The 133,960-nt window shown below is 58.8% G+C and overlaps 8 protein-coding genes, 1 long non-coding RNA gene and 1 pseudogene across 11 annotated transcripts; 3 read left to right on the forward strand and 7 right to left on the reverse strand.

Moving 5' to 3' along the window:
* Positions 1-4,749: 4,749 nt before the first annotated feature.
* Positions 4,750-12,930, reverse strand: CCDC51 (coiled-coil domain containing 51; the record flags this gene model as incomplete). The annotated part of the gene is made up of 4 exons (XM_054594602.1): positions 4,750-5,679; positions 6,227-6,391; positions 7,286-7,602; positions 12,867-12,930. Coding segments are annotated over 4 exons (1,275 nt in total), but the record flags the coding sequence as incomplete, so codon positions are not given.
* On the reverse strand, positions 11,614-11,731 carry LOC129087822 (uncharacterized; annotated as a pseudogene).
* Positions 12,931-13,021: 91 nt separating the features above from the next.
* On the forward strand, positions 13,022-15,152 carry LOC129087723 (uncharacterized). The gene is made up of 4 exons (XR_008530923.1): positions 13,022-13,116; positions 13,206-13,261; positions 13,347-13,430; positions 15,101-15,152. It is a non-coding gene; the product is annotated as an uncharacterized LOC129087723 (long non-coding RNA).
* Positions 15,153-18,025: 2,873 nt separating this feature from the next.
* Positions 18,026-32,526, forward strand: ATRIP (ATR interacting protein). The gene is made up of 13 exons (XM_054594794.1): positions 18,026-18,334; positions 20,370-20,500; positions 21,155-21,325; positions 23,108-23,226; positions 25,328-25,485; positions 26,739-26,834; positions 27,181-27,307; positions 27,484-28,122; positions 30,738-30,874; positions 30,991-31,082; positions 31,467-31,547; positions 31,748-32,000; positions 32,371-32,526. The coding sequence occupies exons 1-13, from the start codon at positions 18,088-18,090 to the stop codon at positions 32,436-32,438; spliced, it is 2,319 nt and encodes a 772-aa protein (XP_054450769.1). The 5' UTR covers positions 18,026-18,087; the 3' UTR covers positions 32,439-32,526.
* Positions 32,527-33,085: 559 nt separating this feature from the next.
* On the forward strand, positions 33,086-34,483 carry TREX1 (three prime repair exonuclease 1). 2 transcript variants are annotated; one of them, XM_054594489.1, is made up of 2 exons: positions 33,086-33,202; positions 33,493-34,483. In XM_054594489.1, the coding sequence occupies exon 2, from the start codon at positions 33,514-33,516 to the stop codon at positions 34,456-34,458; it is 945 nt and encodes a 314-aa protein (XP_054450464.1). In that variant the 5' UTR covers positions 33,086-33,202; positions 33,493-33,513; the 3' UTR covers positions 34,459-34,483. The 2 variants fall into 2 exon arrangements, with proteins under 2 accessions (XP_054450464.1, XP_054450463.1); XM_054594488.1 differs by lacking the exon at positions 33,086-33,202 and adding an exon at positions 33,362-33,412.
* Positions 34,484-34,773: 290 nt separating this feature from the next.
* SHISA5 (shisa family member 5) lies at positions 34,774-47,189 on the reverse strand. The gene is made up of 6 exons (XM_054594792.1): positions 47,065-47,189; positions 44,600-44,747; positions 41,173-41,262; positions 36,319-36,440; positions 35,960-36,172; positions 34,774-35,872 (listed from the first exon to the last, which is right to left on the reverse strand). The coding sequence occupies exons 1-6, from the start codon at positions 47,147-47,149 to the stop codon at positions 35,793-35,795; spliced, it is 738 nt and encodes a 245-aa protein (XP_054450767.1). The 5' UTR covers positions 47,150-47,189; the 3' UTR covers positions 34,774-35,792.
* A 10,042-nt stretch (positions 47,190-57,231) lies between these two features.
* PFKFB4 (6-phosphofructo-2-kinase/fructose-2,6-biphosphatase 4) lies at positions 57,232-83,625 on the reverse strand. 2 transcript variants are annotated; one of them, XM_054594514.1, is made up of 14 exons: positions 83,582-83,625; positions 77,361-77,477; positions 77,107-77,203; positions 74,063-74,129; positions 71,577-71,651; positions 71,164-71,220; positions 70,344-70,465; positions 67,698-67,905; positions 67,035-67,181; positions 62,767-62,871; positions 61,323-61,452; positions 61,156-61,218; positions 60,315-60,379; positions 57,232-59,247 (listed from the first exon to the last, which is right to left on the reverse strand). In XM_054594514.1, the coding sequence occupies exons 2-14, from the start codon at positions 77,470-77,472 to the stop codon at positions 59,188-59,190; spliced, it is 1,308 nt and encodes a 435-aa protein (XP_054450489.1). In that variant the 5' UTR covers positions 77,473-77,477; positions 83,582-83,625; the 3' UTR covers positions 57,232-59,187. The 2 variants fall into 2 exon arrangements, with proteins under 2 accessions (XP_054450489.1, XP_054450488.1); XM_054594513.1 differs by lacking the exon at positions 83,582-83,625 and adding an exon at positions 83,064-83,199.
* A 4,647-nt stretch (positions 83,626-88,272) lies between these two features.
* UCN2 (urocortin 2) lies at positions 88,273-88,587 on the reverse strand. Its single transcript, XM_054594626.1, has one exon. The coding sequence runs from the start codon at positions 88,585-88,587 to the stop codon at positions 88,273-88,275; it is 315 nt and encodes a 104-aa protein (XP_054450601.1).
* Positions 88,588-89,334: 747 nt separating this feature from the next.
* Positions 89,335-119,833, reverse strand: COL7A1 (collagen type VII alpha 1 chain). Its single transcript, XM_054594603.1, has 119 exons — positions 119,749-119,833; positions 119,036-119,216; positions 118,216-118,375; positions 118,037-118,130; positions 117,792-117,953; positions 117,423-117,586; positions 117,216-117,345; positions 116,998-117,114; positions 116,754-116,900; positions 116,548-116,664; positions 116,324-116,473; positions 116,114-116,242; positions 115,500-115,643; positions 115,287-115,412; positions 115,041-115,184; positions 114,389-114,508; positions 114,090-114,233; positions 113,612-113,737; positions 113,371-113,517; positions 112,992-113,114; positions 112,471-112,632; positions 112,087-112,221; positions 111,858-112,004; positions 111,640-111,776; positions 111,249-111,375; positions 111,019-111,165; positions 110,761-110,933; positions 110,616-110,651; positions 110,506-110,532; positions 110,379-110,423; positions 110,243-110,305; positions 109,737-109,808; positions 109,606-109,641; positions 109,435-109,470; positions 109,209-109,280; positions 109,025-109,102; positions 108,762-108,788; positions 108,630-108,683; positions 108,450-108,512; positions 108,301-108,360; positions 108,150-108,185; positions 107,909-107,953; positions 107,788-107,823; positions 107,385-107,429; positions 107,266-107,301; positions 107,103-107,135; positions 106,862-106,894; positions 106,646-106,699; positions 106,510-106,569; positions 106,378-106,413; positions 106,199-106,279; positions 106,063-106,098; positions 105,846-105,890; positions 105,523-105,594; positions 105,234-105,278; positions 105,002-105,028; positions 104,757-104,786; positions 104,548-104,628; positions 104,438-104,473; positions 104,328-104,363; positions 104,173-104,253; positions 103,882-103,917; positions 103,470-103,532; positions 103,339-103,383; positions 102,316-102,351; positions 102,207-102,242; positions 101,967-102,062; positions 101,813-101,848; positions 101,691-101,726; positions 101,536-101,583; positions 101,164-101,199; positions 100,919-101,041; positions 100,636-100,836; positions 100,506-100,541; positions 100,383-100,427; positions 100,130-100,198; positions 100,010-100,054; positions 99,834-99,896; positions 99,655-99,699; positions 99,293-99,328; positions 99,141-99,176; positions 98,965-99,009; positions 98,728-98,760; positions 98,588-98,650; positions 98,461-98,496; positions 98,301-98,381; positions 97,984-98,052; positions 97,844-97,879; positions 97,727-97,768; positions 97,577-97,621; positions 97,444-97,488; positions 96,794-96,829; positions 96,652-96,711; positions 96,419-96,526; positions 96,176-96,247; positions 95,982-96,017; positions 95,710-95,769; positions 95,544-95,588; positions 95,286-95,321; positions 95,145-95,180; positions 95,008-95,064; positions 94,789-94,860; positions 94,211-94,282; positions 93,959-93,994; positions 93,630-93,710; positions 93,330-93,383; positions 93,204-93,257; positions 93,068-93,130; positions 92,563-92,625; positions 92,344-92,460; positions 92,090-92,167; positions 91,940-91,993; positions 91,728-91,776; positions 91,125-91,157; positions 90,893-90,979; positions 90,630-90,719; positions 90,299-90,496; positions 90,007-90,064; positions 89,335-89,443 (listed from the first exon to the last, which is right to left on the reverse strand). Exons 1-119 carry the CDS (start codon positions 119,831-119,833, stop codon positions 89,335-89,337), a joined length of 8,967 nt encoding a protein of 2,988 aa, XP_054450578.1.
* A 3,722-nt stretch (positions 119,834-123,555) lies between these two features.
* LOC129087602 (cytochrome b-c1 complex subunit 1, mitochondrial) lies at positions 123,556-131,875 on the reverse strand. Its single transcript, XM_054594534.1, has 13 exons — positions 131,768-131,875; positions 131,374-131,514; positions 129,505-129,591; positions 128,605-128,734; positions 128,265-128,463; positions 127,618-127,697; positions 125,709-125,824; positions 125,329-125,472; positions 125,036-125,196; positions 124,848-124,933; positions 124,460-124,548; positions 124,163-124,238; positions 123,556-123,744 (listed from the first exon to the last, which is right to left on the reverse strand). Exons 1-13 carry the CDS (start codon positions 131,834-131,836, stop codon positions 123,680-123,682), a joined length of 1,443 nt encoding a protein of 480 aa, XP_054450509.1. The 5' UTR covers positions 131,837-131,875; the 3' UTR covers positions 123,556-123,679.
* Positions 131,876-133,960: the final 2,085 nt, after the last annotated feature.

The raw sequence follows: 133,960 nt of genomic DNA on the forward strand, positions 1-133,960 counted from the left end.
TGAAGGCAGGGGCGTGGCTTTTGATTCAGAGGCCCCAGCAACGGAGACAGAGCAGGTTAACACAAAGCAGATGCTCCTTGTAAGAGCCCCTCTTTCATAGCCAAGGACACCCAGCCAGCAGACAAGATCGGGGCTCTCTGAGCTACTTGGCCTCTCAAAGCACAGGGTGTAAGCACCACTTTTATTAATGAGCAGGCCAGAGCCGACCAAAAAGGAGGGTTTGGAGCCAGGCCTCACATCCCTGACTTGCACAGCCAGGATCTCCTGCCCACCCCACAGATCCGAGGCCCGCGCCAGGCTCACAGCCAAAGCCTCACTCTGCCTGTGCCCAGGCCTGTCCTGAAGTCTTTTCCGGCCCACATTTCTCTGGACCTCTGAGGCAGGGCCCAAGATGCCTGATTTCTGCCTGCGAAGAAGATACCTCCTGGGCCCTTCTGGGATGTTCTTGCCAACCAAAGGGGCTCACAAATGCTGCCATTCCACATCCGAAGAAGGGTCGCACCCAGCCCTAATTTTGCGACTCCTGGAAATTACTGGAAAACTGGGCTTTCCTTTTCCCCATTCTGCTGCTCGCGGGGCCGGCCGAGAAGAGTTATTCATTGACAGAGTGGAGTGCACACCCCTCGCCCTGTTGTCTGTGCGTTGACGTGCGGTGGGCGGATACACCATTTATTCACAGGGTCCCGCGAGGACTCAAGAACAGTCTGTGGCCCGGGAAGGGGTCCCCCCGCAGGCGATGCGTGCAGGAGGTTCACTGCCCACACTTGTCGGCTGCACCGAGCGCAGCCTAAAGAACTGTTACTGCGCACGGGAAAGCCTCGACCTCCCCATCGGCTCCTCCCCGGCCCTCCGCCCTCCTCTCCCGGCCGCCGCACGGACCCTACCAGTGGTCTTGGGAGGGCGGGGAAGGGGCCGGCCGGTTCCGGCTGAGGCGGCGGTGGCGGCGAGGAGGGGGCGCGGAGGAGCAGCTCCACCTCCTCTGTCTCCCAATCGCGTTACAGGCGCAGCCGCCAGAGTTTCCATTTACGCGGAGAAGTGTGATCCCAACTCTCAGGACCGAAGCCGCCCACCACTCACGGGGCTGCCCCTGTCCTGCGGGATCCAGGCCTGAGGCCCTTCCCCCGGGGGGCGCGCCGCGGCGCCGGGTCCCCACCACCCCGGCCCCCGGCCCCGCACTCACCACCCGGCCGGGCCCGCGGGACGAGCGCGCCGAGGCGGACGCCGGCCTCTCCGGGCTCGGGATCTGCGCGCGGCGACCTCGCTGCCCGCCTTCGCCCCCCGGAGGTGGGTCTGGCGGAGCCGCAGCTGTTACCCGGAGACCGAAGGGCGGAAAACTGCGCCCGCTGCCCGCCCCTCCCGCCGCGGCGCTGCCACCGCCGGGAACAAAGAAGACAAAGCCCGTCGGCCGGGCCGGCTCTGCTCCTTCCCCCGCGCCCGCCGGGCCGCCCTCCCCCCGCCCGCCGCCCAGGCCAGGCCGGAAGCCGCCGGCAGAGCCGCGCGCGCGCCCCGAGCTGCCTGGGACCCCCCGCGGGCTCCGCACTTGCCGAGGGCGAGGGACTCGACCCGTCCCTTGTGGGGAGGGGCAGGCTGCGCCCCGGAGGTAGCCAAGGCAACGCGGATCCCAGCGGGGTGGGAGACGAAGTGGAGCTCCGCTTGCAGGCCGCCCCACCCCGCCCCGCCCCGCCCCGCCCCCGTCGGGCCTCACCTGCGCGCCGCGAAGAACCGGAATTGGGAGCCCTCCCGCGATGGAGGCGCGGGGGGCGCGCTACGCACCCCTAGGTGGCTGCTACCTTGAGCGTCCAGGCCTCTTACTGCCCGCCGGCGTCGGGTGGGACCCGCGCCCCCTACCTGCTCCGCCAGTTCGTTAGCCACCACCTCCTCCGCCCCGCAAAGTCCCGAGCTTCCTCTTTTCCCTTCACGTACCTGGCTCCCTTGGTCGGCCTCCTCCAACTTTGTTTACCTGCGTTCCTAGGCGTCTAGTTTCTCCTACCGCGCCCGGTCCTGCCCATCATCCTCACTCCCAGAACTCCCAAACAGGCAACCCCTCCTTCCGGCCCCCACCTCCGGCTGTGCGGGAAGAGCGCAGGCATTGGGGCTGGAGCTGGGGCTGGGTTTGCGCCATCACTAAGCCAAGTAACCTGACCCCCGCCACCCCCAACCATACATGACCCGCCTATTTGCTCACCAAGTGGAGGTGATACCACACCTAGCCCCACTGTTGAAGGAGGACGCAGTCGGCTGCAAAAGTACACGAGCAAGGGCACATTTCCGTCCTTTTTTTCCAGGCTTGTACCTGGACCCACCCCCACGCTGAGAAGCCCTGGGCAAGTTTAAACTCCCTCACTAGCAAATACCTGGGCCATCCAAGGAGGAACTGCTGGGCAGAAGGGTTCTCTCCAGAGGCCCATTTGTGCCCCCTGCTGGGCCCTTCTCACCCTGGTCTGCCTATCGCAAACTCCAGCTGGGATACGGGCCCATCCTAGTACCTATTATCACTTCTCGAGGATTTTGGCTCAAGGCCATTAGGATGGCCTAGCAGGCAAAATTTGTCACACATGCTCACTACCCTGGAAGCCCCCAGAGCCTCTGCGAGCTGGGGGGAGCCTCAACCAGAAGGTTCAGGTCATCCACGCTGGCTACTACCCAAATCACTACCACCACTGGCACCCTCTTCCCACCTGCCACCCCCCAGCCCCTCATTAAGAGTCTGCCTTCAGCCCTGGCTGGTGTGGCTCAGTTGGATGAGCTTAGTCCTGCAAATCAAAAGGTCGTAGGTTCAATTCCCGGTCAGAGCACATGCCTGGGTTGTGTGCCTGCTCCCCTGCCAGGGCATGTGCAAGAGGCAATGGATCAATGCTTCTCTCTCACATAGCTGTTTCTCTCTTTCTCCCTTCCCCTCTCTCTAGAGTCAATAAAAGAAACAAAAAAAAATGTTTTTAAGAGTCTGACTTTACTCTCATCTACCCAACTCTGCCTTCTAAATTCTCCCTTCCCAAGGCCTCAGGTCACTACCGTTCCTCTGCCTCTCTCCAGCCCTGATCTGGACCAGCATGGCACCCTCTGCCCAGTCCCCTCGTCCCTGGCCTCCGACGTCGGAGGCCCCAGGCGCCTGCCAATCTGCCGCCCCAGCTCCTCCACCTGATTGTCTCACCTTGTGCTCCACTCCCCCACAGCCATCACCACCTCCACCAGGTCAACCTGTCCTAAGTCCCTCTCCTATCATGGCTTTCCCGCCCATGCAGCTTGTGGGGAGGGGCGATCCTTCCAGGTGCCTGCAATCCTCTCCTCCCTAAGCCTGTCACTAAGTGCACACCCCGAGGGGAAGGTGGGACTTCTAAACCCCACAATAGCCCCCATCTGTACACAGACATGGCACCTCCTACCCCATGAGTGTGAACGTCCCAAGTGCAGAGGCCATGTCATCCCGCGCCATCCTGGGGAATCACTGTGAAGAAAACATTGCCAGCGATGAAGTGACCAAATGGCCAAGGGGCCAGGTGCTCAGAGGCTCAAAGCCCCCATGGGGCCACATGGGCCATGCTCACTCCTCAGGCCTGAGCACAGGCTTCAAGAAGGGAGGGCACTTTATGGGAAACACTTCTGGCTCCACGGGCCTCTGCTTAGCAAGCCCACAGAGAGCCCCTCCCCGCAGACCCCGGGCACCCCCTCAGGGCGCTCGGAGCTTCCCCAGGCCCGGAAAGTCCTCCAGAACTCTGTCGGGAGCATAGGGTGCCTCCCCACTGCCCTTGTTTACTCAAGGACACTGTACAAGGCCACCATGGCCATTTAGTCCAGGGAGTCAAAGGTTGCCCTTCTCCCCTGAAAAGGAACAGGTCAGAGGGCTCCAGGGAAGTCCGCCTCCACGCCTCCCACTGCACCTCCCACCTCAGGGAAGCCCATCCCCATTGCTGTCTCTGCTCACACCGCGGGCAGGCTGAACTCTGTCCATGCCGGTGGAGGCCATCCCTGGGCTTATGCTGGAGGACACCCAGCCCTAGTAGCACACCAGGACCGCCCAAAGCGCTCTGCACCAGCGACCCAGATTGGCCACCAATCCCTGTAATTATGTCCCCAACAACATTTATCAACGCTTCCCCCAACCCTCCTTCCCTGCTCTCCTCTGATTATCCCTCCTGCATTAGAACCGGGAGGTGCTCCCCACTGTGGCAGAGAAAGTGATCCAGAGAGGGACAGTCATCATGGTCACCAACGGGTGGGCAGCAGGCTAGGTTCCACTCACGAGAATGCACAGGCCCCCTGATACACGAGGGCTGAGGCAATGGAAGGCAGGCCAGGAAACCCAAAATGAAAATCCAGACCTCGCCCTGGCTGGTGTGGCTCAGTGGACTGAGTGCCGACCTGTGAACCAAGGGGTCGCCCGTTCGATTCCCAGTCAGGGCACAGGCCTGGGTTGCAGGCCAGGTTCCCAGGGTGGGGCGCGAGAGGCAGCCACACATGGATGTTTCTCTTCCTCTCTCCCTCCCTTCCCCCCTCTCTAAAAATAAACACATGAAATCTTAAAAAAAAAAAAAAAAAAAGGAAAAGAAAAGAAAATTCAGGCCTTGAGGTATCCAAAACAGTCCTGAACCAAGGACAAGACCAAGAGGAGATAAGAGAGGAACTAAAGGGGGTGATTAATGTAATTCCAGATCAAACCCTTGAGTCTTCAAATCGCAATTTTCAACAGATAAAACTCAGTCCAATATAAATTACTTTAAATAACACAAACTCAAAGACATTTTAATTGGACATTAGCACAAAGTTTTCATAATTAATATAAATGAGCATCGCCTAAAAAGCAAAGTGTGCCTGCTGGTGAGCCACACAGACCGAACCCAGGCTCAGGCTGAGGTCGCGTGCGTCTCCATAGGCTCACTTCAGTGCTGGGATTCTCTACTAAATCCACACCCATACCCACCCCGTCAGACCCTCCAGACTCGAGTCCAGGGGCTAGCTGGCCCTGAAGAGCACGTAGAGCATAGGCATTGAGACCATGATTGTCACACAGGTGACCAGCGTACTGTAGATGGTGTTCCTGTTGACCTGGGCTTCTAGCCTCTGCTCCATGTCCGCCAGTGCCAAGATCATGTTCCCCTGCTCCAGCGAGGAGCTAGGCAGAGCCCTGTCTGCAGCCTTTGCAAGAGGAACCACCCCAGCCGTTTGGCTGAAAGTCTTTTCCAGACCATGAAGCTGTTCTCGTAAATCCTCTAGGCAGGAACGGACCTGCCTGGAATGGCTGAGCTGCTCTTTCAGGGCAGCGGAGAGAACATCTGCATCTCTGCCTCGGGTGGGGGCAGTGCCTGCCTGGGACCCAGAGCTCTGCCCTGGCCCAGCTTGTACCAGGCTCCTCAGGTCCGCCATGAGGTCGTGGAGGTCCCTCTGCTGGAGGGAGTAGCTGGATGCCTGTTCTCGAATGGCCTCCTGCAGGCTCACGGGCCCCTTCTGCGCCTCCAGGAGTAAGACCTTCAGCTCCTGCAGCCGCACACGATTCACGTAGGTGGAGCCAGCCACACCAATCAGGGCCCCCAGGACCGAGCCGATGAGGGACCAGTTTTTGGTCCTCTCCGCCCGAGCGCGCTCCTTCTCGTGACTTTCCCGCACAGCCGCAGAGAAGAGGGAGAACTGTTCTCGCTCAGAGTCTTCGGCGCGCACATAGGCCGCGCGTAGCCTCTTCTCCTCCTGCAGAAACACAGCCGCATTATCCGGTGGCCACGTGGCCGGGCAGCTACAGCTGCTGGCGGATGCCCCACACCCCTGAGGCTCAGCCTTATGTCTGGCACTGAAGACATGCCAGTGAATGAGGGCAGCCTCGGCCTGGTTGTGTGGGGGGTGCAAAGGAATGGGGCGGCTGACATGGCTGCACTGTCCTCCTAGCCAAGCAGCCGTGGCTTTCACCAGACTTGTACCGATGTCTACAGAATGTGTCTATCGGAAGGCAAGTGTCTGGCACTTTCTGGGCTAGCCCCCTCCCTGGTGCTCCCTCCTTAGCAATTTGGGGCCGGGTTACACGGCCCTGCTCTGGTGACCCCCAGACTCCAGGAGGAGGTGGGCAGAGGGGCTCAGGAAGCCTGGGGCCCAGTCCCTCCAAAGGAGCTTCCAGCGGACCTCCTTACCAGGCCTCTGACCACCAGACCAGCTCCCGCCTCACCCCTCTGTGACCTGCCAGGTGACCTGCCAGGCCGGGGCCCTGTGCAGGTGAGGACGTGCCACCTCCCGAGGTGCCTACCTGCAGCATCCTGTGCTCCAGAGTGGCCAGTTCCAGGTACTGGTTATCCTCTCTGGAGGTGCGGTCCAAGCGGTCCCTCACCTCCTTCAGCTTGGCCTGCTGCACTTCCAAGTCCTCCTGAGCCTCGCGGACAAGCCCGCGGGCCACCATGAACACCTTCTCTGCCTGCGGAGAGAACAGCGGAAGCCTCCTGTCCCTTCTCTCCACACCCCCGCAGGGCCAGCTCTGTTCCCAGCGAGACTGGCTGAGAAGAGGGAAGTGGGGGGTCGGTGCAAAGGGTGGCAAGGCTGTTCCTCAGAAACATAATCCTGGCTCACCCAGTCACCCTCCAAAGGCAGCTCTGGGCTGAATCACCGTCCGAATCACCGGATTTATCCAGTCAAGTGGAAATAACATGCCCTTGAGAAACTTGAAAACAGCTAAGAATGCACCAACCCAGCCAACTCAGGTCTGATACAAACCACAGAAAGAAACCTATGTTCTTAAGATGTTTTGTGTGTCACCTTATTTACATTTCACAACAGGACCATTGTCATGGCCTCCACTGGACCCACGCAGAAACCCCAGCTCAGCCAAGGCTGCGACCTCCGAGCCTCCCGCGGCAGCCCAGCTTGTCCCGCCTCTCCAGGCTGGTCTGCACCGAGGCAGGCGCGGGGACGCAGACGGCAGAATGCGTGTCCGCTGCCACAGGGGACGTCTCCCACGCCCTCCGTCTTCACAGGGGATGTTTTCATTCCACGCAGGGCTTCAAGAACACGGCAGCCCAGGAACCCTCCAAGCGACTCTCACCGCTAACCCCACATGGCCAGTGAAGGAAGAGCGTGCTGGCCTAACAGAGCGGGTGCTGATGACCAGGGACACCTCGACACACAGCGACCTGTTTTCGGGGTGGGTGGGTGGGGGCACAGTCACAGCGCGATCTTCACCCCTGGAGGATTGAACCCAGGCTGCCATGTGCAAGACAGTCAGATCCCTCCACTCGCAGTATGTGTTCGAGAACAGGCAAACCTGGGTGTGGCTGATGGCTTTCTGGCAGGGGCCCCCGGGCCCCCGACTCACCTCGGTTACCTTTCCCTGGGCCTCGCGAACCTCGCTGAGTCCTACAAACTCTTCATATCTGTCCCACCACGTCTTGGCTGTGGCGAAAGCTCGCTGTCGAAGGCTGCGTCCCAGGGTTCTTCCCAGGGCTGAGAGGCGCTGGTACAGCCCGACGGCCCCCTCCTCAGGTCTCTTCTCTCTGGGCTGGCTCGCGCCTGGGCTGCACAGGGTCCTAGTCATCAAGTCCCCTCCAAGGAGGCCTCTCCTCACCAGTATGGGGGGCACACCCACGATGCAGTGCATGGCCGACAGGGGGCAGCACCGTGTCATTGAGAGATCTGTGGGGGACACCAGACAGCTGAGCTCACAGCTGAGAAAGGCGGGGCCTCAGTCAGGCTGCAAGGCCTAGAGGCAGCCCCAAACTGACCGGCTTCCCCTGAACGGCCCATGGCCAGTGCTGCGCTGCTGGGCCTCGAGGCCGCGGCAGCCAGGCTTCTCCCTGCCCCGTGGTGTGCCCGGGGAGTGGGACCCAACGGGGAGGAGTGCACGTTTAGGAAACCAGGCCTCCCGCCTCTGTCCACAGTGCCACACAAACCAGCCCGCCCACCGCACCCGCATCCCCAGGTCCCGCTGTGACTCAGATAAGAGTTCTGGGGCCCAGGCTCCTGATGTCATCAAAGCAAATCCTCAAAGCTGTGTTGTGTCCACAAAGCCCCACAAATTCCCTAGGAAACCGTGAAATAGAGAAGATTTCAGGGACAGATCGTGGTAAGAGACCATCAAAACCAGTTTCCCAGAAACCCTGGAAGTGCCCCAGCACCGGGGAGGCAGGCTGCGACTTTTGTTTGAGGACTCAGGCCACCTGTGTCCCAAGCAGAAAAGCCCCTCCTCGGCGCTCCTCTGAGAAGACTATTGCAGAGGAAACGGGGATCCTTCAGGGACGACGGCCCTCCTCCCGGCCTCCACGCCCACACTCGCCCACACTCGCCAGGGCCAGGTTACGAAGTCCCGGGCTCACGCTGCTTCCCTTTCCACAAGCTCCTCCTCCTCGCCAACCTTACTCACCACTCACCAGGTGAGGCTTCTTTAACCTCTCCCTTTTCAACCTCACTTAGATGTTCAGGGCCCAACAACGCCTACCTCTCCACTCGAATGAACAGCTCAGGGAGTCTCCCACTTCCCAGTGAGGCCCCACCAGGCCCCAGAGCAGCTGTGACTCTGAGGACCAGGAGGAGAGGGCCACCGAACGCCCCCCCCCGCCCTCCCCCCCTCACCACCATGCTCCCAGGCAAACCTGGGCCAGCAGCACCCTCCCCTGGACAAACTACCTCCACAAGTCCCCTGGCTGTCACAGTGACACCTGGTGGCCAAACAAGCAGGCCAGAGCGAGAACAGCAGAGGAAGCTGGCGACAGGAAGACAAACTGGAGGTGACATGGAACAGAGATGGGCCAGAGCAACCCCATGCCGTGCTTGGAGAAGCTCCGGCTCTGTCGACAACTAAATTGGGTAGGGACATTCCTCCTGGACAAAGTGGACCGGAGCCGAGGGCCACAGAGGGGGGCATCCCCGTACCAGTGGCTCCAAGCTGGTGCTGCCCCTGAACCCGAGTCCCAGTCAGAAGGCCCAGGGGAGCACACGTCAGCCACGCCCCGGTGGTCGGGCAGGCCACCTCGATGCCAGTGCCCACTGCGCACACGCCGTGAGCCTACAACAATCTCGCAGGCACACCCCTCATCAGAGAGGAGCGCGCAGCCTGGCGGCCCCGCCAACACAGCACCCGCTCTCCTCCTCCCAGGCAACACTCAGCGGACGGCACCCACCTTGGCTCTCACTACTTTCTTGTCAACCCTCCTTTTTTTAAATGTGCTGATTTTTTTTTTTTTTTTGAGAAAGAGAAATATCAATTTGTTGTTCCACTATTTATTGGTTATAGTTGCATGTGCCCTGACTGGGGATCGAACCCGCAAGCTCAGCATATCAGGATGACACTCCCACTAACTGAGCTACCTGGTCAGGGCCCCCTTCTCTCTTCATCCCATTCCACCAAGCTGTTCTCCTGAAGGCCCTGCAAATGTCCACCTGGCAAGATCCAGCAGGAGCTTCTCAGATTTCTCCACTATCTCCACAGCTTTCAACACCCTCTCTTTTTGAAATCACTCCCCCCTCTTGGCTTCCCCTGACCTTCTTAGCTTCCTTTCCTCTACCAGCCGCCCAGTCTTGGACCCCAGGAAGGACACCCAACCCTGGCAGAGAGGGCAGCTCCAGCCCGCTTCGAAGTCCCGGCTCCCCCCGCCCCTGCCCCCGGCCCCCACAGCTGTTCTTCACGTGGCCACCAGAGGGCTGTTAGTCCTAAGGCAGACCACAAGCCTGGGTTTCCACCTCACCTGGCGTTAACTCGGGTCCTACCGCTGGCTCGTCCTCTCCCTCCTCTCCCTCGTCTCCATTCCTGCGCTCCCCTCCAGCCGCCCTCCCACGCTCAGTGCGACCCTGCCTGTGCCCTGCCATTCCTGAGCCGCTCTTCCCCCGAGTCCAGTCGGCTCACCCTCACTGCTATGTCCTTGCTCCAATACCACCTCTTGACAAGGCCTTCCTTGACCACCCCCTCCTCGGCCCCCTTACCTCCTTCATTTTTCTCCATCAGACACACGTTGCTTTCTTCAGGGGTTACCAGCCCCTCCCTAGGACATAAGCTTGGTGATGGCAAGGACTGCGCATCATACATGCCAAGGACCCCCAGACTGTCCCTCCACTTCAGTCCCTCCTCTCAGCCTCCCACCTTCCTGCCCCTGCCTGTCTCTCAGCTTCTCCCCACTGAGATGCCCCACAAGCCCCCCAAGAAAGGGAAGACGTTCCTGGCAGAAGAACTGGGAAAGTGCTGGAGGCTTCTCAAACCTGAGAGGCAGCCGGGGCAGCTGGAAAGAAGCAGAGGAGGGAGGAGCAGACGGAGGAGAGGCTGGACGGACGGACGGGGCCAAACTAAGCAGGGCCCTGAGGCCCGGCTGCAGGTCTTGCACCTCCAAATCCACTCTCCCGTCCATCCAGGCGCCTGTCTCCACCAAATGCCCGTTCCTCGGCCTCCATCACCTGCACCTCATCCTCTCTTGTAGCTCATGGCCGGCTCCCTTTTTCATCAAGGAAATATTTAAAAATTGGAAGAGAACTTCCCACCACACCTCCCCACCTGCCAGTGTCTGTCGCACTGCCACCTTCTCTCTTGTTCACCAAGAGCCCATGCTCCAGGGAGGACCAAGCTGGGTCCCAGGTCCCATGTCCTCTCCCCTCCTCAGACACTGCTCAGTAATTAATCTGATACCCCCTCCCTCTAGCAACCACCCTATTTCTCTGCTCCTCTTTACAGCCGAACTCCCTGTCAGGTGGTCTCTACTCACTGTCCCCAGTTTCTCTTCTCCCATTCTCTCTTAAACTCTCTCATCTGGCCCTCACTGCCACCATGCCACTGGAACTGCTCTGGGCCAGGTCATCTCCACTGTGAAATCCAATGGTCAGTTCTCCGTTCTCATCACTTGCAGCCTGTGCCTCATGACGGTTCCCTTCTCCTTGGAAGGCCTTCAGCTCTTGGCTTCCAGTCCCCACGCGGCTCCCTAACCTTTGCACAGAGTGCCCCAGGGCTCGGTCCTCAGGCTCCTCCCGTCCGTAGTCCCAAGGCTTTAAAAACCACCTACAAGTCCAGGCCAGGTGGCTCATTTGGTGGGAGTGTCATCCTGTGCACCAAAGTTGTGGGTCCAATTCCCAGTCAGGGCACATACCTAGGTTGTAGGTTCTATCCCCAGGTGGGACATATATGGGAGGCAAGTGATTGATGTTTCTCTCTTGCAACAATGTTTCTCTCGCATCAATGTTTCTCTCTCCCTCTCTCCCTTCCTCTTTCTCTAAAATCAATAAACATACTCTTGAATGAGGATTTTTAAATTAATTAATTATTTACATATTTAAAAAAACCATCTGTGAAAATATTCTAAAATTGATTGTATCCATGGTTGCACAACACTGCAAAATACTAAAACCACTGCATTGGACACATTAAATAGGCGAGTTATGTGGCATGTAAATTGTATCTCAATAAAGCTGTTACTTAAAAATAGAAACCAATTATACTGACCTATCCATCTCAGATGTCTCCTCTGAACTCCAGGTTGATTTACAGAATTGCCCAATCCACATCTCTACTTGGAAGGCTAATGGGGACCTTGTCTCCCCTTCCTAAACCCGCCATTCCCACAGCCTTCTCCATCTTGGTTACAAAAACCCCAAGACCAATTCAGGCCAAAAATCTTTCATCCTCCCTGACTCTGCTTTCTCTCCCACCTCACATCCAACCCATTAGCTAACACCACTTCCTTTGTATTTCAAGCAATTAGCAATATCTGCAATTTGGAATTGCAATTAGCAATAATTGTGCCTTGGATAAACCTCATTGGCTACAATACTGCCACTGTGCAAAACTATCACTTCCTTTCTAAATCCAGAATCCCTCTTCCTCTTGCCCCTGCCACTGCTGCCACCTAGTCCCAGGGACCAACCTCCTTCGCCTGGGTTATCCTGGGAGCCTCCCGACAGGTCTCCCTGCTTCTGTTCTGGCCCCTACAGTCTACGGTCAACAGAGCAGTGGTCCGTTCAAATCTTGCATTGGTTCCGCACTTCTCTCCAGGTACAAAGCAAATCCTTTCCACGGCATCCACCTCCTGGCTCTCACTCTTCTCTGACCTCACCTCCCACTTGCCTCTCCTCACTCTGCTCCCATCACAAGGACTGTCTCTCCCTCCACGTCCAGCGTTACTGAGATATAACTGACATACACCATTGTACAGGTTTAAGGTGTACGATGTGATGATTTGATGTTTGCCACAATAAGGTGAGCTAACACATCCTGCACCTCACATAAAAACCGTGCATGGAGTTCTTGACAAAGCTGGAACACCCTGGGCTATCCCCGCCGAACCTTCACACCAGCTTTCACTATCTGTGCCACTCGCTCCTTCTTCCTTTTTAAGTCCTGCTCAAATATCATTGCCGCCCACCCCAACATTCCTCACCCACTTTCTCTGCTTTATATTCTCCATGCACATATCACATGACCTACGCTATGTATTTCACTTATTTACTTGTCTTATAGTCTGTCTCACCCACCAGGATGTTAACTCTGCCAGGGTAGGCACTGTTTTGTTCACTGCTGTATCCACAGTGCCTAGAATACTGTCCGCATATATAACATACTCAGCAAAAAATGTATTGGATGAATAAATAGAATTTGCAAAAAGTTCGCAACCTGGACTATATTATAAAACCCAATATCCTTTGGGTGGCCTCTGGGACCACCCTAAGCTCTAGGATCAGGTGATCTAAACCCCACTTCTGCCACCTCCCTCGCACCTTCCCCCAACCACACTGTGTCTTCCTAGACTCCAGGAATCTTACAGGCCTTTGCACTTGCCCTTCCCTCTGCCGTCAGTGCTTTCCTCCCACGAACAGTCCACACCTGGCGCCTCCGGGTAACACCCCTCCCGGCCTCCGGACCTCCCCAGCAAGAGGACAGGACCACCCCACCCTACCCCACCCTACCCCATCCCCTTCCCCCGTACCTGGCCCGCCTACCGGCCGTGCTGCACCCACAACCGAGCACCCGCCACTCAGTAGATGTCTGAGCCTTTAGAGCCCGCCTTTCGAGCCCGCCTCCGGAAGGCCGCTTCCGGCAGTGGGAGGGCAACTTCCTGACTAGGAGCCAATCAGCGGGCCCTCACCGAGGTATAAGCGCAGGGGTGGGACCAGGAACTTAGCTTCCGGTGGCAGGGTCTGGGGAAGGGGCGGCAGGCGCCATGTCCGGCCGCGAAGGTGAGTGTGCGGGATTCGGGGTGCATAGCAGAGCGGAGTGGGAGGGGACCCGGCGGGGACCGGGATGAGCGTGCTCGTGTCTCCCACAGGTGGCAAGAAGAAGCCCCTGAAGCAGCCCAAGAAGCAGGCCAAGGAGATGGACGAGGTGAGGGCTGCGCGGAGGCTTGGGCGGGCGCGGAGGGGCTGGGAAAGCCGCCTGCAGTGACCCCGCTCTCCCTCTCCCTAGGAAGACAAGGCATTCAAGCAGAAGCAAAAAGAGGAGCAGAAGAAACTTGAGGAGCTGAAAGCGAAGGCCGCGGGGAAGGGCCCCTTGGGTAAGTGAGGGCCAGGTGGAGCCCAAGCCCAGCAAATGTTCTGAGCCATCAGCCCGGACGCGGGCCGAGAAGGTCCGTTTCCTGCCTCATTGGCGAGTGACGAAGTCTCGGTTCTTCTGTCCGCTGCGGCGGGCGGTCCTAGCCCGGGTTGAATTCGCCGGAGCACGAAGGGGTGGGAGCCGGACTACGTCTGGAAACGAAGCCTCCTGCCTCCCAGGCAGTCTGGGCTTCCTATCCTCAGAGAAGCGGCAGAACTGGGAACACAGATTTCTTATCTCTTAGACGCCCCTCATACCGTGGGACTTACAGATAACCCTCTAGTTTCTTGCCCCATGGTCCTATTTCACCGCTTCGTCACTTCCTACTCATATTGTTAACGCCAGTAAATACTTTTGCATCCTATCTTTTTACTTCTGGATGCGCTTATATTTAAATAAAATAGGCTGCTTGGCGTGCTGTTGCTTCAAAACCTCTTTTAAACCTAATCTCTTACCATTCTGCCTCTTCCTTTGTGTAAGAGGAATTCATATCAAGGGTTTTCAAGCCCAACAGCCCGAATATTTTCTGTACTGCTTAAATGCTGTTTCCCTTAGTCAAATTAGCGATTATTTCCACAGTGGTCTGTGCCCTGTTGGGTCACTGTGAGCCACACTGGGGGCAGTAGAGGCTGGGATACTGGGAGTGTCATCTACAGCTTCCCAAGACCTCTTCCCCCCGTGGCTTTGATTCATTATTGTTCATCCACACAGCACTGAGATTCTAGCTGTTGAGATTCCTTTTTTAGCGATGTGATGAGATAGCTTAAGCTTTCCCTTCATTTATGATTGTATATAGAGAAAAGGTATATAGTGAACTCCTATGCTGTTTATTTCTATTGAACACCATTTGGTCTTTCAATGTTTATTTTGTCACAGTAGGATCTTCATTCCTATATTAGGTATACTTAGTTCTCCAACTATGTCTTAAGTTACTTACTGTGTGCCAAATATATAGTTATTTGTAAACTGGGTAAAACAAAGGTGTGGAGTAAACCAGACCCGAGGAACACTGTGGAAGGTAGTGTGGTGTGATGCGTCAGTTAATATGGATTTGGAAGTCAGACTACCTGGGTTGGAACCCTGGCGTCATCACATTCCAGTTTATAACTTTGAACACCACCCAACACAGAGACTTTGCTCTGTAAAATGGGTTGGTAGTGGGTGAGGATTAAATGAGTCAATCTGTGAAGTCCACAACAGTGTAGTTCCAGACTAGCGCATGGCCATTACTTGTGGCCCCGCCCCATCCTCATTCTGCTTTCACTCAGAATAGATAATACTGGTAAAGCCCTATATGTGCTTGTGTCAAAAAGAATGCCCAGTATGACAGCTGAGCCTTGCTAGGGCCCATATAAGGCCTCTGGGGCTTTTACCATAAGAAACACATTTTTCACCCTGGCTCAGTGGATTGAGTGTCGTCAGCCTGTGAACCAAAGGGTCTCTGGTTCAGTTCCCAGTGAGGACACATGCCTGGGTTGCCCAGTAGCGGGTGCTGGAGAGGCAACCAGACATTGATGTTTTCTCCCTCTTTCTCCCTCCTTTCCCCTCCCTCTGAAAACAAAATCTTTAAAAAAAAAAAGAAGAAGAAGAAGAAAAGTATTTTTCCCTGAGACTTCTTTTTCCCTTTTGCAGCCACAGGTGGAATTAAGAAATCTGGAAAAAAGTGAGCTGTCCTTATGCCTGGGGCAATGGTGATCCTTCATTCCATTCCTGTGTTAACATCTGGATTCCCTGTCGTAACATCTCTTGCCACCTATAGCTAGAATGAAGTGTTGTCTTGGAGCCTATTGTACATTTAAGAATAAACTTTTGTAAAAAATAATAGTCATGCAGTGGCTCATCTCTTTAGTTCTCACTGCCATTTCAATCTTAGCTGTGAGGTCAGAGTAAACCCAGCCCAGAATCCTGTCAAAGTGTGTCCTTCAGTCTTTGTTCGATCAAGAATTCTGTACCACCTGGAATTAAACCAATTCGTTTGAAATGGCTGTCATTTTTCTGTGGTTGTATATCTAATAAAATACATCACATGAGGTTAGCAGAAAAATTTGTACTTTCGAAAGAAAAAGCCATCTTTTTGTTACGACATCCATGTTGCCATTTGTTTTAATGGGGTTGTTCATCTCTGTGTAAGAAGTTGCCATATGCAGACCAGGCTTGCATCTGCAAACAGAGGAACACTTCCTGTTGTCAAGAAACTTCTCCATGGAGGGAGGGTGCAGGACAGATACACATGGTGTGCATCATGAAGGGAAGTAAACCAGGGAAAGGAGATTCTTGAAGGCCTAAGAACCAAGCTTACTCCCACGTCCCCAGGTCTGCGTTTCCACTAGAGCTTCAGAAAGGTCCTTCCTACATTCTTGTCTTATATCCACATACAACCCATCAGGAAAATTAAATCTGGCCCCTTCACACTCCTTCCAATAACCCACTCCACCCCACCCCTAAAATCCCTCACCCGGATTATTGCAGTCACATCCAAATTTGCCTTTCTGTCCCTACCCTTGCTTCCCTACAGTCTAGTCTTCACTCAGGACCCAGAGTGATCTTGCTAAACTGTAAAACTGCTTTGTCTCTCCTTGGCTCAGAATTCTTCAGAGGCTGCTTATAACAAAAGCCAGAGTCCCTACAATGGCTGGCGAGGCCTTAAGGGACCTAGACACCACTCCCTGCCCTTCGATAGCTACTATGCATCACCCTAATCCATTTCGATCCTCAACGGCCTATACTCCAAACAAGCTTCTCCTGCCTCACCATGTTGTCACCAAGTCTTTATGTCTGTCACTCTTCTGGATACTGGAGACTAGAGAACTCAACATCATAGTAGAGAGCTGTACCCTGACCATGCCACAAAGGGACAGTCCCAATGTCTCTTACCCTGTGTCATTATTTTTTCCTGACTTTATCACCATTAACTCTAGGAGGAATAAATTCCTGGAGGACAGAGGCCATCCATACCATATTCTAAATGCATAGGTACTGAAACAATTCAGAGGCACAAGTCTTTGGATTTCCCCTCCACAACCCTTGATACAACTATGGGAATAAAGCTAATAATGCTAAGTTCTCTCTGAGACTGTCCTCAGGTTTCTACAACTGGTCAGATTTTGCTGAGTCAAAACTGGAAAATATTTTGATGGATTGAAGCCTGTTTTATGATTAATGTGCTTAACAGTCACAGAAAAAATAGTCTGCTTTGGTCCTCTTTTGGAAAGTTGCACAGCCAGCAGGCACCTTCTTTGGACCTGAGCATTCCCTGCCGGGCCTTGCCAGCTGGCACCCAGCCCTGGGCTATCGAACAACACCTCCGAGAGCCAGTGCCAGCACACCACCCCCGAGAGAGGGACCTATTCCTCCTGGCAAATCAAGTACAATCCCGTCTTTATAGGACCAGAGACCTGCAGCAATTACGACTTCAGCATTGGACATTTGTGCACCTATCTGACGGAAACGACCAATTACCTCAAAGAAGTAAACTCAGGTATTCAAGACTCTCTAGGCCCTTACAACCATCTCCCTTTCAATTACTGCTTTCACAGACATTCACAGGACATTCACAGGCTAAGTCTGGCACTATGCATGCAAAGATGAAAAAGTATTATTCCAACACCCTGTTCTAACTGTCCTGCACAGGGTTGCTGCCCAATAAAATCCTGTCCAGCCCGGCTTGACTCTGCTCCTCCTTGAAATTCTACCTTCTTTCTGTAATAGAGAACAGATAACCCGGCACCTGTGTGGCCCCCATTTTGGTGGTGTAGTCTAGTCTATGTATGCCAGTCTTGTGCGCCAGTCTCCTTGCCCACTCGACCTGAAGGACAGCCCTGGTGCCACTTCCAAGGGGCCTTCCTTGACCTTCTGAGCCTCGTTCATTTCTGTAAGACTAGCATTTGGGACAAAACTACTCAAGCGCTCCCAGGGAAGTGAATGAATGATGTTAACTGCCTGAACAGTCAGCTCCCGCCCCCCTCCAACACACGCACCACCTTTTCAGGATCACCTCTTCTTAGACTTTCTTCCCCAGACCTACCTCAAATGTACACATTCAAAACATTTACTGTTCTCAAACATGTTCGCTCACAAGAGTTCTATTAATACTCCCCGTCCAACCCCACTCTCCCAGACTCCTCCCCAAGAGAACCTCTGCGTCTGAGAGGTGAGTCCAGGTGGGTCCGGAGGGAGGACAGCGGGGTGGCAGAGACCAAACCCCTGAATGCTGGCTGCCTCTATTCACAAGCGCAAGAATTAATGTCACAGCGAACGCCTCCAGCGCGACTCTGTACCCTACGCGAAGCCACCCGCGCGGTGGCGCGTGTGAGCCCAGGGCCCACACTCCGGTCGCTCAGGTCGCACGGCAGAGTCCCGGTCACCAAGCCACCGAGCCGCAGCCGGAAGTTCTGGGAGGAGCGAGACTCGGAGGGCAGGAACTCAGCGGAGTCCTGCAAGGCGCATAGATGTGTGTCATTTCTCCGCGCCCGCAGGCTGGCAGCTGATTGGCCCGTGGGCTCGGGGGCGTGGCCCTAGTGGCTAAGGCGGTCGCCGGCGCGCGGGCGGTTGGTCCAGCGTTCAGGTCTCGCGGCGACTGGATCCGGTCCTGTGCTTTCGGAGCCTGGCGGGCGGCGGGCATGGCTGGAACCCCTGCACCGGGCAGCAGGAGGCGGAGTGGGCCCCTGGCGCCTAGTTTTGGCCCGCCGCCCATCACCCGGCAGCCTCCCAACAAGCGGGCCCGGGGCTTCCCCGTGGCCGCAGCTCCGGACCCCGAAGACCCGTTCGGCCCTCATGAGGATTTCACCGCGGACGACCTGGAGGAGCTCGACATCTTGGCGTCACAGGCCATGAGCCAATGCCCGTCCGCGGATCGGGACGTGTCCGGTGAGTGCTCCTAGGGATCTTTTACCCGAGGGTGATGCAGACCTCGCCAGACACCCCTGATGGCTGTGGCTGCGGAACCCATGGCGACCGCTGCTCTTGGTGTCTTGCACACACACTGCGCCTTCACTTTTTTAAAATATAGGAACAGCTTGACTTAGCAGCGGTTGTGTCCCAAAAGGCCCTTTGATTTTGGGGAGAAATGGATCAGGAATGTCAAATATTATACTTTAGTTTCTGAACTTAGGGCCACTAGGTTCTTAGTTCTAACAGATCCTTGGAACACGATTCCCATCACCATCCGAACCATCACTATCTACGCACGGGGACCCGTTCTTGTAACAGGTTTGGGAGGCTTTCAATTTGATGAAGACCACTGCCCGCCTTGAGCATTAGCGGGACCTGCCAGAGGCAGGAGATAAGAGTCTTACTCTTTTTTACAACCAATAAATTGTACTAGGTGCCCAAACATTAGGAACCGCAGCAGACTTAGCAATGAGCAAAAGACAAAAACCCCTTCCTTTATGCACTTACGTTCTAGCTGGGGAATGAGTGAAACCGAGCGGCTCCCAGACAGAGAAAGGTTTTGAGGGCACCTTGCGTCTCTACTTAGATCTCACAGGCCTCTTCAGTTCTGCAGTCACTTCGCAGAAACCCAGTCATCCCCCAGCATCTTCAGCACGGTGCCCAGAAAAGCAGACATTCAGAAAACACTGGTTGATCACCACACGTTCTGCACAACAGTGACTAGCACACTGTCTGTCAGGTGGCACAAGGCCATGGCTCCCTTTCCTTGACCATACATCTACTACCTTTCCAAATCCCATAATTTTACCTTCTTAATCTGTCTCTGGAAATCTATCCTCTCTGCATCATCTCTACCATTTCCCTGAGCTAAGTTACCATTGCCCCTCCCCTAGACAGTAGTCCACTAAACTGTCTTCCCACTTCCGGTTTTGACTCCCTACAAGTCAGACCTCACACCACAGCCAGAGTGATGTTTTCAAAACTCATACTGATACAGGTGAACACCCTTACTGAAATCCCTTTAATGGCTTCCCACTGATCAAAGTCCTGAATGTGGCCTGACAGGCCCAGCGTGATCTGTCCCTGTCCCTCATCCGCTCAGGGTGTTAGCCACACGGACCTTGCTTTATTCCTTGAATTCTCCCTGCTTCTTTACAATACGGAAACTTGGCACATTGCTGTTTCTTGTACATTGAGTGTTTTTTCCATCCGTTCCCCATCCCAACTCATCTGGTTAATTCCTGCTTGTTCTTCATCTCTTAGCTCAGCCATCACTTCCTTAGGGAAGCCTTTCAGTCATTCAGCTGGATTAAATCCCCCTATTATGGGCTTTCCTATGTTTGTTCTCTGCAGCTCTTCTCACAGTTGCAATTTTACATTTACACATGTGATTTTTTTTAAAAGTTTGTATTTATTTTTAGAGAGAGGGGAAGGGAGGGAGAAAGAGAGGGAGAGAAATATGCGAGAGATACATTGATTGGTTGCTTCTCACATGCTCCCAACTGGGGACCTGGCTCACAACCCAGGCATGTGCCCTGACTCGGAATTGAACCAGCGACCTTTTGATTTCCAAGCCAGTATTCAGTTCACTGAGCCACACCAGCTAAGGCATACGTGTAATTATTTTTTAATGTCCTATAATCTCCACAAGGGTAAGGACAATCCATGTTGCTCACCACTATACCTTTAGAGACTAAATCGTGTGTGGCATATTGTAGGTGCTCAGTAAATATTGTTGAGTAATAGATCACTGAGCACTGACCAGTGATATCTTCACAGTGCCTTTATCTGAGACTTAAAATTGGGTGGGTGATGGGGGAGAGGATGGCAGGACCTATTATTTTGTAAGGATCATTTGTGAGTTTGAATCATATTCCTAGGTTGGGGAATACCTATATTGCTTACTAGGTCTTTCTCTAAATTGCTTTCAAGAGTGATTCTTTTCAGCATTGTCTGGCAAAAGTGAGAAAATGTTGGGTCCTGAAAAGTATGTGGGAACTGTTTTTTACAGGTGTTCAGAATGTCCCCAGGTTAGATGGAATGCCCAAAAATCCTGCAGGGAAAAACAGAGAAAGTGTTCCAGTTAAAGATAATTTTGAATTAGAGTTACTTCAGGCCCAGTACAAAGAACTTAAAGAAAAGGTAAGTGACTTAACTTGTGGTTTTTACAGCTAATGCATGCATTGTACAATAAAATAAATGAAAGTTTTAATAAACAAGAGTCCAGAAGTCACCCCATGAATGGGAGAAGGCTGGGAATTGAAAGCCAGAAAACTGAGGTGGAAAGAAACTGAATCCTGAGATTCCTAACAGACCAGTCAAGAAAGGAAACACTGTACGCCAGATCCAGAAAGAGATACAAGCTTCTTGTTTTAGCACAGAGATAAATTTATAACATGTGTCACATAAGCAATCATAGTCAACAACCCCATAATGGTTGGTATTTTCATTAGGAACTTTGCAAAAAAGCAGACATCCTTTGTATGACCAACCTGGAATATAATGTGGAAAACCAGGAATATAATGTGGAATTTCAGTTCTGTGAAGTGTGTGACCCAGATTGTTTAAGACTTACTAAAGCCTCCAGAATCTGCATGTGTGAGTGACAAGTGTGTCTTTATGCTGTCTTGCTGAGTATGAGCTTTGACACTTGGTTGGTATGGGTATTTTGAGCACTCATTGGTCTGTAGCATACTTGTTACATGGGTTTCTCCATTTTCTCAGCTACATGTTGAAATAAGTACATATATAATTTTCCCTTACAAGCTTTTCACAAAATTGATTTGGGATTTACAGATGAAGGCAATGGAAGAAGAAGTCCTCATTAAAAATGGAGAAATTAAAATTTTGCGGGACTCGCTGCATCAAACAGAATCCATTTTAGAGGAACAGAGAAGATCACATTATTTTCTCGAACAAGAGAAAGCTCAAGCGCTCAGTGAGAAAGAAAAGGAATTCTCCAAAAAGGTGGGCAGGAGCATTGGTTTTAGTCATTATGGATATCAGCTTTGCCTGCTCACTGAATTCCTTTAGAAACAATGACCAAAGTTGCCTGTAAATCTTCAAGGAAGATTTCGGCAGTTCTTTCTGTTAAATACTTTCTGCTTCCGTGACCTTTTCTTTATATCTTTTTCTTCAGGCTCTGAACGTGGTTTGGAAAAGGACTCAGATGAAACTGCTTTGCTGTGGTAGTTGATCTTGGCAGGAATAAATCACTAGCTTAGACGTTTCAGAAAACTTTCAGGTTTCAGTTGGGCTCTTTTGGCAGATCAGAAACTCCTCTGATCTAGTTTATGCCAAAGGGGAAGGTCTTGGCCTCCATAACTGAGTCTGGGGAAGACCAGTGTGCTGGGGCCTCGAATGATTCAGCTTTGCCAGGACTCGTCTCTCTTCTCTGTGCTAGAGACAAGCTCTACCCCTGTGCGAGAGGATGTGTTCTCTGGAAGCTCCCACACTCCTATTTCTATAATTTTTATTTTTATTTATTTTCAGAGAGAGGGGAAGGGAGGGAGGGAAACATCGATGTGTGAGAGAAACATCAATCAGTTGCCTCTCACATGCCCCCAACTGGGGACCTGGCACATAACCCAGGCATGTGCCCTGACAGGGAATCAAACCTGCGATCTTTTGGTTCGCAGGCCGGAGCTCAGTCCACTGAGCCGCACCAGCCAGGGCTCCCGTGCTCCTATTTCATAGCTCCAGGGCGGACTGAAGACTTGGGCTCCCATCTCAAGTTTTAAAATTCTGGGGAAGTTTTAAAATGTAAACTCGGCCTAACCTGACTCAGGTGCCTGTCCCTGAACCAGTCAGTATCGCCAGGTAGTCAGAGGTGGGGAAATGCCTGTTTCTCAGGGAAGGGAGATGCTGTTCTGGGAGGAAAAGAAGTAGGGTCCAGTGGACACCGCCACTCCCTTCAGCACTTCCCGAGTCCTTAGTCTCAAGGCCGTGGGGACTTATTCTGCCATCACTTCACTCGGCAAACTTAGCAGACGTTAAAGAAGCACTGCCTGTGCCCAACGGCGACTGCAGTGGTGGTCTTTCCAGATACACGACGAAGGGCAAGGGATTTGCAGTCAGACAACTGGAGTCTGATCAGGGCCAGGCTGCATCACATGCAGGCAGGGACCTCCCAGGGGTGACTTAAGCTCTGTGGCTCATATCCCTTATCCCAGGAAAGAAGCAGGAGGGTTGCTGTGACACTGAACAGGTCTGCACTTACTGTGCGGAGCGTGCTCGGGGAGTGACGGCAGCCGCGTTGGCTGTGGGCCCTGGGGGCCGGAGCAGCAGGTCCCCGTGCGCAGCACGGGGCTCCGGGAAGACGCTGCCGCGCGCCCTGCCCCGACTTTCAGGAAGACCTGGAATTGTGCGCCAGTGCGCTCACCATGGGTTCGGCGTGCTGGTGTGAGACGGGGCGCCCGGTCGGGCTCTGTGCTGGGCACTTGACGTTGACCATTTAATCCCCCAGCCGTGAAAACAGGCATTTCTGTCCCAGATCAGCTCACATTCAGAGGGGCTGAGTAAGCAGCGTTTTAAACCTTACAAACTACCTCACAATAGCTCAGGTCAAAACCTCTTTCTAGAATAACATACTGTCTTTCAGAAAGAAGGCTCAAGCTTGACCCTTTGGGACATTTATGTCACAGCAGACTTTCATTCTCATTCCTCATTGGTTGTTTTTCTTTCGCTTGAGATTTCGAAGTCCAGAGACAGTTTTATATGTACGATAAAGTATGTCGCTTTGCCTTCCAGCTCCAGTCATTGCAGTCTGAACTCCAGTTTAAAGATGCGGAGATGAACGAGCTAAGGACGAAGCTTCAAAGCAGTGAACGGGCAAACAAACTGGCCACTCCCCCCGTTTCCCACAGCAGGTAACGATGGTGCTGGAGGGAGAGCTCAGCTTTGCGTTGTTCAGTAAAAAGCCCGAAGAACACGAAGGCTAGTCCTGAAGGGGCCCGCGGCAGAGCTATGCAGGCCTGGGGCTATCTCTGAAGGCCTCATGCAGGGCAGGATGGAGCTCGAGTGGTCTGGGGCATCGCATCGCAGCCTGAAAGCCAGATGCTCCAGATGTGCTTCCTCTGTGGAGAGCTTTGTAAACACAGCTGCTTGGGCTAGAAAAGGCTAGAAAGATTCCTCCAAACCTTTGGGGTGCACCAGTCTTCATTTTTATGTAATTTGTTTTATTTAAAGATTTTATTTCTTTGTTTTTAGAGAGAGGGGAAAGGAGGGAGAAAGAGATGGAGAGAAACATCACTGTGAAAGAAAGACATTAATCAGTTGCCTGACTTCTTTTTTTCACAGTTATTTTATTTGTTTGTTTATTATAGAGAGGGGAAGGGAGAGGAAAAAAAGAGGGAAAGATCAGTGTGTTGTTGCTCTCGAGCGCCCCCTACTGGATACCTGGCCTGCAACCCAGGCATGTGCCCTGACCAGGAATTGAACTGGTAACCTTTTGGTTCACAGGCTGGCACTCAGTCCACCGAGCCACACCAGCCAAGGCTATAATTTGTTTTAAATAACTGATTTTGCCCCAAGCATATTTCAGCCTTAACTACTTGGAATATTTTTTCTTGTTTGCTGCCCTGGGATCTTTGTCCAGCAGCCCCTGCTTTTGCTGCAGATGTGATGAACTTGTTCATGGTCTGTGTCCTGTGCCCTGCCTGCCAGAAAAGTCTGACACGGTGTCAATATCAGCCTTGAAATTTGAATAGTGTGGGTCAGGGTGTCTTTTTCCGGCACTGGGCACTCTGCTGCCTTTGCTCCTAGTGGGCAAGGTGTGAAATTGAACTCTCCCTTGTGCCGTCCAGGTACGACAGAGGGAGACCTTCCTTACCCCTTCACACAGAAGGGACTCGGCGTTGTCTGCTCTGACCAGAGGGTTCAGACTGCTTCCCTATCATAAACCCCATGGCGCTAAGGAGCTGGCTCAATTCTCAAGCTGCAAGACACAGCACACCTTTTAATTGACGCTCTTTCTGCTGAAAATCTTGTACTTCGTTCTCTATTTAAAAAGAGGTCATTCCATGTTGAAAACATGTTTTGGTAGAATTAGAAATAGTAATGGAATTATGGTCAATAGTTTTGAGTGATTAGAAGAATATGGAAATAAGTGAAAGGTTTTTTTCAACACTAAAGGTCAAAATGCTTTGAATTGCTTTTCTGCTTTGCATTTTTATTACTGCATTGCTAAGGATTATTACATTTTTTTAATTTATTGAGGTAATCTTGATTAATAATATTATGTAAATTTTAGGTGTACAACTATGACATCTGTGTACCCCGTTGTGTGCTCACCACCCAAAGTCAAGTCCCCTTTTGTCACCATACACTTGACCCCCTTTACCCTCCTCTGTCTTTCCCCCACCCTTTCTATCTGGAAACCACCTTACAGTTGTCTCTCTCTGAGTTTGTTTTTTGTTGTTCATTTGTTGCTTTTTCTTTTATATCCCGCATTTGAGTGGAGTCGTATGGCTCTCGTCCTTTTTCATCTGACTTCTTTCACGTAGCATAATACTCCCAAGAGCCATCCATGTTGTCGTAAATGGAATATTCCATCGTTTTTTATGAAAATGCCTTGACTTTTACATTGCTGTCCTGACAAAGAATGATGAATGTATAGCAAATAAAACCTTTGGTCAAGCTCTGGTTGGTGTGGCTCAGTGGATTGAGCGCCGGCCTGCAAACCAAAGGGCTGCAGGTTCAATTCCCAGTCAGGGCACATGCCTGGGGTGCAGGCCAGGTCCCCAGTTGTGGGCACACAAGAGGCAACCACACGTTGATGTTTCTGTCCCTCTCTTTTCCCCTCCCTTCCCCTCTTTCTAAAAATAAATAAATAATCTTTAAAAAATAATAACCTTTGGTCAAATCACCTAGGTATGAAAAGTTTAAAGCTTGTTAGAAGTTTTATAACCAGATATTTTAAGTGGTGTTAGCAGAACCATTACTTTGCTTTCATGGTTAACTTTTTTCCAGTCCTAGGAAAAGCCCTTCTGTGGTTCTAAAGCAAGAAGCATGTTCTCCACAATTTGGAAAACCATCTTTCCCTACAAAGGAGTCTTTTAATGCTAACATGTCCCTTCCCCACCCCTGCCAGCCAGAGCCGGGATACAAGCCGCTGGCGGGCAGAGAAGGTAAGCCAGTCTATCCGTCACCTATTGCTGCGCAACAGATCACCCAGGCCTGTGGCTCAAGACAACCACGAGCATTTCCTTCTTCCTCGTTTCTGTCGGCCAGCACTCCTGACAGGGCACAGTGGGAACGGCTTGCCCCCGCAGGGGCGGGAACCCCGGAAGGCCCCTCTGGGGCTGGAGTACCTGTTTCAAGGTGGCTCACTCACATGGCTGGCAACAGAATTCCTCTCCACACTCTGGCCCCTCCACAGGGCTCCTGGGCTCCTCTCCTAAGCTGGTCACGGGCTTGCACTAGAGCCAGCAAACCCAGAGAGAGCCAGGGGGCAGCTACCCTATTTATGGCCTAGCCTCAGAAGTCACATAGCGTCACTTCTGCCCCGTTCTGTTTGTTAGAAGAGAGTCCCTGAGTCTGGGCCACATTCAAGGGGAAGGAAACTTGGCTGCGCCTTTCAAAGGGAAGTATGTCAAAGCATTTGCAGGCGTATTTGAACGCCTCCCAGCCAGTGTCCGTTGACATGCTGAGAACACAGCCAGTAGCAGAGACGTGTTCCTTCATAGCCCAGCCTTGAGTTTGCACAGCCCAGGCCAGACGGGGGAGTGCTGCTGCTTTCTAGAGCTGGACATGCCCGCACCAGCGGGTTCTCTCTCAGAGACTGTGCTGCACCAGCTGGTCTTATCACTCAGATGCACTGCCCCTCCCCTGCCACCCTCAGCCCTGTCATCTCACTAGCCATCAGGCCACCTCCGAGACCCATAGCCACTCATGTTTTTGGAGCCTCGCAACTGCAGGAGCCACAGAGGGTAGTTGTGATTAGGCCATGGAGCCCACCAGCCTGGCCATGAGGCCCGCTCAGCTACTTACTGGCTTGTGTGATTAGGCAAGTCCCTTAACCTCGTGCCTTAGTTGTCCTATAGGTAAAACCGGGCTAATGACAACACCCTGTAGGGTTGCAGTGAGAACGCGTGAGCTAACTTGTGAAGCTCTTAGAACTGTGTTGGGAACAGCAGCAGCACCATATAAATGCTAGTGGCTCCTGCTTTCATGCTAATGACTCACTCTGAAGTGGAGCAAACAGTTTTTCCTTTCCTTGTGCAAGTTTCTGTGTAACCTGAGGAAGGCAAAAGACACAAAGATTCTTGCGTTGCTTTGGCCAGAAGTAGAAGAATGTCTTCTATACACATTACACTTAAGAGTTTCTGATATGTCTGTGCTTTTGTGCTCACGTTTTGATTCACGTTTTATCCGGTTTCAGAAAACAAGACCCACAGTCTGGGAGGTAACCCCATAAAGCAAGAAGGGTCCCCAGAATGCCTCGTCGACAGCCTGACGCAGACGTCAAACGCTCGAGGTACCGGAGCCCCTGCTCCTGCAGGAAGCCTGCGCAGCTCCCACTGTCCTTTGCAGCGCTGCCAGTGTCCTCTGCCAGTGCCCGGGGAGTGTCCATGGCTCTGGGGCCACAACCCCGGGCAGCCCTTTGAGAGGGTCTGGGGAAGCCGTAGTCGTGACTTAAACACAAGACTATGAAATGGAAGGGGCCAAGAGCCAGGACATCCCAGAGCCCTCAGCACCCACAGGTGTCCCAGTGGGGTAGTGGCTTAGAGGCCAGTCGGCATCCAAGGACTCCTCACTTTTTCATTCTGAGGCTGTGGACAGCCCTCCCATGTCAGCACCTAGAGTCACCTTGTTCTTTGCAGGTTCCATTTTGATAAACCTTCTCCTGAAGCAGCCTTTGAACCCAGGATCACCCCTTGGGCTGTGTCACCTCCTGAGCAGTTCTGAGCCGCCTACCGTCCCCCTGTCGCAGCCGCTGGGGTTTGGCAGGTAAGCATCAGACTCCAAAAAGCTTGTTTAGGAAGCAGTTTTCAGGAAGCAAGCCTCTTCCTGGGACCTGGCCCGCCTGGGAGGGAAACGGGGGGGGCGTGGCAGGCAGGCCGTCGGGGGCCCTTTGCCTCATCTCCACCTCACGCTTGTGGGTTTTCTTTTGTGTTTGTTGCTAGTGCCTTGACTGGGATTTCAAGCCTCAGGCCCACAGCTCCCCGCGATGGGTCGTTTCCCCTCTCGGCCCTTAGAGAAGCGCAGAGCCTGGCGCTCACTGGCCTGACCATGATTGCCAGGGACGAAGGCTCGTGTGACAGCGACCCCGCCGAGGGGGACAGCAGGGCCTTCCCGCTCGGCCAGTTTCCCGGGGCCGTGCACCTGCTGCCGCTGGTGCAGTTCTTCATCGGCTGCCACTGCCAGGCGCTGCAGGAGCTGTCAGTCGCCAAGAGGAGCGGACCCCCTGGGGACTCGCCGGCACAGTCCTGCGTGGGCTCCAGGGGAGAGGCCAGCGCCGAGGACTCGCTCTGCCACCTGGGGGACTTCTGTGTGGCCGCCCTGAGCGTCCTCCAGCACCTGGTGTGCCACAGCAGCGCCGTCAGCCACCTGTTACTGTCGGGAGCGGGGCCCCCTCCTGCCGCCAGCGGTGGGGCCTCAGCCCCAGGAGCGCCTGCCGACGACCATCCGCTGATGAAGATGCTCCTTCGCCTGTTAACTTTGTCTTCCGCAGCACCAGGTCACCTTCAAGCCAGTGTCCTCAGCCAGTGCCTTAAGGTTTTGGTGAAATCCGCTGAAAACTCTCCCATTGACTTCTTGCCCAGGTATAATGCAGCAAGGGAGTCGCAATCAATGCACTCAGCGTGGGCCGCTCGGCGGGCGCAGTCACGGTCCTTGTGGGTCCTATCTGACCCCTGAGGTTTATCCTGGGCCCTCGACTTTGCTCATATCTTGACGTACCTACACTGCTCCGTTCTAAGCCTTGGTTTGGGTCCCAAGGCTTTGTTCAGGGAGTTCTGAAGTGATGGGAAGTGGGGCCAGGTATTGAGAGAACAGAAGGAGTGGTTTATTGGCCTTCATTCGGCCTCTGTACAGCAGGTAAGCAAAAGGCACACGTGATAAAACAGCTGTTAACTGCTATGGCAGAGTGTCCTGCTCCCAGGACAGACAGGCTGAACCAAGAGGCCTTTGAGCCTGGGACATGGATCAGGTGAAGACCACGTATCACAACCCCACTTAAACTTGGTGGGGTTCCCTAAGGAAGCAGAGGGGTGGGGAGGGTCTGCAGGCCCCAAGCTGACCCCGCTGGGAATCTGCACATCGTCATTGTGCGCATCTCTGGCATGAGCCACAGATTAGTTGCTCTTAGGGTTTGTTGGAAGTGACAGTATAGTTCACCTGGCTCATGAACACTGTTCTCAATTCCTAACTTGGGGTCCCAGAGTCTCAGGGTGAAGGGCCTGCAGACACCATCCAGCCCATCTCCTCACCCAGGGGCCCTGCCCTCCCTCTGTCCCCGCCCCCCCCCCGCCCCCACAACACCCGCCCCGCTCCACCGGGAGGCCAGTTCCGAAGGTGGAATGGCTCTACTGGCTGTGTCTGTCTTTTTCTCTCTTAGCTCAGGTGCCTGTTTATAAAAACATTCTGGGTCTTGGTTTCCATCGGAATGTTTTCTGGCTGGTCTGGTCCATCCTACGGGTGGCGCCCCAAGCAGGAGCCAGTTCTGCAGGGCAGCATGGGCCACTCGGCAGGCGCAGAACCACTGCCAGGGGGCCTGGACGGGGCCCAGCTCAGCGGCTGGTTGCTTGTTTCGTGTTTGTTAAGGAACACCAGGAACCACATTTTTACCATTTCTCTTGGTAGATACACCGTCATTCCTTTCCTGCTCACCTTTTCCATAGGACATCAAAAAGCCATTTCATGGGCTCTTGCCACGGGCCAGACAGATGCCTTCTGCTCATTTGTTCATGTGACACCCTCAGAGCCATCCTCACACACAGCCCGGCTCACGGGGCACCCCGTATTTGCTGGGCAACCAAACCCTCCTGGAGGCAGAGGGCCTGTCTAAAGTCCCCAAGTGAGCGTGCTGAGTGCGGGTCAGAGCAGCGTCCTGAACCGTTACTCTTTTTTTTTTTTTTTTTTTAAGATTTTATTTATTTTTAGAGATGGAAGGAGGGAGGGAGAGAAACATCAGTATAGGGGAGAGACATTGATCAGTTGCCTCTTGCATGCCCCCAGTTGGGGACCTGGCCCATCACCCAAGCACGTGCCCTGACTGGGAATTGAACTGGCGACCTTTTGGTTCTTAGGCTGGCACTCAATCCACTGACCACATCAGCCAGGGCGTGCCGATGCTCTTGAGCACCCTGACACCACCTCCCACTCAGCGTTTCTCGTCTGTCTTCCTTCATGCTGGCAAGCCGAACCCCACCGCTGCACAGCTTCCACTCAACCTTGGCCCAACAGCTAGAGGCGGGTACCACCAAGACCCTGAAGCAATCTGCGGTGCTGACCAGCCGCGGCCTCACTAAGGGCCCCACACCCCCCCCCAGGCTTGAGAGTCAACTGACCCATGTTTCTTTCTCACATTAATGTTTCTCCCTTCCTTTCTCTAAAGGCAGTGAGCATGTCCTTGGGTGAGAATTTAAAAAAAAAAAATTTGGAAACTGCTGTATTGCACATAAAGACGGGTTTCCGTGCAGTTTCAGGACCTCAGTGGACTAGTTAGGGCTGCTTCAAACAGCCAGGCTAAATCTCAGTTCCCCCCAAGTGAGTTTGCCCCAGACGGTGAGGCCTTGCTTCCTGGCACAGCCCGGAGAGTGCTCCACATCCGATGCCACACGCCAAGACACCGCAGCTGCTTGCAGGGGACACATGTGGGATGGCCTCCCCACCCACAGGGCTGTAGAGGTTGGGCAAACGGCAGTACTTATCTTGGGACTTGGTTCCTTGGTGACAGCGGTCCCTCTGGCCTGACACCTGGGGGAGAGAGGGTCCAGACAAGTGGAGAAAACAGTCTCCCTGGCTTAGTGGGTGGTCTCATGTGACCAACCGTAGCCCAGTCCGCACCTGTCACTTCTGGAGCCTGGCCAGTTCTTCGGTGGTGGGCAGAGGACATTTCCCTCCCCTGGCCTGCCTCCCTGTGTGGGAGCAGAGGCAGGAAAGAGCCCAGGAGCAGGGCGGAGGCCAGGCACCCCAGGTCCACAGTAGCAGCCGCCATTTACTATGTGGCGCTGTGCCAGGCAAGGGCCTGTCACCTCTAAGCCACAGCAGGCCAGCCGGGAAGGGCAGGGCCCACTCGTTCTTGTAGAAGTGGGTGGTGTTCGGCTGGCATTCGAACCCAGGTCGGCCTGCATGTCCTATTCCTCTAGTGAAACAGGAGCGTAAACTGCGGAGCTGGCGTGGGAGGGTTACGTCCCTCTGGGCCCCTGTGTTTCAGGTTCCAGTGTGTGTTCCTCGTGCTGCCGCAGTGCCTCAGCCCAGAGACGCCGCTACCCAGCGTGCTGCTCGCTGTCGAGCTCCTGGCCCTCCTGGTGGACCACGAGGAGCTTGTGCCTCAGCTCTGCTCCCGCTCCGGTACGGCCAGGCCTGGGGGTTGTCGGGGCTGCTTGCGCAGGGACAGGTCAGGGGCCTCCCAAGGGCTTCTTCAGGGGGCACCGGGCCCTGCCTGAGAGGTGGGGTGCTCTTTCCAGAGGGGTGCCTGCTCCTGCTGCTGTACATGTATATCGCCTCAAGGCCTGACAGAGTGGCCTCGGACAGACAGTGGCTCCAACTGGAACAGGAGGTACGGACGCCAGAGCCCCTCTGGGCTCCTCGCCACCATTTTTCCTCCTCCCTCTGGACAGAGGGAGCTTTAGTTTTGGCAGCAAGCGTTTAGCCACTAACAGGCGACCTCACTGGGGGACTCCACACTACACAGATAGAATAAGGTGGACTCCAGGGTGTCCTGGGGGCTGGCAGAGCTGCCAGACCACTGAACTGACCTTGGCCGTGGGGCCTAGTGGCACGGGGCTTGCTGGTGACATGGGGGAGTTTGGTCTGCAAAGGCCTGGCACCGCCACCTCTTGAACCCCATCCCTGCAGACAAGCAGCTGGGGATCTTGTAGGAGCCAGAGAAGGGCCTCGCTCTGTTCAGGTCTTGCTCTGGAAGCTTCTGCTCTTGTTCTAGGCCGTGTGGCTCCTGGCTAAGCTTGGTGTACAGAGCCCCTCGTCCCCAGTTACTGGCTCCAACTGCCAGTGCAACGTGGAGGTGAGTGCCCGGGGCAGGCGGGGGTGGCAGCATGGCAGGCCTGTCGGTGAGCGAGGCAGCCCCGCGCAAGGACCCCATGCTGCTTCCAGCCCTAGTGCCACCCTCAGCCCTCCTCACTGGGGGTGGCTAGGAAGGGGCTGCCCCGCCGAGCAAGTTAGGGTACAGGAACCATGGGAGCTGACCGCCCTCTGCACCCCCAGGTGGTCAGGGTGCTCACTGTGATGCTGCACAGGCAGTGGCTGACGGTGCGGAGGGCGGGGCGGGCCTCCTGGACCGAGCAGCAGAAGCGGACGGTGCGCTGCCTGAGGGACGCGGTGCTGCTGTTGCATGGCCTGTCCCAGAAGGACAAGCTCTTCACGGTGCACTGCGTGGAGGTCCTGCATCAGTATGACCAGGTGATGCCAGGGGTCAGCACGCTGATTCGAGGGCTTCCTGATGTGACGGACTGTGAAGGTGAGCTGGCCAGAGGCGCCTGCCCTGCCCCCGCCCCTGCCCACCTGCGGGGCTCTCCCTGAAGTTCAAGGACAAGGCAGACTTCCTGGGCCGGCACTGGGCTCCTTATCTTCCTGCGCCTGTTCTCTAAGCATGCCTGCTGCCTTTTGCTCCTGTATGTTGGGTTGGCCTGGCAGAGCCACTATTTTTCCAGAAACATCCCTGTCTGAATTGCCTTTGTATCACTTTGCTTGCAGTAACTGAGGGAGCAAGGCCTGGGCGTGGAAGGGACTGGTTAGTTCCTGCAGGTGTAGGGGGAGGGGCGGTCGGACTCCCCCCGCAGTCCCCAGCACTTCGGGCCTTCACCACCAATTCCTCTGTCCTGGCGCAGAGGCGGCCCTGGATGACCTCTGTGCTGCGGAGACCGAGGCAGATGACCCCGAGATGGACTGCAGCTGAGGTCTGAGCATCGAGCCACATGGTGGCAGCAGCACCTCTGCTTTCGCCTTAGGGACCGATTAAAAGCTGTGACCAGCTGTTTGAGAACACGCCAGCCTTGTGTTGCCTGAGTCTGATCTGTGTCGGCTGAGTGGAGTGGGAGGGATGAAACCGGAGCGTGACCGGGGGGAGGCTGGGATCCTTCCCGTTTCTGGCTGGAGCCATGACCAGTCCCCATGGTAACGAGTCTGCCTGGAGGAAGGAGCCCTGCCCTGCCTGTGGAATTGTCCTGAGTCATCGCTTTGGGCCGAGGCCATGGGAAGAAACCATTGTATGGCGAGAAAGGAAGCGGCCCTCAGCCCAGGCCTAAACCAGGGAGCCGTCAGAAAGCAGGGCTGAGGGGTCTGTGGCGGAACGGCCGTGGCAGGGGCTCCCGGCAAGCTCGAGCGCAGCAGCCGGCCTTCCCTGTCGGCCGGGCACCCCTGCGCTCACCTCCCTGCCGGCTCTCACTGGTGTGAGGGCCCTGGAGCATTGTGCCAGCCAGCAGGCCACAGCTACGGATCTCTGAGGCCTGTGGGGGAGTCACGGGGTGCAGTGGGGCGGTATTTGGGGAGGGCTGAGTGTTGGCAAGAGAGGGACCCGGCAGGCTGACTGAGCAGGGCGGGCCCAGCTCTCACCAGCTTGGTAGGCGGGCTCAGGCTAAGTTTCACTTCCCACCTCTGGGGCCAGCAGCAAGATCCAGCTGGTGTGCCCGGCCCAAGTCATTGCTGCCTGCCTGCTACTTGGTAAGTGAGGACCCCCAAGGGGCTGGGCATGGTTGGGGGGGCCAAGGGTTCTGCCTACCAACCCCAGACTAAGTGGTCACTAGAGGAAGAGAACCTCCCGCAGACCATGTGCTGATACAATTAAGGAAGCCACACCCTCTCTGGCTTCCTGCCCTGAAAATGGGTGCTGAAGATCACCAACAGTGCCTTCCTGTGCTGGGAGGGCCTGAGGTGAGCTCAGCCCACCTCCCTGCCCCCGCCTTAGGTCTTGTCCAGGGCACTCACCTGCTCCCTCCTGGGCTCCTCCCCAGGCTCGGTGGCAGGTACCCACCATGTGCTCGCAGGCCCTGCTCCCAGGGCCCGTGCAGACCCTCATCTTCCTGGACCTGGAGGCCACCGGACTGCCCTTCTCCCAGCCCAAGATCACGGAGCTGTGCCTGCTGGCCGTCCACAGGTGTGCCCTGGAGAGCCCTCCGGCCCCTCGGGGGCCTGCCTCCATGGCGCCCCCACCGCCCCGCGTGGTGGACAAGCTGTCCCTGTGTGTGGCCCCGGGAAAGGCCTGTAGCCCCGCAGCCAGCGAGATCACTGGCCTGAGCACAGTGGCGCTGGCAGCGCACGGGCGTCAGCGTTTCGACACCAACCTGGTCGACCTGCTCCTGGCCTTCCTGCGGCGCCAGCCACAGCCCTGGTGCCTGGTGGCGCACAACGGCGACCGCTACGACTTCCCCCTGCTGCAGGCGGAGTTGGCTTTGCTGGGCCTGGCCAGCGCTCTGGACGGTGCCTTCTGTGTGGACAGCATCGCTGCCCTGAAGGCCCTGGAGCAGGCCTGCGGCCCCCCCCAGCAAGGCCCGTGGAAGAGCTACAGCCTGGGCAGCATCTACACGCGCCTGTACGGGCAGGCCCCGCCGGACTCGCACACGGCCGAGGGGGACGTCCTGGCGCTGCTCAGCGTCTGCCAGTGGAGGCCGAGGGCCCTGCTGCAGTGGGTGGACGCTCACGCCAGGCCCTTCGGCACCATCAAGCCAATGTACGGGGTCACAGCCTCTACCGGAACCAACTCAGGGTCATCGGCTGCCACAACCACTGCACTCCTGGCCAGAGCCACGCACACCAGTCCCCACCTTGGGGGCAGCAGGAGGCCCAAGGCGCCTACTCCAGTGAAGGACCCCGAACCCTCACCCGCGGAGGGACTACTGGCGCCACTGGGCCTGCTGGCCTTGGTGACGGTGGCGGTGGCTACGCTGTATGGGTTGTTCCTGGCCGCACCTGGGCAGTAGGCCGAGACGAGAAGCCTAATAAAGACACCCTGGCACTGAGCACTCCCTCAACTGCACCTTCCTCAGCAGCCTTAGAGCCTCCTGCACCTCTGCCCACGCTCAGGCACCAGGGCGGGGCGGGCGGGGCGGTGCCCAGGGCAGCAGTCTTCGTCCCTCGCCCTCCCAAGCAGGATGATCTGGCCAGGACGATCAGCCGTCCGGGCCCCAGGCTCGTAGGGAAGCCAGGGAAACCCGAGTTGGGTGGGAGTGGTGTCAGTCTACTGCCCGGTGCCCACAGCCAGGCGTCTGAAGAAAGGGACGCGGTTCCAAAAGTCTGCATTTATTGTAAACAGAGGCACAGACCCCGGACTCAGAAACACACGAACAGGCACAAAGCTGAGACAGAGCTGGTGAGACAGCAACAGTGGGGGGCGGGGGGTCCGAGGTATTCACATCCGGGCCACCAGCTGCAGGGGCCCCTTCCACCTTGGGTCCAGGTGCCCGACTGGCCTAGGTGTCCCCACTGCAAGGACAAAATGGGCCGGGGGTACAGGAGCTGGCTGTGCTGAGGCTGGTGTGAGGGGAGCAGGGACCACCAGGGTCAGATGGTCCCTGTCCTCTGGGGGCCGATTTCCCTCCAGGATCCAGGGGCTTCAGCCTCACAGCAACTACCACATACATTTTAAAACAGAAAACAAGCAAAATGTTTGGCTAGAAATAAAACAAACACTGCAGGGAGGACACCTGAGTGCGCAGGTGGACAGAGACTGCCCTGCCCGCAGGGGTAGAGGGCCGGGCCCCTGGCTACGGCCCTCCAGGTGGCCCCAGGGAGGCTGCAGAAGAGTCCCCGGGCGTTTTGCTATCACAAGGCTGCGCACTTCCCACGCGGCGTGACACAGGCTTGGGGATCAAAACCCAGCTCGGCCAGGTCCCGGCGTCGCCCACTCCCCGGCATCCCAGCTCCGGGTCTTCGAAGGGACGCACACCCTGGGGACGGGGCCGAGCCGTTCTGTTGAAGCCAGAGCACGTGTACATCTCGCTGCCAAAAAGCTGTGCCACCCCAGTGTGATGAGCCCCCCCACACCGATCCCCCTGGGTGGTCTGGCCATGAACTCCCACCCCATTCTTGGAATTTTGTTTGAAATTTCAAGGAAGCAAAACTTGAAGTGAGGAAGAGAACGAAGTATGGTCCCAGCAACTCTGGCAAGGATTGCCCCCACCTGTCAGCATCCCAGTCACGACACACACACATCCTGCACGGGGAGAAAAGGGCCGTGCCTGCCTAGCCATTCACACACAGACACACACAGACACACATGACGTGTCAAGTGGCAACTGGAGATGCAGGGGCGCGCTCAGTAGGCAGCCTTAGGGGGGTCCACGTAAGCCGGGTTGTAAGGAGGCTGGCTGGCAGGATAGGGTGTGGCCGCACCTCCTGCAAACAGAGAAGACAGTGGGTGGCTGTGGGCACCATGGAGCTGCGGGGTCAGGGCGGCTCAGGGTGGTTGGCTGCGGTACTCACCGGACAATGTCTCGTGGTAGGTAGGTGGGCCCATGGGCTGGGCTGCTGGGTAGGGCGGTGGGTACTGTGCCGGGTACGGTGCTGCTGCCACCCCTGGCTGGGGGGGGATGGGGTGGTAGCCCTGGTACGACGGCGCCGGGTAGGCAGGCGGCACACTTGGAGGCTGAGGGTAGGGGGTGTGCACCACGGTGGTGGACGTGGTAGTCACAACCGCTGCAAACAGAACCCCAGTCAGGACCCTCAGGCTTGCCACCCACTCCCCTGCCCCCCCGCCCGCCTCCAGCTTAGCCACATCGGGGCCCTGAGTAGCTCCCTGGCCACGCCGGCCTCTGCACGGCGGGTGGGGTGGGCGTGCTTACGGCGAGGGCGAGGTTGGCAACACATCTTGTACAAACAGCAGCAGGAGCAGGTGAAGCAGGCAATGATGGTGACGATGATGAGCACAAAGATGGTCACGCCGACGGCAACAGTGGCCTCGAACCTGCCGCAGAGCCCGCTGTTACCTCACCTCACCTCAGCCAGGGCCGGCAGTCCACAGCCCAGCCACCGCCGGGGGCAGCCCCCTTGTAGGAGGGCGCTCCGGGCAGCACAGAGAAACTCCGGGGCATGCGGCCGGGGCCTGTTCCAGCCTGAGGTTCCTCGTGGGTCACGTGGGCTTGGGAATCTATGATGCACCCCACCTAGGGTCCGTCGCCCCTGCCCCACCTTCGCAAGCACAGGAGGGAGATCTTCCATGCCTCCCCACCATCCGTGACCAACTGATGAGCAAATAAACGGTCGTCGAGCACATGCCACAAGCCAGGCACTGTGGATTAAGCCAAAAACTCGGTGATGGGCGAGAGAGACCATGGCCTCTGGGAGCCCACCGAGCCCTGGAGGTGGCAGGTGTTGGAGGTAATGACTCAGGAAGCGCAGGGAACGAAGCCGAGGAGACGGTCCAGGAGAGCAGAGGCCAGGTGTCCAGCACGGTGAGGGGAGGGAGGCAGTGCACCGGCCTCGGCACTGGCCAGCTCCCCATACGGGGCAGGGCTGTCCCCGGTGTGACCGGAGCCTGCTGGGCACCTCGCTGTGCCAGGGTTCACCTGCACCCTGGGCTCCACAGGTGGGAAAACTAAGAGCCGGTCGGATGCTCTGGAGGGGACTGGAGGCGGTCCCTTCTGGGACTGGAGGCCTGCCTGACCCAGCCCTGCAGCCAGTGTCACGGCAGTGGGGAGCCTGCTCTTGGAGAAAGCGGGCCCTGAACCAGAAGTTCCCCAACACTGACTTTTCAGGGAAGATGAGCCCCCTCTATCCTCCTATTCCCAGAGGTCAAACTTTATTCTGGTAACAGGCAAATGCCTGCTAATGGCACCAAGCACAGCAAAACCCGGGAGGAGCCCATGGGCAGTAGGGCATCTGCCTCCCCTGAAGCCCAGTGGGGCGCGGGGGGGGCACACACACTTTGGGCCCCCACCCTGCCCCGGTGGAGGGGCTTCCATAGCCCAGACAGGCTGCACCTCCGTTGGGCCCTGCAGTACAGCCTAGGAACAGACACAGGACAGACCCTTCACACTGCAGACCCGAAAATACCCCAACGCATTGCAGGACAGGATGTCAGAGTCCTGCCCAGCAGAGGAGCCCACACCTGCCCCGCCCTCGGCCACAAGCTCCTCCCAGGCCTTCTGCGGACCCAGCCAGGGAAAGGGGAAACACACATTCACAACCACAAGTGACCAGTGACCAGTGACCAGTGCGGGCAGAGCCATCACCTTCAGTCTCTCCCCCAGTCTCTGTCTCTCTCACACACAGCACAGTATGGCGCCCAAGCTCACCCCATGTTAGCCTCCACCTTCACTCAGGGTCCTCCTGTCCCAGGCAGCCCTCTTTCCATCACGGGCCACTCAGTTTCAATTTCCTCCCCTCTCGGAGAAAAGGAAAGCACGTCTCCTCGGCCCTCCCCTGCCCTGACGTCAGTGGCAGGAAGGACAGACACAGGATCCTCTTAAAGACGCCGCACAGGTGCAAACGGGATCCGAAGAGACGACAATGGGTGGGGCTTGGCTTAAGGCAAAGATAAGCCTTTCACTGAAGAGGCCCTGCGCCCGGGGGCGGGGCTCCCCAGCACAGCGCGGCCAGTTGGGAATTTGGGGTCAGATTGCCCTGTGAGGTTGCTGTCTGCAGAGCCGCGGTTTTCCATCACGGATTTTGGATACAGCCGTAACTCTGGTACACCTCTTACACCAGACAGACTGAGAGCTCAAAAGACCCAAACCTAACACAGACACATCTCAACTGTGGGCGACTGCCGACTCTCTGGGTTTCCTGGGCTCCATGGGATGCCAGGATCAAAGGGTGAAACGGCCCCAAAGGGAAGCAAGAATCACCTAGATTTTATAGCCAGGAGGGTGGGAAAGGTGAAAAGGACGCTGGTGTTCCTGATAGACTCATGGGGAGCCCCGCTTACAAGGTAGTAACAAAAAGGGTTCCTACAATTCATGAATGAACATGAGAACAATGTACCAGTATTAGGCCTCTTTACATATAACATCGATGAGCTAAAACTTGTTTTCCTGTAATTTAAAAATACTAAACTTCTTTTGAGTCTATTGTGAATTCTTATATGTTAGAAATCAACTCCCAGGATGTTAAAAGAAAAAAAAAAAGCAAGGTGCAGCTCAGGCGCCCAGGCCCAGGCAGCTCCCCGCTGCCTGCGGAGCAGAGGCGCCAGGCGTGGGGAGGTGGCCCTCCCAGGTCAGCGCTCCCCGCCTGGCCCGCCCAGGCTGGCCCCACGCCCCCACGGTGCCGCACCCCATTCCTGCCCAGCCCCTGCCCAGCCCCCGCCGGCTGCCCTCCTCGATGGGCACCTTCAGCTACCTCAGCCCTCTGCCGCCGGCCACGTCTGATCATGTCACTCTCTTCTCAAAACCCCACTGTGGCTCCTGCAGCTCTTGGCTCAGAAATTCACTCTATGTGTGTATGTGTGTGCATACCTCATATATTATAGTTGACAATCACAGAGGGGGAAAAAAAGTCAGGGTTTGTCTCACCAGATAGTAAAACTTACAACAAGTCAAATTTTAACCTTTCAGGTTTAAATAAAATAAAGCCCCTTGTGTGATCTAGGACCCCACCCTCCCTCCTCGGTGCTCCGGCCACTGGGCCCTCCATGCGCACCTCTGGCCGGGGCCCAGGAGTTCCTCCCACCCCTGCATCACTGATTCCTGTTTACCCTTCAGCCCTTGGCTCGAAGCACCACTTTCTCAGATGCTTTGCATCATCAGTGGCTGACATGGAGTAGGTGCTTGGTGTGTCTCTGAAAAATGAACACATTCACTCGGGGACCCCGCAGGACTGCCGGGCTCGGTGCTCCAAGGAAGGGCAATGTTTGCGGGGTGACGGCACAGTGTGGCTGGGGCCAGCGGCCACACCAGGCCACAGTTCCCATGGAACCCCGCCTCTGAGAGGAATGGGGGCTTCTCAAGGCTGGAGCTCCTCCCAGATTAAAGAGTGTAAAGACCAAGTTCAAGGGGCAGAACTAGGCAGCCCCCTGGAAGCCAGACTCCCAGTGCTGAGGTCGGAAAGGGCCATCTCTGGATCTCTGGGGCTGGGACGCCAGCTCACTCATGGTGCTGACAAGGCGGCCGGCCAGCTGTGCCATGGTGCGTGAGGCCCGCTGTGGGGGCGGGGGGCCGGCCCAGGCTCCCTGTGCCCATGCCTCACCTAATGGATGGCCCTTCCCCTGTGCTGTCACAGGGCGGTGGGGGCAGGGGGCCTGCATGGCCTGCCCGGGGCCTGTAGCCGGAGGTTCTACCATGCAGCTGCCAAAAAACACCCCGGTCCTGCCAGGCCATCCCATGAGTGGCGAGGAGCTAGAAAGGGACAATACAATCAGGATCCAAAAGAAGCATCACAGGGGACTGAGGAAGCTCCGGGAAGGGAACAAGCCAATAATGAACACAGCCAGATGGTGTTGACGGAGCAGAATGGGACTCACCTGCCAAAGTCGGGGGTTGGGGAGGTGGGGGCATGCAGAGGACCAGGGCCCACCCCAAACCCAACATCACCACACTGTGGGAGGTATGGTGACCACTTCGAGACAGGGCACCCCCATTCCGGCCAAGCCAGGCAGATGCGGATTCATCTGGGTCCCTGTGCTCCAACCAGGTGCCTCGGTCTTGAGGATCCAAAGGAGTTACATGGAGGGAGAGCCGGGGGGCAAGACCCAAGAATGAAGAAGGGGAGGGGCTGGTGGGGGGAGGGGCAGGGCTGGTGCAGGCCCCCGGCACCAGGGCCTGGACCTCCCAGGGAGCTGGCTCTCCGGCGGACAAACAGCGTCCTCAGCCAAGGGACGGCACACAGATGCCCGCCCAAGAGGGCACCTCCTTGAGGCCCCAGACAGGTGGCCACATGAGGGCATTCACAGAAGTGTCATCAACAACCCTGTCCCTCTTCCTTCCAGAAACCTGCTCCTCGAGCCCTAAACTTTTGTACGACAGGTGCTGTGGGGCCCCAGGGCTGGGCTTGGGGAGCTGAGGAGACTGGGCTGTTCGCGGCCCCCCGGCAAGGACAGCCCTGACATGGTAACCGTGACCCACGAACTCAGACATCATCAGCTGTCTCAGCATCTGCGCCCCGCCCGCATCACAGGCGTCACCCGGTCACCCGGCACCTGGCTCTCCCGTCGCCCCCTCACTGTCACCAGAGCCACCATCACCCCATCGCCACAGACCCCCAACCAGCACGTCCCTAGCACATGTTCCTGCCACCGGCACCCCATCAGCACCACGTCACCTCAGCTGCTTCCCATTACCATACACGGCTGTCACCCCATCACACGTGTCCCCAACGCCCCCACCACCATCAGCCTCTCCGCCGTCACCACGCACTGCTGCCCCCTCAGGGCGCACCCCCTCCGTCGCCCGTCGCTGTGCCTCCCTCCACTCACCTGCACCCATCCCCCAATTGGGTCACTACAAACCCCCGCCCTTGGCCTTTCGAATGTCAAACCCCAACCACAGTCACTTCCACCCCCAGCACAGTAAGGACACAGCTTCCCAACATAAGGACGAAAGGTCCTGGTGGTCAGACACGGTGACAGCCTCCAGGTGGCAGCTTTCATGGGGCCCCACCCCAATGACTCCTTCCCATCCCAGTCCCCGCAGCCTTCCTCCTCGCCCACCGGGACCCCCGTCACCTCCACAGGAAGATGCACCCAGCCTCCTGGTTTTACTTACCCCGGCATGTTGTCGTCCATGTCAGAGTTAAAGCTCAGCGACGAGGCCAGCTGCTCCAAGTTCTCCACGCTCTTCCTGACCGCAGCTAAACTGCAAGGAGAAAGCCGCATGATGAACAGAAACCCCCGGCACGCCAGGGACAAATGCGCCCTGCATCAGCGCGCACACAGGACGCGCACAAAAGCCCACTCAGTCCTGGGCCACAGCGGCAGCCCAGACGGCATCCTGAGACGGGGCGTCACGCACACTGCAAGGTCTCAGGCTACAATGCCAAGCCCTTCTCCAGTGCTCTTGGGACAGTCCTCAGGGCAGACCACATGAGAGGCTACAGGACAAATCTCAGCAGATTTGAAGAGACAGCTGTCATACAAAGTATCTTTTCCAACCACAATAGGATGAAGTTAGAAATCAGTAGCAGAAGATTACAATGCCTATGTTAAAAAAAAAAAAAAGAAAGAAAGAAATGCTAACAAAAACTCCTACCTTGGGAAACTATCATGGCAAGAAAAAGAAACTCCGGTGAGTTAAATGAGAAATCATAAAGGAAATTAAGAAATATGTAAAACTGAATGATAATGAAGATACTCCATGAAGATACTTCATGAAATGAAGATAATGATAATGAGTATTTGTGAAACTCAGCCCTGACGATGTGGCTCAGTGGACTGAGCGCCGGCCTGTGAACTGAAGGGTCACCAGTTCGATTCCCAGTCAGGGCACATGCCTGGGTTCCAGGCCAGGTGCCCGGTTTGGGGCTGCAAGAGGCAACCAATTGATGTTTCTCTCGCACATCAATGTTTCTCTCTCCCTGACTCCCTCCCTTCCCCTCTCTCTAAAAGTAAATAAGTAATTTTTTTAAAAATTTGCAAAATTTGCTAAAGCAGCTCTTAGAGGAAACATAACTTTAATAGTGAGATGGTATTAAAATCAAGGAGATGAGAAAAAATAGTGCAAACCCCCAAAGAAGGAAGCAAAAATAAAAGAGAACAACCACAAACAATATAAGATTAACAAAACCAAAGCTGGTAGACCTCTGGCAAGATTAACCAAGAAAAGGAGAAATGACATTAAAAAAAAAAATGCAGAATTTAAAAAAGGGGAAATAACTATAGGTACAGAGATTTTTAAAAATAACTCATTTGGATTCTGACTCGAACAAACTACCCATGAAAATACATTTTTGAAACAAATGGAGTCAACTAAAGGCAGACTAGTATTGAAAGCTATTAGTGAATTACTGTTAATTGTGCCAAATGTGTTATTGATATATAGTGGTTATATGTTTTAAAGCACTCATTTGTACTGATAAAACAAACATTTAAGGTCCTGACTGGTGTGCTTCAGTGGGTTGGCCGTCGTCCCAAAAACCAAAAGGTCGCCAGATCAATTCCCAGTCAGGGCATGTGCCTGGGTTGCCCGGTTCGGGCGTGTAAGAGGCAACGGATCAATGTTTCTTTCCCTCTCTTTCTCTCTCCCTTCCCCTCTCTCTAAAAAATATATAAATAAAATATTTTTTAAAAACACGAACATTTAAGGAGAAATGTGTATGATGTCTGGGATTTGTTTTTAAATAATCCAGAAAATTTCAAGAGTGGGGGGAGGTGTGTGGAACAGTAGTGCCAGAGTGCTGGTGAGCGAGGAAGTGGGTGATGGATACACGGAGTTTTATATTATTCTCTCTGCTTTTGTATTTAGTTGAAAATTTCCAAATCAATGTAAATCCAAATAAAATTTCAGTCCTGGCTGGTGTGGCTCAGTGGATTGAGCGCCAGCCTGCAAACCAAAGAGTCGCCGGTTCAATTCCCAGTCAGAGCACATGCCTGGGTTGTGGGCCAGGTCCCCAGTAGGGGGCGTGCAAAATGCAACCACACATTGATGTTTCTCTCTCTCCCTCTCTCTAAAAGTAAATAAATAAATAAAATCTTTAAAAAAAATAAAATAAAATTTTAAAGCAGTGGCCCTGTGCTTTAGAAGGACAACCCATAGAGCTGAGAGAATATTTTGAAACACCAGTGTTCAGGCCTTAGGGAGCAATGACAGTGGGGTGCACCCAGCTGGGATCCAGGGGTGGGAAGGCCAGGAAGAGAGATCCACCGAGGTGAGCCTGGTATCTGAGACTCTTTTTCTCCTGGGGGCACTCACCAATTTCAGAGGACAGCTGAGAGGCTGAGCAGACCTTCTGAAAGCCTCAGGTGATAAAGACTAGATCCAGAGCCCTCCAGGAGTGAGGCCCTGGTAAACCCTACTCACTTGGGCTGAGGCTCGAAATGCTGCAACCCAAGACAAGGGAGAAACAGAGTAGAAGCTCAGCTTCTCATCATCTCAGCCTCTGCAGTTAGGCAACGTGAGCCCGGAGTGCTAAAGGCACTGACAAAAGCAACATAAAACCTCCCCGGAGGAAATCCTAAGCTCCAAATTTCTACCATCAATTTACAAACACCCTGTCAGACACACAATCAGAAACGTTCAGGAATATCAGATTAGACACCCTGAAGAGAAAACAACAGAAACTACAGACAATGGCCCCAGCTGGTGTGGCTCAGCGGATTGAGTGCTGGCCTGCGAACCAAAGGGTTGCCAGTTCGATTCCCAGTCAGGACACAGGCCTGGGCTGCAGGCCAGGTCTCCCACCACAGAGAAGGACACAGCAGTGGCGGGCACCAGCCCGATGTACACCCAAGAACACGGGTGGGTTGTACAAACACTGTACTGAGTGCGAAAAGGAAGGGGATCGTTGTACCCACAAAACAATACAGACTTTGCAAGAACAGAAACAATAAAAAAAAATGGCAGACTGGTTGCCTACTGGGTGAGGGGAATGGACTGGTCATGGGAGATTAAAATAAATATATACGATGGTGGAGGGCTGGTCTTTCCAGACAATAATGACCACCTGCCGCAAGCAGAGGATGACCACCTCAGCCCTCTGTCCCTGTGGCCAAACACAGAAGAAGCAAAGAATATGGCAAAGGGAGACAGGCAGAAGACTCAGTCCGTGAGACAGTCTACACCGAAGGTGCAGTGTAAATCCACGGGCCACGCGCCCACGCACTGCACCCTCTAGGGCCCACAAGATGGTGCCCGCACAAATCACACACAACGCCCCAAGTCCATGCACGCACTGCGGGCTACACTCACATCACAGTGCCCACCCAAGGGCGTGTTGGTACAAGTGCAGACCCGAGGGTGAGCTACAGAACCAGCTAAGAAACCCGTTCGGCCCCAGGCTGGATGAGCCGGAGCCCTCCAGGGCAGGGGAGGGGCAAGGGACTAACTGGACAGGGTCCAGGGAGTCCAGCCCAGTGCACGGAACTCCAACCCCCCCACGCCCAGCCCAATGCTCTGCCACCATCTTCAGGACTGAGGGGCGGGGGCGGGGCCACTTCCCTTCCATGCACAGTCCCACGGTGACCGCTGGGGCACCCACCGGTCCTCGCAGCTTTCCTTGTTCCACACAAATTTCTTCAGTATGTCAGAGCAGCAGTACTGGTTGTAACAGGTGCCACAGCAGAAAACAGGACAGTACTTAGGGTGGAGGTCGTATCCACTGGAATCCACACACACCTCACCGTGGGCTGGAGTGGAGAAACACTTGTTCGCCTGCAGCCATGAGGAAGCCTCATGCCGGGCCTCAGCCATGTCCCAGTGAACACGGCCAGCAGGCACGGGCGGCTGGGCCACCCCTGGCCACCCCCACCCAACCAGCCCTGCCTTCTCTCCCAGGCCACAGCAGATACACCTAACGGGGATCCCTCTTTCCCCACCGGCCCACTCGCCTTCCGATGGGAGAATGAGCTTCCTAACGGTGAGTCTGGCTGGGCCAGTCCCTGCTCTCAGACCACCCCTGGTTCACACTGTCTCAGGATCAAGTCCACAGTCCACAAAGCAGGGTCCTGACTGCACAGGGCCTTGAAGGCCACCCCAGCTTTCCAGGCCTACGCACGCTCTGCCCAATTCTTGGCTGTTTCCCATCCCCCACCTTCAAATCTACTCATCCCTTAAGGCCGCACCCCAGGCTACTGCCTCCAGAAGCTGCCCAAGCCCAGCGGCCACACAGCTGACCAGGGACATCCCTGGCCAGCCATTGCGGACCGGGTGCCGCACTGGCCAATTCTCGATCCTCTTTCCCTCTCCCCGCCCCTTGGCCACAGAAGCCTCAGCCCCCGCTGGACTCCACAGCTGCAGGGGCCCAGCCCTGACCACGCCCTCAGGGCAGGCTGTCTCCTGCCCAACTCGCCTTCACCGCCGTCACACCTACAAAACTGTCCGTGCGGCACTTAGTCCCACCCAGGGCCCCCAGCAGGTGCCTCGGAAAGGTCTGTGCCCTCAGTGGCCAGGGCTCCAGGGCAGCGGCAGCACTTCAAGTCCCAGAACCACCACAAGGCTCTCAGCCACCGAGCTGGGATCTAAGGACATCCGCACAGGCTGCGGTGAGTGCAGAGCCTCAGGACACAGGGTCACGCTGAGGGGACCTGACGGACAAGTGTAGAAAATGACCCAGGGCTTTGGGTGACCACAAGGTTTGCAAACTTCCAGGAAGATGCTACAGCCATGTCCCCACACACTCTTAAGCTACCTTATCAGACAACTAGTGCCCAATAGCAGGACAGAACGGTCCAGGGTTCTGCCTGGACAGGCCCCAGATGGGTCTCCAGAGAGCCAGCCCGGCCAGTGCATCACGTTCCCCGGGCCATTGGCCAAGCGAGGTCCGTTCAGTGACCCTGAGAAGAAAGAGCTAGGAACGGGGTGGAAATGGGGAGATACTTTGTCCTTGGCAGCTCCAGCAGAGCCCTGCTCTGGCAAAACTGTGGGGCAGAGGATGGGACCCCCAACAGGCCCACCCCCAGCCAGCTGTCCACACGGCAGCAGGTCTGCTCAGCTCAGCTCAGCCCAAGCTGCTGGGTAGCTGGGGTGACCCCCCACCACCTCCAGAGAGTCGTCACTGCCATTGGTGCCACGGCTCGCGAGCCTCTAAGCCGGAGCTGAAGACAAACACCCGTGACTCTGTTTGGGCCAAAAAGTCACAACACAACTGTTCTTTGACCCTCACACACTCTGGACAGGCTGCCCAAGGCTCCCCAGACCTCACTGGACCAGGGACCAGAGCTCTGCCTGCTCCCGTTCCCACCCCAGGTCCTCCAGGGTCCACCTAGGCCCGGGAAATAAGGCCCTTCCTCTTGAGGAAGCCACCCACCCAGGGGGATCCTTGGCGTCCTACGCCTGGTGGTGGGGAAGCATTGCTCCAATTCCTAACCCGAAAAGGCCCCCAGCCTGGGCTCCCCATCTGTGAACCATCCTCTCTGACCAATCAAGACCCTGACCCTGGCCCAGGTTGCGGGTCTGATCTCCAGACAGGAGACAAGCATCAACCAATGAATGCATAAATGAGCGGAATAAATCAATGTTCCTCTTTCTTCCGTCCTCCCTTCCTCTGTCTAAAATCAATCTTTAAAAGTTTACAACCAACCAATCCGCACAGGTAGCTGTCTCCTCCAACCCCATTGGGCCACCTCAGCTGTTTCCAGGACCGCAGGGGCCTTGCAGACAGAGGCTGGGGGGTCCCAGCCAGTAAACAGAGGCAAAGGGAAGGCCTGGATGGAGGGGCCAGGCCTCGGAGCAGCCGACCCCAGGCTACGGCTGACCCAATCCCTAGGACCATCACAGGGACGATAGATACCCGCCCCCGCCCCCCAATTCCAGGACAGAACCAGGGTGGCAGCTGTGTGGGGTCTGGGCGATGCCATTCCAGGCGGGGAGCGGCAGGGAGGAGGCAGGGAGTGGCAGGGAGGTCAGTCCCAGGGGTTTGCTAACTGCCTGGGTCATGGGGGGCGGGGCCCTGCGGGGACCGACGCGGCCCCCCGCCGGGCGAGAGCCCCGACCCCAAAGGCTCACCCCCGGGGGGCGGTGGCAGCAGCAGCAGCAGCAGCAGCAAGACCAGGAGGAACAGGTTCCGCGGGGCAGAGGCCGGCGCGGCCATGGCTGGGCAGGCGGGCGGACGGACACGCAGGCGGACGGAAGGGTCGCCGTGCAGCCGCCGCCTCCGCGACCTGAGCCTGAGCCGGCAGCCGCCTCTTCGCCCCGCCCCGGCGGGCTCCGAGAATCCAGGCCGGGAGGAAGAAGAAGGAAAAGGAAGAGGAGGAGGAGGAGGAGGAGGAGGAGGAGGAGGAGGAGGAGGAGGAGGAGGAGGAGGAGGAGCAGGAGGGGGCAGGGAGGGGACGCGGGCGTCCTCCGGCCCCACGCAGCCCGCGGCCGCACGACCCCGGGGACCCAGGCGCTGGTCTTCTGCGCTCGGGGGACCTCTCAGCCCCGAAGCGGGGAACCTCCGCGGGGATGTGCGACCACGGCCGGGCGCCTGCTGGGCGCCGCCGGAGGCCGGCTAGGCCCCCGGCCCGCCACGTGCCCAGCGGATCTTCACGCTCCTCTCGTGGGAACAGGTGGTGCGGCGACAGTCCCCAGGGCAGAGCTCGACACACAGTAGGCGCCCAGCTAATTAATGTCGGGTCCCCTCTGGAAGTCTAGGCTTCCGGGGACCAAAGCTTTGTGGACACACAGCCCCCCCGGGCCCTGGGGTGACACCTTTGTCCCTGTGGTCCCCGGACCCCCAGTCCAGGCAGGCACGGCCCTTGCTCTGGGCGAGCCTGGCTCGGGGGCCTGGTCCCAGGAACAGCCAACTGGCCGCTCCCAGGCTCGCTCAGGGCCCCGGGAGGCTGGCCAGCCCACGTCCCTCTCTGCCCCCAGAGAAGGTGTTCTGCATAAGACACCCTGGGTGCAGCCATGGCTAACGGTAGCGGTGGCCTTGCCATGCGATGTGTCAGTGGGTTCCGTCTGCTAGAAAAATCATCAGACTCGAGGCTTATGAATCACATTCCTCGTAGCCCTGCAGACTGGGAAGGCCAAGCCCACGGTGCCGGCAGGGCTTGTGTCTGATGAGTCAGCCTCCTGGTTTGTTCGTGGCCCCCCTTGCCCTGTGTTCTCTGGGTCCTCTAGAATACGGGCTCCAATTCCCTCCACGAGTGCTCCACCGCCTCCATCGAATCAGCTCCCAAAAGCCCTGCCTCCAAATACCATCGCTTTGGGGATAGGACTTCAGCATTTGTATTTTGGGAGGACACAAACATTCAGCCTTTTTTGCCCAGAGTTAGCATTTTTTGCACCTGACACATGCACTTTATTTCAGCAGAAAACAGGAAATGTCACACTAACTGGGCACATACCACACATTTCTCACCCGAGGGCAGGGGGAGCCGGTGTCAGAGACCTGAGGGGACAACACAGGATGTCCTCACAGCAGTTCCCCACGCTGGGGTGGGAGTGGGGGCTGGGGTCCTCCCTAAGTCCCCACCTGGCAGGGAAGGGCACAAAACAAAATTCAGCCAAGGAAACCTGAAGGTCTTGTTGGCTCTGAATAAGCAATTCAATACTAGGGTGCGCCTAGGGGGGTCTACAAAGCTTTTCTAGGAAGACAAGTGGGATGAGGCAGCTCGTCACAAAAGAGAAAGGATTGCTCTTAGCCCCTGACAGCAAAAGAGGAGGGAAGGGAAGGGCTTTTAGCAAGCGGCCTGCCTCTTCTTTTTAGGGGCATGGAGAGGGCCCAGGGGCAGATGGCCTCATGGGTGTCCACCAGAAAATGCCGCACCAGCTGATTACATCTCTGATACCGGGTGAAACTGCAGTAACATCAGGTGTTAACGGAGGTGTGGCGTCATGGGCTTTTCACTCGAGGGAAGCCATTTTGGACCTGTGAAGTTTTTTTCCTCTATAACAACACAGCAGGTGGGAGCAGAGGCCTGACAGTCCCCAGGCAGGATGACAGGCCCTAGCTGACACAGCCCAGACCCGTCCAGCTCAGCTGCCTCTGCCCCTCAGCTCAGTGGAAGGAAGGGTGGAAGGAAGGAAGGAGCCCCATTCAGCCCACTGACCACTTTCCCCGCGCCGGCCCCGGAGTCACTTCAGCAGGGGGTGGGCTGCTCGGGCCCAGTCCTCCGTGTGTGCCCCTCCCCCAGCCTCTCAGCACTCACCGTGCGGGGCCGCAGCTGCTGCACATCCACCGCCCTGCCAACCCTGTCACCTCGAGTTCAGGCGCCCTTAGTAGGAGCTTGTCCCCAATTGGCTTCCACCTCCACCCTCTGCCTCACCCCGTCCGGGGGATCTGTCTTCCTGGGCTTTTCGTATTTAGTCACCAGAAGGCAGCCCCAGGGGGCAAGAGAGAGGGAGGAGAGGGCAGGGGTAGGGCTGTTCTCTCTCCGCTCCTTCCGGAAGCTCCTGAAGGCAGTCACGCAACCCACTCCACCCTGCATCCACACCCGCCTGTTGCGACACCTCTCAACTGTGTCCCTTTTTTCAGGGGTATCTGCTGAGAATGCTCAGGGTACTAGTTTCCTGTGCCCAATGCTCCAAAAGAAAGGCCAGCTTTCAATACATCAGAGTTTTGGAGCAAGGAAAGTTTTATTGCTGCAGAAGGCCGAGCTCCACCAGATGGGAGAACTAATTCTTAAATCCATCTCACAAGAGCCCAAAATTCAGGCGTCTTCTATATCGGGAAGCAGCAGAGAGGCGGCTGGGGACGGTGGACCACCAGACGCTGCAAAGGGGTCCAAGTGTTAACGGGGCACAGCCAGGGCCCCCCAAAGGGGGGATTTCTAACTGGGTGTGTCCAAGAAAAATATAGGATATTCTTCCACCCATCCCAGAAGGGAGGCCGCCGTGAGGGATGGGAGACAAGGAGCAGGGCCATTGAGAGTCATTTTGCATGTCCATGGCAGCATCATAGCTTCATTCCTCACATGCAAAGATGGTCACTTTGCATATCAGCAAGGCTAATCAGGAAGGCTGGCACCATTTTAACCCAGGATAACTGGCAGGCAGCCCCCGCACCCCCCCCCCCCCACCGTTACAGCGTGCTTGCATGAGAGGTCAGAGAGCGTTCGCCCCCTGCCACCAGGGAACAATGTGAAGACCGTGCGGGAAGGAAGGGGGAGAGAGGACCCTTGCTAGTGGGTCGTGAGAAGGTGCCACGTGGGTTTGGATTAAGAACTGGAGATTTTAGCGACACAGCTGGTGGTGCTGGGAACCGCGAGAGGCCTGCCCAGCCGGGCTCCAGACTTCCGTTTTCTTCTCAAGGGCGATTTGCTGATACGTAACTCTTTACATGTGCCAGCAAGAAGAATGTGGTCTCCCGTCAACACAAGTAAAACTTCAAAATTCCTAATGGTCAACCATCCCCCTCACAGACTTCGGTTCTGAAGTCATTACTTTGTGCATATTCCCCCCGCCCGCACGCCTGCCAAGCGGGGACCCAGTAGTTAGTTAGCTACTACAGCAGGGGCTACAGCCTGAAGGCCAGTACCCAGCTTGGTAAAAAAGGCTTTTTTTTTTTTCCAGCTAAAACTTTACATACAGCCTGGAGCCAAGCTATAGAGAATTTCTGCACGAGGCCGGCAGGTCGCAGCAACTCCCAATGGTGCCCAGAAAGCCCAGTGCCGGGCAGGGCGTGGGGGCAGGGCGTGGGTGAGCGCTAACACAGACCCCTGTGAGGCCCCTTGCCATCCTTCTGCGCCGAGAACCTGGGCTCCTCTCCGTGTCTCAGGAGGCCAAAATGCCACACAGTCACTTCCCCAAGGGCTGGTGCCCTCCCTGGAGTTGGACCGGAGCCCGTGACCAGCCGCAAGATAACGTATTCCGCAGTGTCTGGGGCAACGGTGACCCTCAGCGAGCCCTGGTCATGGAAGAGGGACCAGGACTGAGGCAGGTCTGCCCCTGGCACGGCCTGGACTGTGTAAACCATTTGCTCCTAAGGGTCCTCCATTAGGGAGGATAAGCCCTTGTGTCTAAGTTTCCCTCTTTCACTTGCCAAGGGACTTCCTTAGCTTCTGCCTCGCCTCACCCTGCTCGCCCCGGGGCAGCGGCCGTGGCTGCTCAGCAGGCCAAGCAGGACTCGACTTGGGCTCGAGGTGAGGTTGTACGTCCTCGGAGTCTTGCCCTTCAGCCCCCTCTTCCTAAATTCTGCTTCTGGTTGAAGTGGGTGGAGTCAAGTTTCCTCCCACTGATGAAGCTGCAACCAGGAATGGCAGTAGCTGACCACGGTAATGGGCATGCGCCAGGGTGTCCCTAGTTGGAGCTAAAGGGAGCAGGAATCTGACCAGGATAAAGGGCAGAGCCCTGGCAACCCTGGAAGGCTGAGGGGATGGCTAGTAAAGCCACCCCTGGTGGGGCAGCAGAAAAAAATGTTCAGAGTTGTTCTTTGTCCTTCCTTCCAGGCTCCAGAGCTTGGAATTTACTGTCTTTTAGGTGCTAATGAGATGACTCCAGGTGGGGGAATTCATCCCCCCCTCCTCCTGCCCCCAATAGCTTCAGGATGGAGCCGTCAGAAAAACCAGGCCGTGAATGGAGGGTTGGAACATTCAGCCCCACCCCTAACCGGGGGTTCAGTTCCGTGATTGACTGCTATCGCCAAAGGCTAGTGATTTAATCAGTCATACCTGTGTAATGAAACCTCCATAAAATCCCCTGAACGGTGCAGTTCAGGTAGTTTCCGGGGCTGTGGACAGGGCGAGGTGCTGGGCAGGGTGGAAGCTCTGAGCCCCCCTTTCCCAGCCCGGGGCATCTTTCCATAAAGTGGTAACTGTAAATAAGGGGTTCCCCCAAATTGTGAGGTCCGGCAAATTATCAAAGCTGGAGAGGGGGTTTAGGAACTCCCGGTTTATAGCAAGAGGTCAGAAGTTACCAGTGGTCTCTTGGGACTTGGGACTGGCACCTGAGGTGGGCAGAGTCCTGAGGGGCTGAGCCCCGAACTTGTGGGGTCTACACAAACTCATGAGTTGGTGTCAGAATTGAGTTGAGCCCTTCCTGGGTAGCTCAATTGGTCAGAGCACCATCGCCTGACACGCCAGGGTTTCGGGTGTGATCTTCGGCCAGGGCACAGACAAGAAGTAAACAAGGAATGCATGAAGAAGTGGACCAACAAATCGGTGTTGCTCTCCCCCCACCACCTCGTTCCCTGCCGGCGCCTGGCCCTCAGCGGGTCTGCCCACGGCCAGCTGCAGTGTGTGGGTTCTTGGCTTTTTGTAGGAAAGATTTCAAACACGAGTCCAGGTGACATTTATTAAAACTGGGACAAGGAAACAAGAAAGTGCTGGCACAGGAGACACAGGAGAGCCCAGGCTGGGCTGCCTCCGCTCACAGGGAAGTCAGAGAAAAGGGGCTAATTTAGGGACAGGTTCACGGGATCAGACTGAGTGGGACGAGCTGCCAGCTGCTCGTTGCCTTAGAGTTTAGGAGGCGTGAGCCTATGAAGAAAGAAGCAGGGGCGGTGGCCCAGGGGAAAAGGAAAGCAAAGTGCACGGCCCGCGCCAGCTGCTCCCCAGCGGGAGGGCATACACGCTGGGCTGGGTCCTTGCAGACGGGGATCCCAGGGGAGGGTTTTAGGAGAACGTGCCTCAGTTTCCCAGGTGCGCCCTTTCAGGGCCTTGGCCTCCACTGATTGGTCAGTGACAGGGCAGGGGGCTTCAGTCACTGCAGTTGGTTCTGGCGTCACCCACCTGGTTTTGCTGCTTTTCTGGGCCTGGAACTGAAACATAACTGAGGCCGGATGGTGTGTGCGGGGGGGGGGGGAGGCGGGCGGAGGAGAGGCGGGGTCCTTATTTCCCCAGTTTTGCCCCTGCCAGGCCTCCCGCCCTGGTGGCCACCTGCGCCTGGCTGTGCTTTGCTCGCCATTGTGTTCAGCTGTCTGTCTCAGTTTCCCTGTTCCACTTGCCAAGGGATTTCCTAGCTTCTTACTCTCCTGTCTCACCTCCCTCCTTCCCTTCCTCTCTCTTAAAAAAAAAAAAAACAATTAAAAAAAATGAGTTGGTGTGGGAGAATCCGAGAATTGGTTGTTGGTGTAAAAAAACAATTTAGTGTCTGAAGTGATGTCAGAAAACAAGACACCACAGGTGGTCACTCAGGTGATACAAGGACAAGGCTCTGGGCAGCCACAAGTGTCCCCTCAGAATCACAGGAGGGCCCTCAGTGTTCCGGGACCTCGCCGGGCACAGCCTGCCAGGCGGCAGAGCCTCACGCTGGCTGTGGGATGCGCCACGGCTTCATCTCAGCCTTCGGTCGCCTTCTCAGTGAAGCTGTCTTACACCCCGCTCCCACTCCCTCCCCTCTGATATATTCATATATGTCATTTCTTTTTTTATTTATTTTTAGAGAGAGGGGGAGGGAGAGAAACATCAATATGTGGTTGCCTCTCATGCGCCCTCTGCTGGGGACCTGGCCCGCAACCCAGGCATGTGTCCTGACTGGGAATCAAACCAGCAACCCTTTGGTTCACAGGCCGGTGCTCAATCCACTGAGCCACGCCTGCCAGGGCTTGACTTATTTTACTGTGTCTCCCACCTCTGGGATGTCAGCTCTGGGAGAGCAGGGACCTTGCCCACCCTGCTTATGGCAGGAGTTGTAAAGGGCAGAATAGAAAATAAGATTTTTTTCCTTTCTTTTCTCCCTCCTCCATTACAGCCTTAGATGATTACTAGTAGAATGTGTAACCAAGTCATCAAATGTATACGATTAACCTTATATTCTGGCTGAGATTTTGTTGCAGTTAACAGCTGACCAGGAAAGAACAAAGGGACTTTTAACCCAGCCCTGAACCTCATGCCCGGTCACCAGGAGAGGCGGTGACTGATCGACTGCACCCAGAAACACTGGGATAACGTCTACCTGGGCATCACTTGAGTGGCTCTGGCATCCTTATTAGAACGCGGACCATTCTGTTCCAGAAATTGGTAATGAAGATATTTACCAAGGCCAAAACTCCTACAAGGACGCAAATGCCAAAAACTGCGCCTCGCCAGGACCCCCTCTGGGCTCCTTCCCACGCTGGCCCTGGAGAAACTTGCCCCTGACACGCTTGGGGGAAGGTGGAGGCGAAGGTTTTTACCCTCCACCTTCCCGGGTTTCCGCTTCTGCTTTCTGGCTGGGCGGCGACAGGCAGCAGGAGCCCCTGACTCCGTTTACCTGGCCTCGGTTTCGCTCACTGCTCTCCCCACTGCTTAGTTCCTGGTAGGTGCTTCATTCTAAATCATTAATTTTAACAGATTAAGATATGGAAAAGAACCCAGAGGAATCAAATAGCCCCCATCCAGCCTTCCGCACCTCCCTCACCCAGCGAGGCAGGCGCCCCCACGCCCCCTGCAGACCTGTGAGGGAATTGCTGTGCAGTCTGGAGCCCACGCCCCCGCGGTCCATCTCCCCCGCTTCTCCTCTCCAGTGCCTTACACTGGAGACGAACTCCAGCGCCCGCCTGCTCTCCCCGCCCCCAGGAGCACGGCCCCCCCACCCCGCGCCTTCCCCTTCCCTCTCTTCTTCCCACACAGGCCTCTCCTAAGGGACCCCACGAGGCTGAGGCTTGCCACCAGGGGGAGCCGGGGGCAGCCACAGCTCATCCCAGGAGGACCCCCTGAACCTGTCTCCAAGGCCCCTTTTCTCTGACTTCCCAGACAACCACCGCAGCCCCGTCTGGGCTCTCTCTTGTGGCTTCTTCCATCCTAAGCCCTTCCTGATTTCACTGTCGCAGCCTTAATAAAAGTGCTCTCAAAAAAATTAAAAAAAAACAAAACACTCCAGCATGTTTGGAGACCTTGCTATAAAGTCAAACCCAGAAGGGAAGGCTTATATGTCAAAAGAGTCCTAAGACTTTGTTATTTCATGTTGGTCAATACATGGAGAATTTGTGGGAAACGTCTGAGGTTCTCGACCAAGGAGGTGACTCTCTGTTTAGCTTGGGCTGAGTTTATCAATACAGTGCACGTGCCAGGAGTTCTGGATACAGGTGCCCACCCAGGCCCCTGGGGTTGCTCTGTGCACCTATGAGCTTGACTGAGGGGAACCTGGGTCTCACTAGCTGCCACCACGATGTCATAAGCTCCCTGGCAGAACCGAGAGGAGAGACCCCAAAGCCTCAGCGAGATTCACTGACTCGTTCAAAACAAATGTTGGATTGAATTTCTCAGACAGCTCACTGTCCCCGAGTCCCTGCAGAGGCTCCCTCTCCAGGGCCTCAGGCCTCAGGCAGTTAGTTCACCATCTTTGAAAAGTTTGTTTGCTAGGGCTGCTGCCACAAGGTACCACACACTGAGCAGTTTAAACAAGTCACCATCTGCCTCACGGCTCTGGAGGCTGGAAGTCCGAAACCAAGGTGTCGGCAGGGCAGGGCCCTGCTCTCGCTCTCGGAAGGCGCCAGGGAATTTTGGGGCCGGGGTCCACCCCACTCCAGTATTACTTCAACTTATTACATCTTGCAATGACCCTATATCCATATAAGGTCACATTATGAGGTGGTGGGGTAACACCTTCAATGTATGAATTTGGTGGGGAGGGGGACACACGATGCAGCCCGTAATAAACACTGTTTTCCATGCACCAGGGCTTCTCATTGGGGACACTCTGTTGAAATGGCTCCTTGATTGCTGTGCAGACACCAGGGCCCTGGGTGACGGGGCGGGGGCGGGGTGGGGGGCAAGTAGCACTGCTGAGCTTCCAGAGAGAGGGAGGCGCCAAGACTGGCACACAGCAGGGCTCACTCGGTGTGTAGGACAACATAACTGGAGAGCTGACCAATGGAGACTTGGCTGCAACAGAGGATTTGTCACCATTTCCCAGACGAGATCGGCTCACAAACGATGAGATCAGGGGCCCTGCACGAAGCGGGGCGGACACCTTCCTGGGTTGAGAGGGGAACCCTGTGGAAGTAGCACAGGTTCAGGCCGGCACCTCCGTTCCCCCCACCCCACTTCCCGTGGCCGTGAACCAGGGTAGGGCGGGGGCGGATACCAGTTCTGACCCGCCCGCAAAGGCATTTTTCACTTTTTATCTTTAAGGTTTATTTTCTTTTAAATTTATCTCTAGAGAAAGTGGAAAAAAGGAAGAAAGAGGAAGATAAACATCATTATGAAAGAAACCCAACCACAACCCAGACCAGGAATCAAACCAGGGAATTTTTGCTTTGTGGGACACCACCAAACCCATGAGCCACACGAGGCAGGGAAGCATTTTTCACTTTTAATAGAACAGTTGTGTTCAAGCGCCAGTGTGCCCAGCCCAGGAGGAGACTCCCCTCGGCAGGTGATAGTTATATATTACTTTATTAATGTTATTATAAATATAACTCAAGTATCGCTGCAACATTTCATTCGATCTAGATATCCTCTGATCCTACTTAACCGCCACTATTTCCTAGCAACCCAAAATGATACGAAGTTCTCAACGTGACCACATACAATCGATCGCTCTTCCTAGGCTGTGGTAGAACATCGAACCCAAAGAAAAATTCTGATTGTTATATTTTATTCCTTCTGCTATTGTTTTGCTGCTAAAAATCTTCAACATCTTCTTCAAAAAGCGCTGAAGCCTCTGAGGCGGCCAGGGGTCCACCCCAGAACTCAGTGCCAGGCACAGGATGTGGACCACCGAGGCATCCCCCTGCCTCACCCGCCAGGAAGACAGCTGCAGCTGGCCCCCCAGATTTGTCCCCCACCTCACCGACTCAGCTGGATAAGGCGCAGCCGCGGCTGTTGGCGACCCCGAGCCACCCAGAAGTAGCCCAGCCACAGCCACCCTCTGCTCTGACACAGGTGCAGGGGGACACCCAGCCGTGCCTGGACCCATCCCGTCCACAGAGGAGCCCCCCTGCTACCCGCGCTCCCAAAAGCCCAGCCCCAGGGCAGGAGGGGTGGGCAATCCAATCAAAGTCCGAGGCCCAGGAAAGGGAAAACCCTACCCCTTGTCACCATCTTTGCCAGCCGTGTAGGTGCCAACTCAACTAGCAAAACACCCCTGCCCACAGCTGTGTGCAGTCCCTCATCCTTGACACAGGCTCTGGTTCCCCTCCTCAACGATGCCAACATCGGGGACACACATTTCCAGGGACCCCAGAACCCTCCACTTAACAGTGTTCCACCCTAGGTCCTCCCCACCCCCCACACGTGCCTCTTGCTCAGTGGGGAGGGGCTGGGGTTCAGTCCAGGGCGAGAGTTTTCCTGCCGCAGGGGCAGGCCGGGGCGGGGCCTGGGGCAAGGATCTCAACACGGACCCCTTAGGGGCCACAGCCTGGGGCCCGCGGAGCTGGTCACAGGATAGAACTTTAGGATTTTTTTTAATGTGTTTATTGCAAAGAACGCTGGACACAGTGTGACATATGGCTGAGACCTACCACCTGCTCCAGGGAGAGCAGGGAAACACAACAGTAGCACATCAATTGTCCTGGCTGAAACCTGGGGCCAGGCGGTGGCCCATGCAGGGAGCCACCCCAGGCAGAGGTGGGCAGGGCTGCCCAAGTCCATGGCGGGATCCCAGGCCCAGGCCTTGGGACACCCCCAGGTCCCACAGCTCCTGACTCCCCTCTGGGCACAGGGCGAAATGGCCTCGCTGGTCTCACCTCGGCCAGCCTGAGGCCCTGGACAGGTGGTGACACCCACATGCATGTGTTTCTAACCAAAGGCGCCCACTGTGGCTAACAAGTGAGTGTGTCCACGTGACCACGGCACCAAAACTCCGGTGGACACAGGAGCAAGGGCTGAAGTCCCCCGTCCCAAAGGCTGTGGCTTGGTCTTCCGGCCCTGGGGCTCTGACTGGCGGCAAGTCCAGGAGGACGCCACCCGGCCCCGCCTGGACGTCTCCCCACCACGTCTGTCCACAGCTGCCGCAGCACACAAGGTGGCCACCCGCCAGGCACAGCCTAGGGGAGGCTGCAGGGGCCAAGGGGCCTGGGGTCCCGGGGCGTGGCTTCACCCAGGTCCCCCGTGGACAGCAGGCATGCAACTGCAGATCCAGACACCTTCCGACCCACCTCCGACCTGCTGGCGCCTCCCAGCTGTAAAATGGGGCCAGACCTGCTGCCTGGCCTGCCTTTCTGGGTCCGACAGAGCTCCCGGGTGTGACACGTGGCTGACACCCCCAGGTCCTTTTCAACAGGCTCCTGTGCACGTGAACCAAAAGCTGTGATGTGTCTGAGGAAGTCCCCCCCGCCCCAGAAGGCTGCCTCCAGGTTCCGGCCTCCCCCTGCTCAGCAAGCACCTCGGGTGGAGGCCACCCAAGGCCAGGCCGGGCTTTACAGGACCACAGCCCGCTATTCCGGATCACTCACAGCAAATGCACGTCCCTGCCCTGTGCGCACTCCTGCGGGGGCACAGGCAGCAAGGGCCAGAGGCGGCCAGGTGGGCGGGGTGGCAGGGAGGGGTAGCAGATGGGACGGCAGCCTCCCCGCAGGTGCACTGGGAAGGTGGCTCCTACAGCACCGCCACCCCCGCCAAAGCCGTCTTTCCCTGGCCTCACTGAGAGCTGTCAGGAAGCGGGGCCTGGCCGCCAGCTGCCAAAATACTCCAGTGTATGCACAGACGGGAAGGGTGACCGCAGATGCTGGGCTCCCCGCACTCCCCACACTCCTGCACGTCGCGTTGTGCCAACGTGGGCCCACTGCCTTCCTGAGCGGCTCTGACACAAGGGCCTGGCAGCTCCCGGTGTCCGCAGAGGCAGGAGCTCTCTGGCCCCGGGCAGGGCGCGATGATGAAAGGGCGGCCGGGCTCGGCAGTTCATGAGGACCTCGCCTCTCGCGCCTCTGGCTCCGGAACTGGCCGCAGACAGGCTAGCAGGGTCCCTGCAGGGGTCCCCAGGGGCACCTGGGCAGCTTGGCCATGGGAGGAACACCCCGCTTCACATTTTAGGGTTTCCACTTCACAGTGCCGGCCTGACGGTGAGGGAGATCACGCGAAAGCCGCCAAAGAAGGTGCTGGGAAAATTCTTGCCACCTTGGGGCGGGCACGGTCTGGCCGAGTGATGTTTAGCAGCGGGTCGGGCGCAACCCCATCCTTGTCAACAGGAGGCAGGTGGACTGGGGCAAGGGTTCTGGGCGCCACCAGCAATGTATGGCTTTAAGGGTGCCCCTGCATGGTGACTGTCACATGGACTGGGGGGCCTGGAATGACCTTGTCTGCAGAGATCAACACCAGCCCAGGGGTCATAGTGGATGAGACGGGGTCACTGGTGAGCAGGGACCGTGACAAGGGCTTCCTCTGGAGGCCGCGAGATGTCTACATTCTGCACAAAAATAGAAACACAGAACTGTCACCCCACAGCAACCTGCTGTCCTGCTCCCTGCCCGCTCCCTCACTGCCGCAGGCAGTCGGGCTCAGCTCTCCCACCGAGGTGCCCAGCTGCGGGGCTGCACACCCGACCCTCCCTAACAGCGCGGGATCCAGAGCCTCTGGGTGTGTGGCCGGTGGAGAAACACAAGAACAAAAGTGAGGCTGAGGAGGCCCCTGCAAACAACACAAAGGATGCCTGTCGGGACATCTTCCCTGGTCACCAGTGGGGTGCCAGCCTGGGCCTGGACCAGTCCTTCAGGGCAAATAGGACAGCGACAGGTCCTGGTGAGAGGCAGCAGCTTTGGGAAGACACATCACACATCCCTGCCTGAGGGGCTCAAGGCCACGGGGCTGCCCGGGGCCAGGATGCCCCATCATAGGCGGCAGCAGGCCCTGGCGGCCTCCCTGCGGCAGGGGACGCTGGGAATAGGGTTGGGAGGGGCGGTCTGCTCTTGGCCTCAGTGGGAGAGGCCACCAACGTGAGAGAAGGGCCCCACGCGGGCACAGAGAGCGGTTCTGGGAAACACTTCGGGGCTCCTCTATCTGAAACAAGGCACTGAGAGGACACAGGAGGGCGAGCTGCTCTCCTGCAGGGAAACCCCTGCCCCGTGCCAAGGGCCTCCAGCATCGTGGCCCTTCCCCCAATAAAACACGTCATTTTAATTTGTAAAGGTGCTTGAGCTGGAAAGGTGCTCAGGAGGCCTGGGCTGCTGGGGGAGAGTGGAAGCCTCACCTGCCCCCTGTAGGCCCCCCGCCGGGACCCCTTCCTTGGCTCGGGCCTCTACTGGGGGCTGCTGGGGAGCCAGCCACATGCCGGCTCAGGGGTGTCCTAGATTGGTGGCCCAGCTCCAGGGGTTTCCCCGCCCCCGGCAGGGCAGCGCCACCCCCAGCCCGAGGCCGCCCCCTGCAGACGGGAGAGCAGCCGGGGCGAGCAGCCAAGCCAGCAGGCATGGCCCTGGAAGATGCTGCGCCCAGGCCCCCCTGGGAGCCGCTGCCGCCCAGCAGCGACCCTGCCGGTACCTGAGGCCTGTCCCGGTGCGTGTTCACAGCTGCCACATTCAGGAATATGGACTCCACTTTACAACCTGCCAAACGAAGAGGCAAAGCCGTCCCCCTCCTGAAAGGCAGCTGGAGCCACAGGGGCAGACCTTCTCCAAGGGGTAGGCCTGGGGTGCTGCGGCCCGAACAGGCCTGAGCCCGACCCCCACCCGCAGGCAGCTCTGGGGGCCCGTGAGGAAGGACAAGGCACCTTGTTAGGCCCCTGCTCATCAAATGCCACTGCCCTGTGCAGCCTCACTGAGGAGCCCACACTGAGGACCGAGGGGCTGAGGGGTCCAAGGGGCAACAGGCCCAGCTCAGCACGGGGTCCTCGTGCGCAGTCCCCAGGGTCTCCAGACCCCTCCCCCCCAACCCTGTCACACACGTCGTGCCAGGTGCTCAGTGCAGTGGGGACCAGAGGACACACACACACTGGAGTGACACCAGCTGCCACTGTGCTGCCCCCATCCTCCAAGGGCAGGACCCCCGAGACGCCTGGGTACCTGTGCAGAAGGCCACGCGCCCAGACCCCGCAGCTCAGCAGGAAGCTGCCTGGGGTCCCTGCTGGCACGGCCCAAGGCAGAGGTGGGGCTTGCGGAAAAACCAGTGGAAAAGCCCTTCATGCGGGAGAGGGTGCTGGTAAAGGGGGGTCACTGGGGAGGCCTCCTGAGGCCACAGAAATGGAGACAAACGTTTTAAAAGCAAATCAGGAAAGGGAGGGAGGGGGATGGAGGGAGGGGGTGAGCCCCTGATGGAATTTTCAAGGGGTCTGCAGGGAGGCAGGAGTCAGGCAAGCGGGGCGGAGAGCGGGACGCCCCCTTACCGTACGCCACAGGGGTCAGCTTCAGCACCGTGTGCAGCGGGCACTTGAGGTAGGGCAGCTGCTCTGTGGACACAGACACGGAGGGCTGGCATGCGGGGATGCTCGGGCCTCAGTCCCCAGCTTTCGCGCTTGCACTGGCCCCCACCTCCCGGGGGCGGGGCCTGCACCTGCCGTCTTGTCCAGGAAGTAGGCCAGGAGGCAGCGCATCACTGCCTGGTGGCAGATGACCAGCACATTCTCTTGCCTCTCCAGCTCCATGATGACAGGCTCAAGTCGCTGCACCAGATCCTCGTAGGACTGCAAGGACAAGCAGGAAGGGTCCCTCAGGCCCAGCTCTGGGGCAGGGGGTAGGGGTGAGCCACCCTGGGTCGTGGGCCACCTGCCCACTCCTGGAGCTGGGACCAGGTCTCCTCTGGCTTGACTCCTGGGACCACGGGGTGGGCAGCTCAGGGCCAAGGGGACCAGGGAGGACTGGCAGTCTGGGACATGGGTCACCGCTGCCAGCCCAGGGCCAGGCCCCTGTGGGATCGAGAGGGCAGGGCGGGGCCTCAGGCTGCCAACCCAAGGGGCCACCTCTGTGCCCACCCACAGGACCCTGGCAACTGGGTCCTGACATGGAAAAGACAAGGCTCCCTTCCAGCTCACGGCGGGAGGGGGCGGGGGAGCAAGGACCCCCCTGGAACTTCCAGAGTGCGGCCTGTCGGACACACCCGAGGTTCCAGGAAGGACCGGGCCCTCACAGTCGGCCTGCCCTGTCCCCCCCGTGAGGGGCCTCGGGAGCCCTTGGGCCAACCCCTGCGCCCAGGAGGTTCAGAGGCTTCCACTGGGAGGTGGGGCCCTGGGGCAGCACCAGTAGCGGGTGAAGCCCTAAGCTGGTTCTGGGGTAACCGTGACCTCCCTGCGGGTCCCCACCCTGCAGCCTCAGGTCGAGCAGCAAGCCACTGTGTCTCTTCGGCTGTTCTCTGGGCTGGTTCTCGGTCTGAGCTCTGCCTCACAGCGCGAGGCGGGGAACAGCACTGCCCTGGGACAGGACAGCACGAGGGCCTGCCTGAGGGCCTGCATCCAGGCGGGGCTCCCCTGAGTGCACACACGTGTGTCTGTGCGGGGTATTTGTATTCGGCCAATGTCCCGGGTCACGCCCTGCAAGTGACCCTGCTTCTGACCTGGGGCCTACGCTGAGGCGGTAGCCAGGCTGAGGGAAAGTGACAAGTGTGGGTGGCTCGTGGTGGCCGTGCCTCATCTGGGAAGGTCTCCCTAGGTCTGAATTCGGAGCTGGGGGCGATCTCTGAAGCTGCAGGGAGAGGGGACCATCCCATGACACCCCCGAGAAGGGGGCGGGTGACGTGGGAGGTGACGGGCAGCAAGGATCCAGTGGGCCTCGGGGGGGGGGGTCCCGTGCGGCACTACCCTCCCCCAGTCTTGGAGGGGCCACAGCCTGGGCCACGCGGCCGGCAGGTGGCAGAGGGGATGTGTGCGCCCAGCCCGGCCCACCTCTGAGGCCAGGCCCCCACGCCTGCTGCCCCCGCAGCCCCCACAGGGCCCCAGCCACAACAGGCGGTCCTCCCAGGCAGGCGGCAGCTGCCTGAGACTAAGCACCCAAACCCCACCTACCTCCCCCTTGGGGTACCGGTAGCGGTACTTGTCCTGGTCCCGCAGGGCAAACTCCAATGGATAATGTTCCTGGATTTCCTCGTAGGTCATCTCCTCACAGACGCCCTAGGGAGACACGTGTCATTATACCTCTCATGCCAGGCCAGGGGATCGCCCTGCGGGGGACCAGGCAGAGGGGCCCAAGTTCCTGGGCCATGGAGGTCCTCTCAGCCTGCAGCGTGGACCCACCTGGGAAGAGCAGGACCCAAGGGACACTGAGCCAGGGGGTGGCCCTTTGTTTGTACAAAGTTATCAGAACAGTCTTTTCCGGCCATCCAAGATCCATTCATCCAGTCAGAAATGTAACTATGGCTCTGGCTGGCATGGCTCAGTGGACTGAGTGCCAGCCTGTGAACCAAAGGGTCGCTGGTTCAGTTCCCAGGCAGGGTACATGCCTGGGTTGTGGGCCAGGTCCCCAGTAGGGGGCGCAAGAGAAGCACCCACACATTAATGTTCCTCTCCTCTTTCTCCCTCCTTCCTCCTCTCTCTAAAAATAAATAAAATCTTTTAAAAAAGAAAAAGAAAAAAATAAGGCAGTAAGTTGTGGATTGGGTTAAGAAAAAAATCACAATGTTGAAAGAGAAGACCGGCCCAAGGCTTTTTACAAGAACAGAGGAAAAGAACAAACATAAAATGGAAAGATGATTAATAGAAGACAGATATTAGAACAGGTCCCAAACTTGAAAGAAAAAGAATCCACAAGCATCTCGGAAGTAAGATTAATCTAGAAAAATAATCAGATTAACGTCAAAGGAAAAAAACGGGGGTGGCTGCAGACTTCCCTGCAAAACTGAATGCTAGAGCCACACCTGCGTCCCTGGAGGACACCTGCCACATCCCAAGAGGACACCCGCCAACCCCAAACCTGCCCAGGGAGCTGCTGTTTGTGTGGAAGGAAACCAGGGGCTGGAGGCACAGAACCCCCACAGCCACAGCAGAGGGAAGTGCGCAGTGTGGGTTACCAGAATTGCTTACTCTTTTGAGAGAGATCAGCAATTCTGAAGATGGGAAAAAAAAAAAAAAAAAAAAGGCCAGGTGAAAACAAAACCAGTGTGCTGTACTCTGCCCAGTGACAATAACGAAGAAACCAAGCAGATAAAAAACAAATGGAAGTGACAGACCCTCCCTTTCCCAGCGGTCAAGATTACTTTCCTGTTTGTCACTAACTTTGATAAGTGTATTTTAATTATTCCTTTACTTTTTGCATCCAGCTTAAGAATGTCTTTGAAAAGGTAATTACAACTGGAATAAAAACATGGCCTATTTTCCAAATGACAGAGCAGGTAATGTTTATACAGAAAAATGGGAATAAAGAGAAAGCTGCAAGGTACGGAAAACAAGATGAAACACAACAGTCATAACAGTAAACGTGAGTGTATTTAGATTCTTGAATTAAAAACCTCTCAGCCTGGGCTGAAAAATAAACCAAAGATATGCTCCTTTCATCTAAAAAACAAACAAACAAACAAAAAACCCACAACCATAGCAACGAGTTAAAAATAAAAGGGAGTAAATATAACCAAAAAATATGGACAAAAACATTGGTAAACCAAGCCACAATGAGATACTGCCTCCTGCCCAAGATGTCTACTCTCAAAAACAAGAACAAAAATTAACCCCCCTCCCCAAAATAACAAATTGTGAGGATGTGGAGAAATTAGAGCTGTTGCACTGTGGGACTGTAACAGCCCAGCTGCTGCTGCGGTTCCTCAAAAAATTAAATTAGAACTACCACATGATGCAGCAATTCCACTCACTTCTAGGCATACACTGAGAAGAAACAAAAGCAGGGTCTCAAAGAGATATTTGCACCCCGTGTTCAGAGCAGCATTATTCACAATAGCTGCAAGACCGAAGCAACCCAAGGGTCCACTGATAAATGAATCAATAAACAAAACGTGATGTATTTACCCTTAAAAAGGAAGGGAAATCTGACATGTGCTGCAACACGGATGAGCCCCGAGGCGCTCAGTGAACTGCGCAGTCGCAGAAAGACAAACACTGCATAACTCCCCTTACACGAGGTACTCAGAGCGGCGAAATCACAGAGACAGAAAGCAGGGTGGTGGTTACCAGGTGGGGGAGAGGAGAATGGGAGCTACCGGTACATGGGCGCCAAGTTTCTGTTTTTCAGAATGAAGGGTCATGGGGATGGACGGTGGCACCGGCTGCACATTGTGAACGCGCTTAACGCCACCAAATGGCACTCTTAAATGCGGGTACATTTTATGTTATATATATTTTTACCACAATAAAACAAATGGGAGGGGAACGTTTGAGATCTTGCTTCCTGACATACATCATCAGTTTGGCTCAAATAAACGCTTGTAAAACGTTTTAAAACATAAAAAATGGGGGAAAAGCAGAATGGTAATATTTAAATGAGTCAAAGCGTGGGTTTCCATGCAAATAGTGTTTTATATTGAAACAGAAACCCTCCAAAATGAAGACTGAGCTATAACGGAGTAACTGGTACCAGATTTGCTCTGCCCCCAATATAAACAGCTCAAAAAACTGGACGGAACACACGCAACAACTGTTTTTAGACACTAGACCACAGCAGAGCAGAGCTGAGACACACAGAGCCCAAGGATGGCGACACGCTGCCCAGAGGCCCTGCCCGGACAGAGAGCGGAACGTAACTGGGAAAGGGACGGACGATACACAGGAGGAACAGGGCTGCACTGTTGGCGCTTAAAATCACAACCCCTGAAACGAAAGGCTCACTGGCTGTGTAACAAAAACACAGAAGTCAAGGTAAGTGAACTGGAAGGCGAAGCAACACAAACTATCCAAACTGAGGCTCTGAAAGAACAGAGGCAGAGAAACAATGGACAGACGCTCCATGACCCGTGGGGTGGATTATACCAATTGGTTTGTACCCTGGCTGGTGGGGCTCAGTGGACTGAGTGCCGGCCTGTGAACCAAAGGGTCGCTGGTTTGATTCCCAGCCAGGGCACATGCCTGGGTTGCCGGTCGGGTCCCCAGGAGGGGGCGCACAAGAGGCAACCACACACTGATGTTTCTCTCCCTTGCTCCCTCCCTTCCTCGTCTCTAAAAATAAATAGGTAAAATCTTATTTTAAAAAAAAGAGGAGGAAAAGCCAGGCAGTGGGGAAATGGGTAAAGGGGGTCAAAAGGTTCCAAAAGGGGGTACAAATTTCCAGCATGGTGACTACAGTTACCAATACTGTAACGTGTATTTGAAAGTTGCTAGGAAAACAGATCTTCAGTTCTCATTACACAGGGGAGAAGTTGTAACTATGTAAGGTGATGAATATTAATTTATTGCGGTGAGCCTTCTGAGGTATATACATGTATCAAATCATATTATATACCTTAACCTAATATAATGTTACATGTCAGTTACATTTCGGTGAAGCTGGGGAAGAAAGATTGAATGAGAAGCCAAGCAGGAAGTGGGGACTGAATGAACAGAAGCTTGGTAGGGCTATCAGCGATCCTGGGCGCAGGAGACAAAAAGCAGAAGCTTGAGGCCCACAGCTTTTCCAAGAGAAAACTCTAGAAGGACCTGAAAAAAATGTGTAGCCTCCACAGAGCTCAAAATGCAGCTTTCAACTAACTCTCTCAGTGGACAAAGGTAGTCCCCCTACAACCGCCTGCCAGAAGTTAAGGTTAATCCTCTGGAGAAAGGTAACATCAGCCAGAACTTCAGATTGTTCACAATTGTTCATGCAAAATGTCAATCAAAAATGACCAGGTACACACCGTATCCAGAGTAGAATATGTCACAAACTCCTAAAAATTGGTAAGAAAAAGGCAGACAATCCAGCAGGGGAGCAAAGGAGCAAAAGACCTCACAAAAGATAACAAATGGCCAGTATATATACTAAAAAACTGTCGTAATTAAAATTGTGATGCCGGTCCATGAAGAGACACACAAATCATATGTAAGAACTGAAAATAAAAGTAGATAAGATAAATCAACAGGAAAAAGACAGATAAATGGTTAGAGGTAACCATCATCTGAGTTAACTGGAGAAAGATCATATTTAAGGCTTAAGTCAAAATAAATTCTGGCGGATCTAGATAGTTAAATGCAAAAGAAGGGAAGGAGGGTGGGAAGGCAGGGAGAGAGGGAGAAATCAAAACCCTAAACAAAGAAAAGTTGGGGAGAAAGCTCTGCCTGGCCCCTGCTCATACTGCCGCACTGGCCGAGCGCAGCTGCGCTCCGAGCCCTGGGCCGGGGAGGGAAGAGTCGGCATTTACCGCATCGATCTCGTTGAGGACCTTCCACTGCTCGTAGGGCACGCCCAGGGCCTCGGCCGTCTGGATTGTCCTCTTCATCTGGCTGGTCCAAACCTTCAGGTCCTTGATGTTCTGATCACTGATGAACTGGGCCAGGCTCTTGGCAAACTGAAACACATCACAAGCAAATTCAGGCCCCACAGCCAGAGTCCACGAGGTCATGGCCAGCCTCAGAGAACACAGGTTTGGTGAAAAACATGCACCAACCACTCAGTGACACCCACACCGCACGCATTCCTCCCAGACCCTGAGTGCAGTTCCCGTGGTTCACAGGGTCCCCTGACATTGCCCCTGACCCCCGACCACGTGCCCAAGGCATATGATCTCCCCACGAAGGCCTCGGCATCCCCCCCAGACTATGGCACAGGCGTCAGCTGCACTGCAGGGACGGTCACTCCCAGAATGTCACACCTATCCGAAGTGATAACTCACATGGAAGGCAGAGATCCAAGCATCTGCTTCATGCCTGGTGACGTTCTCTACATGTTTGGAACATTCTAGACTGAATGGAGGTCATCCATCTCGATGATCACATGTTAGCAACAGGAGCGGGAGCCCGGCCTGGCACAGGCACATGCACAGCCACCCAGAAGTGCCACTGCACAGACACACGCACACACTGACCTCCCTGCCCCGCGGGGACAGTCCGGGGTCCCCACCGATCCGGCCCTTGAGGTTGAGCTCGCTCTCCCCGTGCCGGCAGAGGTAGATGGAGCGGGGGGTGACGTGGATGTTCATGAGGTAATACACGATGCGGCTCTGGATGTGGTCAGCCACTCGGTTCACCACGTAGCTCTGCCCCACGTCCATGATCTTGATGTAGGACAGGTCCCTGTCCAGAGAGGAGGACGAGCGGGGCCTGTGAGTATGACCAGGGCCCCGGAGGGCACATCTTGCCAGCCACAAGAGCTGGTGGCAGGCCCTCACCTCTCTGACCACCGAGCCCGACATCACAACACACAGGGCCACCGGCGGGAGTGCGAGTGATGGGGACGAGGTGGGAGCAACAGCACACGCGTGATGCACAGACCTGTGGGAGGTACTCAACACTCAGGCTCCCAGAAGGTGACACCCACAGTGAGGGGTCAGTCGTGCCAGCGGTGGCGTTCACCACTGCTCTGCATCCGCCCGACCGCCCCTGCCTACCCCTGAGCTCTCAATGCACTGTCTGTACGGTGAACACGAGACAGCTTTCTCCGGGATCAATCGGAAGTAGCTCTCACACACTCTCCCCCGCCACTCTTCCTGGTCAGCCATCCCTGGACCCGGCCTCCCCTTCCCCTGGTGACCTCTCCCCCTGGAGCTCAGCCCAGGCCATCTGTGCAGAGTGGCTGCCATGCCCCGCAGCAGGCAGCAGGCGGGTGGGACGAGAAGCACAGGAGGACGGTGCTGGTGGCCGCAGCCAAGACACCCAGCTCAGCTGCTTTGCCCGCTCTGCACCTGCGCAGCTTTGCAGCCCAGAGAGCCAGCTTTTCTGTTTACGGCTGTGCGGGGAGGGGCGCCGCAGGAGGAGAAGGTGGGATTTCTCAGGTGTTGTGCTCGGCTTCAGCCCAGGGCTTCCTGGATGTTCTCACTGTCGGGATCGTCCGTGAAACCCTGTTCTAGGTTTAGGGGTGTTACACAGACACCACCAATTAAAATAACAGCAACTGCCCTGGCTGGGCGGCTCGGTTGGTGGGAGCATCACCCCATGCACCAAAAGGCTGGGGGTTCAATTCCTGGCCAGGGCACTTGCCTGAGTTGCGGGTTTGAACCCTGGTCAGCGCACATATGGGAGGCAATCAATCAATGTTTCTCATATTGATGTTTCTCTCTCTCTCCCCCTTCCTCTCTAAAATCAGTATTTGGAAAAAAAAAAAAAATAGCAGTGACATTTACTGACAGTCCAACAGGAGCAGCTCCGGACAAGTACCTCTACTGCGGTCACATCACAGAACCACGAGGAGAAACGCCGTGCTGGGGAGAGGGGGGCGCTCGGAAAACCCGAGGCCCAGGCAGCAAGCGCCGTGGAGCCCCAGCCAGCTTGGGCAGGCTGCCAAGCCCAGCGGACCCACAGCCGGTCCAGCAGTCCCGGCCCCGGAAACCGGCCCGCCACCAGCCGCTGCTTCTCCTTGGTTCACGTGCACTGCTTATTCTTACGTAATTATAAATGACCCAAGTGCAAATTCACGCTCCAGCCTTTTCACTCCATGCTGCATGACATGCACGTGTCTTTTTCTCTTTGGTCTGGTTTCTAATGACTATGCAACACTTCACCAAAGGGTTGCACTGCTTTTTACCCAAGTACTGCCACCACTTGTGTGAGCCAGGAGCTGGCCAGCGAGTCACACTTAGCCCCTGGCCCGTTCTGGTAAACACGGTCCTGCTCATTTATGTACATACTGTCTAAGTTCCCTTTGCACTGCAATGGCAGCGTTGGCTGTGGGCCCCAAAGCCTAAAACCTTTTCTCCCTGGCTCTTTGTACAAAAAGTGAGGTGGCTGCTGCCCTAAGAGCCCCAGCTGAGTGCCCACCACGGACCTAAAGACCCCTCCCCACCCACCACTCACTCTTGCCAGATCGTCCTCTCTAGAAGGAGAGAGGGGCGCTGCCACACTAGCCACTGACAGCTGCCGCCAGGCAGAGTCGGGCGACCACTCCCCCTTCTCATAATGCGGACTGTGGCCCTGGCCGGTGTGGCTCAGTGGATTGAGTGCCGGCCTACAAACCAAAGGGTCACTGGTTCGATTCCCAGTCAGGGCACATGCCTGGGTTGTGAGCCAGGTCCCTAATAGGGGGTGCATGAAAGGCAACCACACATCGATGTTTCTCACCCTCTCTTTCTCCCTCCCTTCTCCTCTCTAAAATAAATAAATAAATAAAATCTTTAAAAAATAATGCAGACTGTGCATTTAAAGAAAAGGAAGTCAAGGAGAGTAACTGGGGGGATATGGGGGCAATTGTAATTAAACAACAATTTTTTTTAAAAAGGGAAAAAAAAAAGAGGAAGTCATGTTTGCAGATACCTCTGAGGGCCCTCTGCACAGAAACTGATTTTATGATGGAACAGTGGAAAATTCAGACTCGCAGAGCCCCAGGTAAGGCAGCGGGGATTCTGCCAGTCGCCCCTGGCCCACGACTTCGGCCCCGAGGGAAAAACAGTGACGGCCAGACTGTCGCTGCCTGCTGGGCGGCCCCGGAGCCACCACCCCAGGGAGCCACAAGGAGGCAGCCGGGTGGGCCCTGCCGCCCGCCCATCACAGACGCGGGACACGGCGCTGTCCTTGCTCACCTGTCCAGGTCCTCATCGAGGGACTCGTACGAGCTCTCATAGCACTCGATGCGCCTCATGAAGTCCTCTGTGGCCTCGTCACTGTCACGGTTGACATAGTCGGGGCTGCCCAGTTTCACTTGCTGCCGGAGCCAGGCACAGAGCAAAGACACATCAGGGCTGAGGGCCAGGCTGGGCCAGGGACCAAGCAGGATGCTGGGGGTGGGGGTGCGGGCGCTGGGCTGAAGGCCAGGCCAAGGCTGGGGCACAAGGCTGGAGGCCAACCCCGGGAAGGCTGGTCCCATTAGGAAGAGTCCAGCGGCTTCCTGGTTCCCACACTGGTGCTGAAAGAGTATTACTGGGCATCCCGAGGCTGGAGCCCCTCATCTTTGTGGGACGGGGGGAGGGGAGGCCCACGGGGCAAGGGGCCTGGAAGACCCTCCCCCCGTGAACTATCTCCCCAAACCTAGAGGTCCATTCCTTGAATAAAAAGGGGTAGGGGAGAGGAGTCAAGTCTTTCTCAATATGTAAATATCACCCCCACCCCCACCCCCCACCCAGGGGCTGATGCTTCTCCCCCTCCCCCATGTCCCAGGGGTTATGTGGGGGAAGGGGAGAGGAGGGAGCGGAATGAAGGCCTGCCTGCCCCAAAGCACCAGGTGGGGGCGGGGTCCGGGCTTGCCTGCCCCAGCATTCGACTATCTCCCACCCCTGCCCCAAGGTTCAGAAAGACTCAAATGAAGGCTGGCTCAGGCACAAGCCCAAAGGTGGAGGGGGACCTAACTGTCACATGCCACCTTGGTCGCATTGCTGCCCCAACAAGGCCCGATGCGCCACTCACCACGATGTTAGCAGCTATGACCTCAGGATCCACGCAGATGGACTCAACGAAGAAGGTCTGCAGGAGGGACCGCGGCCAGCCGGCGGGAAGGGGCAATAGACACGATCAGGGCGCTGGGCCAGCCCCGCAGAGCTCCCCCACACCCGAGGGCCAAGCCTGGCAGCCGGGGCCCGTGGCCCTCCTTCCGGAGCTGGGGGCAGGGTCCAGAAACATGGAACCAAAGCAGATGCCACCTCCTCCAGGACTTGGCCACCAGGACCCCGGCCTCCCAGGGAAGAAGGCACTAGCTGGAGAGGAAAAAAGCAGCCCCTCTCGCCCAAATCCACTCGGGGCTGACCTGTCCCATGCCCGTGAAAGGAGCCCCAGAGGGCCCAAACGTGCCCAGCCAAGGACTTGAGCCAGTAAGGTCTCACCTTGTAGCCGTTCTGTTCCCCGAAGTTAAAGATGGTCGCCCGCCGTTCTCGGGTCGTATTTGTTGCATCAAAAACCTAGGACCGATCCGCAGTTAACTGGGCCTCTGGCCCTGGCAGGGGAGGGGGCCACCCGACAGCTGTGGGGTTGGGCTTCTCGCTAGGACCGGCTGCTGCCCGGGACCCCAGCCTGGCCAGTCTCGAGACCTGCAAGGGCTGGGCCAGTCCTCCCCTTTCTTGGGGGGCACATCCCCAGGAAGCTGGAAGGAACAGGTGTGCTTTGCTCCCGAAGAGTAGCAAACCCTTGGCACGGGGGAAGGTGCTCAGCACTGCTCTGGATACAGCAGGCGCTCAGTTCATGTTTGACCAACAGGACTTTGTGTGAAACCAGTTAAACCTGGAGACCTGAACCCATATTTACCTTCACTCCATCCTGGGACCCAGTAAAAGGGGGATGGAAAAAAGAGAACAGGAGCGGAGAGGGGAGGGGAGATGTCAACGAGGTTCTGTAAGACCCGCGGTCGCCGATTCCGGCCCATCAGGAAAACCAAACAAGCCCTCACTGACAGAGCACACCTGCGTGTGCAGAATCAAGATGGTCAAGAACAGGGGCACAGGCATCTCTGGCAAAAGGGACAGGAGGTGGAGGACATGGCAGGACCTCTGTCCCTGTGACAAGGGCCGGCAGAGACCCAGGTGCTGCTGTCCCGACTCACCTGGCCGGCTCTGTCACCTGGGCCGCTCCTGGAGCTCCCGGGCCCGGCACCCACAGGGGCAGCCCACACCCCTACGCATCCAAGCAGCTTTTAGAGCATCCCTTCTGCACAAGGGCATTCAACCCCGGCTCACTGGACACTCCAAAAAACCTCTCATGTGAAAAACAGGCTGAATCAAGCAATAAAAGGAACTGTGAGAAAATAAAGACAGAGCACGGAAAAGAAGGAAATGTCAAGAACATGCTAACAACCACAAAGTAAGAACAGAGTTCTGGCCCTGGCCAGGCAGCTCAGTTGGTAAGAGAATCGTCCCGATGCACCAAGGTTGCGGGTTTGATCCCTGGTCAGGGCACATACGAGAACCAACCAATGAACACGTAAGTGGAACAACAAATTGATGTTTTGCTCTCTCTCCCTTCCTCTCTAAAATCAATAAAATTAAAAAATATGGGAAAAAATTGTAAAAAATTGGAACAGAGAACAAGAAATTAAGAATTTGGAAATTACAATGTCAGCACAGACATTTCTTTAAAAATTCAACGAAATACGTGTACAACACTGTTGAGGAGGTTTCCTTGAAAGTAGGACAAAAAAGAGAAAGAGAGAAAAATGATGGAAAAAAAAAGATAAAATTAGGGATCAAGCCTACTGTGCAGCCACCAGCAGTTCTAGAAAAAGAAGCTCTGAAAATCAGGGTGGAGTGAAGAATCGCTTATCAGAATGCGGCAGATTTATCAACGTAATGAGATACGACAATTTTTCTGACCCTTTGGAGTTTCCTAATGAAAAGGACCGCCGGACCCAGCGTGATAGAGAAGACTCCCTGTGAGGTACATCACCTTGAAGACGCCACAGGCCTCCCCAGAGGAATGGCCATGGGAAGCCCCCAGTTCCCTCCAAGAACCTTTCAGAGTATCAGCCAATCAGAATGACACCATACTTGTCTGCAGGCCCACCAGAAGCCATAATACAAGGGGGCAATGCTGTGGGAATTCTGAGGGGCAAGGGCTTCCCACCAGGCTCTACACCCAGCAATCAAATATAAGGATAAAAATCACTATTTCTAGACGTGCAAGGTGTCATGAAATTTACTTCCACAGTACCTTCCTCAGAAAGCTACTGGAGGATGTGGTCCAGCAAAATAAGTTAGTAAACCACAGAAAAGGAAGACAATAGATCCAAGAGGGGGACATTCAAGTGAGGAGGGACGAGGCAATTCCCAGGGTGACAACTGTGCCACAGACCTAGAGGGCAACCGATCCAGAAGGAGCTGGGGGACAGAGCTCCAGAAGGCACACCTCCAAGAGAAAAAAATAAGGGAAAAATAGTTCCTGTGTTTGCACGCTGGGGGCAGGTGGGGCCCTTTCCTGCAGACACTTGGCTCAGCCTTGCTTGTCCCATCCCCTGCATCTGACTAGAGGAGCCAACACATGGGTATGTTCCCTCACCCAGGACTCAGCTGGTTCCTGGAACAGCCATTAAACGCTGGGCAGGATTCTCCCTGAGACTAGGAAACATGATCCCTCTGACCTCTGAGGTGGCCAACAACGTGAGCACTCAGGGAAGCCCTGCGGGGTCCCAGACAACCGCGAGGCCGGAGGGGAACTCCCAGCTCACGTGCAGCCTCTGGCTTCCTCCTGCACAGCAGCTGCAGACTTTCTCCCAGGGCCACGCACACCCTGCCTTTCCCTCCAGAGGCCTGATGAGCAAAGGGGTGGAAGCATATGGGCTCCCCCATGTCTCTCCCAGATGTTCCCAGGGCATCACACTCACCGCCACGTGTCCCCCCTCCTCACTGAGGAACCGCCGGACGTCACGGAGGGCTGCCAGGGCGCACTGCCTTCAGGGGAGAAAACAGCAGGTCAGCCGGCACCGGACCTGGGCTGCAGGAGGGCGGTGGGTAAGGGACACACCACCCCCACCCCGGAAAGGAGGGGGGTGGGCCGCAGACTGACTTGGACTCTGTAACCACCCCTGACCAATCAGAGGCAGAGAGCGTCCAGGTGGGTGACCACGTGGAGGTGCCCTGAGAGGGCGTGGACGCTCCACACCCCGCCCCCGTCCCGTCCCGGTCATCTCTTCCGTTTGGTGGTTCCCAAGTTGTATCCTTTATAATAAACCAGTAAACACAACTGAAGTATGTTCCTGAGCTCTGAGTGGTTCTAGCAAATTGCCGGACTGAGGTGGCGTCTGTGGAAACCCCCGAGTTATGGAGGGTCAGTCAGAAGTACAGGTGGCCCCCAGGGACTCAAGACTGGTGTTTACAGTGAAGGCAGCCTAGTGGCTCCAGCCCTTAACCCGGGGGGACTGATGCTAACTCTAGGGAGGCAGTGCCAAAACTGAGCTGAACTGAATTGTAGGACACCAGTTGGTATCTGAGAAAACACCCCAGTGTCCCCAAGCGCTTGTGAAAAGGCACAGGTATGACTGCGCACACGCACATGTACATGGGGTTGTGTGTGTGCACCCATGAATGAGGGCAGGCTTTTGTATGTGTCCAACACGTGCATTCAGCATGTGTGCACGTAAGCTCCCACAAGTATACATGGGTGTGTACACATGCCTTCATGTGGTATGAGCACACAAGTGTGCTTAGTGTGCATTTATGCATACATCCATGTGCGTCCCTACATGTGTGCCAAGATATGCGTGTGTGCATCCACCTTCATGTTGCGTGTGACCATGTGGGTGAAGAGTTAACGCGGCAGCCGGAGAATACCGTCCTTTGAAAGGCCTGCATGCAAGGCTGACCTTTGGCTGGGGTCTGAGAACTTACATGGCCAACAGCTCCCTACACTGATTTTTTAAAAAAATTTCCTTAGCCCTGGTCAGGTGGTTCGCCCGGTTTGTGCATCGTCCCAGGCACCAAAAGGTTACGGGTTGACGCCGGGTCAGGGCACATGCCTAGGTTGTGGGTTTGGTCCCCAGTCAGGGGTGTAAGGAAGACAACCAACAGATGCTTCTCTCTCACATCAGTGGTTCTCTATCTCCCTTCCTCTCTCTCTAAAATCAGTAAAAATATATCCTTGGGTGAAGATTAAAAAAAATTTCCTGGGCAGCTTACACCAACAATCTGGTTTACACGGAAGGCCAACGTTCCTTTCGGGGTCCTGCAATGCCAGTACGCGTGAGGCACAGACCGCGTGCCGACCAGCCCCCGGCAAAGCCCTGGACACGCATCAGTGCCAGGCTTGCCCAGCAGGAAACAGGTCTCGTGCATCATCACCAGTTCATGCTGGAGGAACTGAGCGTGTCCTGTCTGAGTCTGCGGCGGAGGCCCCTGGAAGCCTGCTTTCCCCGGGGCTTCAACCCACCGGTCTTTCCCTCCCTGATGCTTGTATCATTTTGCTGTAATAAACCTTTGCCTGGAGTATGGCTGAGATCCTAGCAAACCACTGATTCTGGGCTGGTCTTCAGGAGCCCCCCACACCCTCTCTGAGTGTGCCTGAGTGTACATGGCTGCAGAGCTGAGCACGAGTGTGCCTCGCAGTGCACGCACGACGTATGCAGGTGTGTGTACGTGTCCTTGCACACTATGTGACCTTGACTGCACATGTATGAGTCCAAGTCTATGTGCAGGTGTCCGCGTGTGCATACTCACATGTACAGTATGGCTGCATATCCGTGGGTATGTATGCATGTGTAGGAACCCACATATACCCATGGGGTATGTCAAATAACTTATCATCTGGTGTGAGAGTTCTAAGCCTCAGCCTCCTCATCTGTAAAACGGAGGGCGGGGGTGACAACGGGCATCACATGCTGGCACACAGCAGGGATATCAGGTCCCCTCCCTTTGTGTGGGCTGATATCGTGAGACGGTCGAGCCTTGAGCCTGACCCACAACTTGGCCACAGAGGCCTGAATGTCGGCCTCCCCCTCCCTTCTTGGTTCACGTGGAGGACGAAGCAAGCAGCCTGGCCCAGTTGACCAAGAGCAAAGACGGGTCAGGGGGCCAAGACCCACGGTGGGGAGCTCCTGCCATCTGGTGACCAGAGGGAGAGTTTGCCACCCAGTGCCCAGACCCAGGTGGCTTCTGGCCTGCGCTGTGTTTGACTTGGGGAGGTCAGCGGAGCGGGGCCAACCTCTGCTCAGTGCCCTACCACGATGGCTGGGCCCCATCAAGGGCAAGGAAGCTTCTGGATCCCGCAGCTGACACCAGACAAGAAGAGCACAGCACAGCTCCTCAGATACCAGCTGGTGCTGTTTCTCTGGAGAAAGGACTTAGTGGAGGTGGGGGGAGGGGCGGGGGTGGATATCGCACGCAAATTTCCGCCTCATGAATAACAGCAGAAGTGTGATCCAGTCACCCAGCAGACAAAGCCACGGAAAGGGCTGCCCCACACATGCTCATGCCCTCCAAATGCACAGGAGGGGGCCTACCCTGGGGCAAGGGGGAGGGAGGCCCCAGTTCCACCCATCCTTCTGGCTTTGTGAGGTCCCAGGAGGGGCCGCCCTCCCACTCCGCCCCCTCCCCAGGACTGTGCCCCTGCACCCGCTCTGCTTCCCTTCCCACCACAGGCCGTCCCCACGGCTAAGCCAGCTCCCCGAGGCCCTGTCCTCCCCTTCCCTGGCCAAGGGCTCATTAACACCAGGGTGGGGCAGAGCCAGACACCCGGAAACAACGCGCCCTCTCTTCTTGTCCCCAAACCCATCACGTCCCCAACCCCACCACACCTGAGAGGTCGGGAGCCCAGCCCTGCCACAGCCCATGCGGGCAGAGCAAGGCCAGGGCTCCGGAGCAGCCCTGCTGTCACCAACAACGGGCCCCCGGGGGGCCCCGGGGCCTCTCTGTTTCCACACACCCCTCCACTCACTTCCTGATTTTCAGGCCCTCTTCATTGTCTGGCAGGAAAAACTCAAAAGACGTGTACGTCTTGACCATGCTCCGGCGATACTGACCGACGTTGAACTCTGGGGGAAAGGAAAGGCTCAGCTTTCACACATGGCAACCCTCCGAACCTGGGAGCTTGACCCACCCCAGGCCCTGCAGCGGCCTCGCCGTCTCTCACCTCTCCCCCTCCCCCACGCAGCCCCGGTGCCCAGTTGGAAAGCCCAGGCCAAGTCTCACCCCGCGTGGGCACGCCAATCCAGTTCAGGTAGCGAGTCAGCTTTTTGGAGATGTAGGTCTTGCCCCGGGCTGGCAGGCCCACCATGACAATGAGCGTCGGGCAGTTGGTCATGCAAACTGAAAGGCAAGGGCCACACGTCAGACACGCGGCAGGAGCCTCCGGGGGTGCCCCTCCCTCTCGGCACAGCACTGGCGTCACACAGGCTTTCCAAGCCTCCTCCCCTCATACAGCTCCCTGAGCGCCCCCAGACCCTGATCTCGGGCCACCGCTGGCGTGCTCCTGTGGGCGTCCAGGACAAGTCACCCCAACATGTGCCTCTGCGGTATGCCGACTGCTTTGAGAGGCTCAAAAGAATCTTCTGCCTAACCCCCATCGGCTACAGAGAATTTGAATTACAGGCCTTGCCCATAAGCTTTTATCAAACACGGCTTCTTCTAGCCTACCTGCAGGGCAGGGCAAACTTCTGCTGTCAGAAAGCCTGTTCTTCTCGTCCTCCTGCCTTTACGCCGAAGCCCCGAAGGCGCGTCCCTCATCCCCGCTCCATATGTCTTCTATACCTCAGTTCCCTTTTCTGTCTCTGAACCTCCCGTGTATGGGGGGGTTCCCGTATGTACGTATGTGTGTATGTATTTAATTTGGTTATTTTCGCTTGCTAATCAGTCTCATGTCTATTTGATTATTAGACCAGGCAGATGAACCTTGGGGGGAGAGGAAAGCTTGTTCCTCCCCCCACACCCCCACTGCCCAAGGCTGCCTGGGCTCCTGCAGATACAGCGGGATCCCACCTGCTGTGCATCACCAGATACAAAGGGGGACCTGCCATGCCCCTGGCTAAACACAGCCAGGGAGTCCTCACGGCAGGCAGGACAGAGCCAGAACCCAGGGGCACGCCCCGCTGCGCCTGCCACCCAGGAATCCCACGGTCACTCCGCATTCCCACTCACCCAGCGCCGCTGCGTACTCTCCCCTCTCCCCGGTGAATTTCCCTTCACTGTACAAAGCGCAACTCAAAACCCGCTTCTTCCACGAGTCCTTCCTCCTTGGCACCTCCACACCCACCTGGTGTGTGTGCTCTTTCCCTCAGTCCCGGCCCCCTCACTAAGGAGTCTGTTCCCCGTGGCTCGTCACTTGGAGCGAAGGCAGCCCTGAAGCGTCTGAGCCATTCGGGGTTCCTGGGTCTGGCACAGAGTCGGCGCCCAAAAGTTATGGACAACAGGGCAGAGGGAAGCACCTCGAAACGCAGCGGGGTGAGTGAGGGCTGCAAGGGGCCGAGACCAGAGACCCAGGCTGATGTCCACAAGGGGAGTCCCTGTGACAGCCCACTCCCGCCACCCCCTGTGCCACCAGGACAGCAGGCCGATCAGAGGAGCTGCCAGGCTGGAGAGGGGAAAGGGTCCGCACACAGCCCCCCCAGTTCCCTGGCCGCTGGGACAGACACCAAGGCAGCAGCACTGCCAGCCTCACGTGACCAGGCTCAGCTTTCAGTGTGGTCTCGCCTCAGACGCCACGGGGAGCTTCCCTTTCACCAAACTCAGGAACTGGGCCAGGTGGCGCCACAGCGGGACAGGTGTGGGGACCTGTCAGGGCCTTTCTTTCACCCCCATGGACGTGCAAGTCCTTTACCTGGCAGCCCTCCTTAGACAGGCGGCCGGGTGCAACACCGACCCGGCTGAAGCACCGCAGCCCCAGGGCCAGCCCTGCCCGGGGCGGCCAAGAGTCAGAGAGGCCTGAGCTCCTATCTGGGCTCTGTCTGTGCCTGCAGGAGGGGATGGTAATCCCTCGGGGAGGCTTAGCTCTATCTCCATAGAAAAGCACTTCCGGTCCCGGCTGGTGTGGTCAGTGGGTTGGGCACTGTCCTGTCGGGTCACCTGTTCGATTCCCGGTCAGGGCACATGCCTGGGTTGGAGGTCAGGTCCCTAGTTGGGGACGTTTTAAGAGGCAACCAATCACTCTTTCTCTCCCTTTTGTTCTCCCTTTCTTCCTCTCTCTCTAAAAATAAACAAAATCTTTAAAATAAATAAATGCACCCTGGCGGCATGCCAGGCTAAGGACACAGGTGCACCTCAGCACCATCTGCCCTTGGGGACTTGGGGTGCAGAGGCACTTCTGTCCCCAGGTAGAAGTACGGGGCCCTACTTGCCAGTGGCAGCTCCACCACCGCTGCTGTGCGCAAACGTGACACAGACAGTGGGCCCCAGGGGAGGGCGGGGGGCGTCCCATGGCTCAGAAGCTGAGCAAGAATGAGAAAACCTGCGGAAAAACCTCAGCATTAGCTAATCAAGGGAAAAACAAGTCAGGCAAGGCCCTGTGTCCTAGGGGCCAGCCACAATGGGCCCTGTGCTGTTTGCACAATCCCTGGCCGGCCGGCCAGGGCTCTCAAGCAGCTGCAAGGCAGCGCACGGCTACTCACCAGGGCGGCGCATGGCTCTTACCCGTGAGGTAGACCCTGCACCCATCCTGCTCCCTGTGACAAGCCCCCCCGCGCCACTGCGCCCTGCAGGGTTCCTCCGTGACCTCAGGACTGGGGTCCTGCATCCCCTCTTCATCTGCCTTCCCAGAGATGCCAGGGCCTCCTCCCAGGGGTTTGCTGTCAGCACCCCCCACGCCGTGTGCACAGCCATGGTGGGCAGACAGGGCAGCAAATCCGGGCTGGGTGCAAAACAAGGGCAATAAATTACCTATTACTTCTGTTCCTCAAGATAAGCTTCCAAGGAAATGACCCCAAAGAAAAGTCAAAGTACAAGTCTATTCACAACAGTGCTGCTTCCAACAACAAAATACTGGGAAAGCCCCAGCGGTGCAGAAGTTGCAAATGAAGGCCCACATGGGGGTACAGACGGCTGTACCAGGACACCAGGTGTGCTGGGACGCGCAGCTCTGGTCCCCCAAGGACCCCGACACTGAGCAGTGGGACAGCAGGACACACCTTTTAGGACACTGGGTATGTGCGGAAGGAAATTAGAAAACATGTCACTCAGCTTCCCTTTCTAGTTCCCCTTTCTGCACATTTGCTCGAGACCATGGAGCCGTAGCAGGCAAGGGGCCTGAGACAGGCCTCGTGCTGGACAGTGACCACTTTCTGGTGATGCCACCGCAGGGGCTGCCACAAGTCCTTGAAGTGGGTTCCAGACTGTTCCCTGAGCTGCACCTGCTCCACTTCCCTGGGCCAGGTGGGGGAAGGAAGAGCTCTTGGAAATAAAGCAACAGGGTGTCACTGTCTCTTTCAGAGGGGACAGGAAATCAACTCTCCTATTGCCCTGTACACACCCCAGTCATGTCATACCCAGGAAGTCTTGCCGCCCTTTGGCTAAGAAAAGCCATCAGACAAATACTGTCCTTTCTGCTGTGCTCCCTGAGTCCCCTCTTCATCCCTGCCTCACCTGCCCCCACAGCACCGCCAGGTGCTGAGGGGTCAATGATGAGGGAGTTAACGGCTTCTGGGCCTCAGGTGTAGCTCTGAATTTTACCAAAAGGAGGAAGAATCGCTAAGGAAAAGTGGGAGTGGAAGAAGCACAGGACATCCCACAGCCTCCAATCGGCCTCTGAGGCCCAGAGGAGCTGAGACTGGGGACGACCTGAGACAACCCACCTCACAGCGCAGACCAGCAGTGAGCCCTGGGCCCTCTGCCCTACATACCCGTGCTCAGCCGACTCCCATGCGCCGCCCGCCCTCAGGCCTACACCTGTCCCGTGGCCTCCAACCGGGCCAGAGGCCTGCTGTGCGAGGGCGAACGCCACAGGAACGCACCCTCTGGGGACCGGACGTGTTGCACACACAGGTTCCACATCCGTGTTCCCTCACTGCTGAGTCACTCCCTGCTGTGAACTCTGGGACCCTAACCTGGGGCCCGAACCCCCACACCACCTGCAGGTCTCATCTCTGGCCTCTTGGGTGCCACCTCCTCCTTCAGGAAGCAGCTGGGGTGCTGGGCCAGCCCACACCGTCTCACCCACGGCAACACAGTGTGACGGCATGAGCCCCTCTGCCCAGGCCAGAGCCGTGTTTTAATCACAGGCTTGGAGCTTAGAGAAATACAGACCCTGCCCAAGGGGTCGTGGGACCCAGGCAAGTCCCCCCACATCGGGCAGCTCCCTTCCCACCTGTGACGGGGGTTTGCTCAGAGATGATGCTTCAGTCCCAGGCTCTGAGGTGAGGAGAGGCGAAGAAAGAGTGATGACATTAACAAAATGGCCAGCGCCCTCCTCTTGGGCACCTACTCATTAAGAAGCTCGCAGCAACTTCAGGGAGCAGGACAGTGGCAGTCCCCCTGCACAGGTGAGGAGCCCGAGGCCTAGAGGAGCAGCTCCTTGCCCAAGGTCACACAACCGAGCCATGAGGCCGCATGAGTGTTCCTGCCTCCAAAGTCCAGGTCCTTGCTCCTTCCCCTGCCTGTACGAACAGCAGCCACCACCTAGCTAAGACCTAAGGCAGCCCTAACACAGGCTGGCTAGAGACACAGAGGAGGGGGCCTCAACCTCCACACTTCCAGAAAAGTCTGGACAGAAGACATGGACGGGGCCCCTGGGGACTCAGAGCACTGAATGGAAAGCCATGGGCCCAGGACTAAAAGGATGAGCACAGGCGCGTCACCCGCCAGGACCTATATCGTGGTCAAAGCCATGACCACCCCTGCCTGACCCAGTGTGGTCTCCCCTAGGACTCGCATCACGGTCAAAGCCAAGGCCCCAGGCCGGCCTCCAAGCAGGACAACACAGAGCACTCTCCCTCCCTTATCAGGCCTACGCAGAGGTCAGGCGTGCAGGGAGACCCTCACGCATACCCAGTCTCCTGACCTCCCCATTCCATACACGTACCAGGAGTCGGACTAGATGTTCTCTGAGGTCCTTGCCAACTTGCAAATTCATCACAATGTTTCATTACTCCTAAAACAAATCTTTGTTTTTCTCCATAATAAAAAGGTTGCAGACTCATTTAAGACCCGCGGGAAGTCCAGGTGGTGGACTAAACGCCCAGGACCCTAGGAAAGGGGAGTCCCTTGACAGAGTCATGAATTCAGCGCGTCTCCTGAATGTCTCACCCTCCCATTTTCCCATTTGGCCACAGCCCCCCTGGAATGCTCCCACAGCCCCGGACGCAAAGACAGGCCCACGTGACAGTGCCCCGACTGTCTCTATCCTGGTCAAATCTGCACTTTCCTGAAATTCCTCCCAAAACTCGATTTTAGGCAAAGAGGTGGGTGACGAAGGCCAAGGGACATGCCTCCCTCCCACTGGAGGGCTAGCCCACTCTTGGGCCTTTGACAGTTCTGGGCTCAGAGAGGCCAAGCAATTTCTCTAGGGCCAACACAGCTCAGACCGGGTCCAGTGCCCAGACCCACGCTCTCTGACCCTGGCCAGAAGAGAGGGCAGGGCAGGGACTCCAGGTCCTCCCCTGGCCTGAGGCAGGGGGGACGCTGTGAAGTGCAAAGGGGCTGGGGGCTCTCCCAGAGGTGAAGACGGCCAGACCTAGCCCTCTAGGAGCCAAGATTTCCCCACATCCCTGTCTCTGTCCCCAGCTCTGCCACAGCTGTCCCCGTCCCACCACCTGTGTCTGCTCCCCTCCCACCAGTCTAGGCAGCCTCACCTGTCCCCAGTTCCCCACTGATTCCTGGCCCCTCTCCAGGCGAGACCACTGCCCCAGGCCGCCCTGTCCACCCATCCCCGTGGACGGCCCTCCTCGCCCCCCGCGGACCCCGCCTCACCACCGCGCTGGCAGGAGTGCAGGGCGGGCCGCCCATTGCTGTACGGCATCCAGATCTTCTTCAGGGGGTTTTGGGTCAATTCCCTGGGGGATGCCATAACGGACGCGGGAGGAATCGGACTGCGCGGCTCCCGAGCCCTGCAAGCCCGGCCAACTCGGGCCACTCGAGGCCCCGCCCTCGGCCCCGCCCCTCTTTAAGCCTCGTGATGCAAGGCCAACTCCCCGCCGGCCCCGCCCCAAGACGAGTAGGCTCCGCCCTAACTAAAGAAGGCCCGGCCTCTGACCACGCATGCTCAAATCGCCAACGAGCTGGACCCCGCGGGCCCGCGCTTCTTGGGCGAATCCAGGCCGCGCATGCCCAAATCCCCAAGGGCCCAAGTCCTGGGTGGTGCAGGCCTCGCCTCGGGTGAACGAGTCCAGCACACCCAACGCGGCCGCGCTGACTTGCATGGGTCTCTCCTGAGGCCTCGCCCAGGGCAATCGCCGCCTCGCCCCCAGGGCACTCGAGGTTTCGCTTACCACGCGGGACTTCAGTGACCCCAGGAAGGCGGAGTTTACCTGCAATGGGGCAGGTCTACGTGACACGCGGGGCTTGATTGGTCAGGACCAACCTAGAGGCCTCTGCGCGACTCTAAGCACTGGCCTGATGTTTCAGCTGTCCACTCAGCTCCGCCCCGACCCTCTCATCCGCTCCAAGTCCCGGGACTCTTCCCCCAGCCCACAGAAGCGATCTGCTCAACCACGCTGAAAGAGCTCCTGTGTTTCATGGGCAGGGACCCAAGACACATTTCAAAACTGACTGTGTTTCTCTCTTTGCCTTAGCTGCCGGGGAGCTCAGGTTAAACCCCAGCTGACCTGGAGCAACTGAGTGGAAACCAGCTCTGCAGGAACTCGGTGGAAATGGAATGCGCACGTCATCATTCTTACCTGGTATACAGTAAATGTGTCAATGTCTGAGAAATCCACTCTAAAGGACATTAATGTTATCATTTATTATATTATTTGTCTGCTGTCTTTAAAAATGCAGCGGAGGCAAGGCAGAAATCTGGAAGTTCAGAGACCCCTGGGCCACTCTCCCGTCTTCTCAGCTCAGCCTCTCCAAGGTTTGGACATTTTCTGCTCTGGGGCCCCTTACTGGCACTGCTCGAACCTATCACACTGCCCTCTAGCGATGGCCTCCCCCACTTCCCTTGATAGGATCACTGTATCCTACTTAGAGTTCTCCGACCAAGGTGTGCCCGTCCGGAGCCAGCTGCTGGGGGCATGGAGAACAAGGAAGGGGCAACCCAGTAGCCACAGGTGGGGCACCCCCTCCCTCTGCCCTCCCGCCACACGCCTGCCTTGGGTCAGTTCTCCGAATCACCACCCAGCCCGTCAGAGCCTGGCAAGGATCCTTAGGACGACTCTGATTGCGGGGGGGGGGGGGGGGGGGGGGCGGTTGCACACGTCCCAGGAAATGAAGGATCAGGAGGTGCACGTGCTGGAACGCCACCTAGACCCTCCCTGAAACCAGCTCTAGCTGCCTCCCCTGGGGATGCCCAACCTCCAGCAACTTTGGCCACTTCCCCTTTTACCCCTCCTCCGCGGGGTCCGCCCCCACACCTCCCTCCGCCTCATGCCCAGCGTCTCTGAGCACACCCGTGGGTGGCTTCTGATGAACAGGGTGTGCTTCATGACCACTCTTCTGCTTCCTACACCTCCAAAGCCACTCATTCTGTTCCTGGCACAGCCAGCCCTCTTGTCCATCTCCTGGCCACTGCCAAGGTCATCCTGGGGCCACTCTGGTCTCAGAGTCCTTGTCACCATATGCCCACACCCCGTCCATCCCCCAGCACTCATTGCAACGGCTGCTTCCTGTAACACCCACAAACACCCAGCACCTCCTCGGGCTTGGCCATACTCCTCCCCAACCCAGGGTGTTAGTCAAAGGCTCGGGGTGGGAGGCAGCCGGGGCAGGGCACGGCACTCCTTCCCAGGGCACGGCCACGTCTGGGAGGCCATCTCCACATCCGGAGAGTCTGAGTCTGGCTTCTGAGGAACTGAAGGAGCTCCCCACCTCCCACTCTTCCCCGAACCGCCTGACCCTGGCCTGACCCAGACGTGCTCTCCCAAGTCCCTGTGCCCATTAGGAGGCCACAGATCAACAGCAGGAGCCTGGGGACCCTCCCCATGGCCAGGGTCCACATCGGCTCTGGGGATATTGCCCATGTCCCCTCCCATAGCCCCATGTCTCAGGGAAGAAACTGAGGAAGGGGAGCAGCGTCACAGAGCCAGTTCCCGAGCAGGATGGACTCAGCACAACCTGCAGCCAAAATTCAAAGCCTCACGTCCCCGCCCTGCACTGCTCTGCTTCCCCCTCCGCAGCTGTGCTCCTGTTTGCTCCCTCCATGGAAGGGCGCTCCTGGCTTTCTCACCCTCAGCGTCAGTCGGCGCCCTCGGGGCTTCTGCCCCCGCCCCCCCCATCCCAGAGCGAGCCAGCATCCCGGGGGAGGGTGCCAAGGTGTCAGCGAGCACTCGCGTGCAAACCTGTCCTACTCAGTCTCCCCACCGCAAACCCACCTCGCCTGGCCCTGGCTGCCTCCCGTGGTGCCCTCTGCACTGACCCGTGGACCCCCCGCAGTGTCCCAGGCTACAAGCCGTGGGGTGGCTGGAGTCCTCAGTCTTCGGTTCTCAATGTTCAAACTCTGCCATCCTGTTCTGTGGGCAAGCCCTGGCCCGACCCCCAAGCCGCCCTTTGCAGCATCAGGGCGCAGGGACCTCAGTGACTACCACACAGACCCATATATCAATGCACAAAAGCACATGTGTGCACACAGCTGCATGTGCGCACACTACAAGCCCTGCACCTGGGCCCGCGCAGACACAGGTAGGCTGCGGCGGGCCTGCTGCTCTCTGCTGCCTGCCTTCCGCTCTGCTCCGGCCTCCTTTCCCCTCTGCTGCCACTGGGTGGTTCAGGGAGTTCCCAGGAGTTCAGTGTCCTCTGGCCTCCTCAAGCTAAGGATCATCCCTGTGTCTCCCAGGCCCAGAGCCCACAGGAGATGTGAGGTTCCAACTTGGAGGCATGGAGCCATGTGACCAAGTAGCTCAGGAACCCTTATTTGCACTTGCTGATTCCAGCCTGGCACAGGGCACACAGTAGTGCTCAAAGTGACCCAGGACCAGCCAGGGAACACAGAAAGGGCTCAGAGAGGGTCGCGACCAGGTCACAGGGCACATAATAGGTGCTTAGTGCAGCTCAGGATGGGCACAAGGCCCACAGTAGGTGCCCTAGAAATACTGATTAAAGCGCTAAAGCTAAATTGTGTGAAAAACTTCCCAGATGAGCCTCTGGACCTTCCCAAACTGGTGTGACCCCTGAGGGGGGAACTGGAGGCCAGCAAAGGGCCCAGAGAGACGGCCTGAGCACTCCAGCTGGCTGGCCCTCCCCTTGGGCTGGAGGAAGAATCTATTTATAGTTCCCCCTTGTCCCAGCTCCCTCTCCCCTGCTAGGCTACAGTGTTCCCCCTCTTCCAGACCACTGACAGGCTGACACCCCTCAGAGCGCCCCTATACCTACAGAGACCCATCTACCAACCCCGCACCCCATCCAGCACCACCCCCACTGCTCCCGGGCCTTTTCCCAGCTCCCCCCATCCCACACCACCCTGTGCCTACCCTGCCTGCCGCTCCTTGACCCGGGGTCCGTCAGGAGGCCGCTTTCTTCTGTGCCTCTGTCCATCCTGCAACCCAACTGGCCTGGGCTACCACCCCCTGCAGCGGGTGGAGTCCTGCAACCCCGCCCTCTGGCTCTGGAGACAGGAGCATGACCCGCGGCCCCGCCTCTCCAGCCCCGCCCAGGGCCCGCCCCCCACGGCTGCTTTCAACTGAGATCCACCTCGGTGCCCCCACTCCAGGCAGCCACCCTCCCGCCAGGACTGCCTCTTCCCAGGCAGAGCCGCCCATTCTGCCCTGTTCTGCCCTCACCTCCAGCTGGCCTTGCCTACACGGCCCAGAGAGCCTGCCCCACCCTCAGGCGAGCCTGTCCACACTGTCCGGAAGGTCAGTCCCTCTCAGGCCCACGATGGAGCCCAGAGTGTGAGATGAGGCAAAATCTACGCTTCCACGGCAAGGGACCAGGTGTGGAGAGCGGGGAGTGGGCAGAGGGCAGCATAGCCAGCTGCGACTCAGCCTCTGTGTGTCACTGCCGGGGCGCATGCCGCTGTGTGACTCGGGCTTTCCAGTCTCCAGTCACTGCATTTATTGAGCTCCACCTGCATGCCAGAGCCGTCACGCGCACTTGTCACTCAGCACTCGTGAGAAGCTTGGTGGCATCACTTGGTTTTACAGATGAGGGAACAGGCTCGGAGAAGGTGAGCGCACTTGCCCAGGACAGTTCGATCGGGGAGGGGCAGCATCGGGCCAGAGCCCCGCAGCCTGGGCCTCCTCTCCCCGAGTCACGTGTGTCCAAGGGCCGAGGCTGGGCACGCAGGGCTGCAGGTGGGCCCGTGCCTGGCTGTGTGTTGTACACGCTTCACCCAGGTTTGTGAAGCAAGCACCTGTCCCTCCAAGCCCCATCATGTCCCGTCGTGTGCCCTCAGCTGCTCACATACGCTCGCAGCTGTCAGATACAGGGCCACAGCCCTCCCCACACACACATACCCGCCCCCAGAGGCAAGGCTGCCAAAGCCACAGACTTCCCATCACGGCCACCTGTGCCTGGAGATGCCCCCTGCAGCGCCTTCCATCTGGGGTGGGCGCGCCTTGGGGAGCATAGAACATGCACGTGACCATCAGCCGGCACTTCCGTGTGGCGACCTGTGGGGGCAGGGCTGAGCTGTGGGGCCGGTCTCAGGTGGACTGGTCTGAGACGCAGCGGTGAGCTCCTGCGCGGAGGTTCTGGACAGTGGTGTGCAAGCGGCCACATGGGGTGGCATCCAGAGGCTCTGTGACCGTGGGGCCCCCGCACGTGGCAAGCCTTCGCATGGCAGTGACCTTCCACGGTAGCATCCACGCTGTGCAGACACATCGTAAGTCTGTGGGGCTCCCAGGCATGGCAAGGCTCCCCTTGGCAGTCACCCGACATGGCTGTCCAGACGCTGTGAGGCACTCAGGTGTGGCACGGCAGTGACCCCCTGTGGCAGTGTCCAGATGCACCGTGCCCAGAAGTAGTGCTGTCCAACTCTGCCACTGCCCTCCAGGTCTCCCCATCCAGGCGGCCCCTTCCCTCAGGCTCAGCGGCGGCCAACGTGGGCCAGGATGCGCGCGTTGGCGGCTGCCTGCTCCCGCGAAGCTCTGGCCCGGGCCTGCTCCAGGAGGATCTGCTGGAGGCCAAGGGGGACATCCAGCGAGAGGGTGATGCGTGGGCCGGGCCGGGGGCCGGGGCTGGGGCCCCTCCAAGCTGAGGGGCTTGTTGAGGTCACAGAGTGGGAAGTGGCCGGAGGAGAGGTCTGAGGGAGGACCTGGAAGGCTGGGATCGGGGTCGCCGGGACGAGCGGGACCCTGCCCAGCGTCAGGACTGTCAGCACCAGGAGGGCCCACTCAGTCATCGCGTGGTCAGGCTGTGAGGAGAAAACAGGCTCAGGGAGGGGCTGGGGACAGCTGCGGCCCAGGGACGGAAGGGGGAGGCAGAGCGATGGAGAGGGAGGCCGCCTGCGAGAAAGAGACTGAGAGGTGAAGTTAGAGAGGACAGGCTGGGGACAGAGAGACAGAGAGAGAGGTGAAGGGACAAGGAGGGAGCCAGGGTGAGGCAGAGAAGGGGCAAGAGGGACAGAGGGTGAGAGAGGGAGGGGATGAGAGAGGCAGAGAGGGAAAGAGACAAATCCAGAGATGGAGAGTATTAAATATATATATAGAGAGAATATATTCGTATTTATGTTTATGTCTATATTTATCTAGAGGTAGAGAAGGTAAGAAAGGGGAAGATGGATGGGAGGGAGGCCGAGGGGAAGAGAGGGAGCCTGGGGAGAGGGAAGAGGAACCCAGGCCGAGACGCTCGCTGTGGTGGGGCTAAGGACGCGGGCAGAGGAACAGAGGCCAAGGGGGGCCTGAGGTCTAAGAAGAGCTCTGGCAGCAAGTCCCGGACAAAGGGGCAGGGGCGGGGGTCCTTGAGCAGGATAAGCAGCCACGGGCCCCAGAGCCCCCTCAGGTCCAGAGACCTCGACGCGCCCGCATCCCAGATCCACCCTGCCCGAGGCCCTGCCCATCCCACCGGGACCCCGGTCCTACCAGGAGCAGCAGCCTCCTCTGGGGTAAGTCAGGGCCACGGTGGCTGCCAGCCGTGCTGTGCTGTGACCTCACCCTCGGCCCCCGTTAGGGCCCCTTTTATCACCCTCGGCCCCCTGGGGTGGGAGCTGGGGCATGTCTCCTGGCGTGAGGCAGCCCCCCACCTGTGACTCATCCCCCCTGGGGGGCAGTGAGGACATATCCTCAGCCCTCACCCTACCTACTCCCTTCTGGGGACAAGTGGGGAACTGAGGGTCACAGAACAGTGGGACTCTGCGCCCCTGCGGGATAGCACTGGCCTCCCAGGGAAACCTGCCTCCTGCCACCCCCATCCCTCCAAGAAGTCACAACAAGGGTCTTTCAAAACAGCAGCTTTAATGCCCCCCGGAATCAGCACCATGTCATTGCAGGCTCGGGTCAAGGGGCGGGTCAGGCGTAGTCACATCCGCTCACTGCCCACAGCCACCCCCATGCTGAGTCATCTGCCAGGGACGCAGGAGCCACAATGGGGGTTTGTCCACAGGGGGGAAGGCGAGACCCAGGGGAACAAGTCACTGAAATGACGGACAGACTCGTGCACGCTCACGTGCACACAAGCCTCTAGCACCAAGGAAAGGAACGGGAATCCGGCCGAGACGCCATCTCCTCCAGGGGTCAGGGAACTTCAGCCCGTGCCCTGGGCCTCAGCTCCCGAGAGCGCCTGGCGGGGCAGGGTGGGAGCTGTGCCAGCCGCCCGACCTCACCTGACGCGCAGCCCGGGCAGCACTGGGTGGGGTATCAGTGTGGGGGGGGCGGGGGGACCTGGGGGTAACGGGAGTGGGGGCTCTGACCTGAGAGGGGGTCCTTGTCGGCTCTTTCAAGGAGAGAGTGGAGGGGACCGTACTGGGGGCTCCACAGCTGGGCTCTCTATTTAGCTCTTTGGCCTTGGGGTCTGTCCCAGGTCCCCCAGCCTGAGGGGGTTCTGACCCGGGACTTGATCTGGGGAGGCTCAGTGCCCGGGCTGGGCCCCTGCTGGGGTGGAGGGCAGGCCCATACCTCTGCCCTGGCCCTGGGTCCCCTGGGGCAGGCAGCGGCGCTCGCAGGCCTCACGGGTCCCAAAACGGTTGGCATTGCCTCCGCATCCGCCGTAGACAAAGGGGTGACAGGCCTCTGTCCCTCCTGCTGCAGCCCGATGGTACCAGCGCAGGGTGTAGGCAGTACAGGAGCCCTCGTCCAGCGGAAGCGAGCAGGGGTCTGGGATCCATGGAGGGCAGGAGGGCGGCAGGGAGGACGGCAGTCATAGAGGGACTAGGGCCGACCACGGGTCCGCAGGACCCGCTTTGCCTTCCCCTCCCTGAGCCCCTCTGAGCCCCGCCACCATCCTCACCGTCGCCATCCCAAGGAGCCTCAGCGTCCTGGGCATCCTCCACAGAGTAGTCAGAGTACTCATACTCGTCGTCCTCGGGGGGCACTTGGTCTGCCACAGAGCGGGGAGGTGTGCTGTGAGGGGGCCGCTGCTGGGCCAGGTTCGCGGTGCCCAACCCCAGCGCCGGTCCCCCCACCTGTCCACGCACATGCTCTGCAGGCAGGAGCGCCCTGCGGGCACCTGTGCTCCACCCACACACGCCCCTTGGGTCCAGCTGTCCTCACCTTCCTCCTCCGCGTGAGAGACCCGGAGCACAGGCACAGGGCGGCGCTGGCGGCTGGCCGTGTCTGCAGCGTAACTGGGGAGCGGTTCTGGAGCAAGGAGCAGGGGCACAGGGCCCTGGGGTGGTCATGGCGGCCACCCCAGCCCAGCCCCTGCGGAGGACCAGGTGGTGGGCACAGCAGGGCTTGGGGTGAGGGAAGTTCCAGGGGCAGAAAATACCAGAAAACTACTCACGTGATCCAGATGCGATAAACTGGCCCTGGCAGGCTGGAGCGGGGCAGGGGCGCAGGGACAATGACAGAGAAAGAAAGGGGTAGAGAGGCAGGGGGAGAGAGACACGCGGGGGCGGGGAGAGAGATGGTGGGGGGCGGGGACAGGGAGACAGAAGGAGAGAGAAGAAGGGAAGCAGAGACAGAAAAGGAGAGAGAAAGAGGAAAAAGGGCAGAGAGAAACAAAGGAAAAGTGAGACGTTGGGACAGGTCAGCAAAGGGCAAGAGAGAGAGAGTGACAGAAACAAGCACGTGAGACAAAGTGAAAGCAGTTGCAGAGAGGCGAGAGGGGACAGGATGTTACTGTTTGATGCCCGATGCCAGGCCCCGAGGGACCAGCTCTGCCCCCCCCACGCCCCCCCACAGCCACGCAGGACGTCCAGAATCACTGCCCGCCTGCCCGCTTCTGCCTGCGTCTCCCCCGGGCAAGCCCTGTCCTGGAGCACGTGCGTCCTCCTCTGCACCCATCCATGTCCGCCCATCTCCTTGGCTCCTTGCCCCCCGTAAGTCGTGGGGACCCTGCCTGGCCCTGCCCAGGGGTGCCGGGGTGGGATGGGGCCTCGCTCACCGCAGTGCTGACTCATCTCCTGACGCACAAAGCCCCGGATGTCATCCTCCTGGGAGCGCCAGACCGCAAGGATCACGAAGAACCCACAGATGCCGGGATGGACAAATGGCACATGGGGCAGGGGTGATAGAGGGACAGCATCAAGTCAGGGGGCCAGGGCGCTGGGGGCAGGAGGCAGGGCCCCAGCTCGCCCCCACCCTGGCCACACTCACTGTCAGCGCAGCTTCTCCCTTCTCGCCACGGGGACCGGGAGGTCCTGGCCGCCCCTATGGACAACGGTGGGACCAGGCTGTGACCTCTGACCTCAGGAACACCAGGGGTCACCCCGATCTCTGACCCCAAGCTCAGGAATCCTCACTCACCTGTTCCCCTCTCTCTCCAGGGGCCCCAGGGGTGCCAGGGGCACCCACCACGCTCTCTCCAGGGGGACCTCGCTCACCCTGTCGGGCGCAAGGACCGGGGTCAGCGGTTGGGGGGTCAGACGTAGGGCAGGTTAGGGGTTATAGGTTCGGACATTGGGCAGGGATATTGGGAAATGGGTGACAGGATCAGAGGTCCGTGAGGCTGGAAGAGTGAGGGAGGTCAGGGGTCAAGGGTCAGAGTCAGGGCCCCTCACCTTCTGGCCCTGAAGTCCTTCAGATCCTTTGGGACCAACACTGCCAGGGGGCCCAGGGGGACCGCTAGCACCATCATTGCCCCTGGGACCTGGGAGGCCCCCAATTCCTGGGGGCCCCTGGGGAGAAACAAGTCAGGGGCAGCGATCAGAGCCCCAAAGATGGAGCCACTTCCAGGGGCACAATCCCCTCAGCTCGCCATGACCTTGGCCTCAACTTACCCGCTCTCCTTTCTCGCCCTGGTCACCCTTGAGTCCCGACTGTCCATCAAAGCCTCGGTCCCCCTGGGAACAGAAAGAGCTATGGGAGACCCTCTGCGCTGGCCTCCCTCAGCTCAGCCACCACGAGGGCCCTGGCCCAGGGGCCACAACCTTCCATAAGCCAAGCACCCATGGCCCTGCCAGCCCGGGACGCTCCATCCACTGTGACCCCCCAGACCTCACCCCCACGACAGCACCCCCCACCTCCGCCTTTTTCCTACACTGACCCGCTACCCTCCTGCCCCACCCGCCGTAAACCCTTAGCCCTAGTCCACATCACTCTGCCCACCTCCCACCCCTCCACCCTGCGGCCCACTGTGACCCTGAAACCTCGAGACCAGCTCCGCTCCCCTACCCCCGTGTCCCAACCCCCACAGCTTCCTTCACCCGAAATTCTTGGGACCCTATCATGACCTCCCTTGCCCATCTTAACTCCCCTGCCGTCCGCTACTGGGAGACCCCGTACCTTGGGACCGATCAGGCCCTCCTTGCCAGGGGCCCCCGCCTGGCCTGGCACGCCCGGCTCCCCCTGGGGAAGAGAAGGCGTGTGCTCGGGCCAGGTCCACCCGTCCTCCCCCAGGTCTGGGTGTGCACGCACTCACCGTATCTCCCTTGCGTCCTGCCAGCCCAGGGCGGCCTGGGGGGCCAGCTTCTCCCTGCAGGCACCAGGAGGAGGGGTCAGCCTGAGGCCTTGGCCGCAGCCGCCCGCGTCCCCCTCACCTCTGTACCTTATCTCCCTTCTCTCCGTCCAGGCCACAGGCTCCCTTAATCCCCCGTTCGCCCTGAGGAAACAAGCAGGTGGAAAGTGACTCCGGGGTACTCCGCCCGCAACCCTGCGGCCCTAACCTCCTCTCCAAACTTGTCCAGACACTCCAGCCTCACCCCTTCCAGCCTCGGACCTAACATCCTCTCATTCAACTCTGGATACCCCAACATCTGACGCCGGATACCTGACCTCTGACCCCAGATACCTCGCCCTCCCACATCAGGCCTCCTGACCAGGAAAAAAATCCCAGTCCCCTTCCCACCTTGAGGCCCCGAGGTCCCATAAAGCCCATATCGCCTTTGTCTCCTCGGATACCAGGGGCTCCGTCCTTTCCCGGGGCTCCCTAGGGGAGAGAGGCCAACATGAAGTCAGGGAGGTCGGTGCAGGGTCAAAGGGACTCAGCCTGGATGTGATGGAAGGGGCAGGGTTTTCCAGGGGGACAAGGGTCACCACGGGTAGGGGGTCACCACGGGGGAGGAGCCATCATAGGGGCTGCTGTGAAGGTGGGGGCCACCGGGCAACATGACAACACCACGAGAATACTGGGTCACCGCAGTGGGGACGGGGCCCTGTGGGATCGGGGCCTCTCACCGGGTCTCCAGGAATCCCTGCATCGCCAGGCTCCCCCTGTGGGAGACACAGAGCGGGGCGGGAGGTGGCTCTTTAGTGTGGCCGTTCCAGTAGGACGGACACCCCTGCTAGCCTATCTGCTGCACATGCAGCCGCTTGGTGGCTCTGGGTCAGGCCCAGGCCGCACACAGATCCTGGGTGAACACACACATGGCCGACAGAGGACACGCGTGTGACACGTGGCTCTGGCTCTGTGCCTGGGGCAGTGCTTGCCTTAGGTCCTGCGGGTCCGCGGGCTCCCAGCACTCCAGCGGAGCCTTTGTCACCAGGCTCTCCCTTGCCGCCCTGGGGGAGTGACCAGGAGAGGGACAGCGTCGGGACCAGGCCAGGCTGCGGGTTTGGAGCCCGCCCGCTGGGCCAGAGCTCTCCAGGGCCACTGCCACGCATGGCCCCTGCGGCCGGCGGGCCCCAGCCCTTCTGGCGTCGGCCGGGGCAGGATGCAGCAGGAGCGGGGGGGGCGGACTGTGACCTCGAGTGGCCCATTTCTCTCTCCAGGTCACCCAGATTCTGGCCCCCCCATTACCCCTGAGCCCTTAAACCTACCTGGAGTGCCCCTAATCCCCACGGAGACCCTTCCTGTCCCCAGAGCTCCCCTTGTGACCTTAGCCGAGGCCTTTGAGCCCTCTGCAGCGCCATCTGCTGAGCTGTTCCATCGGCTCACTTGGCCTACGGAGCCCTCCCCTCCGACTCCTAGAAAGCCCGCTCCCACTGTGCCCCACACCTTCCCCTCCTATCCTCACAGCCCACAGGAAGCCCCCTGACCCATATAGAGTACCCCCACTTCCCCGTACCTTCTCTCCAGGGTTCCCAATGTCTCCCCGAGGTCCTCGCTCGCCATCTGCGCCTCGCAGCCCTCGCTCGCCCTAGATCAGGGGTCAGGAGTCAGGGTCAGCGGCTGGAGGTCCCTCACTCTCTGAGGGTTTGAGCTCTCAGGTCTCCTGGCCCTGCCCCAGAGGAATCCCACCCGCACCCGAGGGAGGCCCAGTCTGCGCGTGAGCAGACCCACTCACCATGTCCCCCTTGGCGCCCCGTGGCCCCGGAGGCCCCACAATTACGGCTGAGTCACCCTGAGCGGATGGGGGGTCGTCAGAGGAGTCAGGAACACCCTTAGTCCCTTGCCCCTGCCCTCCCCCATGTCTCCACTCACCTTGTCACCCTTTAGCCCTGCCGTTCCAGGGTCGCCCTAGTGGGTGGAAGAGTGTGAGTCTCACCCAAACGGACGAGTCCCCAAGCCCTGAATGACAAGACCGTCGCCCACTCACCCTGGGCCTTTTCCCCATGTTCTTACCTTCTCCCCGCGCTCCCCCCGGCTGCCGGGGGGGCCCTGTGTAAGAGAAGAAGACTATGAGCTAAGGGACTTTGGGGGGCCTAGGGGGAGACAGCTCAGGGGGCTGGGGAGGCCTGCACAGCCCAGGGGGACAGAGGAGACGGAGGACCAGAGAGCAGGCGGGGAGGACCAGGGGGCTGTGGGGGCGACACAGGGTGTCCCGAGGGCACAGGCGGAGGGTAAAGTCACACCGCTGGCGCTTTCCCCAAGGGGACCCACCACAAGTCCTCGGGGTCCCTCCTGGCCAGGGTGGCCATCTTCACCCTGGGTGGCGACATTGAAGTCACTGAATCAGAAGCTGGATTTAACGGGGAGATCAGTAATAAAGGGAACCCCAGTGTGGCTCCCTGCAGCCGGCCGTGGCTGCAGGGCAGGACGGACGTACCCGGACACCTGGCTCCCCACGCTCTCCGCGGGCCCCGGGCAGGCCTACTCCAGGGTCTCCCTGGAGATCAACAGGACACCAGGGATAAGTGAGGGGAATCAGTGGGCGACAGTGTCGTGAACGGTCAGTGGAGGTCGGCGGCAATGACGGGGGTCAATGGAGGTTGATGGGGATGATGGGGGTCAGGGGAGGCTGGAGAGGGTGACAGTGTCAGTGGGGATAGAAGGAAGTGACAGGGTGCAGGGGAGGGCCAGCAGGATTGTCCCATCTACCTTGTCTCCTTTGAGTCCAGCAGCCCCAGGCACTCCCTGTGGGCAGAGTGAAGTGAGGTGAGGGTCCTGTGCCCCCCGAAGTCACACACACACACATGGCTGAACAGTGTGGCACCACCCCTGCCTAAGTTCTCACGTGGACAGGCTTCAGCACAGGAGTCAGACACGTGGGGAGTTGGGGCACTTCTACTCACCGCTGACCCTGGTGGTCCAGGTGGCCCCAAGGGACCTGGAGCTCCCTCTCTACCTGGGGGGCCTGCCAGACCCTACAGAAAACGAGGCAAGAGAGGCAGAGGTGACTTGGGAACCTTCGTCCTCTTCTGCCTCCCAAGACGTGGAGCCCTGAGGCAGGGCCTGGGCCCCCTTCGCCTTCCCCGCCGTGGGGTTCAGAGGCCCTGACGTCGCCAATCTGCTCATACCACTCCCAGCGCCCTTACCCGCTCTCCGCTGGGGCCTGGCTGACCCATCTCTCCTCGCGGGCCCGGAGGACCAGGGAAGCCGACAACACCAGGAGCACCGGCGGGGCCAGAGGGGCCCGAGTCTCCCTGGAACACAGACAGCAAAGGGAGGAGTGGTCCCAGCAGGACCCTGTCCCAGGACGGGCCCCAGAAGGCCCTCGTCCTCCCACCTGCCCCCTGCCCCTGCCACGGGGGATGGCGCAGTGACTTACCTTTGGACCTGGAGGACCGTTTGGCCCAGGGGGGCCCTGGACCCCAACTCCTGGGTCACCCTTTGAGGTAAAAGGGATCAGATTAGGCTCAGGGAGTCTCAGGACCATGACCCCCAGCAGGGACACTTTGGGGCACACATACCTTCTGACCCTTGAGTCCTGGAGCCCCTTTATAACCCTAAAAAAGGCAAAAAGCAAAGTAAACAGCACTTAAGAGGGTAGGAACGTGCTTCCAGAGCTTAGACATGGCCCCAAAAGAGTCTCAGCTGCATGCAGATATGATTGTTAACACATGGAACTCAGACGTATGACCAAGGATTGGCTAACGGGAGCTCAGAGGTGATCACAAACTCACAAAGGCACCCAGGGAGGGCGCTCAGGCATGACCACAGACCACATGGAGCTTGCACGTGAGCACAGGTTTGCGGGGGCTCACACAGCAGCAGGAGCTCAGACACGTCCCACCCACAGACATACACTCAGGTACTCGGAGCACAGACGGGGCCAGGAGGAGGGGAAGCGTAAGCCAGACCAAGGGGAGGCCCACAAGAGCTCCACTGTGTCCTGAGAGCTGGGAGATGAGACCAGGCGAGGAGCCGAAGGCTGAGGATGGGCACACAAGCAGAGACGCGGCCCGAGCCCCAGGAGTGTGTGCTCCAGAGGCAGGATCCGGAACGCTGGGCCGTGCGGCCCGGTGCGGGTCAGGCAGGCGCGCAGGCCCGGGAATGGCCCCGTATGTCTACAATTGCATTCCTCATCCCAGGCTCTGACTTGCCCAGACCCAAGACTCACATCTTCCCCAGGGTCTCCGGGCTCCCCTGGACGGCCGGCTTCACCCTGCACGGAAAGGGTGGTAAGGGGGTCCGGCCACCCAGCCTTACCCCTCCCTGCCCAGTGCTCGGGCCTGGGACCAGGCCCGCCTCACCTTCTCACCCCGAGGCCCTGGCAGTCCTCGGTCACCTTTGGCTCCCTACAGAGATGGGTCAGGAGGCAACGGGGTCAAACGTGGGGCATGTTATGGAAGCTGAGGATCATGAGTTTGGGCGAACCATGCCAGTGCAGATTCCACACTCACCGGCTCTCCCACCAGGTCTTTAGCAAGGTCTCCAGGGGCTCCCTGTGAGGAAGAGGGGCTCAGTGGGGTTCCTGGACCGCCCCCCGGGCCCCTCTTCCCAGGACCCTCCACACTTACCTTCTCTCCCTTCGCTCCAGGGGGCCCGACCACAGCCTGTGGGGAACACCTAGTGAGTTACCCCGCCTCGGCCGTCTCCCCCCACCCTGCCGTCCTGGATGGGTGGTGCAAAGCAGGCTGGGGGTGGGGTCGGAAATCACCTGTCCAGGGGTTCCCACGGGTCCAGGCTCTCCTTTAGGTCCGACGGGGCCAGGAAGACCTGGCGACCCCTGTGCCAGAGCAGCGTGAGGACCTGCCTCCACCATCCTCTGAGGCTGCCCAGGCCCCACCCCTCTTCCTCCTGCTCCTCTTCCCCCTGCTCCTCCTGCTCCTGCTCCTGCTCCTCCTGCTCCTCCTCCATCTCCTCCTCCTGTTCCTCCCACTCCTCCTCCTGCTTCTCCTCCTCCTCCTGCCCGCTCCTCCTGCCCCCCAGGAGCCCCATCACCGGCCTGCGGCAGGCTCCCCTCAGAACACGCACAGGCACGCCAGGGGCTCCTCGGTCTCCGTCTTTGCCGTTGGCACCATCACGACCTGGGGCTCCGGGCTTTCCTGTCTCCCCCTGAGAGGGAGGAACTCTGTCAGGGGCCTGCCTGCTGCCTCCTGACCCCTGGAGCCCAGCCGGGACCCTCAGGACTCACCACTTGTCCAGGCAAACCTGGCGACCCCTGAGGACCCTGAGGGAGAGAAGTCACATGTGAGGGAGACACAGGAGAACATGGGACAGGGACATGGTATCCCTGCTAGGGCCACAGGGGACTCACTCACCACAAGGCCTGAAGAACCGGGAGGTCCAGGAAGTCCCACAGGTCCAGTTGGTCCGGGCAGGCCCTGGGGGAGAAGACGGTCAGCGAAGTTCCAACCCCACCCCGTCCCTGTGACTCTGACCCATGGCCTGGGCCACTCACCCGTCCCGGCGGTCCTGTCTCTCCAGGCTCTCCCTGCCAAAAGCCCAGAGAACGCATGAGCCCGCAGGACGGGGGCTCCTCCGCCCCGGTCCACAAGCAGAGCTCCCAGGGCTGGGGCACCCTGGCGTTAGCCTCACGGCAGTGACCTCCCAGGAAGTTCACAGATGTCACCTTGGTGCAGACATGGCCTGAAGGAGCCTCCTCCTTCCAGCCACACACCCACACACCTCTACTCACCTTCAGACCAGATGGTCCCTGGGGTCCCGCAGGGCCAGCAAGACCCTAGAGAAAAGTGTCAAGGGCAGGGGACGGGGTCATCCACGCGAGCTCAGGGGTTAACACAAGGCCTGGTTCATCAGTGGGGGCTGATACCGGTCCCACCCCCACCAGGCAGTGTTCCCTCTGTCACTCACCGGGGCACCAGGTGGCCCAGGGTCCCCGTGGCTACCCTGTTGGAGAGAGCAGGAGTCCGATGGGGAGCCAGTACCACTCCACCAGGGAAACTGAGGCAGTAACTGCCCGTTGCGGCGGTCGGGCACACATTGGAGGATTCTGGGGTACTCACCGCCGGGCCAGGGGCTCCCCTCTGACCTTGCAGACCCTGAGTAGAGAAGAGGGCTGCTGGGCCTCGGTCTGGGCCTCACCCGGGTCTGTCCCCGCCCTCCGGAGGCCTTTGCCTGGGAGGCCCACCCCCGTGCTGCGCCCCGCCAGGCCCGAATCACCCCATCCCCATGGGCTGCTCCTCACAGATAACACACGCGGGCCTGTGCACACGCGCGTGCGCACTCGCAGGCACCATGCATCCGCACGCACAGGCGGACACACAGTCACATCCTGTCGAGCACTGGGACACCTGCCCATGGCAGCCGGTGGCAGGGGGCAGCCACTCCCCAGAACCCGGGCCAAGGCGGTCCTGCCACCACTCACCGGCTTCCCTTCAGGCCCAGCCACGCCGCGCTCTCCTGGTAGACCCTGGAGAGAAGAGGTTTCAGGCCACACTGCCCTCGTCCCCCATCCCAGGTGGCCCCGGGCACTGCAGGCCGCAGTCCGGACAGCGCACGCAGGAGCCCTGTGCGGGCCCGTGTGCCTGCGGGGCGGGCACTCACCGGGCTGCCGTTCTGACCCCTCTGGCCAGGCTCTCCCTGGTCCCCCTTGACGCCTGGCAGGCCCTGCAAGAGGAGTGTCATGCCTGAGCCCCCGGTCACCGCCCCAGGGCCACATACCCCCCAGCCCCGTGGGCCCCCACAGAGGAAGGACAACGTGGCAGGGTGGGAGGTCTCACCCTGTCTCCTTTGGGGCCTCGTTCTCCATCACCGCCTGGCTCCCCCTGTGGGGATGACATGTCAAGCCAGGCCCTGGTGTCATGGCAGGAGGCGGCCCCAGGCTGATCCCACACACTGACCTTAGCGCCCTTGGGTCCCGGGGGTCCTTGTTCTTCAGCTAGTCCAGAACCTGGCTTGTCCACGGCCACCTATAAGCACAAGGTCACAGGGGAGAGATGAGTCTGTCACAGAGGTATGGAGGGGTCATCCCAGCTTGCAGGATCCCAGAGGGTCATGGGGTCAGAGACACCACAAGGAGTTGCTGGGGCCTACGCTAACAGTGGCTTCCTAGTGACAGCAGCCGCAGGCCTAGGGCAGGGCTGGAGTGCTCACCGTGGTGCCGGGGGGGCCGGGGGGGCCGGGGGGTCCATCTCTGCCCTGCAGTAAAGAAACAAATGGGTGGCCACCCAGTGCAGCCCCCAGCCCGCCCCGCCCCGAGGCCCCATCGCAGCTCACCTGTTCTCCGCGCTCTCCCTTCTCTCCCCGTTCTCCCTGAGGGGCACACAGAAAGCGGGGGCTACGTGTGTGGGCAGTCCAGCTCCCCCTGGCCCCCCGCCCCCACCCCCTGGCCAGCCCCCAGGCTCACCCTTTCTCCTGGTCTTCCTGCCTCCCCCACACCCCCGGCCGAGCCTGGGAGCCCAGGAATACCAGGCTTTCCAGGCTCCCCGGCCAGGCCAGGCAGCCCAGGGGGGCCCCTCTCCCCAAGGGCCAGGCCAGGCGGCCCCTGAGGACCAGGGTCTCCACGATCTCCCTTCGGCCCGCGGTCTCCGGAAAAGCCGGCAGGCCCCTGGAAGAGCAGAAGAGTGGGTACTGGTGGCTGTACCGCCACACCCTCCACAGGGCGCCCCCACTAGGCAGCAGGCACACACCTCCTTGCCCGGGGGACCCCGCTCGCCTGGGTCCCCCTTGGGGCCACGCCAGCGCTCAGGCATAGACAGGAAGCTGCCAGAGCTCTCGTCCCACTTCTCCACAATCTCCCGCAAGGCAGACGCCTGAGCGACAACGAGGGGTTGGGGGGCAGGGCACGTTAGTGCGGCCCCGTGCTCCGTCCGGCCGGTGGGCACCCTCGGCCCTGGGCCCCACCCGCGCCCACACCCAGCCCCCAGCAACCTACCTTGATCCCAATATTTTCCAACAACCGCTCCGCGTTCTGGAAACACAAGCTGGGTGAGAGGCTGCCCAGGGGAGAAGGCCTGTCCCTGCCCACACTGCCTCCCGAAAGGGTCCCCGCGCCCTCTCCCCCAGGCCCTTTACCAGAGGACGCTCTGCCCTTGGTTGAGGAGGCTCAAGGCCACTGGAAGCCCCCCTAGGCATGTTCCCATTGTCCAGGTTCCCCTGAGCACAGGCTACAGGAACCCCAGGAGGGCAGGTGGCCAAGCGCACAGGACAGAACGTGTGGGGTCCCACAGCGAGGGAGAGGGGATAGAGAGGTGGCCCCTGGGGGCAGGCATGTCAGAGCCAAGGACCAGGTCCCAGCTTTGCTCACCGGCACGCTCCCCGGCTCTCCCCTCAGGCCGCGCTCTCCCGGGAGGCCCTGGAGACAGCAGGAGACAAGCTGCGGCACCCGGCTTGTGGTGCGGGGTGTGCGCGTGTGTGGGTGCTGTGGCGCCTGGGCATGGGAAAACGGGGGAGGGGGCTCACCTGTTCGCCTTTGGATCCACTGTCCCCGCGGTCACCCTGAGAACCAAGAATGACCAGGTGGGGGGTGTACCTGCCCCCCTGTCAGCCCTTCCCCATGCCTCCTACCCAGCATACGCACTCACCTTGGGGCCCGGACTTCCTGGGACGCCAGGAAAACCCTGGGACAGGACAGAATGCAAACAGGTCACGTAGGACCATGATGTCCCAGGAGGGTGTCTGGTGGGAACGCAATGGGCCCTGTTGTCCCCACGTCCTAGGCTGACCCTGAACACTCACCTGGCCAGGGGGGCCGACCTGCCCTGGGAGGCCCGGGGGGCCTGGGAGTCCAGGGCTACCAGAAGCCCCACGATCACCCTTGGGGCCCTCGTGACCCTGTGGAGGACGCAGCCAGGATCAGGACCCTGAGACCCCAGAAAAGCCTGGCGCCCCAGAAAAGACATGTCACAGGGTCAGGGTCAGGGTCAGGGTCAGGGTCAGGGTCGGGGATTAGAGGCCTCAGAAGACTCCAGCACTCACTTCTCTCCCAGGGGGGCCCGAGTCTCCCTTCTCTCCCTGTGGAAGACAAGGGTGCTTCAGACTTCGCCCCAATCTGGGGCCAGAGCAAACTCCAAGCGAGGGGCTTTACCTTTCTCCCGTCTTCTCCGGGGTCCCCGGGTTCTCCCTGTGGACGGAGGACTCACATCAGCCCAGACACTCACCGGCGTCCGGCGGCAAGACCCTGTCCTGGCAGCTCTCTGGTGACGGTGACCATTTGTGCCCGTAGCTCCAAGCCTGTGCGTCTCGGGGCACAGCCTGTGACCCCCTGGGTGAGCTGTTGCATGTCGGAGGGTGTGCCCGCGTGGGTCTGCTCGCCTCCACACTCAACTACACACGTCCTCCTGCCACTGGCTTCCCACATGTGCCTCCGCATCTGTGCACTTCTGGGGACAGCGAGTGTCTGTCTGTCCTGGGTCTGCGCATCAACCAGCTCATGTACCTGCGCGTGGGCCTGCACGTTCTGGTGGATGACACCAGGTCGGTGTCTCTTGATCTGTGTCTGCCTAGTGGCAGGCGCTCATGCAGGTACGCACAGGACGGGCACGTGTCTGCGTGCCCCTGGTGCCTTGAGAACTGTCTGTGTGACTTGTCTACAAGTCTTATGTGTATCTCAACATGGGAGTGACTGTGGATACAAATGCTTGTGTCAGTATGTCCCAGGATGTCACATGTCAGAGTCTCACCACGTCTCAACACGGGTCCACACGTGGCCCCAGGTCTGTGCCTTAGCGTCGACCCGAGTATAGGTAAGGGTGTTTGTGTGTCCACAGGTCCCCCGGGGTCCCTGCCTGTGGCCTCGCCGCAGGGTCTGTGCCCCTCGAGCTGTGCCTCTGGCGCTGCGCCTGTGCAGTGGCAGCGGGTCACTGGCCCATGCGCCCACACAGGCCCGTCTGAGCGCCGGTCGGCACGGCCACCTAACTCACTGCAGGGCTGCCTGTGCGCGCACGTGCACAGTGTCTGGGGATGTGCCTGCAGGTCTGCACCAGGCAGCAGGCGTTGGCACGTCTCAGCCCGTGCCTGCACGTGTGCCCCCTCTGTGTCTGCACATCGGGGCCGTGTCCCCTTGCTGGCGTTTCCCAGCGCGTTCGCCGCATCTGCCCTGCACACTCACGTTTTTCCCGTTCAGGCCTGGCTTGCCGTCCTCGCCTGCCTTTCCCTGTGGGAAGAGGTCACTGGTCAGAGGTCAGGGCTGCAGTGCGGGCCGTAAGGGGGCAAAAGGGCACCACGGAAGCCAAGTCTCACCGGTGCTCCAGGGGGGCCAGCGGGGCCATGAGGTCCCTGTTCTCCTCGGAGGCCCGGAAGACCCTGGAAGAAGCCTTTGCTAGGACTGAGGGTCTCCTGAGATAGTCCCATGGACTGGGAGGACCCCACTAAGATGCTCCTCCAGTGTGGAGACCCTCAGAATTGGGAGGTGCTTCCAAGGTCTCTTAAGGCAGAGACCACAAGGGTTAGGGGGGCCCCTGCTGCAAATCCCAAGGGGAGGTCCCCCAAGGCAGAGGAGGTCAGAGCACGAGACTCTGCTGAAACTTGCCTGCCGGGACTGGGACTCCCTCCAGGGACCCCCTCATGGCCCCCGCTACTGCTGCCACTGACCGGTGGCTGCACTTGGTGCTCAACCCCCAGGCCGCCCTCCCCGATACCGCCCCTTACTTACGTCTCTCCCCGGGTCCCCAGCTTTGCCTGTGGCACCCTGAGGAGAGACCCAGAGTCAGGGGGTCCACAGGGGTCAGGGGGCCAGAGACACTGCCTGCCGACAGGGACACTGGTTCCTATGAACCCAAGGCTGCGAGGCCGCGACCCCCGCGACCCATGCAGGGTTCTGGGGAAGACACTGAGAGCCCGCTGGCCCCAGGGCTCGTCAAGGCCAAGAAGACCTGGGTGAGGCGAGGGTCACCGGAAGGGGCAAGGGAAGGGGCATGGCCAGGCAGTGGCCACAGCGACTCACGTGCTGCCCAGGGGGGCCAGGGGCTCCTGGTTTCCCATCCAGCCCACTGCGGCCGTCCAGGCCAGGGGGGCCCCGGTCACCCTGGGGAAAACCGAGTGGTAAGAGGCTTCCAAGGATGAGACGACCGACAGTCAGAACCTTCCTCCTCCTCTCACCTTTTCTCCTCCTGGGCCTCGGACGCCTGGGTCCCCCTGGAGGGAACAAGGGCAGTGAGAAGTAAGGCAAGGCAGGGATGCAGGCGCAAGGGGCAAAGTGCGCCACTCACCTGGGGGCCTGGGGGCCCGCGAAGTCCATCGACGCCCTGAGGACGAGGAGGGCCGGAGTCAGAGCAGGCTCTCCCGGGCCACACCTCCCCGCAGGGCCAGCCACACTCACCCTCTCCCCAGGGGCTCCAGGGGGGCCGGAGTCACCCTTGGGTCCCCGAGGACCCTCCTGTCCAGGGTCCCCAGGCTCTCCCTGTGGCAGAGACAAGCTTGCTGAAGGAACAGCCCTGGAGCCACAGGCACGCCCGGGGCAGAGTCTGCCGTGGGGGCCCCAGGTGCCTTCCTGGGCTCAGGGCTTCACTCGGCCCAAGACGCCGCTACCTTTTCTCTGGCTCCAACTGCCACGTCCACCTGTGGGGGGAGTGACAGTGAGAAGAGAGGTTCAACAAGGGGCAGGGGGCTGGTGAGGACGGATGGGGCCGGGAAGGGCTGCGGGGGTCAACGAAGATATCAGGCAGCCACGGGGGGGGGGGGGGGCGGCGGGGGACGAGGGGGCACAGTGTAGGCGGAGCCTGCGGGGGAAGGAGAGGGAGGCGGCAGAGGGCTGGACCCAGCTCAGCACTCACCAGCCGTCCAGGGGGTCCTTGGGGACCCTGGGAAAGGAAATAATCATCATCAGCGGCAGCCTGAGGTTGGGCCCCCAGATTCCCTGCAGCACCCCAGTGCCAGCTCCCAGACGGGCCTGGCGGCGACCATCAGTCTCCCCACCTTGACCTCCAGGCCCCCTGGTGGGCGCTAACGGGATGGAGCCCTGGAAACCATCCCCCGCCACCCCGATCTGATCCCGGGACAACTCACCGGCTCCCCGCGGTCGCCCTTGGGTCCAGGCGCTCCAGGGCTGCCCTGCAGAAAGTCGGACAGTCAGGGATGCTGAGTTTAGGCAGCAATTTCGGGGACCTTTGGGAGCACCCTAAGGACTCATGGGAATCTGGGTGGCCTTTGGGGGTTGTGATGAAGGGGTCACAGGAAATGAGGGTTGTGAGGGTGTGGCATTTCTGGGTTAGGGTGGCAGGATAAGGGGTAAAAATTGGATAGCTGGGGTGGAAGTTGAGGGCAGGGTCAGGGGTCAGAGGTTGTTAGCACTCACATTTCGCCCGTCCTCTCCAGGATCTCCCTGGTCTCCCTTCTCACCCTCAGGCCCCCGAGCGCCAGGTAGCCCCTGGAGAGAGCCGCTGGTCTGAGCCAAGCTCTCCCGGCATTTCACAGGGTGCCCCATGACCCCCACACTGTCTCAGGTTCCCCATTACCCCCAAAACTATGCCAGAGTTTTGCATCGCGACATGCCTCCCTGCAAGGTCCCCCGCCCACCCCTGCAGGCCCCCCACTGCCCCTGCTCTCCGCAGAGGTTCCTGCCCCCTCGGGCAGCCTCCTGCAGGCCCTCCCGCCCCCACTTCTCCTGCCAAGCCTCACCCGCAGGCCGCGCTCGCCAGCTTTTCCAGGCAGACCCGGGTCGCCCTGGCGATGGAGAGAGTCACATGGGCCAGGTGAGTGAGGCTCAGACTAATTCAGGGACTGGGCAGGGGCCGGAGAGGACGCAGGGGGATGGACGGGATGACCCGGTGGAGCTCCCAGCCCAGGGGTCACAGTTCAAAGGTAAAGGGTCAGAAACAGTGGGAGGGAGTCTCACCGGGGCGCCCTCAGCACCTTTCTCTCCAACTTCACCCTGCGAGACATGAGGGTCAGCCCAGGTCCCAAGACCCCCGGTGATGTCGGGACCCCCCTACTCCCCATTCCCGGAGACTCCCCCAACCCAGCCCTCTCACGTCTCGTCCTCGGGGGCCGACAGGTCCCGGGGGGCCGGGCCGCCCAGGGTCTCCCTTCTCTCCCGGAGGCCCTGAGTCACCCTGTGGAGAAGGCAACGGTGGGGCTGCATGTAGCAGCCAGTCCCCAAGGAAAGGCGACCCCAGGAACCCTGACGTTACCCAAGGTCACAGGTACTCACCGGGGGTCCAACTCTGCCGGTGAGGCCGATGGGACCCTGCAGGGCATGGGGAGGGGGCACAGGGCTTAGCTGGGGCTCTCAGGCACCACCTCCTCCCTTTCTGTCCCACTCCCTGTCCCCACATTTATTCACCCGGTTTCCGGGGTCTCCCTTGGGGCCAGGGTCTCCAGGAAGAGCCAAGCCAGGTGCGCCCTGTGGGTGGAAGGATCAGAAGCCGGGGCAGGGGCAGCCCCCACCTGCTCTCCCCCAACACTTCCCCTTCACTCACCGGCTCCCCTTTGGCCCCTGCAGCTCCTCTGGGTCCCGCGGGCCCGGCGTCTCCCTGGGGGGACGGAGGCCGTCAGCGCCGGCCCCAGGTTCCATGACCCCCACCGCGCAGTGACTGTGCCACCACCCTCGTGACCTCCAGCAGCCCGCGGGCAGGCCCCGTGGCCTTGACCTCAGCCGCCGTGTAACAGCCTGCCCTTGCTCTCCCCAGACTTGCCTTCTCTCCTTTGACTCCCGCACCAGCAGGTCCCTGTAAACAAACAAGACAAACATGGCTCGTCCAGGCCTAGACATCACGGTACTGCAGCCTTGATTGAGGACGGGACAATACACAGAACTGGAAGCTGCAGAGCTCTACGTCCAACCGGAGGTCACAGCGTCACTACTGGGACAGGGCAGGGGGCCCCTGCCGCCCGAGGGGCCGCACTGTGCTCGGAGCCCCACCGCCCTGCACTCACCACGCCAGGGTCCCCAGGGCGGCCAGGCTCCCCCTGCGGAGAGAGGAGAGAGGCGGAGATGGGACGAGACCCACCTTGGAACCCAAGGTCTCAGTGCCTCACCTGCCACAGTCCCTGCTATGGGGGGCGGGGGTGGGACACTGGCCCCCAGCCCATGACCCACCTTCTCTCCTCGGCGGCCAGTGGGTCCTGGTGGCCCCTGCACGTGGAGAAGGCATGAGCCCAGAAGAGGCGGAGCTTGTGAAAGCCCCCCCCCCCACCCCACCTCAGTGGCAGACTCACCTCAGGACCCTCTGCTCCAGGATGCCCAGCGACTCCCGGCGGCCCCTGGGGGTGAGGAGCGGAAATACTGACTGCGGGGTGGGGCCGGGGCGGCTGTGGTAAACAGGGGCTGGAGGCTGGGGGTGTGACTGGAGAGGGGTCAGGTGAGACCCGGATATAGGTTCTTCAGAGGTCAAAATCAGCAGGAGGGGTCAAACCCCATGTCAGTGGAAGTCAAGGTTGGCTCAGCAGGCTCAGAAAGTTAAAAGCAGCTCCCTAAGGTTGAGGGTGAGAACTTGCACAGATTAGCACAGTTTAGGAGCTTGTGAGGAGGGGTCAAGGGGGTCAAGGAAGAAAACTCAGAACCAGGAGGGGGCCCAGAGCCCAGGTCAGCTGGCACTGGCTTTGCAGTTAGTGGGCTCACCTGAGGTCCGGCTGGGCCGGGGGATCCGCGCTGGCCCTGACGGGACAGAAGGGGCCTGAGCTGAGTCTGGCCGCAGACCCCGACCCCCAGGGCCCTGAGAGCCCCCCCAGGCTGCATCTACCTTCTCTCCAGTCTCACCCACAGCCCCTGGCAGTCCTCGGTCACCCTGAGGGGAGAGAGACACACCAAAGGGGTCTTATAAAAGTCCAGACAAGGCGTTTCAAATTCCAACCATCCAGCCTCTGAATCTATAGCCTCTGACCCGGAAGAACCTGTATCTCCCGCTCCTCCCATCTGCCCTAACCCTATAGGGTCCCTGTGTGTCGCCCCTCATACCACACCTCTCCTCAAATGGCACGTACTTTGGGGCCAACGTCTCCAGCAGGTCCCCGCAGGCCCTGGAAAAGGTTCAGAGATTTCGGTTTGGGCACAGGACGGAGCAGAAGGTAGCCGGGTGAGGGCCAGGGCTGGAGCCGTGCCCGGCGCACGCAGAGCCCCTGGCCCCACACTCACCCGCTCGCCCGGGACCCCGGGCTGTCCTGGGAGGCCTGGGGATCCATCCTCACAGTCACCCTGGGGAGAGACGGGTGGGTGGAAGAACCTGTCCCCCAGCACCCAGAGCCCCTGCCCCAGAACTAGACACCAAGCCGGGGGTATCCCACCTTTTCTCCTTTCACCCCAGGGGGGCCAACCGGGCCTTGGGGTCCGGGGTTTCCAGGAAGGCCCTAGGAGGAAGTGAGTAAAAACGTGAACTCCACACTGCGAGGCCCTGCCCCCACCCGCTGCCCCGGCAGAGCCCTCAGCCCCTGTCCACCCTGTGAGCGTGGCCCTGAGGGTCTCACCGGCAGCCCGGGCTCCCCGGGAGCAGTGTCGCCGTCACCTGGTCCGGGGGGGCCCTGGCAGAGAAGAGCAGGTCAGGGGCTGGTCGAGGGGAATCAGACTCAACCCACTGCATACCTTTGCCCCTCACTTACCCGCTCCCCACGATCGCCTTTGTCACCCTAGAAGACAGATCAGGACTTCATGACCCTGGACCACACCTCTCTCCCCATGTTACCAGGAGGAATGAGGGTCCGGGGGTCCAACTTGATGAGGAAGGTCATGGAGGAACTGAGGGGTCATGGGGGAGGGGCCAAGGGTTCACATGGGCTCAGAATGACCAGTAGGGTTTAAATGGGGTCACCAGGTCACTGGGTCACATGGAGGCCATGGGACCGTATGGGGGTCGTGCTGTCACCTTCACAGCTGTTCCAGGAAGTCCTGGGGCACCACGGGGTCCTGGGTCCCCCAGGGGGCCACGGGGTCCCGGAAGGCCCTGATAGAGGAGAGAAAGTATGAAGAACCACCCTGCCGCCCACTCTTGCCCCGTCTCGCACGGTTTCCACCACACACGCCTTGCCTCCACATGCCCCAGGGCTTACCGGAGGCCCAGGGTCCCCTTTCCTCCCAGGAAGGCCTGGGCCATCCCTGCCAGTGACTGGTCCAGGCTCTCCCTGCAGGGGCAGAGAGCAGCGGGCAGGATTCTGGTGATGGGAGCCTTGAGGTGGGAGAAGCCCCTTGAGGTGTCCCCGCCATTCCCTGCGATGCCTCGGGTGCTGCGGTGTCTGGCCTGCGGCCCCCTCCCCCGCCACTGCCCCTTTCACCTACCTGCTCCCCCTTTGGGCCTTGCGGTCCTCGCTCTCCCTGGGGACAAAACAAGAGTGAAGGGTGATGCTTGGTCTCAGGTGAGTCTCAGGGAGGGCCCCCATGGGCCCACAGCACCCCAGGTCCCCACTCTGGGAAGATGCTGGGGGAGCAGAGAAGGGACAGCAAACTTACCCGTTCTCCACGGAGGCCAGGCCCCCCTGCGGAGCCCTGTAAATGGAAGCCGGAGTCAGGACAGGCAGATCACCCCTCCCACCCAAGCAGAGTGTCCCACCAGGTGACCTGCAAGGGCAAGGCTCACTCACCTTTGGGCCAGGCGGTCCAGGGACCCCCGGGAGGCCAGGGCTGCCCGGATCCCCATCTACCCCAGGGAGGCCCTGAGAAAGCAAATAGGTCAGAGCGGGAAGGGTCCCCCCTCGGTGGCCCTGGCTCTCTGGAGGAGCCAGGCTATTCTTCATCGGGACTCCTCACCCTACAGACCTCTGAGTGTTGGCGGGGGTGGGGCAGGGGGCAAAGAAGTGGCTGCTCCGAGCCGATGGAGCCTCAGCCCAGGCCCGCGGGCAGGGACGAGGCAGAGGGCCTTCCTGCCCGGGGACCGAGAACTCCCGCCAGGCTCTCCAGGGGACGTCGAAACCCCGCGGGCCTCTCTGCCGCAGGCCCCTCCCCAGAGTCTCTGGTGGGCTTCCTGCCATCCCGCGAGGCTTCGAGGGGTGCCCTGTGGTTCCAGCTCTGCTCTGTCCCCCTCTCTCCTACAAACCCTCAGGAAACATCAAGGAGTGTCATGGGGAACCTCAACGGTCTCCACACTCACCCTGTCGCCCTTTGCAGTGGAGCTCCCCGGGGGACCCTGGGGGCCGGGAGGGCCGGTCCTGCCCTGGGAGGAGAGAGCAGGTAAGGAGGCTGCGTGCCGGTGAGGGCACAGAGGGCAGGGGCGGGTGGGGGCTCACCGGGAGGCCGGGGGGGCCGGGAGGCCCGTCTTGTCCTCTGAGGCCCTAGAAGGGGGGGTCAGTGAGATGTGTGCTGCCCACCCCCTGCAGCCCCGACCCCCGCCCCTTCTCCACCAGGGCTGCTTACCCTCTCTCCGGGGTCCCCCTTCTGGCCCTGGGGAGAGGCACGTCAGACCAGAGTCAGAGCGGCTGACGGCAGGCGTGGCCCTCCCCATCCCCTCGCCTCTGGACACTTACTTTTGGACAGTGCACCGTGCAAGGCTGTGGCTGTGGCTGTGGCTGTGGGCACAGGGTCTCCTTGAGGGAGGCGGCTCTCCCAAGAGCCCCCAGGCTTCCTCTCCGCGATGACCACCCCCGCCCCACCCAGAGGCCCCTTCCCAACCTGGCTGACCAGCACTGCCTGACACAGGGCTGTTGCCAGGCTGCCAACTGCCCTGTTCAAGCTCGGACCGTCATCCACAGCGAAGAAGGTCTGAGCGGAGTCCACGCCCGGCACCAAGCGACGCAGCTGCTCTGAGTCAGATCCCGCCAGGCCCAAGACCATCACTTTGAGCCCTAAGGAGGGGTCCAGCAGCCTGCATGACAACCCTGTTGGGGCCGCCCTGTGCCAGGCCCTGTCCCCAAGAGCCCTGCTCCTCACCAGCAGCCTGGGCGTCACGGATAGGGTTGAAGATGTCACCTCTCAAGGGCTCATCCACTAGAAGAACCATCACCCCTGGCACTTGCGGGCGGCGTCCGGGAGCATCTGGTGCCAAGAGGTACCTGCGAGCCGCGATCACGGCTGTGCCTGGAGAAAGGACGTGTCAGAACCCGCAGCACCCAGCTCCCAGTGGGGAAGCCCCAAGAGACCACGTCTACTGTAGTCCTTACCCAGGTTGTTCCCACTGGGGTCTGTGTAGGGGATGTTGCGGATCTTCTGCAGGATGACGCCAAGGTCATAGGAGCCATTCAGCGGGAACAGGGGGGAGGGCCGGTGACTGTAGGTCAGGAGGCCAACCTGGTTGGGGGAACACAGAGCCTGGGGAGGATGACAAAGCAGGGACGGGGGACACCGAGCCTGGGGGGGAGACTAAACCTGGTCTATTAGGGGTCAGGAGTGATGGCAGGACAGGGAGCCAAGCAGCAAGAGAGGAGATCTGGAGCCTGGGGAGGTGCAAGGGGAAGCCTGGGCCGATGGTGGGCTGGGGAAACTAGCTAGTGCAGAGCTCAGGGCGGGCGATGGCTGGGATAGGTAGGGGTCTAGTTGCTTCTGGGCCCAAACCTGGACCGCCTGTGGCCCAAGAGGCCCAAGGGCAGACACCAGATGCCCCAGGGCCCTCTTCACATCCCTGGACCGATGAGCATTGTCCTGAGTGGTGTGCAGCAGGAAGACCACATCCATCAGACCATGGGGACACGCTGCAGGGAGGGCGCCGGGTTACAGAAGCCATCAGCGCATCCGGCTACCCTCTGAGGCCCCTCCCACTGTGCCCACCATACCTGGGCTGTGCGTGACAGAGGCCTCAGGACCCCGTACACCCTCCCGGACAGGTGTCAGGGAGAAGACGTAGGGGGTGCCGGGCTCTAGCCCTGTCACCTGCTGGGAGCTCGAGATCCCGGGAAGCGTTTGTGAGGCCCCAGGCATTTCTGCAGAGGACAGCGCTCTGTCACAGAGGGCCCCCCACGCAGCCCCGCCGCCAGCCCGCCCTAGCCCTGGCCTCCCCTCCACCTTGTCCAGGGACCCCGAGTGGCCTCCAGGACAGGATGTAGCTGGATACCCCCGACACTGGGCTCCAGGCCAGAGTCACCGAGTCAACTGAAGTGTCTACCACACGCAGTTCAGCGCTTGGGATACGAGGTGACTCTAGAGAGGGAATCAAGGGCCAGGGATCAGAGTCTGTATCCTGAGAACCCAGAAGGGAGAGCACGAAGGATCCTGGGGCAGCTCCATCCTCATGAAGGACGCATCATGGGAGTCATGCTGGGGTCACCCCAGGGTCAGGAGTGGTGGAGGGGCTACAGGAGAAGTTGTTCAAGGCCATTGGGTGCAGAAAACTGGGGTAGGCCATGAGTGGGGGAAAGAGCACCCGGGAAGGAGGGCTCCCAGGCTCACCAGTGTACGCAGTCACTTCTGTGGGGGGCCCTTCTGTGGGGGGCCCTTCTCTAGAAGGCCACAGGACACTCAGCCGCACACGGTATGGGGTTGCTGGCTCCAGCCCGTCCAGTTCATAGCTGCTGAGCTCAGGCCCCAGGATCTGAGACTGTTCCGGGCCACCTGGGGCAGGCACGAGGGTGGCGGCAGGAGGCCCGGGGAAAGATGTCAATAGACCTGCTCACCTCACTGACCCGCACCTACTGTGCTGACGATGGCCTCACAGCTCTACTCACTGACCCTGACTGACCCTCCTGGTTGATCCCCATTCTCGCTGACCCTGCCCATTTTACCGACTCTGCCCGACTGACCCCCCACGGACCCCCCCACCTGGTCGACTGATCCCCAGATGGTCGCAGATGCTGCACAGCCCCACTGACAGATCCTGCCCGCTGTCACTGACCTCGCCCACTTCGCTGACTCTGCCTGCCCACAGCCCCACCCCTAGGGGTCCCTAACCCCCCACCGGGGGCGCTTCTCACCCTCAGACCACCAACGCAGAAGGTAGCCGCTTGCTCCGGGCACCTGCTGCCAGTGCAGCCTCAGCGAGTGCTCTCCTCGCTGCACCACGCGAAGGGTCTCCAGGGAGGGTGGCGCCTCAGGCGCTTGAGAGAAAGCCTGGGAATCAGGGAGGCTCCGCCCCCACTGGTCCCTGCACCAATCCCAAACCAGCCGTGTAACACGCACCACCCCCAACCGGCCCCTCTGCCCATATCAGGCTTCTTCCGCCTCCATCCTTGGACCCCGCCCCCAGGGCTTGCTACGGGTCTCTGGTCCCTCTTCCAATCCCGAGCACAAACCCTACCCCCTGACAGTCCAGGCCACCCATCCCAGGCTCGTCCCAATCCAAGCTCCTCTTACGCGTGGTGACGACAATGGAGACAGGTGCGCCTTCACGGTCGCCGACCAGCGCGGTTACTCGCACGGAGTAGCTGACTCCGCCTTCGAGGCCCCGTATTTCTGCTGAGTCTGTGTTTCCTGGTAGTATCTGTTGTCTTGTGGGGCCACCTGTCCAGGCGAGCACAGGTCAACCGTTAAGAGGTGGGGGTGGCCAAGCAGAGGGGCGATTGCTGCCACAGAGGACAAGGGCAGGGAACCATACCCTCGCTGCGGCCCCAGGCCAGTCTGTAGGCTGTGGCTCCAGGAACACCCACCCAGGTGATCCGCAGAACATCGCTGGTAGCATTGAGGATCTGCAGCTTTGACACACTACCCACTGGCTCAGGGTCTGGGGGCAGAGGCAGGGTAAGGGGTCAGAGGTCACCGAATGGGGGGCAGAGGACAAGGTGGCAGTGCAGGCATGGTCAGTACAGAGAGGCCTGAAGGTCCGAGTGGGGTCAGTGTGGATGCGTCGGTTTAGGACACCGTGAGAGGGAGGGAGGAAGCCAGTGCCTCGGAGTGAGCAGCGCGGTGCAGCCGGGAGCTTGCTGCGGGCGGACAGGCAGTTAGTGTCGGGGAGGTCGGCGTGGGAGGAGAAGTCCCTGAGCGGCGCTGGGGCGGGCAGACGGCGCAGCCAGGAGCACGCGGGAAGGCAGCGTAGCCAATGCAGTGTGGCCGGAAGCTGCCTGGGGTCCACTCACCGGTCCTCACAACCACAGACGCGAAGGACCCGTCTACACCGTCCACACTGGCCCACACGTGCACGGTGTACTCAGTATCTGGCTTCAGCCCATCCAGCTCAGCCACTGTGGCTTCCCCAGAAACCAGGCGGGATTTCTCTGGGCCTGGGAGGGAGGGCGGAGGCAGCTCCGGGGCTCTGACTCTGAGCCCCCAGGCCCTGCCTGGATCCCTAAGAAAGCCCCCGACCTGTACCCGACCCAGACCTGCCCCCTGTAACCCTCCAAAACCTCTGGTCCCCTGCAAAACCCCTGATCCGCACCGTGGCCTATGCGCCAGGAAATCCTGTATCTGGTGGCACCAGGAACCTTGTTCCAGGCAATGGTGACAGATGAGCTGCTTTTTTGAGTCACATGGACTGTCCTCACTGGGCCCAGCGGGTCTGAGGGGAGAGGCAACGGGAAGCCGATGGGGGAGGCGATGGGAGGTCTAATGGGGGAGGCACGGGGGCCATCTCTCAGGGGAAGGCTACTGAAGCCTGGTGGGCAGCCAGTATCTGACCGGAGAGGCGGGGTTCCTGACAGAGGGGACATGGAAATCTGAGGGGGCAGGTGACAGGAATCTGAGAGACAAGAGGGTCTGACAGGGGAGGCAACAGGGTTCCTAGGGAGGTGTCAGGAGGCAGCGAGGCGCCTGGCAAAGGAGAAAGCGTAAGTCTAAGAGGAGAGTTGGGTCCAGCAGAAAAGGCAACGAGGGCCCGAGAGAAGAAGGGGTGTAAATTCAAAGGCAGAGATAGAGGGGTCATAGGTGAGAGGCTGAGGGATCTAAGAGGGTGGAGGCCTAGGCAGAGGCAGGGGAGACGGGGGGGGGGGGGGGAAGCAGGCCTCCGGGGGAGGAGGCAGTGGGAGTCAGAAGGGGGAGACGGGAGGTCGGAGGGGAAGCATCGGTGTGGGCGGGAAGGCCTGGGGGCTGACCAGTGCGAGCCACGATGACCACAGCGGGGCCAGCCTCTCTCCCTCGCAGCGCCGACACCGCCACCTGGTAGGAGGTTCCAGGCCGCAGCCCCGTGATATCTGTGGCCGTAGAGTCTGGGGACAGTGTCTGGCTGGACTCCGGACCTAGGGTCAGAGGGAAGCGTTGGCATAGCTCCCGCCCACCCCCTCGAGCCCCCGCTCCCTGATCATTCCCCTCAGCAACCCGCCCATACACCCTGCACTGACCACTGTCTGTCCTCCAGGTAACCCGAAAGCCGCTGGCTCCAGGAACAGGTCCCCAGGCCACGCGCACCCGAGTCGCGTCTGATGCCACGACCCGCAGCCCTGGGACGGCAAGTGAGGTTTCCGGCTCTGCGGGTTAGAGACAGAGGTCAGGGGCCAAGACGAGGACCCAGCGCGTCAGGCAGCTGGCCCGCCCCGTCCTCCTGCAGCGCTCACCCCAGCGGACGGTGAGGGTGCTGGCACCGCCCTCCCGGGTGCCCACGCGGGCAGACACGCGCACGGTGTAGCTCAGCCCTGCCCGGACGTCATCCAAGTCAAAGGCCGTCTGACTCCCGGGAAGCAGCAGGGTCCGCTCCACCCCTGAGGGAGAGGGCAGGGTAAGCAGGCGGGGTCCACCCGACAGAGGGGTGTGGGCGATGGTCGCCGGTGCCGGACAGACATACAGGACACGGAGTCGGCGAGGGCGAGGCCGTGGGGTGACGAGAGATGAGGATGTGGGAAACAAGGAGTCCGTGAGGGGCAGTGACACGGGATAACAAGGGCCAGCGACAAATGGGGCCGTGGGATGATAGGGGTCAGCGGGCAGCGCTGTGAGTTGACAGGTCATTGATAGTGATGTAGGGTGACAGGGGTCAGTATTGGATGGGGCATGGGATGAAGGGTCAGCGGGGACAGGGGTCACAGTGGGACGGATGGAAAAGGAGACAGGACAAGGCTGTAGAGACCCAGGAGGGGAAGGAGATGGCTGAGGGCGCAGGCAGGCCCCAAGGCTAGAACTTCAGGGGCGGGGGGCGGGGGGCGGGGGGCGTGGCCGGCTGTGTCCGTCTCACCTTGGGTGCCGCGCACAGTGATGCGGTACTCGGTGGCCCCGGGGACTGGGCTCCAGGACACTCGCACCCGCTGCCCTGGCAGCTCGGTCGCCTGTAGATCTGTCACCGGGCCCACGGGCTGCTCTGGCCCTGTTGGAGAACACAGCGTGAGAGGCGGCCTGAGCCCCTGTCCCTTCCCCACTCACCTGGCCAGGCCCGCCGAGCCCTCACCCGTGGGGACCACGGCTGCAGGCGTGGCCACCTCTCGGCCCTCCAGCAGGGTGTAGAGCGTGAAGCGATACTCGGTGCCTGGCTGCAGCCCGTCCAGCTGGTAGCGGGTCACATGTGAGGGCAGCATCACCTTCTGGGGCACCTCCAAGCCTGCGTGACAACGGGGTCAGGCCGGCTGAAGCCAAGCCCCAGCCCCGCCCGCCCACCCTCCGCCCTGCACTGACCACTCTCACGCCCCCACTCCAGCCGGTAGCCACGGGCCTCAGGCACCGCGTTCCAGGAAAGAAGGATGGATGTGGGGCCCAGGATGACTGGGCGCAGTGTCTGCTCCACAGAAGGGTCTGTCCAGGGCACATGGGACGGACGTTAGCGGCCTCCATGCCCCGTCAGCCTGTCCCCCCAGCCTGAAGGGCACACCCAACCTCCTCACCAGTGCGGGCGGTCAGGGAGGTGGTGGCCAGGGTGCCACGGCCAAGCAGGGCACTCACGGTCACCTCATAGTCCGTGCCGGGCTCCAGGTCATGAAGCAACACTGACCCCTTTCCAGGGCCCAGCTCCTGCTGCTGTGCGGCCCCGCCTGCACAGGCACACAGAGGGATCAGTGCATCTGGCAGGCCCAGGGCTCTACAGTTCTGAGGTGCAGGGACTCCCTTCAACCCACGCCTCTCGCTCACCCCTGAGGTCTCGCCATGTCACGCGATAGCCAGTGGCACCTGGCACACTCCGCCAGGCCACCAGGAGGCTGCGCGCTGTGGTGTTCTGGACGGTCAGCTCCGGCCCCTCCAGGGCAGCTGGGGGAAGGTTCCATGGGGGTTAGTGGAGTCAGGGGTAGGGGGGCTTACGGGGGTGGGTGGTTAGGTGGGCGGGGTCAGAGGTTAGCAGGATTGCTCACTCGTCCGAGCTGTCCCACTCACGGCCTCCCCGATGCTGTTGGCGTAGAGGGCAACCACAGTTACTTGGTACTCGGTCAGTGGCCGGAGACCCTGCAGCCGAATGCTGGTTTCCCCAGCGGGGACGCCCACCTGCCCAGCGTCAGAGGTCACTTCATTTTGCCCAGCCACGTCCCCACTCCTCCACCCACCGCTCCCGACGTCTTTACCTCCCGCCGCTCGCTCGGCAGCGGCTGTCCCAGCCCTGTCAGGGGAGTGTACTGGACCTTGTAGCCAGTCACAGGGCCACTGGCCGCTGTCCACTGTACTCTCAAGGACTGACTGCTCGGCTCAGACAGCACCAGGTCTCGTGGACCAGAGGTGGCCTCATCGGCTGGGAAGGGAGAAATCAGGCAGCAGGATCAGGGGTCAGCACTCCCAGGGAGGCGCTGGGGCAAGGGCCAGGAGCAGAGGGGCACGGTCACCACCTCCAGGGCCGGATCAAAGGACAGCACCTCCAGCTCGCTGTCAGGGGCACGTGAAACGGGGCTGGGGCCGAAGGCCGGGTAAGGGGCACGGGGGGGGGGGCAGGGACTCACGGGGCAGGGGCACGGGCACGCCCCCAGCCGTCATGCACACTCTCCGGGAAACGAGGGGCAGCAGTGTCCTCAGGATGCTGAAGTCATTGACGAAGAAGAAGAAATCGTCGGTCGGCTGCGAGGCAACGCGCTTCAGCTCCTCGGGGTCAGCGTTCTTGATCCCTGAGGTGATGCCCAGTCAGGGCTCAGCTGCCCTCTGGCTGGTCCCTGCCCCAGCGAACCGGTCACCCCAGCGGGGTACTCACCCACAGCAAACAGCTTGACCCCCTGCCCCTTCAGCTTCTGGGCAGCTGGGTCCACCAGGTCCTGGGACTTCCCGTCCGTGATGAGGATGCAGACCTGGGCAGGTGCAGGGGTCGGGTCAGGGCTGCCTCAGAGCCTTAAAGGGGGCCGCCCAGGCAGGCGTGGTGGGGAGAGTGATCACCTTGGGGACACCAGGTCGGGCCAGCTGGGGCAGGAAGACATGGTCTGCCACGTGGAGAATCGCAGCCCCTGTGCGTGTGTTGCCCCCCTTGTAGCTGAGCTCGCGGATGGCACGGATCACATCCTCCCCTGTGCCAAGCGCATCCAGGCCAAACTCCGTCCTGTGGGGGTTGGGGGCGGTGGCAACAGGCCCGGGGCCGGGTCCTTTTCCAGCCCTGGGCTCGCTCGAGGCGGCCTCTGGGGCGAGGGTTCTGAGTACCAAGCCCCCTTGAGGGTCGTCCATCCTCTTGGTTCTCTGACTCCCACCCTCTACCTCTGAAGCCCCCAAGTTAACAAACTCTTCAGGTGCCCCTGTCCTGTCTGTGGCTGGGTCAGGGCAGGCCTGAGACCGCTGGAACGCTCAGCCTCAAGGGACAGGATGTCTGGTCAATTAAATAATTGCAGGAGGAAGGGCCCAGTTGTAGGGAGGTGGACATCAGCCAGATAGGAAGGCCTGGGGAGTGGATAGGCTGAAGGCACAGAGGGCTCGAACATGGGGAGTCCAGCAGGCACGGGGCATCAGAAGGCCCCTGGCACCCCCTGGGCTCCCCATCTTCAGACCAGGACACAGAACTCCTGCCTTTGGCAGGGCACCTGTCTGGAGGTGTCTCAGGTGCCAGGGCTCTACCTGGGAGATCCCTGCCCTGCATCCAGAGCAGGTCCTGGCTGGGGGCCTCTGGGTTCCCCAAAGCCTCGCCTAAAGGTTTCTGGGGTCTTCGCCCTTGCCTGGGGGAGGGGTCCTGGTGGGATTGCTGGGCCCCCAGCTCCCAGCAGCCACGCACCGTGGGTCGTCGCTGTACTGCACAGCAGCGAAGCGCACGCCCTGTGCACTGACTGCTCCCGAGAAGGGCAGCACCAGTCCTTCAAGGAAACCCCGCACTTCACGGAAGTTGCTGCGGCCGATGGAAGAGGAGCCATCCAGCAGGAACACGATGTCAGCGGCGTAAAGACGCGTGCAGGTCACTGCGGCGGGGAGGAGCAATCACGACCTCCTCTTGGAGTGCCCCCGCCCCCGCTGCTCTGTGGTCCCTTGAGACTAGGGACTGGGGAGACGGGAGTAGCCCTCGCCTGCTCTGCAAACCGGCCCAGCACCACTGGGGCCTGGGAGCCTTAGAGGAGCTGAGGTGGCGGTGGCGCCCGGAGGGAGACGTCCCCGCACCTCCGCTCCCCGTCTGCGAGGAGTGGTGGGGAAGGAGAGCTGCCCGTGGCGGGTGGTGGGGGGTGATCTGGGACTGAGGTCGGCCTCGGAGGTCAGCCTGCAGTGTCATGGGGCAGGAAATCCAGCTCGTGTCTGGGGGTCCGAGTTTGGGTCTGCACAGGCTGGGGTGCAGTTTGGGAGGCGCAGCGCGGGGTTGTGGAAGGTTTGGGGAGACCAGAGAGATTTAGGAGGCCTGGGCGGGGGGCGGGGGGAGCGCGGATCCGGGATGGTGGCAGAGTGCAGCTGCGGGTGACAGGGTGCGGAGCCCTGGAAGGGGTCCTTCCTTGTCGTGCCCACCTCTCTCCCTGGGCTGGGCCCGCACCGGGGGCGCCCCTGCCAGGATCCCGGCGCAGAATGCGGCCACCAGGAGTCGCAGCCTCATCCTGGGTGGGGGAAACGGTCAGCCCGGACCCCACCTCTGTCCCTCGGCCCCCGCGGCCTTGGCGAGTCTGAGCCCAGCGCTCCCCGACCCCCAGTCCCGGTCTTGCCTGCCGGTCCGGTCCGCGGGCTCCCACCGCCAGCCGCCGCAGTCCTGCAGCCACGGCAGAGAAAGTCCCTAATCCTGGGGGGCGGAGCGGCAGGCGGGGACCCAGGGGCCCGCCTCTACCCACCGTCCCAGAGGTCGCCGCCCCCCCCTCCCCTGGACAGATGATCTGACTCAAGAGTAAAGCCCCCCACCTCCTATGGCTTCTGGGAATCCCACAGAAGGTTCTCTACGGACAGATGCTGCTGGGGAGCTCCCTCCAACCCCACCTCGGGCCGAGGTGCTGGCTACTTTATATCAAACACGGAATGACTAGCAAAGTGACTGCTGGAAGCTAGGATTCCCATAGGTTCCTGGGGACTGAAGAGGCAGCAGGAGGCTGGTGGGGGGAGGCTGCAGCTGGAAATGACTCACCCCCCCCACCCTATGGGGGGGGTTGCACAGACAAGCCCTCAGGCCACGAGTCCCGCCGGCCACTCCTGTGATTCAGCCATCCGTCTGTCTGTTGGGTCTCCTGTGCCGCACCCGATCCCTTTGATAAGCAGAGCAGCCCCCAGCAAACAAGGGCTCAGAGCTCCCCCCAGGGGATGCAAGGCACCACTAGGCTGCACGCAAGTAATGCGCACTCTACGGAGGGGGGATGCCGAAGAGAATCTGTGTCATGCTTGTGCCTACGTGTCCACCCCAGTGTCCTGCGTCCCACACTGTGCCCTGAAAGGCCCCAGACAGATGCCATCCAGCTGTGCCTGCAGGGAGGGGCTATCCATGTGCAGAGGTTGGGACCACCCACAGTGCCAGCTCATTCCTCAGGAATTCACCCCCTCCTGTCTGCGCCCCCTCTGTCCTGCCTCAGGGCAGGTCCCCCTACCTGCACCTCCTTCAATCTGCTCTCCTTGAAGTCCCATTCCTCCCATCACCCCACCAGGCCCAGAGGTCACCCTGGGCTCCTCTCCTTCCTACCTTCGCGGTCCACCTATAGCTTCCGGCTTCCTAACTATCCTTGCCCCACTTCTCCCCAAACACTAGCCTGTCTTCCCCCTCATCTCCCTCAGCTGGCTTTTGTGACTGTGGCCCGCCTCCAGCACCCCCGCCCGCTCGGGTCAAGGCCACTCTCCTGGGGAGGTGACTCTGTGTGTCTGCATGTGTGTTCATCGCGGGGGCAGGGGGGGGCGGGCGGCGGGACAGCAGAGATGCTCTCAAGAATGCAGGCTCCCATTTTCTCCCTTCCAGTCCTAGATCATGTTCAGAAGCCCAGAAAGTACATCTACTCTTATCACTGCCATCGAGCCCCTTCTAACGTGCCTGGCCCCACAGCCTCCCCTGGGGATCCACAGGCTGAGTGGGGAGAGATGGGAACAGCACCTCTGTTAGCTCGTCTCCCTGGACTCCCCCAGGGTCTAGGGCTTCGAGGATAGCCAGAGCTGCGGGCATGCACGCCCACCCAGGCCGCCTGTTCTCCAGCAGGCCAAGGCTACCCTCCATCACGGACCCCTCCCCACAGTCAATCTGGGATGCAGTGCTCTGATCCATAGGGCCCAGAACCTTCTTCCAAGGTCAAGCTCTCAACCACACGAGGGGACCCTCCACCCCCTGAAGCTGTCCTATGGGTGAGGCAGCCCCTGTCCCATGACCCTCCCCTTCTCTTGCACAGCACAGGCGGTCGCGGGCAGGACGGACCTGGCAGCAGGGTTTGGTCACACCAAGCCTTCAGGGGAAGCCGGAGGCCCAGCTGACAGGGCGTGCAGGCAAACCGCATCAGAACCACGCGGGACCCCCAAAAGAAAGGAGTGCCTGCTGTAAGGGGGTCACTCCAAGGGCCCCGGAGGCAGTGCTGGGGAGGCAGAAGCAGGGCTGGGTTGAGTGCCTGTCCGGTGCTCCCCGAAGGCTCAAGAGCAGAGGTGTGATCCCCTGAGGCCCAGCCTCCAGGAGGCAAACCACCTGGGACACAGCTCCAGAGGCCCACCCCCTGCCCCGGCCCAGTCAGGGCAGCCGCCCCCAGCTCTGTCCTCCGTCCCACACTCCCCTGGACATTGCTTTCTCTGGCTCCAGTCGCCCCCGCTGCCAGGTGACCCCGAATCTGCTTCTAGCCAGTGCCTCTTTCTAGGATTCTAGCCCCACACGTCCCACTGTTCTGGACCCTCCAAATTTCTCCCAGAACCACGGCCAAAAGCTGGGCAGGTTACCCTCCTCTAGCCTGCTCCTCCCCGGGGTACCCCGGCTCTGTGGGGGATGCCGTCCAGCTGGCGACCCCCACGGCCCGCTCCAGCTCTCCCAACAGCCACGGCCTCCGCTCCCCACAAGGCAGCTCACCAGGACACCGCGGGCTTCCAGCCTGAGTGCCCCCGCACTCAATCTCGGCTGACCAAGGCACCTCCCCACGTGCTGCTAGAGTCAAGGTCAAATTCCCTGGCTTGGTATGAAGGTCCAGGAACTCGGGCTCTTGCCCAGCACTCCTGAAGCCTCTGAGGGTCAGGCCTGGGCTTAGGCATCAAGTCCCATCGCTCAGGAGCTCAAACCAAGGGAACAGACTTAGCACTTGCTGTTCCCGCGGCCGGTGGCCACCGCTGTGAGCGCCCAGGGGTGGCCTGTCAGGCTGTGCACTGCCCGCAGCTTCTCTCCAGCGGCCACAGTTGGAGGACCCGAGTCCCCCAGCCCTGAGCTCCGGAAGTGCTTGAGTTACTTCCTGACTGAAAGCCTGTGGCAAGGAACAGGGTGAGGTTAGAGCACTGCGGCAGGCCGGCAGCGACTCCAAGGCTGCTGGGCAGTGGCTGGGGCTCTGAGCAGCCCCCACAGCCGCAGCCCAGGCCCTGCTCAGCGCCCTCACCGCAGAGCCAGGCCCCTCGCTCCCACCCCCGGGCTCCCAGGTACCTGACTGCAGAAGGGTGAGGTGTAGGAAGAGGGCCCTGCCTGCCTGCACCAGGACCCGTGGGTGGCAAGGGGCCTAGACAGCTGAGAGCTCCACCGGGTCCTGGCTGCCTCAGGGGCGCGGGGAGGGGACCCTTGAGCCAGCAGCTCAGGACTTGCCTGGGAGAGACCTAGTCGAGGGAGGGGGCTCAGGCCCCACTGAGCTCAGGGATATTCTTGGAGACTGAGTCAGCAGCAAGCAAACTGAGGCAAAGGATTCTCTGCCCTGCCTGTCCAGGCAGAAGTGAGAAACCAAATGGGAACACAGTGCCCCAGGCTAGTCTCCTCCCAGAATCCAGAGTAAATATTATGAAGGTGGCTTCCTCAGGGAGTCCTTGTTCCCTTTTGATCCATCTGGGGGACCAGGGCCCTCAGCAAGGGGCTTCCCACCTGAGCCTCCCGTGTCCCCAGGCCGGGACCTCCAACAGGGCCTATAGGGGCTGTGCGTGCAGTTCCCGCAGTCGCCCACGCCTCACCTTTGGGACAGACTGGCCAGGAGCACCCCCGTGTGGCTAAGTGGGAACATCTGGCCCCAGTGCCCTGCAGGCACCGAAGGCTTCCGGCCTCCCCACCGCAGGCCCCACGCTCGCCCCCCGCTGAGAACACATCAGCCTGTGGGAATGCAGAAGGATCGGGGACACGGAACTGGGGAAGTCCCCGCTACCCCATCCACTGCCCAGTGGTCTCCAGGCCAAACCCAAGAGAGGACAACGCAGTTCTCAACACAAGACTTTATTGGTGGCAGAGTGCAGCACAAAACTGAAGAGCTGAGGTGGCATGTTTGTGGTTGGGGGGACTGTGAACCCCAGCCCTGCCCTCTTGCCTATACAGGCCTCCTGCCTAGAAGCGCAGCCAGAACATGCCGCTACGGATCCGGTTGTAGTCGGGGAGCTGCTCAATGGGGCCTGCAGGGATAGGGTGGGGCGTGAGGGTGGGGTGCTGGCTGGTACAGGGACACCTGGCCCCGCGCCGCACCCAGTTCAGGGCTGCCCGGAGCAGCACAAGACAGGCTTTGAGTGGAGAGGGGAGAGCGCATTCCTCCAGGCGTGTGGAGCCTGTCCCTTCACGCTCTGGCCCTGGGAGCCCCACCCCCACGGAGGTGTCCGTTACCCGGTGGGTGTCGGGTACTGATGGAGGCACCCTGGCAGGGAGTCAAGGAGCTGCTGAGACAGGTTTTCTGAGCAAGAGCTCCCTGGCAGCCAGGCTATGGGCAGAGCCTCTTGGGGGCCTCAACTGGCTGCTCACAGTGCAGGCTGGGGGTGGGGGAGGCCGAAAGAGTGGCCCAGGGAGAAAGGCGAAGGGCAGGCCTTCCAGGTCACTCACCCATCGCAGCCACTGCTGGACAGTGGTCATAGAAGTACTTGGAGCAGACCTCACGGACTACGCTGGCGTCCACCTCCTGCAGGCCAAAGCAGAGGGCACGCTGACAGGCACCCGGGGACCGCCTCGGCCAGTCAAGGTTACCCAACCAACCCAGACCCTGCATGCGCACCACGGCGCTGCCCCCACCACCCGCCCGAGAGCACAAAGGCAGCAGGGCACCCCCATCCCTTAGGCCAGCGCCGCTGCCTAAGAGCCAGCCAGGTCAAACCTCCGGAACCTCTCCCAGGGGCCTGTTACCGAAATCCGGCTCTCCCACTCGGCCAGGGGGATGCGGCGGCCATAGGTCAGCAGACTCCGTCCGATGTCCTCACACACAGGAGTGGTGCCTGCGGGGAGCGGGCGCTCATAGGCCCGCCCAGCCCTTCTGGACCGGGGGCCCACACCCAACCTTCAGCTTTGAGCTCGCACCTGGACCTTGGTCTGTCCTCGGGTCACAGCCCATCACTGCGGGGAGAGGCTGCGGCCCGGCCCCCCCACACCTGTGCCTGAAGCTCCAAGCTGTGGGGGGAGGGGGCGCTGCAGCCACCGAAGTGCTCCCTCCCAATCTTGGTTAGGAACGGTGGCCACCCTGGGGCTGTCGCTGCCAGGGGACATGCCACCCTGCCCAAAGGGCTGCAGGACTCACCGTCCAGATGAGACACCAAGGCATTTCTGAGGAGGTTCTTGCCCCGGCGCACGTCGCTCTCCGTGGCACTGGTGCAGAGGCTCATCCTAAAGCCGGGTGGGATTCGCTGAGAGCCGCTGCCATCTCTCAGCCTCCCACTCACCTGCTCCGAGCCCCTGTCCCACCCGGTGCGGCCGGCTGGCACTCACCACTGGCCTTGCAGGAAAAACATCATGTCATCGATGTTCATGCGGTCGCAGACAAAGTGCGCGCCCAGCAAGCCCGTCTCGGCGTAGCAGATGTTGAAGGTCTGGAAGCTCTGGCACAGCTTCTTGGCCACGGAGACTGAAGCCAGTGGGCTGGACAGGTGCTACCAGGGCAAAGGGCGTCAGCACCCACGCTTCTGTCTGCGACCCAGACCTTGCGCCCCGCAGTACAAGCATGCGGGCCCAGGACCCTGCCTTCTCTGAAGGCCAGGTCCCAAACACACCCTGGCACTCACCGTGCCACCGCCATAAGTGCAGTCATAGTGGCCGATCATGGCATTGGCCACTTGGAGGGCCACGTTGTCCGGGTTGGCCCAGCCAGGCCCCTCCACTGCAATGGCCACATGGGCCAAAGGCAGGGCATCGTCACGATGGCACATCTGAAAATAGTACATGGCAAAACTGAGGGACAGCCAGACTACCCAGGCAACCAGAAAAGGTGCCAGGAGCGGGCGAAGTACGTGTGTGCAAACGTGAACACACGTGCTTGCGAGGTAGCAGCCACGTGGCCACTTCCCACCGCGGCGGCAGCTCTGGAGTCCTGAAGACAACCCTGCTCCCAGGGGCTCCCCAGGGGCCCCGCCGGAGCACGAGCCCCACCCAGCAGGCGGCCTACCTGGCTGCCAGTGAAGCGGCACGGGGCCAGAGTGGGAACAGTGTCCTCTGCGTACGTCCCAGAGACGCTGCTGAAGTGCTTCTGGGCAAGGTCCACCAGCTGCCGGTGCTCCACCCCTGCCGAGGCAGAGAGCGGCGTCACTGGCCCACTGGGGCCAAGGCACAGGGCCGGGGAAACCATGCACAGGAGCAAGGCCCCCGTCCCATCTTGGTGGGAGACAGCAAAAGGAAGACATGGCCTCAAGACAGGGCGAGGGGAGAAGACCCTCCGTGGACAGGCCCTGCCTCACGGGCAGGGCGGGCAGCTCAGGGATGGACAGCTCCGGGCACCGGAGGAGCACAGCAGCACGCGGAGCCTGAACACGGCTCCGGTGTGACGCCGTCTCACCTGCATCACGGACAAGACTGGGGCCCCCGGGGCACAGGGCCACCTGCTCTGCCCAGTCCCTCTAGCCCTTCTCCTCAAGCAGATCCTGGCTGCTGCCCCTGTGAGGAATAGCAAGTGAGTGGGCACAAGGAGGTGCCACTGCAGAGCCGTGACTAACTCTGGGTCCCAAGGGCTGGGCAGACTTATCAGCAACATTACCAACTCGTGCCCTCAGGACCCTGCGGGACCTCACCCCCTCGCCTTCATGAGCAGGGCCTCTGCGGCCCGGGCAGCCCGGCCGCTGGGCGCAGGGGCAGCGCGCAGCCTTCCCTCGGGTACAGCCTCCAGGGGCCTCTGCCTTTCATTCTTTCCTTCCCTGAGCTCAGCTTCTGTTGGACTCAACAAAGTCTGATCTGCAGCAGCTCCCACTGCTCTTGGCCCCCAGGTTAACTGACCCCAAAGCCACCCATCACGCTCTTCCTATCAGCCTTTTTTTTCCTTAAAGATTTTATTTATTATTTTTAAGACAAAGGGGAAGGGAAGGAGGAAGGGAAGGAGAAAGAGAGAGAAAGATTGATGTGCGGTTCCCTCTCGTGCAGCACCCCACCGGGGACCTGGCCCGCAACCCAGGCCTGTGCCCTGACTGGGAACGGAACCGGCCAGCCTTTGGTTCGCAGGCCGGTGCTCAAGTCGCCAAACCACACCAGCCAGGGCCTAACAGTCTTTTACATCCACCCAGCTGCCAAGGCCACAAGGCAGGGAGGAGCCCTTGACCCTGCTCCCATGCCCTCCACCCACGTCCAGGCCTCCCCCCAGTGCCCACCAACACAACCACCTGGAGCCCGTTGTTCTTCACCCTCGCTCCTGCCATCTCCTAGCAGCTACCTGACACAGCGCCTCCCTGGCCCTCCCGGCCTCTGCTCTAGCCCCTACACGGCAGAACAAGCCTTAAAACACACAACACTGCCGTCCCGCTCTGCTCAGGCGCCCCACTCTCCACCTAACCCCCACTCTTCTTCAGGCCTCTGTTCAAACGACACGTGCTTCAAAAGCTGCCACCCCAACCTCCAGCCCTGAGTCTCCCACTGAAACCCCCTACCGCTCTGTGCCTTCCTTTCAAGAACTTCCCAGCCTGCCATCAAATACCCCATTCCATCCTCGTCTGGCCGGCCCGCTGGCAAGGCCACGGGGAACAGGCCTGGGGGCTTGCATCTCCCACCAGCCTCCAAGCGGGGTCTCCTGAGACCAGGCCGGGCTGAGAAGGCCTGAGGCCTGGCAAGGCCGCAGCCCGACAGAGGCCTGTGCTGAAGGGACGAGCGTCCTGCGCAGCCAGTGCCAGCGGTGGCAGCAGGGCAGACTCCTACTCCACCTCAGAGCGGCAGGGCAGAGGCCACTCCCATCCAGACTGGGTGGGGACAGGGCTCTCCGGACAGGAAGATTCCCCCCCGCGCCCCCGGTCAGGAACAGGAGACCTGGGCCCTGGTAACCAAGGCCGGGGCCTACCCCCCCGCGGCCACCGGGCTCCCGCGAGCCCATCACTCACCTCCAGCCGCCGCCAGCACCATGCGAGGGGCCTTGTAATGCTGGCTGAGGTACTCGGTCAGGTCTGCCCGGGACAGCTTCCTGTAACACACACAGCCAGCGGGTCAACACCTCCCCGAAACCGGATGACCTGGGTCACACAAAATGGGGCTGAGACAGACGAGGGGACCGTGGCTTCCCCAGAGAACAAGCCTCAGCACTCCACCTGATCCCTGCCCCATCTCTGGCAGGGATGCGGAGGGTGGCCCTTGCCTGGCCTCGATTCGCACCTGGCCGCGGGACAGGCACACAGGTCTCTGTGCGGAGGGGGTGAGCTGCCACTGTGGGCTCTTGAGGGGCAGCATCGGAGCCCCTCCCACCAGAGGACAAAAAGCCACACGGAATAGGGGACCCAGACATTCCCTCCCTCAGGCTGTCAGGACACGCGTGGGAACATACCTTGAAAGCAAGCCCTGAATTCGAGCAAACACCACACAGGAATTAGAAAAGACTCTCAGGGACCACAATACGTCACAGAAAACGCTCCCAAAGGTGTGAATCCGGAGAAGAGACAGGCGGGCAGCCAACTGAAAACCAACTCCTGTGGACGTGGCCTAGCCAGACCGGCACGGGGCCGCACGTTCCGCCACAGGCACAGCTAACTCTCACCTGACATTCTCACTGGGCCCCTCCACAGACAGGGCAAGAGGGGTGCCCTGGAATGCAGTGGCATGCAGGTAGTCAAACACCACGTCCCGCAGAGACGCATCATTCTCCTGCAGCTCCCGCAGGATCACATCGCGCTCCTTCTCAATCTGTGAGTCTTCCAGGCTGCAGTTCTGCACAATGTCTGCCAGGAGCTCCACCGCTGGATGCAAGGACAGTTTTGGGCATCAGGTGGGCCACTGGAGACCCATGACAACACGAACACCCAGGCCGGGCGCCCCGTGCGCCAGTCCTCGGGCACCCCTGGAGTGCTACCCTCGTGGCCGCATTCCCCGGGTCTTACCTTTCGGCAGGTCCTGGGACAGTGCCTTGATGTAGTAAGCCGTGTGCTCCCGGGTGCTGTAGGCATTCAGATGGGCCCCCATGCTCTCCACCTCCTTCTCCAAGGCGCTGCCGGGCCGATTCTTTGTTCCCTGGGTCCAGACACCAAAAGCACCAATCAGGAGCCACTTGAGATCTCAGGAACCCACACCCTCAGAGGCTAAAGACTCAGCAGCACCAGTGGTCTTCAGCAAAGAGCATGGGGATCGAGGGCCCCCAGTCTGTGCTAACCAAGCACTAAGCAGATCTCGAGCTGACTGAGGCTGCAGAATCACAGGGCAAAAGAATGGAGACACCCAGGGGCCGGGAAAGAAGGGCACGGCCAAAGCTAGTGTTGCTTCCTTCTCCACATTTCCATTTATTAAAAAATTTCAGTCCCTACCCCGTGCCACCATGGGCTGGTTGACGGGCTACAGCGGTGCCGTCCCCACCTTCAAGAAGGCTCAGTAGCCACCTCTACAAACCAGAGGTGCTTAGGCAGCCTACCAGAGCAGGGCACTGCACGAGACCTCTTGCGCTCACCCACCCAGGCCGTGGGTGCTACAATGCCCGTGTCTGCCTGCGGGTGCTCCTTAATTCCTCATCAATGCTGCGTGCACACAGGCCTGGCCTCCCTAGTGAAGAGTGGGGCTCCCGTGGCTCCCTGGGGTTGTTTTTTTGACTCTGGGGGCCGCGTGCATGGGCCCACCAGAGAGGCGCTCGCTCAGAAAAGGCTAAATCACGTGGTTCCTTCCAGAAAGGCCAGCCAGAAGTCACTCCCCAGCTGAGGCCTCTGAGGGGGCTGACTTTTCTGACCTGCATCCTCAGGAGGACAACACGCGGCCCTAAGCCCAGGGGACAGATGGGGCTTCAGGAGCCTTACCTTGAAAGCCAGATGCTCCACAAAGTAGCCTGCCCCATTGTTCTTCTCATTCTCGTACCGGCTGCCAACGTCGATCCATACCCCAACCTGGATAAGAAGTGACAAACCACGGACTCCAGACACCATTTACACCCCACTCTGGGTGACTCAGCACAAGCCCAGGATCCCCCACCCACATGGGCTAAAGCTGAGGCTCACAGTCCCAGGGTGAGGGACAGCTGCCTCCAAGCCTGACCACTGAGTTTAGAGGTGCACAGGGCACCACCAGCTAAACGACCAGTCACTCTGCATCACCTTCTCCTTCCTGCTGTGCTTCCCGACCAGTTATCAAGGACTCCCACAGAAGTTTCTAAATGGGTGCGTTCACCTGGTACCATCACTATATGAAATTGAAATTCTTAAATTCAGTCTTGATTTTCAGGGTTTTTTCCTGGGAAAGTAACATATAATTTACAAACAACTTATTTTCTCCTTTATAAAAATTATACTCTGCCTTGTTCTGGTCATTTTATCCTTTTTGCCATTAAGGAAGGAGGCTACCGGTTTAGACACTGAATATTCTATAATAAGAAAACAGCCTGCCCTGGCTGGTGTGAAAAAGGCCACCAGTTCAATTCCAGGTCAGGGCACATGCCTGGGTTTCGGGTCCAGTCCTGGCTGGGGTACATATGAGAGGGACCAACCGATGTTTCTCTCTTACATCGATGTTTCTCTCCCTCCTTTTCCCTCCGTTCCCCCCTCTCCAAAATAAATAAATGAAATCTTAAAAAAGAAAATAGCCTTCATTCACACTTGTAAAAAATTTTACATCAGACCTGAATACCTAACACTACCAAGCATCTCCTTCATACCCAAGGGGAGACTCTTATAATTTTCTTAATAGCCTCCTGGTGTGATACACTCACCCTACATGGTCATATAAATTTAGTCTTTTAATTTACTATTTGTCCATGACTGACTTAAAATTTCCTATCTACTTTCCCAAGAGATACTGATATACAACCATGTATCATAAACTTTTACGTGAACATCTATTTCACACTTAACATCTTGGAAAGAAAGATGCATTTTATAATCCATGGTGTCCTTTGAGTGTAACTGACAGCATTCTTTCCCTGACTCTCCTTACATCTAGAGCATCTTCCAGTCCACGAAATACAGCATTATCAACCAAGCTCTCGTAATGGGCTTTGGGGTGACTTCTATAGGTGCCACGTAATAAGGAAGGTACCCATCACCCTTTGCTGTGTTCTGTAGCAACATCACACAGGACAGTACTTGTTCCTGAAAAACTCAAAGATTTTGCTAATGAAACCACTTAGTCCTGGAGTTTGGGGTTGGGAGAAGAGGGAGAATTACTTTCTGAGAACCTTCTCATCTATTCACATACCTAGTCAAGATTTCTATCTTGAGTCAATTTTGAGGATTTGCATTTTTTTGTAAAAGTCATCCATTTCACTGGAACCTTCCTCCTCAATGCATTCCTGGTCTAGCAAGGAGACTGTGACTGGGCTGTGAGGCTGGCAGTCACCTAATGCCTTTTAATTCCATTTTCCTCATTGTAAAACTGAGACAGAACTGCTTCTCTCATATGGGCTGCTTAAGAAAAAGGTGGACGACAACAACAACAAAACTTGGCCTCCTGCTTGACAGGCATCGTATGCTAAATGAGTCTTGACAGGTGAGGGCCGCCCCCATCCCAGGAGTCAAGATGGGGCTAAAGTCGGGATTGGTGCAGAAGAGTCAATCCAGCGGTGAATGAGCAGGAGCGACCCAAACCACCGAGGCCTCGAGCCCAAGGTCACACTCCGACCTGGGAAGACTCCCTGGCAATAAAGAGGTCCCCTCTCGACAGCGGCCCCCACTCACCGTGCAGGTAGGCTGGGAGGACTGCTCCGAAGCCACTCGCAGCCCGTTGTCCAGCTGGCTGACTTGCGTCTCTGGCACGCTCTGGAGGGCCTGGGCGAAGGTGGCGGTGCTCCGCAAGGCAGAAGATTTCAGCAGGGCCGGCTGCAGTAACCGGGCGGTAGAGACTGAGGACTAGGCTGGGGTATCACTCCTCAGCTCCCAGGCCCGCGGGGGTATCTCCGTCCCCGCCCCCAGAACAGCCGCTATACTATCATCCCCGCCCTGGGCCGTGACCTTCCCACGGCCCTGACCCCACGACCTCCCCAATCTCGACCCGCCGCCGCTAACAGCCCACCCCCGGCCCGTGTCCCGAAGTCCCACGTCCCATAACCCTGCGCCCCCGCTGCCACCTCACCGAGCGGCGCGTGCGGAGCAACACTCGCGTCCCAGCGCCCGCCACCCGGCAAACCGCGGAAGCCGCCATCTTCTAGTCCAGTCAGCCGGGGTCGCGTCACGTTTGCGTAGGTGGACGCGACGGCGTCCGAAACGCAGGCGCAGTACCGCAGCCTTGGCGCTCGGCCGCCCCCTGGCGGGATCCCGGGATATTCACTCCCGGCTGGTCGGTGGTGCTGTCCGCTTGGTCCGCGGGTACCTGGGTGGTACAGTCCACCGGGCTGGGCGGTCTGTCGGCCCGCGCGGGTCCGTCTACGGTCCAATCCGTCTGCCCCTTTCATCCAGGTAGAAGGCAGGGGGAGCGATGTTTCTCACGGTCCGCGGGTGCCTCCTAATCCACCGCGTGCTCGGAGCGGGCTAAATCCTGGGACTAAGGGTCAGTTGCTGAAAGGCACGGTTTTCTCTTTTAAGGAATGAGGTAAATTCAGACGGTTGACGTGGAAGGAATTTAACAATATATTGCTAAGAAAAAAGGAGCAGTTGAGACGAATTGGCGAAAAGGGTTCCTTGTTTGGAAAGCAACACACATTACACGCAACGAAACCACAGTGCCTTTTCTCATCGTTTCCGATTACGTTACCCATTTCCTTCCGAGCCCTCGCTGCCAGCTGGCAGAATTTTATTTGTTTTCTTTAACTTTATTTTTCAATTACAGTTGACATTCAATATTTTTTATATTAGTTCCAGGGGTAACTGGCAGCATTCTTAAAGTCCAGATTTCTGCTAAAGGTTGAAGGTGTGAGAAAGAGGAAAATTCTCCTCTCCCTCCTCTGGTTCTTCTGGCCTATTGAATAATCAAATCAATGAAGCTAAATGACGAGGAAAAAATCAAGTCTCGTTTCCACCGCAGGGGAACCCCATGTAATGAAAGAGAGACCCCTTATGGCCGAAAGATTCAGAGACAAAAGAGAGAATGCGTGTGTAAGATATTCTGAGCTAAGGATGAGACAATGCGCTTTGGGGCTTCCTAAGGTCATTGCAGGGAGAGAACATGTTCAGTAATTAAGTAGAAGCTTGCCCTGCCATACAGGCACGTCAAAAAAAGTTATCTTTCATAATCTCTTACTATGGGCAAGGCTCCTCATTCAAATATATGTAGATAGGTAAGGTGGAGGTGGGGGCGTGGACAGAAGTTTCTCTTGAGGCTACAGGGCCTCAGTTACCTTTAGCTCAATCAAAATAGTTCACATACCACTGAGGCACATCTTGGGGTGGCTCATTCTGAACCCCCAAAAGGCAATTTTTACTATTTTGGTTATGTTCCTTGAAATTCTTTGAGCCTCTGCTCACTGCCCCATTCCAAAGCTATTTCCACATTTAAAAAATTTGTTATAGCAAGATCTCACTCTTGATACTAACACCTGTATGTTTTCTATTGCCGCCATAACAAATTACCACGGACTTAATAGCTTACAACACAAATTTGTTATCTCACAGTTCAGTAGGCCCAGCGTCCAACATGGATCTCACGGGGTTAAAATCAAAGCGTCAACAGCGCTGTGTTCCTTGCTGTAGGCTCTAGGAAGAACATGCTCTTCCTCATTCAGGTTGTTGACAGAATTCAGGTCCCAGGGGCCGTAGGACTTCTTCAAAGCCAGCAGCAGAGGATGAAGCACCTCTCACACTTTGCATCTTTTAAGGGCTCCTGTGGTTACTTGGGCCCGTGAAAATAATCCAGAATAATCTCCCTACTCTTGAGGTCTTTAATCTTAATTCCACCTGCAAAATTCTCTTTGCCAAGTGTTGTAACATATTCACTGACTCCACGGATACCAAGGGGCGGTTATTCAGCTCACCGCACCTCCCTAGGAAGTGCCAACTCCTGCCCCCCGCCCCCGCCCCCAGCCTGCTCCCTCCAGCTCCCCAGAGTTCTCTCCTTCCCGATTTTCTGACCACCTTATAGGTCCTGGAACAGGTCAAGGTCTCCTCCCCCACTGGACCCTTGTTTGCGCTTGTCCTTCTGACTGGAGCACTGACACCACACCTCCCCCCCCCCCCCCCCGCTCGTCACCCTGTTCATCCTTAGGTCCCAGCAGTCGGCCCACCCACTGGGCCAGCACACCTCCGCAGTGATTGCCTTTGTGAGCCTGTTGTGCTATTACCGCCACCCTCCCCGACTTGGGGGTGGGCAAGGGGGCAGCCCGTGGTGCTCTGC

Source organism: Pteronotus mesoamericanus, unplaced genomic scaffold, assembly GCF_021234165.1.
Source record: "Pteronotus mesoamericanus isolate MK-2021 breed Mesoamerican mustached bat unplaced genomic scaffold, CSHL_Meso_final scaffold_533, whole genome shotgun sequence".
Taxonomy (NCBI): domain Eukaryota; kingdom Metazoa; phylum Chordata; class Mammalia; order Chiroptera; family Mormoopidae; genus Pteronotus; species Pteronotus mesoamericanus.

Bases quoted from the DNA above. Each gene is read 5' to 3' on its own strand.
- ATRIP (XM_054594794.1), top strand. From the start codon at position 18,088: ATGGCTGGAACCCCTGCACCGGGCAGCAGGAGGCGGAGTGGGCCCCTG. The intron at 26,835-27,180 runs GTACCGGAGCCC...TGTTCTTTGCAG, and splicing joins GCAGACGTCAAACGCTCGAG to GTTCCATTTTGATAAACCTT. The intron at 31,548-31,747 runs GTGAGTGCCCGG...CTGCACCCCCAG, and splicing joins ACTGCCAGTGCAACGTGGAG to GTGGTCAGGGTGCTCACTGT.
- TREX1 (XM_054594488.1), top strand. From the start codon at position 33,362: ATGGGTGCTGAAGATCACCAACAGTGCCTTCCTGTGCTGGGAGGGCCT. The intron at 33,413-33,492 runs GTGAGCTCAGCC...GCTCCTCCCCAG, and splicing joins CTGTGCTGGGAGGGCCTGAG to GCTCGGTGGCAGGTACCCAC.
- SHISA5 (XM_054594792.1), bottom strand. From the start codon at position 47,149: ATGGCCGCGCCGGCCTCTGCCCCGCGGAACCTGTTCCTCCTGGTCTTG. The intron at 36,441-41,172 runs GTAAGTAAAACC...GCTCTGCGGCAG, and splicing joins ATGGACGACAACATGCCGGG to GTTCGAGGCCACTGTTGCCG. The intron at 35,873-35,959 runs GTGAGTACCGCA...CTCTGTTTGCAG, and splicing joins CTACCACGAGACATTGTCCG to GAGGTGCGGCCACACCCTAT.
- PFKFB4 (XM_054594513.1), bottom strand. From the start codon at position 83,160: ATGGCATCCCCCAGGGAATTGACCCAAAACCCCCTGAAGAAGATCTGG. The intron at 71,652-74,062 runs GTGAGTGTGATG...GATCGGTCCTAG, and splicing joins AGGAGGGGGGACACGTGGCG to GTTTTTGATGCAACAAATAC. The intron at 61,219-61,322 runs GTGCAGGCCCCG...CTGTGTCCACAG, and splicing joins CTTCCTGGACAAGACGGCAG to AGCAGCTGCCCTACCTCAAG.
- UCN2 (XM_054594626.1), bottom strand. From the start codon at position 88,587: ATGACTGAGTGGGCCCTCCTGGTGCTGACAGTCCTGACGCTGGGCAGG.
- COL7A1 (XM_054594603.1), bottom strand. From the start codon at position 119,833: ATGAGGCTGCGACTCCTGGTGGCCGCATTCTGCGCCGGGATCCTGGCA. The intron at 107,824-107,908 runs GTAGATGCAGCC...CTGTCCCGTCAG, and splicing joins TGGGTGAGACTGGAGAGAAG to GGCCAGCGCGGATCCCCCGG. The intron at 101,042-101,163 runs GTAGGTTGCTGG...GTTGTCGCTCAG, and splicing joins TGGAAAATATTGGGATCAAG to GCGTCTGCCTTGCGGGAGAT.
- LOC129087602 (XM_054594534.1), bottom strand. From the start codon at position 131,836: ATGGCGGCTTCCGCGGTTTGCCGGGTGGCGGGCGCTGGGACGCGAGTG. The intron at 131,515-131,767 runs GTGAGGTGGCAG...CGGTTACTGCAG, and splicing joins TGCTCCGCACGCGCCGCTCG to CCGGCCCTGCTGAAATCTTC. The intron at 124,549-124,847 runs GTGAGTCCTGCA...CGCTCCCCGCAG, and splicing joins CTTGGTGTCTCATCTGGACG to GCACCACTCCTGTGTGTGAG.